At 49.9% G+C, this 142,809-nt stretch overlaps 1 protein-coding gene across 1 annotated transcript; it reads left to right on the top strand.

Annotated features, from left to right (window-relative positions):
- The first annotated feature begins 47,494 nt into the window (after window positions 1–47,494).
- CEMIP (cell migration inducing hyaluronidase 1) lies at window positions 47,495–115,294 on the top strand. The gene is made up of 29 exons (XM_052659972.1): window positions 47,495–47,529; window positions 49,823–49,932; window positions 52,514–52,660; window positions 53,174–53,312; window positions 54,042–54,278; window positions 58,530–58,709; window positions 61,929–61,999; window positions 62,758–62,853; window positions 63,458–63,579; window positions 69,406–69,538; window positions 70,343–70,534; window positions 77,572–77,747; window positions 79,887–80,096; window positions 86,373–86,578; window positions 87,338–87,407; window positions 88,732–88,860; window positions 90,384–90,469; window positions 91,485–91,616; window positions 92,827–92,862; window positions 92,942–93,097; window positions 96,446–96,626; window positions 97,892–98,107; window positions 103,016–103,227; window positions 104,411–104,596; window positions 107,720–107,924; window positions 108,110–108,196; window positions 109,110–109,267; window positions 112,949–113,049; window positions 115,167–115,294. Exons 1-29 carry the CDS (start codon window positions 47,495–47,497, stop codon window positions 115,292–115,294), a joined length of 4,137 nt encoding a protein of 1,378 aa, XP_052515932.1.
- The last annotated feature ends 27,515 nt before the right edge of the window (window positions 115,295–142,809 follow it).

The following is a 142,809-nucleotide window of genomic DNA, read 5'->3' on the forward strand; positions in this document are numbered from 1 at the left end:
TGTTGGTGTCGGCAATGTTCAATGAATGTTGGACATTACAATTTTACTGTTATTATTCTCCACTTTACAAGGTTGTGCTGCTGCTAAGTTGCTTCAGTCATGTCCAACTCTGTGCTACCCCAGAGATGGCAGCCCATCAGGCTCCCCCTGTCCCTGGGATTCTCCAGGCAAGAACACTGGAGTGGGTTGCCATTTCCTTTTCCAATGCATGAAAGTGAAAAGTGAAAAGTGAAAGTGAAGTCGCTCAGTTGTGTCTGACTTTTAGTGACCCCATGGACTGCAACCTACCAGGCTCCTGCGTCCATGGGATTTTCCAGGCAAGAGTACTGGAGTGGGTTGCCATTGCCTTTTCCTTACAAGGTTGTAGTGAGATTCAAATAAGCTAATGATGTAAAAGTATCTGATACAGAGTTTGGGGGGCTTCACAGGTGGTGCTAGTAGTAAAGAATCTGCCTGCCAGTTCAGGAGACCTAAGAGACTCAGGTTCATTCCCTAGGTCAGAAAGATATCCTGGAGGAGGAAATGACAACCCCCTCCAGTATTCTTGCCTGGAGAATTCCACGGGCAGTGGAGCCTGGCGGGCTACAGTCCATGGGGTCACAAAAAGTTGGACATGACTGTAACGACTTGGCATACATGCACACACAGAGTATGGAATACAAGAGTTCCTTCAAAATAGTTAAATTAGTTAACCGACTGGTTAACCACTGGTGGTCCAGTGGTTAAGACTTGGCACTTTCATTGCCACAGCCCAGGTTTAATCCCTGGTGGGGGAACTAAGATCCTGCAAACCTCGAGGCCCCTCCAAAAGAAAGAGTTGAATTAGGTCTTCAACATAAAGGTGTAAAACCTTTGAAAAAGTTGGAAAAAAGCTGTTCAATTTCCAGAGTTCTGTTCAGCCAGTTGGATGCCTACTGTTCCCTGAGCTCTGTGCTAACTACTCAGAACTTAGTGATAAACCTCACCCATCCGCTGACCCCTTGGAGCCCATCCTCTCACAGGGAAACAGCCATTGACCATGACGGAGAATGGAGGTGGCTAGAGAGCATGGAAGGGAGAAGGCAATGGCACCCCACTCCAGTACCCTTGTCTGGAAAATCCCATGGATGGAGGAGCCTGGTGGGCTGCAGTCCATGAGGTCGCTGAGTCGGACATGACTGAGTGACTTCACTTTCACTTCTCATGTTCATGCATTGGAGAAGGAAATGGCAACCCACTCCAGTGTTCTTGCCTGGAGAATCCCAAGAACAGGGGAGCCTCGTGGGTTGGCGTCTATGGGGTCACACGGATTCGGACACGACTGAAGCGACTTAGCAGCAGCAGCAGCAGCAGCAGCAGAGCATGGAAGACCATATTCTTTCTTCCCTGGCTTGTTGTATTCAGGAAGCTTGGTTTCTATTTTATTCCTAGTGGTTTCATACACTAGTGCTGTGTTGCGAGTGACCAGAAAGGTGAGCAGAGCCCAGATTATAAAGGGCCGTGCTAACAAGTTATGACCCAGAAGAGACAGAGCCATGGAAAGAGTTGGAGCAAGAGAGGGCGTGGGCACATTTGCTTCTTCTTCTTTTATTTTTTTTTGTATTTGGCCATACAGCCTGAGGGATCTTAGTTCCCCGACCAAGGATTGAACCCATGTCCCCTGCATTGGAAGACTGTCTGTTATTGGGCCCAAGGAGAGTGACTTAGCCAGTTTCCTTTTCCTCCTGGTTATTGTACCTTGAGACTCTGGTCCAGTGACTGGATCGTATTTTGTCCTCAAGTGGAAAACCAATAAATGTGTACTACCTTATCAACCTGTCTCTGATATGGGATGGGTCTGAGAGCCCCTTCAGAAGCATCTGGTTGGTTTTGGCAGATGCTTCTAGACATGGCTGAAACTTGACACTCCTTGTACACAGCTGCCCTGCTCCAAGAGGCCCTTGATCAGTGCATTTCCCTTCAGTCCCAGAGCCGAGCCCAAGGCCTGGCTCCCCAAGTGGTTCCTGGCTGAGTACATGTACTTCCTTGCTGCCTGCTCCTGGGGCCACTACCTCTGAGCCCTCGCAGGAAGTGAGGGTGATTGATGTTTGTAATGACCTCATGTTGTTTTGATGGTCTTCTCGTGTGTGTGGGCACAGCTCTGCCCCTTTCCAAACCAAACCCATTCTGAGCCAGGCTTCAGGTCTCTGAAACGGAGGCAAAGTTCCCTTTCACGTGGGTCTCGTGAGCCTCCTTTTAAGCTCCCTCTGACCAGCTCTTGTGGTGACTGTTTGTATGAGCCCCATGTCTCCATCCTCAGTTTTCCACTGGAAGAACGAAAGAGACGGTGGACACACACAGAGCAGAAAGCTCTGACCGACATTGGCAGAGTCAATACCACATTTCAAAGAGCCACCTGCCCAGCAGTGAAGGCTGCTGCAAGGGAGGGCAGTGTTTGTGGAAGCAAGCACAGCTGCTTGGCTAATGGTCCAGTTTACTTCCTCCTGCCTTGCTGTTTGTGGCATAAAGTGAGGACATTTCCAGTTTGAGAACATCCCTCCATGCCGCGCGGTGCCATCTGGTTTCTGTGCCTGTATCCACTTCCATCTGCCACCACACAGGGCACCTCGCTCCTCAGCTTTTCAAACAGATGGTCAGGAAGCAGAGCCAAGTATGGGAAATTGTCAAACCCAGAGAGAACATGGCGCTGAGAGTTGGGAGCGGGGGGTCCGGAATCCAGCCTTGGCTGGGCTGCCAACTGATGGTGTGACTGCAGGAGACTTGTGTACCCTGCCTGGGCCTCCGCGATCTTGCGCATGAGAACAACAACAAGAGCAAACCGCCAGCACCCTTCTTGCACACGTTGGGATGGAAGAGAGCAGGATTCTGGGGAGGGAACTGGGGAAAGCAGTTTGTTTGAGTTCCTTGTTGAAGCGAGAGTGTGCCTGTGTTTACGCCCCTGGGGAGTGCCAGCCCGTGTGGTTTTCCAGACGTTTGTATGTGCTAATTCCCGTGGAGTTAAGTACAAGCCGTTCCACTGATGGCAGCCAGCTTCAGACACGCTTGGACTCCCCAGAGGATTGACCAGTAGCAAAGCATCTACCTGTATGAGGACCTTTGGAGATGATACCCTCAGCCAGGGGACTCCAACCTGCCATCCCAGGGCCAGAGTTACTCAGGACAGGGAAGGGATCTCAGGATCCCACTGGCAACCACAGAGGCCTCCTGATGGGGACCCTGCTTGATTTCTCAGTCCGAGGCTGACTCTCCAGGAAGCCCCCTTCTTGCCCTGCCCTCTTCTATAATCCGCACACACACACACACACACACACCCCATCACCTGGGGTCTCATGTTCTGGGACTAGACGTGAGGACTTGCGATATGTGGGTTAATCATAGCAGGCTTGATAATTATTAAGAGAAGACTTCCCTAGTGGTCCAGTGGTTAAGAATCCACCTTCCAATGCAGGGACTTGGGTTCAATCCCTGGTCAGGGAACTAAGATCTCACATACCATGCAGCAAGCAAGCCCAAGTGTTGCAACTAGAGAAAGCTCACTTGCCGCGATGAAGACATAGTGCAGCCAAAAAAGACAATAACAATAATTATTATAAAGAGAAGGATGGAACAACGGAGAGAGTCGCGCTGAAACATACACTTAAGTGGCACCCACTCCAGTACTCTTGCCTGGAGAATTCCGTGGACAGAGGAGTCTGGTGGGCTGCAGTCCATGGGGTCTCAAAGAGATATGACTGACTGGCTGAGCACAAAATAGATAGGTGGGGGAATTTGCTGAATGATGCAAGGAGCTCAAACCCAGTGCTCTGTGACACCTAGAGGGGAGGGATAGGGTGGGAGGTGCGAGGGAGGTTCAAGAGGGAGGGGACATATGTATTGTTATTGTTGTTCGTTCACTAAATTGTGTCTGACTCTTTGCAACCCCATGGACTACAGCCTGCCAGGCTTCCCTGTCCCTCACCATCTCCCCAAATTTGCCCAAGTTCATGTCCATTGAGTTGGTGATGCCATCTAACCATCTCATCCTTTGCCACCCTCATCTCCTTTTGCTTTCAATTTTTCCCAGCTTCAGAGTCTTTTCCAATGAGTTAGCTGATCATGGCTGATTCATGTTGATGTATGGCAGAATCCAACACAACATTGTAAAGCAACTATCCTCCAGTTAAAAATAAACAAAACTAGGAAATCTACAAAAAAAAAAAAAAAAAAAGAGCAAGAGAGAGAGAGGGAGATGATAAGGATGCTCGGTGAGTTGTGTATTTGGTCTGAGGTCAGATGGGGGAGCCTCCAGAGGGGAAATGACAAATACAAGAAAAAGACAGCTGACCCCCTTTGAACATCTCATACGTGCACAACCAGCAGGCCAGGTGTGGGAATTCTCACGTACACCTGGGCTGTGTCCTGACCTCACAGAGAATGAAGGGCCTGGCTGATGAGTGGTAGGGTTGAAATTCAACCCCCAGTGTGCACAGACAGCAAGATTCTAGTGTAGACGTGACACAGCTGAGGCCGATGTCAGCATTGACTCGGCACACACTCCCTCCTGTTGGTCTTTCCTCTAGACCTGGGGTAGCAATCAGGTGTCGTCCTTCAATATCAACTCAAGGGAGGATTGTGACAGCACCTTCGTGGTCCCTGGGAAAGGGTGTGGTGTTTGATTAGTGATGTCTGCCTGGCACTGGAGAAGGGAAGTGAGTGATGTTTGCTTTACCTCCAGCAGATTCCAGTCAAGTGTCCCGGGCAGGAGTTCATGGTTCGGGCTCGGCTACCCCCTCCTGCTGGTGCTTCTTCCTCCTCTTGCTCCCTTTCACCTATTCTTTGCCTCTGGAGGCACTAGGTCTTTTCTTGTTTGGGCCTCAGGCTCTCATCTTTGAAGTTTCCAGTGGAAACTGCTGGCAGGCAAGACACCTCTGTCCATCCCGGCTGGCCTCCCTGCTGTCTGCCGTCAAGAATCCTGCGGGTCATGCCGGTCCTCTCCTCCTCTCCCTGCTGGCACTTGGAGCCATCTGTGTCCCCGGCCATACATCTGGAATGGCTGCCCTCTGTTTGTGTTGGGGGCTGGGGAGGTGTCCGCACCAGCCTCTGCCTCCATCCTGTTCTGACATCAGCAGCCTGGCCAGCTTCCCTCCCCAGGGCGGCTCTTACCCAGTCTCACTTCACTGATTTATAACTTCATTAATAATGGGAAAGACCATTACTACATAGGAAGGACTCACTGTCTTTTTATTTTTTTGCTTTGGGCCATTCTAGGTCTTGGTTGCTGCGTGGGGCCTTTTCTGTTTGAGGCAAGTGGGGGCTAGCCTCTAGTTCTGGTGTTTGGGCTTCCCATTGCGATGGCTTCATTGCTGCAGAGCACAGGCTCCAGGGTGTGTGGACTTCAGTAGTCCCGGCACATGGGCTCACCCGCCGGGGCTCCCGGGATCACCCGCCGGGGCTCCTGGGCTCTAGAGCACAGACTTAGCAGTTGTGGTGCACAGGCTTGGTTGCCCCGAGGCATGTGGGATCTTCCTGACCCTGGACCCGGCCCAGGTCCCCTGTGTTGGCACACAGGTTCTTAACCATTGGACCATCAAGTGAGTCCTCACTGTCTTTCATCTTTGATTCTTCTGACCTCTTTGAGCTTGCGGGAGGTGAGGGGGCACTTAACATTCTCAGTTCCTGTGTGGTGAGTAGACCGCATGGGACAGAGTGAATCAGCCCACCTGCCCCCAGTTCAGAAAGTGACCCCCCCCGAACCTCTGGGAGAAGCAGGTTGGTCCTACCTGTGGGCCCAGCTTTCATCACTTAGGTTGGGACAAGTAGTGTTCTCTTCAGAACACTAGGAGCTGGTACCAGGGAGTCTGAGTGAAGTGGCCACTTCTTTCTCCATCTGGGTTTGTCACCATCAGCTAGAGGAGAAGAGAGGACCCATCAGCACCCCAAACTATTCTCATGGTTTACTTTATGGGCTGACATGATGAACGTGCGATGTGGCTTTGAGATCCCTCTGTGTTCCCAGTGGCAGATGAAGGCTGGTCACTGAGTGTCTGCTCTGTACTGTGTGGGCATTGATGGTGTTGCCATGCTGTGTGTGTGTGTGAGCTCATTAAATGGCTCTCACAACTAACTCAAGGTGGCATTCCCTTCTGTTGACAAATGAGGCAACTGAGGCTCTAAGAGTTAAGTGATATCCCAAGAACACCTGCCCAGGGAACATTCCTGAGCCAGGATGAAAATGCCAAATTCCTAACTACAAGGCCTAAGCTCTTTCTCTCACCCTCAGTAAAGCAGGCATCATTTTCTTCTTATTCTTGGAAATGTTCATAAGAATTTCCAGGAGAGGGCCGGGCTGGGAAGGCCTCTGTCTGACCCTCTGTTTAAACCACTCCAAGTGCTGAGAGTCGGCCAAGCCACTGCATAAATGGCCAGGGTTCAAACGAGTAAGCAAGGCCATCATGCCTTCTCATTAATATCTAGGAAGAGAACAAAAGTAAGAGAGCTCACGTCTCCATCAGCCATTGCACGCTGGAGCCAAGCCACAGGTGTCACTCCGGTCAAGGCAGGACTCATGGCTGACTCTTAGGCTTAATGGCTCTTCTTCCACTTCAGAGCTTGCAGACAGTCCTCCCACGAGGCCTAGACACATTCTCACCACCCTGACCCTGTGGGCCGCCTGAGGGTGCATCCGTGCCTGTTGTCCCAGCCACTCAAACATCTATGATAAAGGCAGAGACCTGGCCTTCCTCCCTGCTGCTATGAAAGGCAGAGACTCACCTCTTAGATGTTCCTGCCCCCAGGTGTGTAAGTCATCACTTGTGAACTCCACAGTTTGCACGTCTTTCTTTTTCCCCAGGAATACCGTCCATCACTCGTCCTTCGACGGTGAACCAAGCACCTTTCGTGAGCAGGTTCAGGCAGCCTGTGTGTGGTGCGTGCTCGCGTACTCAGTGGTGTCTGACTCTGTGACCCCATGGACTGTAGCCGGCCAGGCTCCTCCATCCATGGGATTCCCCAGGCAGGAGTACTGGAGTGAGTTGCTGTTCCCTTACCCCAGGGCTCTCCCTCACCCAGGGATAGGCCCCAAGTCTCTTGCATTGGCAAGCAGGTTCTTTACCACTGAGACACCTGGGAAGCCTGCCTATGCATGGTAGGAAAATTAAAAATACATATGATCCCACCTTCAAAGAGGAAATTCTAACTTTATTTCACATAATAGCACACTTTTTCCAGATGCTTCAAATTCTGCATTATTTAAAAAACTCATTTGCCATCGTTACCAGTTGGGTGTGTTTGTCATCTCCTTGGACTTGGGGAGAATACAGCTCTGCCCTCCTAAGGCCATTACTGGGGAGTTGGCAATAAGTGAAAGGAAACTGGATATAAACAGAGACCGCTGCATAGCCTGACACTTGTTAACCTGAAGACAGTGATCTGAGAACTTTAAAAAACTCTTAAAGTTTGGGATGGACATGTACACAGCTATTTTTAAAATGGATAACCAACAAGGACCTACTGTATAGCACAGGAAACTCTGCTCAATATTATGTAACTAAATGGGAAAAGAATTTGAAAAAGAATACTGCAGGTGCATGTTTGTGTGTATAAGTAAATCAGTCTGTTGTACAGTTGAAACTAACACAACATTATTGATCAAATATTCTCCAATATAAAATAGAAAGTTTAAAGAAACTCTCGCTAGAAAAATCCCACTCAAACAACCAAACAAATTATAACAGGAAACGTCATTTGCTCTTGAGAATTGGGGAGCATGCATTCTTATACCTGAGACTTAGACAGGTTTTAACAAGATACAGTGGAGTTCCTCTCCATCCCCTCTACATGGCTGAATCTCTAAGCTGACAAGATTCATTTACTATCAGTCGACTTCTTGGCATTTCTACAATAAATCTAAATGGTCCCCATCTTTTCTTTCCTGTCTCTGAAAGGTTTGAACAAAGGTCTACACCATCTCTGTGAGAATCCAAAATAGATAGGACCAGTTGAGATGTTTGAATGGAAGGCATAAAAGAGAAAGGCATTATTGAAGGGCTTTTTAAAAAAGGATTTTGTGCAAAAAAAAAAAAAAGCACGTTGACTTCCTCTAAGACTTCTTCAGAACACAGAGGACCAGAACCTGGAAGTTAAAGCTCTGGCCCAAGTCTCAAATTGTCCAAAATAAATAAGGCTATGAACAATGTGAATAATTCCATCACTGAGCTTGATTTGAAAGACATATCTTGAACACTGGACTTTACTCTTTCAAGCCACCCTATAGCTAATCCCTGGTAATATGACTCCCCTTTTTGTATCGGCAAACATTTTTCTGAAAATGTACATCTATTCTCTCTAGCTTAGTGATGAATTTCACCTATGAGGTTTCCTCAAAGCAGGGCATAGCAGAATTGGATCTGTTAGGAAAAGTAGCAGAAGCTTTGAGATGACAGGTGATGGTTTTCTGCTTTTATTTTTCCCAGACTGTGTTGCAGTTTCTACAATTACAAATATGTTTTCAGGATAGGTGACACCAACAAATGGGTCTCTATGGGAGTGGTCTTGGTAGACTCAAAAATGGCACCCATGTTTTGGTGCCAGTTGAATCTATATGATCTGGGAGTTGGGTCGACACCTACTAGGTGGCTCAGTGGTAAAGAATCAGCCTGCCAAGGAAGGAGACATGGCTTAGATCTCTCGGTTGGGAAGATCCCCTGGAGAAGGAAAGGGCAACCCATTCCAGTATTCTCATCTGGGAAATCCCATGGACAGAAAACCTTGGCGGGCTACTGTTCATGGACTTGTGAAGAGCTGGACACAGCTGAGCGACTGAGCGTGCACTCATGCGTGCACTAGCGACTGCGATTTCAGTCTGGTTCTTGTTTCTTATTTAAAGAGGGCCGTGAGCCACCCCGCCCTTTCTTCCTCCACAGGAAGTGGTTTATAAAATTAAAGTGGAGAATGGCCACTAGGAGTCCATGCCGGGGCCCCACAGTAGAGCCTACACTTCGAGCTAACGGAGGCATTCTCAAGCACAGCTCCTTCTCTGCTCTGCCAGCACCCTGCCTGCCCTGATGGATGCCTAAGCCATCTGCCTGGGAGCCCTCAGGCATGGAATCCTGAAATCTCTGGCATGGTCCCACATCCCTGACCTCCCCTTAGGTCTCAGAGGGACCTGTCCTTCCCACCTGGGCGCCTCCCTCCCCTCCTCCATCTCCTGGACTCCTGGCGCCTGGACACCCTTGTGGGATTCCTCATCCTTCTGGACACCCTTGTGGGATTCCTCATCCTTCTCCAGCGGCTGCCTTCTCCCCACCGATGCATCGGGGAATGAGCAGCTGACCTCTGCCATTCTCAGCTCCCCATCACCTCGTCCCTCGCGACCTCCTGCTGTCCCATTCCCGCCTTCACTGCCTTACAGAGATTGTTTCAAGAGCCCCCAATGTATCTCATTCTTCTGGACTGCCCTGCCACCTTGGGCACACTTTAGACCCGCAGTTCTCGAACGCTGTTCCGTGGAACCCTAGGACTGACATAGATGTCTCAGGTGTTTGGAGGGGAGGCAGTAGCCAGCTGCCCCGAGGTTCCACTTCAACCAGTGTACCTCCATTTTTACCTGTAATTACTGGGATCTTGTGAAGAGATTACGAGATGGGCCATGCTGCTCATGCTCACAGATAAAGTTTGAAAACCACACTTCTGTCCACTTGAAATGCTCCTGTTTCTTTTCCCCAGGTAGACCCACCTGAAAGGCCCACCCTGAGGCACTGTATTGCAGGTGCAGGGGTTTCTGCAGGTTGACCAAACACCTCAGTTTGTGTTGGGTGTTTGTACGGAGTTTGGGAAGGCCAGCAGACCACCATTTCCTTGATGGAATTTCCCCAAATTCTACTGTTCATGAATCTCCTGTTGCAAATCTCCATCTGTTATCTTGTCTTGAGAGCCTCTTGGGAATTTAATGCATCTGACAGAGCATAGCAGAGGGGCTGTGTGTTTGTGTCTACTTGTGTGTGCCTCTGGGTGTGCGTGCGTTCTTCCCATGGGTAGCCAGGCTCCAGAGTTCTGGCCACTTCTGACCTGGTTTTCGTGTTCTTAGGGGATTTAGGACAGTGCAGCACAGAAGCCTGTTTGTCTTACAGTTCCATGTGGGCCAGGTTTCTTGGTTTGGGCTGATGGCTGGCCACTTTCACATCCGCCTGTAGACTTTCTTTGTTCAATATTTCTATTTGTCATTTGCTCCAGATTTTGTAATGTAGTGCTTCCATCTGTTGGCAGCAAATCACGATTCAGTTTCCTGCAGTAATTACTGTAATCAGCGTGACGCACCAGCCCATAACTAACGCTGATCGTGACGCCCTTAATAGCCTGTACCCACAGCTTTTTGTGCCTTGTCAGGGTCGCAGTGTTAGAGCGATGCTGTAGGGAGGAGACTCCTCTTGCTCAGGGACCTCCCTGAAGTGTCGTTCTGGTTCTAGAGCTCTGATCCCCTGACCTCCCCGTGTGTCCATGGCTGAGGCCAGCCTGGGGGGCCCAGAACCTACCAGGATCAATCACTATCCCCTCCCTCCTGCCTAGAGGGCAGTGTGGGCAGGGAAGGGGCCCGTGGAGTTGCCTTATGGATGAATGTCTTTAGTTTCTTTTAGGAGATTCCTTACAGTTTATTTCTGCCATCTGTGAATTCTTTGGAAGGCTGTGTTAACTGGGAACACAATCATCTTAATTTTTTTTTTCTTTTTGGAAACTGATGTCTTTGTATTTGGGGCTTCCCCCAGGGCTCAGTGGTAAAGAGTCTGCCTGCCAAGCAGGAGATGTGGATTCGATCCCTGGGTTGGGAAGATCCCCTAGAGAGGGAAATGGCAACCAACACCAGTATTCTTGCCTGGGCAATCCCATGTATAGAAGAGCCTGGTGGGCTATAGTCCATGGGATCATAAGAGTCAGACATGACTGAGTACACCCCCCCCACACACACACAATTTGTATTTATTTATTTTGTGACTGTACCACATGGTTCCCCGACCAAGGACTGAACCAGTGTACCCTGCATTGCAAGGCAGATTCTTAACCACTGGACCATCAGGGGAGTCCCTGAGCTCTCTGGTTCTCAACTGCTTCACAGAGACCTGCACTTCTGGATGTCAAGAGGGTTGCATGCTAGGAAAGCTTGGTGGTGAGTGTCAGGTGTCCCTGGGTTGACTGCCAGCTCCAGCTTGCTATCCCTCCTCCTGGAGGGCCTCTGGGCACAGCTTTTGGCCACAGGGCTCTTCTGAGGGCTGCAGAGCCACATCCCTCCTTCCTGTAGCCTTCCCCATGATGCTCTGTTTACAGAACTTCCGAGGAAAGGTGGATTTAGAAACAGACTGACCATGAGGGTGAGACAGAGATAGATCCTGTTGCAAGCATTTCCTATTGACTGTCATTCAGATGAGTCCTATCGAGCATCACTTACTCTGGCCCAAAGGGATGAGGGTATGTGTGCAAAAGCAGTTCTGGATGCCTAGCATATGCTGAACAGAAGGCCCTCTTCCAAGCTGGTCTGTTTGTTTTGCAAAATCAGGTTCAAAGATTATGCCCTTTCTGCATTTAGAAATATTTCAATGGGTGTGAACTGATGGCAGTCATGGTCCTGACTAATTCCCTCTTTGATCTAAGTTGCCTAAAATGTATCATATCAGACACTACTTCAGGTTTGGAAAGCATTGGTTTAAAGTAAAGCTTGCGGGGGGTTGGAGGGGTGCTTCTTGAGTAATGAAGCATTGTTATTTTCCAAAATGGGGATCTATTTGTGTTCAAAGATTCTGGTTCCTGAAAGTGGTCCCGATGAACCTGCTTGCAGGGTAGGAATAGAGACGAGGCTACAGAGAACAGCATGAAGACCGCAGGGGAGGAAGGGAAGGCGGGGTGAATTAGAAAATCAGAATCGACATACACCCCACCATGTGTCAGATGGCTGGTGGGAGGCTGCTGCGTAGCACAGGGAGCTCAGCTCAGTGCCCTGTGATCACCTAGGGGGTGGGATGGGGGTGGAGTGGAAGTTCCAGAGGGAGGGGACATATGTGTACATGCAGCTGACTCACTTCATTATATAGCAGAAGCAACACAGCGTTATAGAGCAATTATCCTCCAATTTGAAAAAGAAGATTAAGTTTCTTGGACTAAAAATTATTCTGGATCCGCAATCCACCTCCACCCTCCTGCCTGCCCCCTCGTATCCCATCTATGGTATTTTTATTTTGGTCCACCAAATTATTGTGTAGCTAATCTAAATCCCCCCAGTTCACCATGTCTTTGCTCCTACTGTTCCCTCTGCCTGGAATGTCGTTTGTCAAGGTGGCTCCCTGATAAAATCCTGCTTGTATTGCAAGGCCTAGGCCAAGTGTTTTGAGCACCCCCGTCCCCAAGCAGAATGAACTGCTTCGTCCTCGTGTTCTTGTCACACCATCCACCCTTGTATTTGTCACTCTCTGTCGAGGTTGGTTGTGTTCTAGCTGTCTCCTGCTTAGGGTGTCGGGTGGGATTATGTTGGCAAACATTCACTGATTCACTCACTAATTGTATCCTGAGGTCCTTCTTTTTTAATTTATTTATTTTAATTGGAGGATAAATACTTTACAATGTTATGTTAGTTTCTGATATACATCAGCATAAATCAGCCATAGGTGTCTCCCCCGTCTTAAACCTCCGTCCCGCCTCCCTCCCCATCCTACCCTGTCATGTTGTCACAGAGCACCGGGTTCGAGCCCCCTGTGTCATACAGCAACCTCCCATGGCTGTCTGTTTTACATACAGTGATGTGTATGTCTCAGTGTTACTCTCTCCGTTTGTCCCACCTGAGGTCCTTCTGAATGTCAGTCCCTGTGCTGGGCTCCTGGATTATAGAGAAGACCAAACCATTCAGCCCACCCTCGGAGAGTTCACAAACACAGCGAGACAACCTTAGTACACGTGGCATGCCTGGTGATACAGGTGGACCCAGGGTTAGGGCTGGAGTGGGCAATGCCATGGGAGACTTTAAGAACACCACGCCAGTGCTGAGTCTGGAAGGAGGAGCATTTTTCGGCAGATTGCCTCTCATCAGTGCCTAGCCCAAGCAGACAGGGTGGGAGTTCCGTCAGCACTGGCTCAGCTGTGACATTTATAGTGTCCTGGGTCTACGTGAAGGCCAGGGCCCTGTGTGGCCACCCTCACCCTCCGGGGGTGGCCAGCCTGTGCTGGTCTTGCTCACAGAAGGGCCCAGTTTGTCTCAAGCATGTGGAATCTTCCAGGCTGTCTTTGGGTGGTCTGAACCTACAGTGTGTCCACAAATTCTGGAAACAAATCCTATTTGATTTTCTATAGATGGGAGATGTCCATGAAGGCATTGTGCATGTTCTCTTGTGTCTCTAGAGTTTGTGGACACCCTGGATTTCTCTAGGGTTGCCTCAGTCCAAGGGACCCTGAACGTGGCACTATGTCCTTCACTGTCTCCCTTCTCCTGTCCCTTTCTCTCTGTCTCACCCTTGACCGCAACCAGTCTAGACAGATCAGAGTCTTGTCCTGACTGGAACATGGCATTTTTGTTTTCAAAAGAACATAATAAAAATCTAGGTGAAAATGGAAATATCTCCATGTTTATTTTTAAGTGTCTTTTTAAAGATGTTAAAGTCCCTTTGTTGGGAAACATCAAAGTAGACCCATGTATAACTTGGTTTGCTCATAAAAAGTGGCTCCTACTTGATATATTTAGGGAGAAGTGATTTTTCATATTAAGTTTTTCTCTATTTTTCTTTTCAAACCAAAAAGGGCTTGGAAAATGTCTCCACCCTGTCCACCACTGGTGTATTTTCCTGGCTTCACAATGCTGGTTCGGTCTTTCGTTTCCTGAGCTGAAGAGTTAAAGACGCTCAGCTTTGACCTTCAGTTCTGCTTCTCTCTTTCAAACGGAAAAAGCATCTTTTGGGGGCAGGTGTTAGTCATGGCAGGGAAAGGCAGGGTTTGGAAGAGCAGAAGAAGGACTTTCTCTGTGAGAAATGAAGGTACTGGTGAAGAGTGGTTTTCTGACATGTAGCTGTCTCTGCCAATTATTGTTCAGTTGCTCAGTTGCGTCCAACTCCTCACAACCCCATGGACTGTAGCCCGCCAGGCTCCTCCGCCCATGGGATTTCCCAGGCAAGAATACTGGAGTGAGTTGCCATTTCCTTCTCCAGGGGATCTTCCCAATCCAGGGATCGAATCCACGTTGCCTGTGTTGGCAGGTGGATTCTTTTTTTTTTTTTTTTTAACATGCTGAGTTTTTATTCATTCTCCCACAAGGAGATGCCACAACTTGTTCAAACATTTGTTTCAGTGTTTATCAGTTTTCACTGCTGCTGCTGCTGCTGCTGCTGCTGCTAAGTCACTTCAGTCGTGTCTGACTCTGTGCGACCCCACAGACAGCAGCCCACCAGGCTCCGCTGTCCCTGGGATTCTCCAGGCAAGAACACTGGAGTGGGTTGCCATTTCCTTCTCCAGTGGCAGGTGGATTCTTTACCACTGAGCTACTGGAGAAGCCCTGACTCAGTGCTTCCATCATTCCTGCTTTCTCACCGTGCAAGCGTTCAAGTCCTTTCCCTTCTTTCTTTCCTCCTGGATATTCTGCCAGCCATTCCCCTCTTCTCTCCCCTGTCAAATCCAAAGGCACTCCATCTTGTATCAGGCAGAAAATTTTGGTCTGCTATCAGATTCCAAGCCCAAATTTTCATTTTCCAGCCAATAGGGTTTTTAGCAAAAGGCTGTTACCAGAATCATAGCACTAGGAAGTTCAGGTAGTCTTTTTATAACAAGCCAGACCAATAAGGTAGGACTGGTAGGACCGAGCAGAGAAGTGCTAGAAGGATTTCAGAAACCCTGGCTGCATTGAGCCCTTTTCTTGTTGTTTTGTCACCAAGTCGTGTCTGACTCTTTTGTGACCCCATGCCTTATAGCCCACCAGGCTCCTCTGTCCATGGGATTCCCCAGGCAAGAATACTGGAGTGGGTTGCCATTTTCTCCTCCCTGGGATCTTCCTGACCCAGGGATGGAATCTGCATCTCCTGCATTGCAGGCGGATTCTTTACTGCTAAGCCACCAGGGAAGCCCTGAGCCCTAGCCCACCAGGCTCCTCTGTCCATGGGATTCTTCAGGCAAGAATGCTAGAGAGGATTGCCATGCCCTCCTCCATATTCTAGAAAGGTTACTTCCAGTTTCTCCCACCCTAGTTCCCAGCCTGCCGAGCTGGCCAGGGAATCACCCTCCCTTTCTCTCGTGACAGACCCAGTCCAGAGGTCCCTTCCTATCTTCAATCCTCAGCTGAACATAGGCTAAGGGACGGGGTCTAGTCTGAGCTGGGGCACACCCTGAGGCGCAGGTGGTAATGCTATAACCTCAGAGCAGCACCAGATTCTCCTGACAGCCTGGGTCCTCGGGGAATCTGACTCGCCTGCAGGATTCGCTTTATAGAAACAACAGAACTAAATCAGATACTTTAGGACGCTGCCAATGGAGAGAGAATGTTGCTGCGCAGGATTCCAGGATCGCCAGGCTGATGGACAGATGTGTAGATGGAATGGACCGAGAGAGACGGGAGGTGTACAGATGACCAGTGATATTGTCTGGAATCAGGTCAGCAGAGGGATTCCCAGGCTCTCGGGAAAGAGGCATTCAAAACAGCAAGACCTGAAAGAATGCTGAGCTTCCCAGGTAGCTCAGTGGTAGAGAATCCGCCTGCCAATGCAGGAGGTGCAGGAAGAGCCAAGTTCGATCAGTGGGTCAGAAGAGTCCCTGGAAAAGAAAATGGCAACCCACTTCAGTGTTCTTGCCTGGAGAACCCATGGACAAAGGAGCCTGATGGCTACTGTCCATGGGGTCGCACAGAGTTGGACACGACTGAACACATCCACATCATCTCTTTGGACATGAGGCAGGAATTCCCATTTTACAACGGAATACACTGAGGTTAAGATAAATTGGGCAACTTGCGAGTAACGGTCAGAGTGAGTGTTGGGTGCGGCCTGCCTGGCTGCAAGATGCATGCTCCCCACTCCTGCCCTGCTCTCTTGGGACACCCAGAGTGGCCTGTGCAGCTTTGGTGCCCAGGTATGGGGGCTCTGCTCAAGGGTGTCTGGCACACACGAGCTGAGGCATCTTGACTTACAGCTGAGCCCTTGGAGTGGGGAAGGAGTGGAGGCTGCAGCTGGGGCTGTGGGGGTTGTGGGAGGAGGGGGGAGACGCAGCTGACGGGTGGAAGGGGCAGGGACGCTCACTCACACCCACTCAGGTAAGAGGTGCCCTGCCCAGGGGCCTGAATGCCATTTCTCCTCAGTCAGCAGGAACCGCATTCCATAGCACAGCAGTGCTCTGTTCAGAGGAGGCACAGTCAGAAGTCAAGGCTTATGTGCGTGCGTGTGTGTGTGTGTTTTCTAGGCAGGCCCGACTTAGTAATGAGTTAAGGGAAATAAAGAATCTGCCTGCAATCCAGGAGACCCAGGTTCAATCCCTGTGTTGGGAAGATCCCCTTGAGAAGGGCATGGCAACCCACTCCAGTATTCTTGCCTGGAGAATCCCATGGACAGAGGAGCCTGGCAGGATTCAGTCCATGGGGTCGCAAAGAATTGGACACAACTGAGCAACAAGCACTTTCAAGGAAAATAAAACAAAAGGGGGGAAAAAAAAGAATGAGTTAAGGACACAAAAAAAGGAAAGGGAAGCTTGTCTGTAACTGAGGGTGAGTTGAGTATGGAACTTGAGGAAACAAGCTTCTGAATAAGTCCAGTGCAACGTCGCTGGTGTCTTTCTGTCCTGCTTTTCATCCCTCATCCCTGCCCCAGACTGGGCCTGCAGGGGTCCCTGCACCTCCTTGGGCTGCAGAGCAGGCCAGCCAGCCCCTGGCCTCCTGGTGGCAGAGAGCGTGCAGGGTGCCAGGCCGCTGCAGACTGCAGAGTGCAGAGGGTGGCTGGGAGAGAGGCGTTTGGCTTTGTGGCTTCTGCAGCGTCTACGTGGGCTGGGGAGATCAGAGCTGGCTTGTGAAGTGCTCCCACTGCTCTAGGTCACTCACCCAGAACTGAGAAAGGGGACGAGGATGAGAGGCCTTGCTGTACCGGCAACTCTCCAAGCAGGACTCTGAAGGCAGGGAACACACAGGAGAAAAGCTATTTCCCTTATACACCGCCACCCCTGTGGGCTCTGTGCAGCCACAGCACAGAGCCAGATGCCTGTGGAACGCACTCATTCAGCCGTGGTTCATTGGAACTTTTTAAAAAAATGATTGTATTTGTGTATTTATTTTTGGCTGCGCTGGTTTTTCATTGCTGCGTGGGTTTTTCTCTGCTTGTGGCAAGCTGGAGTATTCTCTAGTTGCGGTGCACGGGCCTCTCAGTGCGATGGTTCCTCTTGTGGAGAAAGGGCTCTACGGCGGCTAGGCTTCAGTAGCCGCGGCGCCAGTGCTCCAGAGCACAGGCTCAGTAGTTGTGGCACACAGGCTTAGTTGCTCGGCGGCATGTGGGATCTTCCCGGATCAAGGATTGAACCCTTGTCTCCTGCTTTGGCAGGCGGATTCTTTACCACTGAGCCACTATGGAAGCCCCATCCAGGCTTTTTATTTGTCCAGGCATCATGCTAGAGACTTCACATGTATTTTCATTGCTTAAAAATCGAAGTATAGTTGATTTACAGCATTGTATTAGTTTCCAGTGCACCGTATAGTTATTCAACATTTTTGCAGATTGTCCTTCATTATAGGTCATTACAAGATAATGAGTATAATTCCTTGTGTTAAATAGTACAGTATATCCTTGTTGGTTGTTTCACTCTTTCTTGCTGTTGTATTTAATTATTGGAGTATAGTTGCTTTACAACATTGAGTTAATTTCTGCTGAACAGCAAATATCACACGTGTTTTCATCCTTCATGATCACAGCAGCCCTGCCAGGTGGGCACTATGAATCCCACTTGACAGTTGAGGAACAGAACTGTAAGAAGAGGGGTGGGGTTGGGTCCCAGGTCACACAGCTGGTAAGGATGGGGTCTGGATTTGAAACTGAGTCTTTTTGAATTTCCTCCTCTCAAGGGTTGCTGAGGCCAGCAATGGAAGAGAAAATCCTAAACGCACAATTCTGGTAGGAGGTGGAAAGTGGAAAGGGGAGCAGGTTCAAAGTCGAGAGAGACTTCAGAGCGGATCAGAGGCTGGGGTCCAGAGGGCTGGTGCTCCCCAGGGCCCTGGAAGGGAAGCTTGGTTTGGAAATGCGATAGAAGGGAGAGGATGCCAGACAGAGAAAAAGCAGAGATGACCCAGATTCTCAGGTTCCACAGGTTGATGCAGGGGCTCTGGAACTGGTGAGCTGGAAGCAGGCAGACCCTCTGGGAGCAGTCAGACCTTTCCTCACCCTCTTCCAGGGCCCGGACCCCGCCGCAAGGCCTGTTGTCTCTGCCCTCTGCCTTGGTGCTTCCTCTAGGACTGTGGAAAGATAGTCATCTCTAAACATTTGTTTGGATTTTTTTCTGGAAGCTCCTTGAAGTGGGAATGAAATATCTGGTGATTCTGAAACAGGCTACCCGTCAGCAGGCCTGGTTCTGGCAGGAACCCCTAGTGGCCCTGGGAGGGACATGGGCCATACCGCTGGGACTGTTGGGGGCCCCAGCCTGGGGCCCTGGGCCCTGAAGCCCCTGAATGTTTGCCCAGGTGCCCTGGATGCAGCAGCATGGGCCATGCGAGGGAACGCTAGGGGGTCCAGGCCAGGAAGCCAGAGGTGATTTTGGTTACATTAGAAATACCAGCAGGTTTCCTGGAGTGGACAGAGTCCTGTGGTCAAGAAGCAGGCAGGCTCAGAGGCAGGCTGGCTCCCCACGGAGTGGCCACCTCGCTTCCACTCCATTAGCTGACAAAGCTGCCCTCTGTCCCCACTGGCCACAAATGGAGGAGGACACAGCTTGTGGAAACAAGCTGCTAGCCCAGACGCCAGCCCAGCATGGCTGTGAAGCCACTCCCTTCTCTTACAAGACAGGGAGAGACCATGCCCGCCGTGAAGGAGCAACTGTAGCTCAGTGCCAGCTGATTGTTGCCATGTGGGAATTTGGCCCCAAGTTGTCAGATTTTCCAGTAAAGCTGAACATCCAAACACTTGTGTGAAATTTCTCAATTTCTGAAATTCTTAATGATGCTATGCAGGCTGAACTACACCTCTGCAGGCCAGACTTGGTCCCTCAGCTGCCAATTAGTGTCCTCTGCTCTTGGCCTTGAGAATCCAAGTACTACCTAAGCAAAGGATCCCCACGCAGGTGATGGGATGAAGGTGGGATGGAGAGAAGGTTTGGAGAGGGGCCTTAAAGTCCACAGGCAAGGAATGCACCATGCTGCCTTCATTCCCCCACAAGGGTAGTGCGTGCATGCTAAGTTGCTTCAGTCATTTCTGACTCTTTACGACCCCATGGACTATAGCCCACCAGGATCCTCTGTCCATGGGATTTTCTAGACAAGAATAGTGAAGTGGGTTGCCATTTCCTTCAGGGGATTTTCCAGGCCCAGGGATCAAAACTGAGTCTCTTATATCTCCTGCATCGGCAAGCGGATTCTTCACCACTAGCGCTACCTGGGAAGCCCCCAAAACGGCCGAAACTTCTCCAATTCTTCTGCATCTGCCATCTTGGTGCAGTTATAGGGGCAGGAGAAGAGGGGGAATGATTTTCAGAACTCGAACCTTATTTCTCTTTCAGGCATTTCCAGTGGCACTTGGCCTGACCTTCTGTGGGTTTAGCTGATAAGGTCTGCCAATGAGGAGGCTCTTTTCTCCCTCACTGCTCCCTTCCCTCCACAGCTTACATCCCATAGGTCTTTGTGGCCACCAGAGCCCTCCCCCCAGGAGGACTGGCCAATGAGGAAGCTGCAAGGCTGGTGGCCAACCAATCAGAGCAGCTGGCAATGTTGCTGGGAATTGAAGACAGTTCAGCTTAGGGGAAGAAAGCACAAGATTTAGAAATAGACAGAACTGGAGTCAACTCACCACTCTTCCTTTAATGAGCTGCATAATCTTGAGACATTTACCAGACTTCCCTGCAACTCTCTTCCTTCATCTGTAAAATGGGAATAGGAATTCCTCCCTGGAGGGGGTTCGATACAAAGATTATGGAAGATGCCTGGCACAGTACATGGCACATATGTTAACAGCTAATCTATATTTGCCATTGAACTTCTCTCTCTTTTTAATTTGTTTCTTAATGGCTGCTCTAAATCCTCATTGTTGCACGCAGGCTTTCTCTAGTTGTGGTGAGCAGGGTCAACTCTAGGTGCCGTGAGTAGGCTTCTCATTGCGGTGGCTTCTCGTTGCGGAGCATGCGCTCTAGGGCGCATGGGTTCAGTAGTTGTGTCTATGGGTTTAGTTGCCCCGTGGCATGTGGGATCTTCCCAGACCAGGGACCGAATCAGTGTTCCCTGCATTGAAAGGTGAATTCCTAACCACTGGAACTCCAGAGAAGTGTGTCATAGATCTTGATTTGAATTTTTAACAGAAGATACAATGCCATGTTCTAAGCAACCAACTTATAAACACAATTTTGGAACAAATAAGTTGGATACCATCTGCTCATGTTTTATAGATGTATTTCCATTTCATCTTTTACCTTCCTCTCTTTTAAATGAAACCATGGTGGCCTGAAAGGTAATAAATTATGCATAAAATATGCTTCCACTTTTCTCCTCTTCCTGCTTGGCCTCTCTCCACCCACCAGGACCTTTCCTCTGGTCTCCTATGTTCACTGACTCATCAGTCCAGCAAATATTTATTGAGTACACGTCTTGCTCCCTGCTCTCCAGGGGCCCATAGCCAGTGAGGGTGGCAGGTGGGCAGATGGATGATTGCAACCAGGGTTGGGTAGAGGGAAGTTCATGGTGCTGGAGGAGCCTGGGGCAGGGGGGACGTCCAGCAGTCCCTGGAGTGAGGCTTGAGAGAAGATTGGGGCTGTATAGGCAGGGACGGAGAAGAGATGGAGGCCGGAGACCTGCAGAGGGAGGATGAAGGGGATGCACTGGATACCACAATGCCAGGGATGAGCAATGAGAAGAGCCAGGAGGAACCCTGGTTTCTGTTTAGATGCTTGGGTGGATACCACCAACTAGGCTTGAGAGCAGCAGAGGAAAAGCATTGCCCTGAGAAGTGTTAAGTTAGATGCTGCAGGGTGGCCTTTGAAATGTTGGTGTTCAGTTCAGTTCAGTTCAGTCACTCAGCCGTGTCCAACTCTGCGACCCCATGAATCGCAGCACGCCAGGCCTCCCTGTCCATCACCAACTTTTGGAGTTCACTCAGACTCACGTCCATCGAGTCAGTGATGCCATCCAGCCATCTCATCCTCTGTCGTCCCCTTCTCCTCCTGCCCCCAATCCCTCCCAGCGTCAGAGTCTTTTCCAATGAGTCAACTCTTCGCATGAGGTGGCCAAAGTACTGGAGTTTCAGCTTCAGCATCATTCCCTCCAAAGAAATCCCAGGGCTGATCTCCTTCAGAATGGACTGGTTGGATCTCCTTGCAGTCCAAGGGACTCTCAAGAGTCTTCTCCAAGACCACAGTTCAAAAGCATCAATTCTTTGGTGCTCAGCTTTCTTCACAGTCCAACTCTCACATCCATACATGACCACTGGAAAAACTATAGCCTTGACTAGATGGACCTTTGTTGGCAAAGTAATGTCTCTGCTTTTCAATATGCTATCCAGGTTGGTCATAACTTTTCTTCCAAGGAGTAAGAAGAATGGGAAAGACTAGAGATCTCTTCAAGAAAATTAGAGATACCAAGGGAACATTTCATGCAAAGATGGGCTCAATAAAGGACAGAAATGGTATAGACCTAACAGAAGCAGAAGATATTAAGAAGAGGTGGCAAGAATACACAGAAGAACTGTACAAAAAAGATCTTCACGACCAAGATAATCATGATGGTGTGATCACTCATCTAGAGCCAGACATCCTGGAATGGGAAGTCAAGTGGGCCTTAGAAAGCATCACTATGAACAAAGCTAGTGGAGGTGATGGAATTCCAATTGAGCCATTTCAAATCCTGAAAGATAATGCTGTGAAAGTGCTGCACTCAATATGCCAGCAAATTTGGAAAACTCAGCAGTGGCCACAGGCCTGGAAAAGGTCAGTTTTCATTCCAATCCCAAAGAAAGGCAATGCCAAAGAATGCTCAAAACTACCGCACAATTGCACTCATCTCACACGCTAGTAAAGTACTGCTCAAAATTCTCCAAGCCAGGCTTCAGCAATATGTGAACTGTGAACTTCCAGATGTTCAAGCTGGTTTTAGAAAAGGCAGAGGAACCAGAGATCAAATTGCCAACATGTGCTGGATCATGGAAAAAGCAAGAGAGTTCCAGAAAAACATCTATTTCTGCTTTATTGACTATGCCAAAGCCTTTGACTCTGTGCATCACAATAAACTGTGGAAAATTCTGAAAGAGATGGGAATACCAGACCACCTAACCTGCCTCTTGAGAAACCTATATGCAGGTCAGGAAGCAACAGTTAGAACTGGACGTGGAACAACAGACTGGTTCCAAATAGGAAAAGGAGTACGTCAAGGCTGTATATTGTCATCCTGCTTATTTAACGTCTATGCTGAGTACATCATGAGAAACGCTGGGCTGGAAGAATCACAAGCTGGAATCAAGATTGCTGAGAGAAATATCAATAACCTCAGATATGCAGATGACACCACCTTTATGGCAGAAAGTAAAGAGGAACTAAAAAGCCTCTTAATGAAAGTGAAAGTGGAGAGCGAAAAAGTTGGCTTAAAGCTCAACATTCAGAAACGAAGATCATGGCATCTGGTCCCATCACTTCATGGGAAATAGATGGGGAAATAGTGGAAACAGTGTCAGACTTTATTTTTTGGGCTCCAAAATCACTGCAGATGGTGACTGCAGCCATGAAATTAAAAGACACTTACTCCTTGGAAGGAAAGTTATGTTGGTGTTAGGTAGAGTGATCTTGTTAGTGATAATAGGGAACCTGCTTTGTGCCAGAAAGCAAAGCGACTTCAATGGTCTCTCTTACTTCATCCTCACCATGGTTCCAGGAAAGCCAGATTCACTTTTTTGGTGACTATATAGTGAGATTCAGAAATATTAGATAATTGGGATTGACAGGTGTACACTACTATGCATAAAATAGATGACTAATGAGAGCCTACTCTGTAGCATAAGGAACTCTACTCAGTGCTCTGTGCGTACTTGAATGGGAAGGGAATCTGAAAAAGAGGGGGTATATATATACATACAGCTGATTCACTTTGCTTTGCAGCAGAAACTAACACGACATTGTAAAGCAACTATGTGTGTGCCCAATCACTCAGTGGTGTCACTTTTCGGGACCCCATGGACTGTAGCCCACTCCACCGTAGGCTCCTCTGTCCATGGGATTTCCCAGGCAAGGATACTGGAGAGTGGGTTGCCATTTCCTTCTTCAGGGACTCTTCTCAGCCTAGGGACTGAAACTGTATCTCTTGAGTCTTCTGCATTAGCAGGTGGATTCTTTACCACCACACCATCTGAGAAGAAACTATATCCAATAAAAATTAACTAAAAAAAAATGTGTATGGCTAGTATAAAGTCAGTGATGGTATTCATTTTCTCCTCAAAAATATACATGTTTTTTAAAAAATCTAAAATTCCTTATAGTCCCCTATCAGGTATACTGTGGTTTATGTTTTGGTCCCTCAAGTTAAATTACCAAGTTGTAAAGCAATTCTTCCTCATAGAGATCTATTTTCTTAAGAACAGCTTATAATAAATATTTTTAAAGAAAAAAGAAAAAAAGAAATGTCATCAGCTGATCCAGGGTCACACAGTGAGGGAGCAATGTGACTCTGACTCAAGAGCCCATCTTCCCACTCGTTCATGGATTTGTTCAACTGCCATTTACTGAGCACCTCCTGTGAGACTTCCCTGAGTGGCTCAGATGATAGAGAATCTGCCTGCAATGCAGGAGGCCCAGATTCGATCCCTGGGTCAGGAAGTTACCCCAGAGAATGAAACAGCGACTCGCTCCAGTATTCTTGCCTGGAGAATCCCATGGACAGAGGAGCCTGGCTAGCTACAGTCCATGGGATTACAAAGAGTTGGGCATGACTGAGCGACTAACCCTTTCACTTTCCTATGAGGCTGGTATATTTTGGTGCTCCGGGTATATCAGTCAAGGGTATCTGCCCTTCTGTGGGTCCTGCACGTGCCCCCTGTGCTGGGAGGTGGCTAGGCTGGGTGTGTAGACAATGCTTCTTCCAGGCTGGAGGCACAGTGGGTGTGCCTGCACGGTGGAGACAGCCCATCCTGCAGAGACTCTTACCCTGGGTCCCGTCTACCTGTCTCCTAGCATCCCCTCGGGGGCACACCAGGAAGGAAAGTTACACTGCTGGTGGCATGGCCCTGGGAAGGTAAGAGACCTCCCCTTGTTCTGCCCGGACGGGGAGAATCACGGGGAGGAATCAGACATGGCCCATGGCCTCCCAGTGAACCAGGGACAGAGCCAGTGAGAACGCAGCCCTGTGTTTGCCTGCCTTCCCCTGGTTCAGGTCACTGACTCTCCACAGGGGCCTGCCCAGGGGGGAGCCAACCTCACATGCTCCCCTCCGAGGAAGGCAGGGCCCCCCCAAGGCTGCCACCAGCAACCACCTGGGCAGGTTGGAGCAACCCAAGCCGACCTCCCTGGTACCCACAGCCTGCTCACGAGCAGCTGGTCAGTGGGCGTGGACTTCCTGCTCGAGTGACCCCAGCCGCTGGTGTACTGCCTCCCTTCCTGGAGCTGAGCTGCAGCTGCCCGAGCCCCCCAGGCGGCCTGTACTCCCTCCCTAAAGGCTCTGGGTGTCTCAGGCAGAAGAGCTGGCAGGGCTCCCTCCAGACGCAGAGCCCAGTAAATAAGCCAAATGCCAGGATGTAGGGGCAGGAGGGGGTGGCAACAGCTGCGGGCCCCTCTTCCAGATTTAGCTAGGCCACCGCTCTGCCCGCTCCTTCCTCTCTGGGCTTTTTGGGTGGCCCTTGCCTCCACAGTGGGGGTGGAATCCTGAGACCCACCCCCAGAATGACTCATGGGCTGGGGCGGCCTGGAGAGGAATGTCTGCTCATTTCAGTGAAGGCTTTTTTTTTTTTTTTTTTTAAAAAAAAGCTAGTTGAACCTGAGCAGCTGCTCCATGATGGGCTGGGGCCAGATGAGGCTGCCCCTCACTTCCTGGGTCCCCACCTCCCCTTCAGGGTGTGCCAGCACCAGGGAGCTTACCTGGTGATAGCAGAGAGTTTGGGGGTGATGGAGGCTGATCTGGGAGCCTGGTGAGGCTGGGGTGAGGAGCCAGTCAAGGCTGAGCTGGACCAGTCCTGGTGCGGGAGCTGGGGAGACACCAGACCCAGCTGCCCTGGTAGGCAGGGCCCAGGGCCCCAGAACCATCACATACCACGTCCAATGCCTGTTTGTGCTTGAGAAAGAATGTCCACGTCAGCTAGTCCACAGTGTCCCAAAGATGAGCAATTTATGAAATGATTTCAAACATGGACAGACTTTAAAACATTTTTGTAGTAACGAGTGACTTGACACTGATTTATTAGAGGATGAAGGTATTGTTTGAAGAGGAATAGATTTAAGATGTGTATTAAGCAAATATTGTGTTCCAGCTGGTAAATGTGCTATGCTGTTGCCTCAGTCATGTCTGACTCTTTGTGACCCCACAGACTGTAGCCCGCCAGGCTCCTCTGTCCATGGAACTCTCCAGGCAAAAATACTGGAGGGGGTTGCTGTGCCCTCTTCGAGCAGATCTTCCCAACCGAGGGATCAAGCCCACGTCTCACATGTCTCTTGCACTGGCAGGCAGGTTCTTTACCACTAGCACCACCTGGGAAGCACCAGCTAGTATATAATTATTTCATAAAGAAAAAACCTCAGGGATAAATCAAAGAGGAAATGCCGGAAATGCTGATTGCCATCTTCTCTTTTCTCTGGTTATCTGGTCTTCTGGTCTCCATCCAGGGAAGACAGGTGTCTGAGTAATGTTGCTATGAATTTGACTTTGGTTCAGTGGGACCAGGCCAGCACTTCTTCCAGCCTTCAAGAGTTCTGTGGTGACTTGAGCTGTCACCTGCAATGGGGCAGGTGAGCCATAATGAGATAGAAAGCCCTGTCCGTGAGGCAGCTCGAGTCACTGGGTGTGACAGGCAAGGCAGGATTAGAGCCAGGAATGTGGGAGAAGGCCGAGGTCATGGAGGCTCACACAGCTGCACGCAGTGACAGGGGAGCCAAGAGACGTTCCAGGGCTGGCCCCTCCCGCTTCTGCCATTCAGAAGCCCTTCCAAAACACCTCATCCCACCCATCCCATCAACAGCTCAGTCTGACCCCATCCTAGGTGGGCACGCCCTCCGCTACACCAACCCCACCCCGAAACCACTCCTGGAAGGTGACAGACAGGTGCCTCCTCTCCCCGCCTGCTCAGTCTGCATCACCACACAATCTTCCTGCTTCGGGCCAGAACACGTGGAATGAGGAAGGACGGTTGATGCAGCAGTTTTTGCCTAATCCTTTTGCAGTATTAGTGGGGGCCTCCCCCTCCCACCCACTCACGCACACAGTGGGTGGGGGACCCACAGTCACGTGCTCACGTCGTCACTCATCCTGCCAGAAGCACGCTTCCCCTCCTCCTGGGGCAGGTCGCCTGTGTCCTGCAGGTCTGGCTGTCCTGAGGCTCTCCCTGCCCACCCCCTTGCCAGCCTACATTTGTCTGTACTTCTGTTGTTCTCCTTTGGAGCATCCCATGTTTTCACTTCACGTAACTATGTTGTTTGTTGTTATGCACTTGATTTTTGTGACTATTTGATACGTGTTGGTCACCCCAAGAGACTGAACTTCAAGAGGATTAGGATCAAGGCTGTTTTGTTGAATGTTGGTTCCCCAGTGCCTGGATCAGAGCTGGACTATTGAATGAATAAGAGAACAGATAAATGGATGACAGACTTGGAGTGAGACAAGTCGAGATTTGAATCTTCATTCAGCTCTTGCCTAGGTGAGGGCCTGTGAGCATCTCTCTGAGCCTCATCTCCATCTGTGCCTACGAACAGAAGCAAAATTGTTCACAGAGCTGTGCTGTTGAAAGCATTATAGTGATGCGTGCAAATCACATAAGCCAAGTCCAATTTCAAATTGTGATTCTTATGTAACAATGATTGACGGCTCTAGTGTTTAATGAGTACTCATAAGTGTCCCATGATTCACAGGCACTCTCTAGAGCATGCCCATCCCCATTTTATAGATTAGAATACTGAGGCTGACATGTCCAAAGACATATGGAGAGCAAGTGACAATGCCTAGTGACAATGCTGTTTTTTCTAACAGTTTTAATTGAGATTTTAATTTACATGCCATAAAATTCACCTGGGGCTTCCCAGGTGGTGCTAGTGGTAAAGCATCCACCTGCCAATGCAGGAGACATAAAGAGACTCTGGTTCTATTCCTGGGTTGGGAAGATCCCCTGGAGGAGGAAATGGTAATCCATTCCAGTATTCTTCTTGCCTGGCTAATCCCATGGACAGAGGAGCCTAGCAGGCCACAGTTCCTGGCTCCACAGGGTTGCAAAAGAGTCAGACAAGACTGAGAAACCATAAAATTCATTTTTTTTGAAGTGGATTGAGATGGCCAAAAAGTTCATTCAGGTTTTTTGTAACATCTTATGAAAAAAAAACCCGAATGGACTTTTTGACAAACCCAATAAAATTCAGTAGTATTTACTATATTGACAGAGCTATGTACCCATCATCACTACCACTATCTGTTTTTTGAACATTTGGTCACCCCAGTTAGCAGAGACCCTCCCCATTAGCAGTCGCTCTCCACTGTGCCTCCCCAGCCTATAGTGACCAGAAGCAGAACCTCCTCTGTCTCTGTGGACTTGCCTGTTCTGCTGCACTGGGTTTTAGTGGCTGCACACAGAATCTTCCATCTTCCTTGGCGCATGAGGGATCTTTAAGCTGTGGCAATTGAACTTTCAGCTATAGCATGTGGGATTTAGTTCCCTGACCAGGGATCGAACATGGGCCCCCTGCATTGGGAATGTGGATGTCCACCTGACCATCAGGAAAGTCCAAGAGTTTGTATATTTTTAAATGCCCCAGATGGTAATTATGTAGCTTTTGTGAACTAGTGACTAGTGAACTTCGGGCTGTGTGATTAAAACTACTATTATAAAACAAACCTGAGCCAACAGAAGGCTTCCCGGGGTGAGGCAGAGCCTGGGCACTCCAGCATCCCCCACAGCAACTGAGGACCACTTTGGGAGGATCCAGTGAGCTGAGTGCCGAGGAATTGATGCTTTCAAACTCGGGTGCTGGAGAAGACTCTTGAGAGTCCCTTGGACAGCAAGGATATCAACCCTGAATATTCATTGGAAGGACTGATGTTGAAGCTGAAGCTCCAGTACTTTGGCCACGTGATGCGAAGAACTGACTCATTGGAAAAGACCCTGATGCTGGGAAAGATTGAGGGCAGGAGGAGAAGGGGACGACAGAGGATGAGATGGTTGGATGGCATCACCGACTCAATGGACATGGGTTTGAGTAAACTACGGGAGATAGTGATGGACAGGGAGGCCTGGCGTGTTGCAGTCCATGGGGTTGCAAAGCGGACATGACTGAGCGGCTGAACAGCAACAGTAAGAGAGCTGAGAAGCCACTCGAGGTTGCAATCAGGCTTGGCAGTATCAGCTAGTTCCTCCCTTTCGTCTCCAGCAAGATGCACATCCTCTGCAGTCGGTGGCTGTGTGGTAATGCTGGTTGCCAGGAGCAGCAGCTGGCAGTGCCACTGAGAAGACAGGTCCTACTCCATGTGCTCACAAAGACCCATTGAAAGCTCATCTCCCAGCATGTCAAAACTGCGGGCTTGTTCAGAGTGTTACAGAGTGACAGGATGCTGAAGCAGGATGTGAGTGCCAGCCGACCACGTGGCAGATGCTTATCAGCCAGTCTGCCCAGACCGGAGGGACGAGAAGCAGCAAGTGCAGATAATGAGCTGCAGAGAGGTATGGCTCCTCCTGGGAGGCTCTCCGTGATTTTCCTGAGATGGTGATGTCACCCATGCAGAGCTCTCCAGCCTGTATCCCCACCTCCTGCAGGGACAAAGGGGACTTTAACCCCAAGAGGAGGGCTGCAGAGCTCTCCAAACAATGAACAGGATGATCTTCAGACCATTAAGAGGAAGATGACCCTGATAAAAGAGAAAATGGATTATTTAGCAGAAAGTTTGGAAAAATCCTGTGAGAGTGGTCTGGGAGAGCTGACGGGGAAATCTCTGATTCTGGCCTCCAGTAGCCATGTGGCTTCCTCCTCCTCCGGCCTCATCATCTGGCCTCCACCAGCATTTTCCGTCCTGAGAATCCTGGAGAAGGGGCTGATGAAAGAGATTTGGTTCCTGGGCAACCACCGCTCAACTGTTCCTGCCCCAGTGCTCTCAGCTCTGACACCTTGGGTTGGCCTCACACAACCTGAGATACCTTGTAACACATTTGCAGGCCTGTTGGCTCAGGAGCAGCTGGTGGGGAGGCAGAGGCCCCAGCCTGCCAAGACCTAAGCCCCCGGGGCCCGTTTCTCCTTGGCTGGGACTCACGCAGCAGCTGGCATTTCCAGGGAGGGAGATGAAGTTCTGTTCACATCCCCTGTGTGGGGGAGAATCTCTTCTGGGGTTACTCTTTCAGTGAGTATCTGTAAGAAAGGAAACCACCCCCTGATATTCCTGGAGAGGATCGGAGACCCCTTGGAGAGTCCCATCAGCCTGGGGCCGGTGGGAGCTGGCAGCTGCAGGTGGAGGGGAGGCAGGCACCTGAGCAAGCAGGTGGTGGGCTTGGCTGGCAGCCAGGTGCTGGCGGGTGGATTGCGGGCCCCACACACAGGCACCAGGTGGGGACTTCAAATGCTCTGACGGCTTTGCTGGCCCAAAGGGCACAGGCTGCCCATGGACGGGAAGGCGCTGGGGGGGCGGGGAGCCTGGGCAGGAGGATGGGGTGGAGGAAGCTGCTGTGCAGAAACTGGTTTCCCAGCCTCTGAAAGTGGGGCCCACCCTGCAGTGTGGGGTGAACCCACCTCGGAGGGGACTGGACTCTGCAGGGTCACCCCCGCTGAAGCCTGCTCCCAGGGCTCTCACAGTTCGTGTGGCTCCCAATGAGCTCACACACCCTCCCCCATGGCTTTGGGGGCCTTTTAAAACTATCTACAGCCCACACTGCTCTGCTGATCCCTGGATTTCCCCTCCTCCACACACACAGAGCCGCCCGGTGCACGTTATACTCGGCCGTGACGGCAGCTCCAATCCCGCAGGCTTTTCCAGGCAGCTAACATATCTGCACACCCTTCTCTTGGTGGGGGTCCCACCCAGGCCATGAACCCCTGAGTCATCCCAGTCTCCTCCCTCTGGCTTACCGCACCCCCCCCCACCCCCCTGCACACAACAGGATGTTACCCACTCTGCCGGTGCCTGGCTTCCGTGCAGGCAGGAGCCAGATAATTCTGGTGGAGGAAGGTCACAAAGGATGTGGAGGGTGTCTCTTAATTGGAAAGTTGGGTTTGGTTAAGAGGAGTGAGCAAGAGTTTATCAGGAAGCGAGGCGTCAATTAGGGTCATTGGGAAGTCCTCAAAGTGAGGCAGAATGGAAATAGGCAGAAATAAGCAAGATAATATGAATGAGTGGGGGTACTTCCCCGAAAGTCCAGTGGTTAAGATTCCATGCTGCCACTGCAGGGGGCATGGGCCTGATCCCTAGTTAGGGAACTAAGGGAAATAAGATTCTGTATGCCTTGCTGCTGGGCCAAAAAATAAAAAAGGACAAGGGGAAAAAAAAAACCACACACATCTGATTTGAGCTTCCTCTGTCATATAGCAATTTCCCACTGTCTATCTACTTTACACATGATAAAGCATGTGTTTCAGTGCTACTCTCTCAGTTCATCCCACCCTCTCCTTCCCCAACTGTGTCCAGAAGTCTGTTCTCTGTGTCTGTGTCTCCACTGCTGCCCTGCAAATAGCTTCATCAGTACCATCTTTCTAGAGTCCATATGTTTGCATTAATATATGATATTTGTTTTTCTCTTTCTGACTTACTTCATTCTCTAGAACAGGCTCTAGGGTCATCCATCTCACTAGAACGGACTCAAATGCATTCCTTTTTATGGATAAATAATATTCCATTTATATATGTACCACAACTTAATCTGTTCCTCTGTTGATGGACACCTAGGTTGCTTCCATGTCCTAGCTATTGTGAATGGTGCTTCAGTGAACATCGGGGTACTCTATGGCAACCTAGAGGGATGGGATAGGGTGGGAGGTGGAGGGAGGTTCAGGAGGGAGGAGACGTATGTATAACTGTAGCTGATTCATGATGATGCATGGCGGAAACCAACACACTATTGTAAAGCAATTATGCCCCAATTAAAAATGAAATTATATACATATATGAAGAATAAGTGGGAAAGGCATAGAAAGTATCAAGAGGTGAGGCTGTGAGGGGCAGCTGTTGACCACTTCATGAGGGGCCTCAGACATCAAAGGTTTTACAAGGGTGTAAAGTACAAGATGCCATAAGACTATTCTGGCAGCAGTGCAGTGGATGGATCAGAAGGAGGAAGAGGTCGGGGACAGCAGGCTGGTCAGGAGGCCACTGTGAATGCTCAGAAAGGCAACACAGTGGTTCATGCCCATAATTGAAGAGATGATACTGATGTAAGAGGTCACTGCAGAATGTATTGTGGGCGGGGTGGGCCGCCGAGCAAGACTGGGAGGAGGCAGTTTGCTGGGCAGGAAAAGGTGCTGGTCTGGGAGTTCCCTGTGGTCCTCCCAAGGAAGCATCAGTTCCTTATGACAGTGGAGAGGGCAGAACAAAGGGCTTCCCTGGTGGTGCTAGTGGTAAAGAATCCGCCTGCCAATTCAGGAGACGCAGGTTCAATCCCTGGGTCAGGAAGATCCCCTGAAGAAGGAAATGGCATCCCACTCCAGTATTCTTGCCTGGAGAATCCCATGGACAGAGGAGCCTGGCAGGCTACAGCCCATGGGGTCGCAGATTCGGACATGACTGAAGCGACTTAGCATGCACACACGCAGCCAGAACAAAGACAATGGCTTGAAACCCAGACAGTTTGGACCCTAGAAGAGACATATCGCTTACCCATTATGTGAATTTGGACAAATCACCCAACCTCTGGAATATGGGAAGGGGTGGGCTAGTTAGCAAGTAAGTAAACAGCCCAACGTCTGGCACGTAGGAGACACTCAGTGTGTCATTTGGATCAGAGTCAGAATCTTTGGGATTCAGTGGCTGTTTTCTGTATTGATTTTTGGAAATTGGAGAGGTACAAATAATAACTAATAGCAGTAATGGAATTAGTCAAGTCTTGAGGAAGGCAGTTTATGTTTATGGCACCAGAAATGTTCTGACTGGCTTACGGTCATTTCCTCTGGCACCATCTTCCTTTGTACTGAAACATGTGTTAAAAAAAAAAATCTTTTGTCCCATTCAAGGAAGGGCCTGACTCCTCCGCTTTCATGTCATAGCATACTCTGAGGAGTATTCTCATTCCCTTCCTTTTACCTTTTTGTGCCAGGGCCCTGGAGAAGAGCCAGGCAAGGTGGTGCTTATCTCATTTGCAGTCCTCAAAGAGAGAGAAGACAAAGCGTGTGCTGTGCAAAGTGTCTGGAAGCTGTTTATTTGATTTTTGGCTTGTCTTTGTTCCAACATGAATTGAACTGTAAACAAGTGGGAGCAGCTCCTAGTAGGTGCTAAAATAGCTGAGCAGTGAAATCCCCCCAATGGCCCTCACTCACGTCTGCCATCTCCATGAATCTTGCTAAGCTCAATCCTGTCCAGTCCTGAGATAGAGACAGACAGGGGGCATTGCATCCTCTATCAATGCAAAGTCTTGGCCACCAGAAGTGGGGTTGTAGCAGCACAAGAGAGTCAATGGGAATAGGGTAGAAATCCATGCAGAAAACTGTGTTGTCTGCAATATTCAAAGCCCATTTAAGACCTTAGGAGGGCAATGCCAGATCGCTCTTTTATGGGCTGACAAACTAAGACTCTTTTGTTGCAAGTAACAGAAATTAAGTTGAGCTAAATTTAGAAAAATGAAAAAAAAAATCAGAAGGGTTGGATTTCTTGTAAGGACACAGAGGGTGTCTGCTAGAATCAAAGGCAGATATAAAGCCAAACCTCAAGAAGGGACTGGACGAAAAGAAAATGAACCAGCTTAGCTTTGGTCAGTTGTCGTCCCCCCGCCCCCTCCCCACCGGTCCCATCAGTCTGGTCTAGGATCTGGGACTTCATTTTTTATAATATAAATAATTTTATTTATATATTTAGGATGTGCCAGATCTTTTGGGGGCTTTCCTGGTCGCTCGGATGGAAAAGAATTCACCTACAATGCAGGAGATGCTGGTTTGATCCCTGGGTCAGGAAGATCCCCTGGAGAAGGGAATGGCAACCCACTGCAGTATTCTTGCCTGGAGAATTTCGTGGACAGAAAAGCCTGGCGGGCTACAGCCCATAGGGTCGCAGAGAGTCAGACACGACTGAGCGACTAACGCTCTCACTGTCAGCTGGATCCTCGCTGCTGCTTGGGCTTTTCTCTAGCTGCAGAGAGTGGGGGCCTCTCTCTGGTTGCAGTGCACAGGCTTCTCATCACCGTGGCTTCCCTTGTTGTGGAGCATGGGCACTGGGGCATGTGGGCCTCAGTAGTTATAGCAAGAGGGCTCAGTAGTTGTGGCACATAATAGGGACTGGATGCATGGACAGGTTGACTCATATGAAATTACTATTTCTGAGGTTCAATATGGTTTAATAGCGCCAGTTTCCTATTGTTCAACTGAACAGAGACATGTGTATGTTGAATTGCACTGGGACCTGGCTTTGAATCTTCATGATGGAACTTGGGGCAAATCGTGGGTTCCATGGGTGTGAAGGTCCTTCCTGACTCCAAAGTGCTGGAAATACAACTTCCAGGTTGAATCCTAGGGGCAACAGTCGGAGGCAAGAAGAAGCTTAGCCATCAGAGAGCTCTGGGTCAGATGCCACCCAGGCATGACCCCTGCTTGTGCAGGCCCTGGGTGAGTCAGGTAAACCTGCCCTGAGCTGATAGCACCACCTCCTCTCTGAGCCAACCCCCTCCCATTTAATGGTGAAAAAGCAAGGGGTAACTTTTTCCAACTGAAGCTTCTGGAAGATCTTAGGCAGCACAGCCAAACTGGGCTGAACCCAGCCCAGCATCCTGGGCTGCAGCTCAGCTCAGCAGAGGAAACCAGAGCCTGAGGTGAGTGTTCTTCCTGGCTGGGAACCAGATGTGGGCAGCAGCTGAGGGCCCAGGGGACATGTCAGGCTCTGTGCAGTCCCTCCCCGTAAACTCCATCTTCAGTAGCATCCATCTGGCAAGAGGCCTGGGACTGACCCGCACGCATGCCCGGGGTCCTGACTTCCCAGGGCAAGACTCTCAGAAGCATCCGTCTGAAAGAGTGTCCGCTGTTTTCAGCAGATATGAATCAGTCACTGTTCTGCCCTTTCTGAGAGCACAGCTAGGAATGGAGGGTAGATTTTACAGCATGCTAAGTGAAGAGCAGGGGCTCGCTGAAGCTCTTTGTGTACATTCTCTCTCTTAATTCTCTCAAAACCTCCTTTAGATAGGAGGGGCTAACGGCCTTGTGTGCTGGAAAGGAATCTTAGCCTAGAGCACTGAGCAGAGGGCATTTGAATGGGAAAGGGGAAAACGGGAAGACGAGAAAATAATCCACAAGATACTATCATAAAATATTCTTAAGCCACTCCAAGGTTAAAAAGAAACCACAGAAATTTCCCAGAATTTCAGAGCCCCTTAGTGGATAGTAAGCCTCCCCTCGTGGCTCAGACAGTGAAGAATCTGCGTGCAATTCAAGAGACCTGGGTTCAGTGGTTGGATTGAGAAGATCCCCTGGAGAAGGGAATGGCAACCCATTCCAGTATTCTTGCGTGGGAAATCTCAAGGACAGGGGAACCTGGCAGGGAACAGTCCATGGGGTCGCAGAGAGTCAGACACAACTGAGCAACTAATGCTTTCAGCAGTTTAAGAACTGAACTATAGACTCATGTGACAGTGTGAATGGGCCCCAGAGGTGCTGGGAAAAAGGTTCACCTGAAAGACTGCGTCGTGGATAATTTGTTTTGTATGATCTTCTAGAACAGGCAAAACAAATCTGTGGTTGGGTTCTGATATTTCTCTGCTAGAGCAGTGGTTGCCTCTTGCGAAAGGGAATTAACTTGGACAAGGCACAAGAGAACTTTCTAGGGGAATGGTAATGTTCTGTACCTTAGTAGGTGCTTGGGTGATGCGGGTCTCTGCATTTGTCAAAACTCAGCAAACCTACACTTAAGGTCTGTGTACTTCGTTAGATATAAACTTTACCTCAAAAGATTAAAAAAAGTAGATAAATATTGAGCTTTATTATTAACTAACTGCATGCTGAAGCAGTTGATGGGTAGTGTACCAGTGCTTACAGTTTGCACTGAAATGAAACGAAACTATAAAAATAAGGTTGATTTCTTGGAGTATTACTTAGCTGTAAAAAAGAATGCATTTGAGTCCATTGTAATGATGTGGATGAGCCTAGAACCTATTATACAGAGTGTAAGTCAGAAAGAGAAAGATAAATATCATATTCTAACACATATATACAGAATCTAGAAAAATGGTACTGAAGAGTTTATTTACAGGGCAGCAATGGAGAAACAGACAGAGAACAGACATGAATATGGGGAGAGGGGAGGAGAGGATGAGGTGTATGGAAAGAATAACATGGAAACTTACTTACCACATGTAAAATAGATAGCCAATGGAATTTGCTATATGGCTCAGAAAAATTAAGCAAGGGCTCTGTGTCAATCTAGAGGGGTGGGATGGGGAGGTAGATGGGAGGGAGGTTCAAAAGGGAGGGGATGTATGTATACCTATGGCTAATTCATGGTGAGGTTTGACAGAAAACAACAAAATTCTGTAAAGCAATACTCCTTCAATAACAAGTAAATTAATTTAAAAAATAAGGCTGATTTCTGAATGGATAGAGAGATGATGAATAGACAGCTACGTGATAAGGCAAACAGAGCAGCATCTTACTAGTAGCATTTAGGTCGCGGGTATGTTGCTGTTTGCTGTGAAATTCTTTCAGCGTGGCTGTGTTTGAAATTTTTCATAGTAGTGTTGGGGAGATGCAATGATGTGGAGCCCTGGGGTCCCCTAGTGGTGAAGCAGAGGGGGTCCCCAGAGCTCAGAGCTTGTCCTAGAGCTCCTCCCAGCAGGCACCATCCACCATTTTTCCATCATTATTCACCACTGTCACAGCTCTCATCTGGGACCCACTTCTGAATAAGCACAAAAATACACATCTCCCTGGCTCTTCCTTTACAGAAAAAAACAAAACAAAACCAGAGGCCCAGAGAAGCCTTGCCCAAGTTCTCCCAGGACTGCTGATCTCTAGTCATTTCTCCACATCAGGTTTATCGGAGCCCACTGCTCCCCCCCCCCACCCCGCCCACCAAGATCACAGGCTTTTGTTTCCTAGCCTGGAGCGTTGGATCACACCTGTAAATCCCAGGCATGAGGACTCAGTGACACATGGGGCAGTAAAACAAACCTGGGCTGGGACTCCGCCTGGCGTCAGCTCCCTTATGTGTATTTGAAGTCATAGGAAACCAGAGCAGTTTCTACAAATAAATAACCGAGGGAGAGACAAGCCCTCAGATCAAAGGAGGACTCTGGCCCAAACTTGAACCAAAACCAAGCATGCTCCCTCGACTCCGATCTGGCGGGCAGAGAGAGGAGTGGAGAAGTCCTATCGGCTGTGCAAACATTCCCCGTCTCTGCCCTTCCTGGGTTTGTGTGAGCCTGAGAACGGGAGCTGGGAGGAAGGCTGTGCTCTCTGAACTGCGGCCAGGCCCTGCCTCAGGACATTCCAGCCTGGCTTCCAGACACAGCAGGTGCCAGCACATTGGCCTCTTGTTGCGTCCAGACCTAGGGGCTCCCCTCTGGGCCGCACATCAGCCCTCAGGGCCCCTGGCCCTTTGTGGAAACTTTCACAGCCCACCTTCCTTGTCCTAAGTCTGGTGGCCCTAATGGGCCACTAAATATTGGGCTTCCCCTGTGGCACAGTGGTGAAGAATCTGCCTGCGAGGCAAGAGATGTGGGTTCCATCCCTGGGTTGGGAAGATGTCCTAGAGGAGGGCATGGCAACCCACTCCAGGATTCTTGCCTGGAAAATCACATAGAGAAGCCTGGCGGGGTATAGTCCATAGGATTACAAAGGGCTGGACACACCTAGCAACTAAACAACAATGAGAACCTACTGTACAGCACAGGGAACTCTTCTCAGTGCTCTGGTGATTTAAATGGGAAGGAAATCCAAAAAGAGGGGATTATGCATACATGTAGCTGATCCACTTTGCTGTACAGCAGAGACTAACGCAACACGGCAAAGCAAGTATACTCCAGGGAAAGTTAATTTTAAGAAAAGGGCAGAGGTTTCCATCAATTGTTGTTCTGCAAATAGTTGTGATTCTGGTGTGCCCATGAGAGGAGATTAACTCAGGGTCTTCGTAGTCTGCCCTCCTGGCTGACTCCATCTGGGCTTTAACTGAGACCCGAGGATTAGTGGAATGGAGGATAGCATTCCAAGGATTGCATGCAAAAAAGTCCTGGGGCAGGAAGGAAGCTTGGCATCTTCAGAGGAAATGATGAAGTGGCCATGGGGGCAGGCATGGAGCCTGGTGTGAGAGCATGTTGATGAGGAGGCTAGGCTGTGTGGGGCTGGATGAGGAGGACTTCATCCTACCTTCAATCGGAGCCATTAGAGGGTTTTACACCAAAACATGTCATGCTTTGGCTCACTGGCTGGTCTGCGGGTGATGGACTGGGGTGGGGGTGGGGAGCAGGCTGCTAGGTGGTTCTTGTGGAATCCTACAGAAAAGTCCTGGACCATGGCGGTGGCAGTGACTATCTTTTTTCCTAATGTGAGTCACCCTTCCTAGGGACACACAGGTTAACGGGGGAGGACATGCACAGTTGGAGAAAGGAAATCTCTTTTCCCAGAAAACTCATTTGAGGCCTCGTCGATGAAAATGGACATTTTATGAGAGCAAAGAGACTTGTTAGAATCAACCTTCATCTTGCCCTCCCCTTTGGGCTCTTTAGGATTGTTTTTCCATAGCAAATGTCAGAGACACAGCTCAAGTTGGCTTAACCAAAAAGGAACTTTATTGGCTCAGGTAGCTGAGAAGTCCAGGGACAGCACTAGCTTCAGGCAGAGTTGGATCTGGGTGCTCAAGTGCTGTCTCTCTCCAGGGCTAGGTTCTGCCTGCTCTGTACAAGCTTCATTGTCAGGCAGGCTCTCCCTGCACTGGAGCCAGGATGGCTCCAGCAGTTTCAAGCTTGTCAGCCACGGTAGGATGAGAACCAGCCTTCCCATTAGTTCTTTGTCTCAGGTCATGTGACCACCCCTGAACCAATCACAACAGCCAGGGAGCTGAGCATGTTCATTTGCCAGGCTGGGTCACATGTCTACCTAGGGAACCAGGGTGACTGAATCGGCCCCACTTGAACCACAGGGACTGAGAGTGAGGGAAGATGTAGTTCCCTATAGGGGTTAGTGGTTGTTGTTCATCACTCAGTCATCTCCAACTCGTTGTCACCCCATGGACTATAGCCCACAAGACTCCTCTGTCCTCCACTGTCTCCTGGAGTCTGCTCAAATTCATGTCCATTGAGTCCGTGATGCTATTTACCCATCTCATCCTCTGTCACCCCTTCTCCTCCTGCCCTCAATCTTTACCTTCATTCATGGACCTAACATTCCCGGTTCCTATGCAATATTGTTTGTTTACAGCATCAGACTTGACTCTCACCACCAGACACATCCACACGTAGGCACTGTTTCTGCTTTGGCCCAGCCGCTTCATTCTTTCTGAAGCTATTAGTAATTGCCTTCACTCCTCCCTAGTAGTATATTGGACACCTTCTGACTTGAGGGGAATTCATCTTCTGGTGTCATATCTTTTTGCGTTATCATATTGTCCATGGGTTCTCCAGGCAAGACTGCTGGAGTGGGTTGCCATTTCCTCCTGTGGACCACATTTTGTCAGAACTCTTCACTGTGATCTGTCCATCTTGGGTGGGATCACAGCATGGCTTCTAGCTTCCCTGAGTTACACAAGCCCCTTTGCCACAACAAAGTTGTGATTCATGAAGGGGTCCCTATACAGCAGGTCCTTTTTAAGCCAGCCCCACCTGATTGGATAATTGATGAAGCGCTGAGCCAGGTGGGCCCTGTTGTGACTAGAGGCATCGTCTCTGTCCTAGGTGTGTGGTCTCCCACCATCCTCTGTCTTCCCCATTGAGCTCCAGCTCCTGAGCTCGTGCTCCACCCAGCACCATCCCCCTGGTGGGTCCCTCTGCCTGGATTCCTTCCAGAGCCCCTGCGCTGTCCCTTCCTTCAGGTGTCACCTTCTCAGTGAGAACGTCCCTAACCATCCACATAAATTAGCAGCTTCTTCCCACCTCATCTGCTTGACTTTTCTCTATGGCTCTTGACACCATCAAAGACATACAAGATGCTCTTATTTGCTCTTTATTCTTTCTCTGCTCCCACCCACCCTCAGTAGACTAAGCTCTAACCTAACCCAGGGCACGGTCTTTTCCTGAGTAGTTTCCTCTGTAGTCCAGCGTCTAGAACCAGCATACAGGAGGCCCTCAATAAATATGTGTTGGATTCATTCAACTCCAACAGAGTCCTCTGGGCAGCACTCTGATTCTCACCCATCCCTCCCCTCCATCCCAGCCAGCAGCATCCTTATAAAATACTTGTGTTCCCCAGGCTCCTCTGCTCTGCCAGTGTCCCCTACCCCTGACCCCAGCTTTCAGGATAAAGTCCAGACTCCTGAACGTCACTCTGAAGGTGCTTCAGGTCTCACGCTCTGTTTGTCTCTGCTGGACCTCGGCGCGGGCTGCACCCTCCCCCTTATTTAGCATGGATTTTCTGCTCTTTGAAACAAAGGTATTTGTGGGATCGAGCCAACACGTCTCCCTGTGGCGGATGGATAGGAGGGGGCCAGCAGATATCCCAGGAGGTGGTGGGGGGTGGGGCTGGGGCATTTTCACAGGAAACTTTCTGGAGTCTCAGGCTCAAGTGGGCACATCTATGGGGCAACTGCAGGTCAGGAGAAGTGCCACACCAACTGCTGATGCTAGTATTTTAGGTTAAAAAACACAGCAGATGAAGTGTTTGTGGCTACAATCACTTATCCAGCTAGGACAGTGGCCACCACCCACTGGGAAGGTGTGGAGCCCGCGGTCTGACACAGGCAGCTCCATGTTCTGACTCTGTCCTGGGAGAGGATCCCGTTTGAGGGTCGCTGGACTCTGTGATCAGGCTGCTCTGAGCACCACCTGACTTTCCAGCTGCCAGCCTCGGGGGTGCACAGGGCTCTGATGGCTGTACCTCGGGGCGTTTGCCCAGGACAGGGTGCAAAGGACCAAAGCCCCACAGCCAGGCAGCATCCCAGGCTCCCTGATGAGCTTTCCTTTGGCAAGGAGAGGAGAGTCAGCTGGTGGGGCTACTGTGCCTTCTGTGGTTTGTGACCTGCAAAGCCAGAGTTGGGACCCAGCTCAACTTGTCCTTGATGTGGCAGTTCCTGGCTTCCCAGGTGGCTCTACTGGTAAAGAATCCACCTGCCAATGCAGGAGACAAGGGTTCAATCCTTGGGTCAGGAAGATCCCCTGGAGAAGGAAATGGCAACATATTCCAGTATTCTTGCCTGGGAAATCCCATGGACTGGCAGGCAACCGTCCATGGGGTTGCAAAAGAGTCAGACACGACTTAGCAACTAAGTTACAATGACCTGTCCCCTCAAACCTACTTGCATCTACTGATGTATCTACTGATGTATGAGGACACCAAAGAGGCTGAGGAGGCTAGGGTGGGCTGGTGGAATGCACCCTGTCTTTCCAGGTGGGAATTGCGTATCTGTGGCCCCGTCTGATGAACTGGTAAGACCGGATAGATGCCCAGTGGCAGGGAAGGGCAATCTTGGGAGGCTCCTGGGAGACCAGTCTTGTCATGGCAGAAAGCATTATGCGCCCTGCAGACTCAGCGTTGGGGCCCAAGGGGCAAGGTAGAGGAGGGCCTAGCTGGCCTAGCAGGGTGCTTGCTCCCCACACCTGTGCGCCAGGACGCTTGGGTTATTTATTTTGTTTTTTTAATCTTTTGGCCGTGCCACATGGCCTGCGGGATCTTACTTCCCCAACCAGGGATGGAACCCATACCCCCTGCATTGGCAGCCTGGAGTCTTAACTGCCAGACCACCAAGGAAGTCCTGGGTTATGTTTAGAGTAGGCACTGCCCTCTCCATAGAGTTCTGGGTTTGCTGGAAGGAGCCAGGATCCTTGGCTGCAGCCTCTGGGCACCTCAGGCAGTGGCAGAGGCAGTCCGGCCTTGGACTTGGTGAGTCTTGGGAGAAGCACCCATATCAGTAATCTGACTTCCTCTCTTCCTCCATAATCATAGGGTTAAAACCAGTTTTAACCAACAAGGACCTACTGTAGAGCACAGGGAACTCTGTTCAATGTCATATGGCAGCCCGGGCAAGAGGGGAGTTTGGGGGAGAATGGATACATGTATATGTATGGCTGAGTCGCTTTGCTGCCCACCTAAAACTATCACAACATTGTTAGTCAGCTATGCATGTCGCTTCAGTCATGTCTGATTCTTTGTAGCCCCATAGACTGTTGCCCACCAGGCTCCTCTGTCCATGGGATTCTTCAGGCAAGAATAATGAAGTGGGTTGCCATGCCCTCCTCCAGGGGATCTTCCTAAACCGGGGACTGAACCTGTGTCTCTCAAGTCTCCTGCATTGGCAGGCGAGTTCTTTCACCACTAACACCACCTGGGAAGACCTTAGTCAGCTATACTCCAATACAAAATAATAAAGTTTTAAAAAAAGAAAACCAGTTTTAAGAGGGAAGTTACTCTTTTTTTCCTCAATTGAGGGCAAGCCTTAAAAGGATGTTTTGAAAAAGAGTTATAATTTTAAAACATATTGGCTTGTTCAGTGCCTCCAGTTTCTGCTTCAGCACTCCCACTGTTTTTTCAGAGAGCATTGGACACAGAGCCCAAAGTCACAGAGCAGGCAAACGGCCAAGTGGGTTGTTCCTCCAGCAATCCTGGGTAAACGCATTTGCTCATTGTCCGTGTCCATTGGGCAGCCACTGTGTGCAGGGTTGTAGGAAAGAAAAATGGGTTTGTGTAGTGGCCACCTTTCAGGAGCTTGTAGCCCAGGGTGGAAGACATTGAGGTGCTCCAAAGATAGAAAGAGAGAATTTGAAGAAAGGTTTGATCAGTAAGCTGTGGATGAAGAGGAAGAAGCAATTGCTGTCGACTTTAGGGCCAGGGGCGAATTCCCTAGGGGAGGTAGACAGGGAATCTTCAACCGCCAAGCTCCGAAGGTCAAGTGTGGCATCTGGACGCATGGTGGTAGAGAAAAAACATTTTAGTCAAGGAATTAACAGAGCATGCTCGAGTCCATCAGGGGTCACAGGAAGCTGGTGTAACAGTCTGGGGCCCAGAGCAAGTCTGCTTTCTTCTTCTTCTTTTTTTTTTTGGTTTTAATATTTATTTGGCTGCGCTAGGTCTTAGTTGCAGCATGCAGAATCTTTAGTTGCAGCATGTGAACTCTGAGTTGTGGCATGTGGGATCTAGTTCCCGGACCAGGGATCCAACCCAGGCTCCCTGCATTGGGAGTGGGGAAACTTAGCCACTGGAGCCCCAGGGGAGTCCCGCACAGATCTGCTTTGAGTACTATTTCCTTCTCCCCCTTTGCCACCTTCCCAAAAGACCCCGTCACCCCACAGATGTTGTGTCTTTATCCATGGAATCTTTCAGAAGAATGGTAAGTTAATACTGGGGAGTGTCAATAAGTCATCTTTTATTTATTTATTTTTGTCTCCCTCCTCTTCCCTTTTGGGAGCTCTGTTTTGCTTGAATCTGAGCCATAAGCCAAGCCCTTGTGAAATAAAACATGAACCAAACCACCAACCTAAAGGACTTCCTCCTCCTGGATCTCAGAGGAGGCAGCCATCTCCCCGACCTCGCCAACAATCTTAAAAAAAAAAAAATACTTATTTGGCTGCGCTGGGTCTTGGTTGGCACTCAGGGTCTTAAGTTGTGACATGAGAACTCTTAGTTGCACGTGTGGGGTCTTAATTCCCCAACCAAGGACTAAACCCGCACCCCCTGCACTGGAAGGCAGATTCTTAACCACTGGACTAACAGGGAAGTCCCTCTAATAAGAAAGCTATTTCAGAACCCAAGACCCTGGCCTGCCGAGTCTGCCACACTTCACATTGTCCAGGCAGAACTTTGGCCCAGAGCCCAGGGTGGTGCGTCCACTAGGTCATATTTGCGCTTTCCCAGCCCCATAAAGACGCCACTCCACTGGGAATGAGTTTCCTATGTAAAGTCCTTGGTGTCGAGCTTTTGAGAAAGCATTTTTGTGTAGCGGTACATCTCAGGGAATGGCATAGCACTACCCATCTGTCAGTGAGAGAGGTAAAAATCCCATTTAGTAAGTCAGGCCAATGATTGGCTGCATCAGGCATTGAACAGAAACTAGACAGGGATGATGGTGATAAACTGACATATGGCAGCTTACAGTCCAGCAGACCACTCACTGTCCCAGTATCTCTCCATCCATCTAGTACCCTTGAAAGGAAGCTGCAAGGATTCCCCCATTTTATAGCTGAGGAAATGGAGGCTTGATGGTTAAATGAATGGTGAAGTTCACCCACCAGCTCCTAAATGGGAGATCTGAGGCTTAAATTTGGATCTTGTCACACAGCCTGCGTGCTTAGCCAAGGCACTGTCAAGCATTCCTGAGGTTGACACTTAACTGGTGGTTGACAAGTGTCTCTGGACTGAGTTGATCCTCTGAACTGGTGGTTCTTGAGCAACATCAGAATCCCTGGAGGGCTTTTTAAAACACAGATGGCTGGCCCACCCCTGGAGTTTGAATCAGTCGGTCAGTAGGTCTGCAGTGGGGCTGAGAATCTGAGGTTCTAAAAGGTGGAGTCCAGGATGCCACTATAAAAACTGTTGCTCTGAACCGTCTCAAAGCTCGCTCTAGTTTGATCTGCTAAACCACTCTAAGTACCGAGGCTCTAAACTGGAGGTTTCTGCGATGATGGAAGTGTAGTGGATCCATGCCCCCAACATGGTTGCTCTTGTTTAGTAGCTAAGTCGTGTCTGACTCTCTTTGCGACCTCATGGACTGTAGCCTACCAGGCTCCTCTGTTTATGGGATTTCCCAGGCAAAAATCCTGGAGTGGGTTGCCATTTGCTCCTCCAGGGGATCTTCCTGACCCAGGGATCAAACCCCCATATCCTGCCTCTCCTGCAGTAGCTGGCAGATTCTTTACCTCTCGGTAGCCACTAGCTACCAGTGGTGATCAAACTCTTAAAAGTGCCTAGTGTGACCGAGGAACTGAGTCTTAACTGTATCTGATTTTAATTTAAATGTCCATAGCCGCACATGACTTGCGGCTAGTGTACTGGACAGCCTAGCTCTAAACCAAAGGGCAAGTTAGGTATGTCAGTGTGGCCCAGTTGTTTACTCCAGTGTTTAATCTCCAATAAGTCATCGAGGAACTCTTCATTAGGGAACATCTGGTTGGCAGAAGAGTCAGGCTCATCATTTAGACTGCGATGCCTGATGCAGAGGGTAATGGGACCTCAGGATCCCTGTGGGGGCAGGGATCTCACTTCCTTTTCTGCCAGGACCAGTGCAGTGCCCACTTGTGGGATGCATAGACCGTGTGTTACATGAACAGGAGGGGAGACTGGCTACAGACCTGCCTTCCTACCTGCTGTGATGGTGGAAGGCTTTGACGCTACCAGCCCTGGTGGCCGATTTGGTGATGAGATGAGAGGACCCAACAGGATTTGTTCAGATATTCTTGGGGGTGAGAGTGATCTGTGATGGTGAAGTTCTCTCATCACATGACACTCTCCTCCTTGGCTCTGCAGGTGGCCCCCCACTGGGGATTTCCCCTCTCAGAGGAGGTATTTTGTTTGGGGAAGATAATTTTAAGACTTTATGGAAGTATAAAGGGTTCCTGAGGCAAGTGTTTACTATCCAAACTGTGACTGAAAGCAATGCCCCAGTTGAAACAGGGGCTGAACCAGAAACGTGCCCAGTCTTGCCTTTCCCTTTCCACCCAAACAAGCAGGGTGGCTGGGAAGGTGGCGTGTGCCCCGTAATTTGGAGTCAGATGGCAGTTCTCTGATCCATTTACTGCTCCTGATTATAAGCTTCTGCACTGTAGGTCTCAGTTTACTCACCTGTAAAATGGGAGGGTGGGACTGCACGAGATCCCTGCTACTCAAAGCATGGCCCACAGCCCAACAGCAGAGGCAGCCTCACTTGGGAGCTGGTTGGAAATGCAGAATCAGATCCCACCCCAAACCCATGGAATGAGAATCCGCATTTTAACAAATTCACCACATGGTTCAGGTGCACAGCCAACAGCTAACTGGAAAGGGTCTCTGATCCCGTCAGCTCCTACACTCTGTGAGCCTGATGCTAACTGGCAAGTCGCTTGGTGGTGGTGGTAGTTTAGATGCTAAGTCATGTCTGACTCTTTGTGACACCATGGACTGTAGCCCACCAGGCTCCTCTGTCCATGGGATTCTCCAGGCAAGAATGCTGGAGCAGGTTACCATTTCCTTCTCCAGGGGATCTTCCCAATCCAGGGATCAAATCCAGTCTCTGCATTGCAGGCAGATTGTTTACCATCTGAACCACCAGGGAAACCCTCCTGGTTATGGGTACTATTATTGTTCCCATTTTAAAAATGAGACAGCTAAGGCCCAGAGAGGTTGAATGACTTGTCTAAGGTCAAGTGGCTGTTGAGAGCTGGAACTCAGACCAGGTTCTCAGAGTTCATCTCCCAGGCTTTCTCCCTTGGTAGCAAGCATCCTTCATACCAGCAGCTCCCACAACTTGTGTACTGACCACAGGTCAGGCCCAGAGCTTTATCATCCTCTATAGAGCCTCTCGTTTGATCTTCAAGCGAGGATCAAAATGACCTTGGAGTTTAAGAGGCATTATTTCAGTTTTACAGGTTAAAAAAAGCAAGGCCTGAGTGGTCAACTGGTTTTCCTGATGTTAAGCTGCAGGGCTGGCCTGGAGGCCTCTGGGGCCTGTGCTCCAGGTCCCCACAGTGTCCTGCTGCTCTGAGCCGAGCCTCGGTTTGTGGAAAATGGGACTTGCCTTGTTGCAGATGTGACAGAGTGACGGCTGTCCCTGTGCTGTCCCACTGCCCAAAGCAGCTTCCGGGTCCCCCTGCAGCCCTACCACACCGCCCACACACACTCTCTCCCACTCCCCACCCCTCAGCGCTTACACTGAGCCTACCCCACCTCCTTCTCCCCCCTCTCTTCCTGGTAATCCCTGAAGAGGGTTTGGCTTCTGCAGGCTGCAGGCTCTGCAGGCAGCAAGGGCCCGCCTCCCCCTGGGGCGGGGATACTGTGGGGCGTGGACCTGCTAATGCTGCTCCTCTGGGGGTTCAGGGGCCTCGGTGAAGGCTTGAATAACCCTGTGCTCCTCTTCTCCTTCAGGTGATGGCTTCTACTTCCCCAGGGCAGCTGGAGGAAGAGCAGAGCCCCCACCCCGGCTGTGTGATGGCAGCGAGGAGAGGCAGAGACAGCCAGGGGCAGACGACGCCCTGCCCCTCTGCTTTCCTGGGAAGCCTGGCAGACGCTCGGAGCTACAGCTGGATGGAGTGGGGGTGCCGAGCTTCTGGAAAACTTTAGCTTGTTATTGTGAAGCCTTGTGAAGCAAAGTGTCCTGGAGTTCCAGTCGTTCCTCCTGCACACGACTCTACCCGAGGGGCTCACCGTGCCCTGCAAGGAAGGGGCCAGCTCACAACCAGCAGGACCCAGCCAGGCTCCAGCCAGCAGCTCCCCGAGGAAGCTTCTAGCATTGTTAGCCAACTTGCGTGCTTCCCAGGCCTTCTGCGGCTGGGCACCGTTTCCAGACCATATCTTGCCAGCTGGAGAAGCTGAGTCCAGTTCCCGCTGCCAGAGAGCTTTCAGTGGCCAAGTGGAAAAGCTGTCCTCCTCCCCTGGGGAAGAAGTCCCAAGTGAAATTCGAGAACATTTGGGATGCATATCAACAGGACCTTTCTCCATGTTTCTGTGCTCAGGGCCCTGGAAGCCACTCGGGGGGCACAAAAGCCCGGAGGACCAACCCACCCCTCCCCGGGCAATGTGGGGTCATGAGCTCTTTGAGTCAGGGGGGTGCAGTTCTCTCTGCCTCCAGTGCCTCAGACACAGCAGATCTGTTTCATGTTAGGAGAAAGATTTTGAGCGTTATCCTGCCAGGTGGAATTGTTTTTACATTCATCCTGAAACTGACAATTTTTGTCTCTGAAATGACCTAGGCTGTAATCAGAAGGTGTCAGGGACACAAGTCCCTGTATCCCAACCTTCCACTCTGCATATGGGGAGTCAAGGCCCAGAGAAGCACATGCCTGGGTGAGGGTCACCCAGCAGTTAAGGTTGGAGGAGTGCCCACACCCAGATTGCCTCCCATCCCCCAGACATCACCCTGCTCAGTGCTGGCCACATTCCTCTCCTAGCTCATGGCCCGAAGTTGAGGTTCATGAAGCCCCAGGATGGCTTGCGGCTTCTTAGCAGCAAAGAACAAGTCAGTTCTGGTTTTGCTGAACAGATGGAAGCTCGAGAGCTGGGCCCTGACTTTCCCTGAGGACCACAAGACACTCCTGTTCCCCAGCATCCCCTTCTTTCTCTTGCGAAGAGCGTGAAAACAGACACTCCTTTTCTGGGGGTCATGGGGAGAAAGGCACCATTCGATGCCCCACTCCAGCAGCTCTGTTGAGACAACTAGAATGGGTCTTGTTGTTCTCTCCAGGTCAGGCCAGGGCCAGGCACGGTGCCCGCCAGGACACCGTGGACATTGATGCTGAGAGCATTGTGCCTCCCTCCCCAGCCTCCCCAGTGCACCTGTGTGGGAGGGACCAGGCACAAGGCCAGGGCATTCTGTTTCAGACCCTCCTGCCTACTCCGACTCACTGAACTCACACAAAGCACTTCACCTGGAGCTGGGAGGTCAGGGATGATCAGATTTATCCCTGAGCTGGTTCAGAGGCAGGAGCCTGTGTGGCATGAAAGATATCTGGCCCATTCCTCCATGTGGGAGAATATCTGTTTGTTTTCAGGCTCTGGGGAGGATCTGAGGACATGGGCAGGGGAGCCGGAGCAGGCTGCTCTCCCAGCCTCGTTTACATACTCTAGTGTGCAACAGAGTACCCGAGGACAGAGATCTTTCTCCAAGAGCGTTATATTCTGAAAGGGGCATCAGGCATCTTGTTGTTTTTTTTTTAAAGCTCCTGTCTTGACGATTACCTAGACAAATTCCCACAGTCAGCTTCTGTCTGAGTAAAAGGAAAAAAGAAAGTGGCTTTCATAAAATAGAAATGAAATAAAATTAATTTAATTCTGTCACACAGAAAAATAAATCCAGAGTCTAGGGCTGTTTCAATTCTCCATGGGGTCGGAGCCTGGTTTCTTACTCTCTGCTTTACCATCTTCAGCACATGGCTCTAACTACCTACATAGCCAAAGATAGCTGCTAAAGATCTAGCCATCATATCCATATTCCAGCCAGCAGGAAGGGGTGGGGGGCATGGAGAAAGGCTTCCCACCTTCTGTGAGGACATATCCTGGAATTCATACACTGTACTTTTGCCATATTGGCTAAAACAATTCCAGAGACTGAGGAAGGTAGCCTTTATTCTAGGTGGCTGTGTGCCCAGATAAAACACAGGGATTCTTTTCCAGGGAAAATGGATATTAGGGGACAATTAACTATCTCTGCCCTGCCTTCCTCTTGGATGGATAATATTAAAAGAGTTTATAATATACAGGCATCCTATTTACGATCTCAATATTATCATCAAGACTTGTTTTAGAAGCACAGACTAACATTCAGTCAGTTCAGTTCAGTCACTCAGTCATGTCCAACTCTTTGCGACCCCATGGACTGCAGCATGCCAGGCTTCCCAGGCTTCCCCTATCATCAGCTCCCGGAGTTTACTCAAACTCATGTCCCTTGAGTTGGTGATGCCATCCAACCATCTCATCCTCTGTTGTCCCCTTCTCCTCCTGCCTTCAATCTTTCCCAGTATCAGGGTATTTTCCAATAAGTCAGTTCTTCGCACCAGGTGGCCAAAATATTGGAATTTCAGCTTCAGCATCAGTCCTTCCAATGAATATTTAGGACTGATTACCTTTAGGATGAACTGGTTGGATCTCCTTGCAGTCTAAGGGTCTCTCAACATTAGAAATCAGCTAGTCCACAGCCTCATTTTTCAGATTAGGAAACTGAAGCCCAGAGAAGTTAATCAAATCAGCTGTGATCACACAGGAAGTTAATGGCATCTATTTTCTAGCATATATTCAGTGGGAGTGGTTTTTGGTTTTCTCTGTTTTTTAACTTAAGAGAAGGAAAAATAAAGCTTTGTTCTGGAGGGTAGCGAGCTCAAGCACCAAGGATGAAATTCCATCCGTCACTGGGTCTCTGAGCTGCAGGACACAGGCAGGAAGTTGATGACAGGGCTGGCATGCCCCGATCTGCTCAATCCTAGTCATGGCAGCTGAGGACTCAGCACTGGCCGGCTGGAGGGTGCCCGTGCTGGCATGGCCTCTGTGTGTGCACATGCCCTGTGTGTCTCTGTGTGTGTCTGCCCCATATACTGACTCCAGCCTGGTAAGCTTGCAGGTCTGACTCGGTGTGCTCCTGTTTCAGGGAGCACTCTGCCAGGATGGGAGCTGCTCACAGGACGGACGTCTCCTTTAGGGTGATGCTGACCATTGGTTGGTTCATCCTGGCCCACTTTCCTGGTGTGGCATCCACAGGTAAGCCACAGTATCTGGGCCTTTACCTGTCAACAAAGAAGGTGTAGCCACTTCTGGAAGCAAGGGGCTGGGGGCCAGGAGCAGGAGCCTTGGGGCAGGGGCAGGGCCACGGGGTTCTGGCCTGACCCTGCTAACTCAATGACCCTGGGCAAGTCTTATCCTGTGCTTTGGTTTCATCAGGCAGCTTTTGGGATTTCAAATTCAGTGTCTACAGGTGCCAGGCACATGATGCAAAGCAGTGAAGCTGGCCAGGTAGATTTGTGGTCACCTGTAGAATGCAGGCCCCTGATAAGGAACTCACCCTTTTCAGTCCTGGCCAATGGCCCCCACATGGGAAAAGGGGGGCACCTATTTCCGGGTCTATTGAATGTTTAAGAGAAGCCAGAAATATAGACTTTTGTATAAAACTCTCTACTTGTTAAAGGATGGCAACCAACTGAAAATTTATCAAACACTCAGGGTGGGGTGGAACAGACGAAAAACACACAACTGCCAGCCAGCCTGCTGTCTGGGAGCCACCTGACCTTCATGTTCCCTTCCTGATTTGCCATAAGATCTGGTGCATTAAGAACCCGTGGCAGATTCACGTTGATGTATGGCAAAACCAATACAATATTGTAAAGTAAAAAGATAAAATAAAATCTGAAAAAAAAAGATACAGTGCATAAGATCATGGGCTTCCCTGGTAGTTCAGACAGTAAAGAATCTGCCTGTGATGCAGGAGACCCAGGTTCGATCGCTGGGTCGGTAAGATCCCCTGGAGAAGAGAATGGCAACCCATTCCAGCATTCTTGCCTGAAGAATCCCGTGGACAGAGGAGCCTGGTGGGCTGCATTCCATGGGGTGGCAGTCTGACGAGACCGAAGTGACTTAGCACGCACACGCACCTTCCTGCTCCTCCATCCCCTCCCCAGTTATTTAAAAATCTACTGTTTCAGGCTCACAACTTAATTCCTAGTGAGAGGAAAAAAAGAGTACATTGAGGCTTGTTCACTGAGCAAGCATTCTCATCTCGTTTTGCCTGTGGCCTCTTCTGATCCCTTTCCCTCTGGGCTTTCCCCTGCTGTCCAGGGAGAGTCTCCCTGTTTCTGAGACAGCCTTCTCTGCTCACTGTACACGGCACCCCACTGGGGTATAGATCCTCCTGAGCAGTGGAAGGAGGGACTCCTCCCAGTGCTTCCATCTGCAGTGCAACACCCACCACGGGCACTTTGAGTTCAGCTAAACATCCAGCCTCACGAGGCTACCGCAGGCCGTGCTTATGCCTGTGTGCTCACTTCCTTCAGTCGAGTCCCACTCTTTATGACTTTATGGACTGTAGCCTGCCAGGCTCCTCTGTCCATGGGATTCTCCAAGCAAGAATACTGGACTGAGTAGCCACGCCCTTCCTCCAGGGAATCTTCTGGACCCAGGGGTCAAATGCATGTCTCATTGCATTGCAGGCAGCTTCTTTACTGCTGAGCCACCAGGGAATCCTGCAGGTCATGCTGAGCATCAGGCTAACTTTGAAGCGTTTAGGACAGAAACACCACCTGCAATTCGTGTTTCATCAGGCACTCCTCTTTCATGGCAGTGGTCTTAGTAACATCCCACAAGCCTCCCAGAAGTTATCTTCTTTGGTTTCCCAGATAACAGCTCCTTAGGTGAGAGGAAACAAGGCCATCATTGGACATGTATGGAATTGCCCCATCAGAGCCAGTGTCTCGTATAGCAACTCCATAGATGTAACTTTCAGGGTTGCCATGTGTGATGTGCCCAGTTATCAGAGTCCCTTCACTCAGGGAAGCCCACAGTAAGACGTCTCCAGCAGGATCGTCATAAATATAACTGTGTGTGTGCACAGTCACTCAGTCATGACTCTTCACAGCCCCCTGGACTGTAGCCTGCCAGGCTCTTCTGTCCATGGGATTCTCCAGGCAAGAAGACTGAAGTGGGTTGTCATTTCCTCCCCCAGGGGATCTTCCCAATCCAGAGACTGAACATGCATTTCTTGTATCTCCTGCATTGGTAGGCAGATTCTTTACCACTGTGCCTCATAGTTCCTGGTTTAAATGCCACTGGCTAATCAGGGGTCACTTTTGTTATAATTAATGTTGCTTGGTAGCACCGTTTATAGAATACCATCTTTCTCAGGTTTCCAGGGAAACAGGGAGAGCAAATTAACTAAAAGTCAAATTCTCATGCAGAAGGGGAAAGGACTTTGCCAACTTTTCAAACATTCTTTCCAGGGGAAAGGATGCCTTGGAATACAAATAATCTAGGTATATCACTGTCTAACTTTAAATCCTGGAATATCTTGAGGAGTCATCTGGTCTACCCTTCATTTGATAAAGGGAAAAACTGAGCCCAGAAGAAGGAAGTTCACCGAAAATGCGTGATGAACTAATGATGGGTGTGGGATAAATCCCAGGCCTCCTATGTCAGGGGTTCTCTTTTCTCTCTAAGGCCCTGCTTTTAGCTCTAGCAGGGAGGAGGCCAGAGCCGTGAAAGTGCTTGATAGCTCCTCCCACCCCATGATCTGTGCCATCCTTGCTGGGGAGGTTGGTGGATGGTGGCAGTGACACCTCTCTGTGCTTGGCAGGGTCCGCTGAGTGCCCTGATCAGTGGCCTGAGTTGCAACCCTGGAATCCTGGCCATGATCCAGCCCACTATGTATATATAGGCCAGGGCAGGGCACTGTTGCTCACCTCTTCTGCCACGGTCTACTCCATCCGCATCTCAGAGGGAGGTAAGGCAATCTCCTTCCCCCAATACTCCCTGTCCCATCTCTCTGGTCTGCTGCCTCTGAGCCCAGCAGATAGATGCAGGTTGCCATAACTTTAGATGGACAAAACAAATGTCACATGCTTGGAGCTCAGGTCAGAGCATCTGGTTGTTGGAGATAACCATCAACTCTGAGCACTGAAGGAATGCCTTGTCAGAGTCCAATCTTAATGAAAGAAGCATTTATAGAGGAAACTCCTTATTGGTGCTCTGAGCAGTTCTGCTTATCTGACTTTCAGATGCTTACTCATTGAAGGCAGGGCACACAGTGAAGGCAGCAAACCAAGCAGGCAATATTTACCCATCCCAAGACAGAGGAAAGTGAACATCATAAGCATAGCAAACATAGACGTGCATGAAGGAGGCCTTCTTACCTGCCTGGAGGAGATGGGGGCTCAGGAGGTCTGCCCGTCTCTCTGCTAGAATCTCATCACTAACACTTGTGTTCTTCAACCTCACTCCATTCCTACCTCTTCAGGAAAGCTAGTCATTAAAGACCAAGATGAGGCCATTGTTTTGCGTACCCGGCACATCCTGATTGACAGCGGAGGAGAGCTGCATGCTGGGAGTGCCCTCTGCCCTTTCCAGGGCAATTTCAGCATCGTTCTGTATGGAAGGTGGGTAGACGGTCCCCACGCTACTGTGGGTACCATGCCACCCTTGGATCTGATGCGGGGGAGATTGTCCATAGAAGAGAGGAAGGTGAGACAGCAAGCCTTTAGTGTAAGAAAGGAATTATCATTACATCCTGCCCGATCACAATCACGAGCAAGACAGACACTGGCAATTTCGGTGAGTTGGAGAGGTACACGAGGTATTTTATTTACTGTGGCTCAGGTCTGGACTTAAGTTACAAAAACCCCTGCCAGCCTTTCAGCTGCTTTCTAATCATGTCATGGCTCAGGGAGTCTCTGTGAATGTTTATTAATAGGCTCTGATGGACAAGATAAAGAAAAATTCCAGGCAGTATTTGCCTCTGGCTGTGCTCCATCACCAAGCAATTGAGAGTTCTCAGAAGTGGTAGCCAAGAATACACAGGGTATGCAGTAGTTGTCCAGGTGATTCCACGTCTGATATGGACCAAATATAATGCACTTAGACCTGGAAAGAAGTGCCAACATGTTGACTATTGATGAGTATTTCTGCTTGGCCTGTTGGACTCATTTTGTTCCGGCTTGGGACTGTCTTGGTTGCTCATGCTATGTCCACTGATCTTGGGTGGTCACCAGGTGTGATTGGTTCTACGGTGGCCACAGTGGGAGTCAGCAGCAGTGCCACCCCCTCTGGGCTCAGCAGCCACTAAACAGAGATGTTGGCCAACCACAGAGGGCCGTTTTCTCTCACAGGGCTGATGATGGCATTCAGCTAGACCCCTACTTTGGCCTCAAGTACATTGGTGTCGACAGAGGAGGTACCCTTGAGTTGCATGGACAGAAGAAGCTCTCTTGGACGTTTCTGAACAAGACTCTTCACCCTGGTGGCCTGGAAGAGGGAGGCTATTTTTTTGAAAGGAGCTGGGGTCACCGTGGAGTCATTGTCCATGTCATCGACCCCAAATCAGGAACAGTCATCCATTCTGACAGGTAAGGTTTGCCTTCACATCAACATATTCATTCATTCAGCACACATCTACTGGATAGCCAGAGGCCACTCAGGGTGCTGAGCCATAAGCAAAACAGAAATCCTTGATCTCAAGGAGTTAGGTCTCTCCTTCCCAAGGCATCTTCCTTGTGAAGCTGAACTGAACAGGAACAGGCACATTCACACACACGTATGCACATGTACACACAGCATAGTTTCAGGCTGGGATCATCGGTAGTTAGGGGAAGACATAGGTGGTGCAGAGTAACTCAGGAAGGTCATCTTACATCACGTGGTCAGGGAGCCTAGTGTAAACAAGAGACATTTGAGCCGAGGACTTTGGGGTGAGGCTGAGTCCGGGGAGTGATTGTTTAAGACTGAGAGCAGCAAGTGCAAAGGGCCAGGGCTGAGAAAGTGCGTGATGTTCTCATAGGACGGAAGGGCCAGCAGAGAGGTGGGAGGGCAGAGAGTGGTGGAAACGACATGCAATGACGTCGGAGTTTCAGGCAGAGGCAGGTATGCGGCCTGGGAGGCCCAGTGAGGAGGTGGGTTTTATTCTTGGTAGAATGCAAAGCCACCGAAGTACTTTAAGAAAAAAATGATCTGATTTAGCTATAACTATGGAGAAGGAAATGGCAACCCACTCCAGTATTCTTGCCTAGAGAATTCCATGGACAGAGGAGCCTGGCAGGCTATAGTCCATGGGGTTGTAAGAGTCGGACACAACTTAGTGACTGAACCACCACATTTACATTATCCCCTCCCTCTTGAGCCTCCCTCCTACCTCCCCCATCCCACCCCTCTAGGTCATCACAGAGCACCACACTGACCTCTGGTGCTACACAGCAGCTTCCCACTAGCTATCTGTTTACAGATGGGAGTATATATACGTCAGTGCTACTCTCTCAATTCATCCCACCTTCTCCTTCCCCATTCTCTACATCTGCAACTCTATTCCTGTCCTGCAAATAAGCTCATCAGTACCATTCTTCTAGATTCCTTATATATACATTAACATATACTTATGGCTGATTCGCATTTTTGTACAGCAGAAATGAACACAACTTTGTAAAGCAATTATCCACCAATTAAAAATTTGCAAAATTAAATAAATAAAAAAGAAGTAAAAAAATAAAGGATACCTTCTAACTTGAAAGAATCGGCTGCTCTGTAGAGAGTGGATTGTTTGCAGAGAGCTAAAGTAAAGCTCAGGACTTCCCTGGTGTCTCAGGGGTAAAGAATCTGCCTGCCAATGCACGTGACCCGTGTTTGATCCCTAGTCTGGGAAGATCCCACATGCCACAGAGCAGCTAAGCCCTTGCATCACAGCTACTGAGTCTTGCTGCAGAGCCCGGGAGCTGCAACAACGCAGCCCATGTGCTTCAACTACTGAAGCCCGAGTGCCCTGGAGCCTGTGCTCAACAGTAAGAGAAGCCCCTGCAACGAGAAGCCACGCACTGCAGTGAAGAGTAGCCCCCTGCTCCCTGCAACAAGCAAAAAGCCCATGCAGTAACGTAGACCCAGCACAGCCAAAAATAAATACATAAAATTATTTTTTTAAAAAGTAAAACTAGCAGAGTTGGTTCAGAGGCTTCCACATGGTCTGGGCAAAAGATGTCACTAGTGAGGATTCAGGTAGAAGCAGCCGGCGATAGAAGTGGATGGACTGGAGAGATATTCAGGAGGTAGAAACAGCAAGTCTCTTCTCCCTGTCCTCTCTCTGAGCTTGGGTGTGAGCTGGTAGACCCTGCAGAGGCTGGGCCTGACCAGTAAGCTCCCAGGGCTTCTTGCCCAGACCTAGCAGAGGCCAGTCCAGGCCACTTGGAGAGAAAGAGACATGAGGAAGGGCGCAGCTGGAGTGGGCAAGCAGACACAGCTGTCCTGGTGCTGCTGGAGGGTGGGGATGTTGAATTTCTCAAAAACAGGGCAGGAGCCACGAGCATCCACAGGAAGGCAGCAAGAGCTGGCTGTGATGTGGTGTAGGCTGGCCCATTCACCTTGCCCTCCGGTGAATATCAGTAACAACAATACAGTCACTGGACTTTGTGCAAAACCCTGTGTTAACCGCTTTCTCCACGATGTATAACTGAATCTTCGTAAATGCCCTGGGAGGTGATTCTGTTGTTATACAGATGAGAGCACTGAGGTTGAGTGAGGCTAAATTTGCTCAGAGACTTCCCTGGTGGCTCAGATGGTGTAAAAAAAAAAAAAAATCTGCCTGCAATGCAGGAAATGTGGGTTTGACTCCTAGGTTGGGAAGATCCTCTGGAGGAGGAAATGGCTACCTACTCCAGTATTTTTTCCTGGAGAATCCCTTGGATAGAGAAGCTCAGCATCACAAGGCTTGGAAGTGTTGGAGCTGGGATTCAAACCCAGATCTGCCCAGACGCTGAGTCACTAAATTGCCCCCATGGGTCCCCTGGTGACAGCCACCTGCTTGGCCTGGGGTGGAGCAATCCTCAGCCCAGGGGTAACGCAACCAGGATGCACTTGATTGGCACAGAGGCTATCAGAGAGCTCCTCCCTTCAGAGGAGAGAGAGTGGTCTACTCCATTGTGCTCTGACTCCTGGATGGTGCTTCTTTCTTAAAAATTTTATTAGATTATACTCAATTTATTCCTATTTTAGTTTTTAGTATTAACTTTTATAGTCGCTTTACAATCTTGTATTGGTTTCTGCTGTGAAGCAAAGTAAATCAGTTATACGTATACATATATCTCCTCATTTTTGGACTTCCTTCCCATTTAGGTCAACACAGCATGGAGTGGCGTTCTCTGTGCTGCACAGTAGGCTCTCATTAGTCATCTAGTCTATACATTGTGGTGCGTATGTGACAATCCCAGTCTCCCAGTTCGTCCCACTCCTTTTCCCCCCTTGGTGTCCATATATGAGTTCTCTACAACTGTGTCTCTATTTCTGTTTTGCAAATAGGTTCATCTGTACCATTTTTCTAGATTCCACTTATCAGTGATATAATATGATATTTGCTTTTTTCTCTCTGACTGACTTCACTCTGAATGAGTCTCTAGGTCCATCCACATCTCTGCAACGGGTGTTGTTTTGTTCCTTTTTATGGCTGAGTAATATTCCATTGTGTATATGTACCACATTTTCTTTATCCATTCCTTTGTAGATAGACATTGAGGTTGCTTCCATGTCCTGACTATTGTAAGTAGTGCTGCAAGAACATTGGGGCGCGTGCTTTCTCTTGAACTCTGGTTTTCTTCAGATATAGTGCTGCTTCTCAGGTAGTACAATATGGATTACTCGTGGCAGCCAATGAAATTGAATTCATCATTGAGGTGGATAATGAGATATTATACCAATAGCTGGTGTGGAGATTCCAAAGTCAGGATGCCTGCCCCTTCCTTGTCTCCTTTGGGTAAAGTATGAGTCAGTGGGCTCAAGAATCTGACAGCTAAAGGTGTCTGAGTAAAGATATTAGTAAACACTAAACACACACGGAAATGCAGGCTATGGTCACTTGAGACCTGGTCACCTGGAGGTTACTTGCATAAAGTTACTTGGAGAAATAAGAACTTAGATCAGCTCTGGGGAGGTAGTAAGCATTTGATTGGCTGAAGAGAAGTTTAGAATGATAGAGTGAAGGCAGGAGTGGGCTTGTGGTATGATTATGAGACCCTGAGATATGTTAGGATTGTAGCAGACGTTTCATAGGAAAGGTCAGTGGAGAAGGAAGGGGCCTAGGTGGGGTCAGAACAGGTTATGGAAACAATTAAAAGTAAGTTTGATGACCCCTGAGCACCCACACATCCCCTCACCCACATCCCCTAACTGCCTTTGTTTTCCTTTTCTCAAATCTTGGCTATTCATGCTGGTTTATTTTTCTAGATTCCTTGTAGAACTATTTTGCTTGTTAAGTTCCAAGACAAATTCTTTTGGAATTTTCATTGCCATTGTACAAAATCTTTATACTTAGTAAGTATGCTTTATATTTAGAGTTGGGATCATGACAAAATTTTATCTTTCCTTTGTAAATTCTTGTCACCTGTGGTGTAAGTTTTTTGAGATCTCCATTTCATAGCTGCTTTATATGTATGAGGATGGATTATCTTTGACAAGTCTCAGATGATTTTTTTTTCTTTGCTGTAATGAAAGCTCTTTTCTTTAAAAATCATGACTCTTGAGATTTTGGATGGCATGTTAGCTGTCTTACTACAGGTAGGTGCTTAGAGCTCTCTTTTTGCACTGCTGTTAGGACTATTAATATCTCCTCTCCCTGCCCCTTTCAGATTTGACACCTATAGATCCAAGAAAGAGAGTGAGCGTCTGGCCCAGTATTTAAATGCTGTGCCTGATGGCAGGATCCTTTCTGTTGCTGTGAACGATGAAGGCTCTCGAAACTTGGATGATGTGGCCAGAAAGGCGATGACCAAACTGGGCAGCAAACACTTCCTACACCTTGGATTCAGGTATCGGTCATCACTTCCATCGCTTCCCCGGGCTCCAGAACACTAAAGCAACGCTAGCCCAGACAGACTTTACCTAACTTCCTTCCTGGTTTCCCCAGGGCCACGTGACCCTCAAGGGTGACCCTGGAGGATGCAGGCACACACATCCATCTGCATTGGATATATTACGACTTGTTTTTAAAGGGAACCTAGTTTTTCTTACAAGCATATTCCACTTTTCAAACTTCAAACTCTCTGGTATATAAACTCATTCATTCAGTCAGTCACTTACTAAGTATTAATTGAGTATCTACTGAGGGTAAGAGCTGTGCCTCAGATGTACAATGAATGGTCATCTTCCTTTCCTTTGGTGAAGGGATCATAACGTGCCTTGGGGGGTTGGCAGACATCTGTTTAGAGACTATATGAATTGCCTCTGCCCTGCCAAGACCCTCCCAGCAGAAGGGGTACTTTGATGTGCTCCAGAGCGAGTTTTGTTTGCCTGGGTTTGCAGCGTCATGCCTGATTCTGGCGGTGCGCACGCTTTGGCATGAAGATAAATGCGTTATGGTTTAGCCGACAGTAGCCACACCTTTGAATCGTGTTGAATCAGATCTCGGTTTAGCGGAAAGTTGAGATCATCTTCCCTGTGGCTGTTGGAGATAGAGACGCCCTGTCCTTCGGCTCTGCAGATGATGGGCAAGATGGGGGCAGGCCAGAGGCTCTCCTGGGCTCTGAGCAAAGCAATTTTACTGACTGGGTGGAGTCCCCCTGGGCAGGAGCAGGGCTCCAGGTTCCAGGGTGCGTTTTCCACCTGCCCACGGGCAACTCCCTCTGGAGGATTTGGGCAGGAAACTTGGGCAGCCAAAGATGACAATGACACTGTAGTATTGCGAAGCTCCTTTGTTGATAAAAACTGAGGGCATTGCTATTTCATCGTCATATAAGCCAAAAGGCCAGTTTGTTAATCTACACCAAGAGGTAGAACCACAAAGAGACTGGCTACGTATGGCCTCAGCAGAAGAAGGGCCAAGACCTGGCATCCAATTTGTCCTGAGTCTTGAGTCTGGGCTGGACCTCCTCCTCGGTGATGGCACGCAAGTGACTCACCCTCTCTTTGAACTGTCCCCGTGATGTGTAAAATGGGATATTTCAGGAGTCAGCTCAGAGGACTCTGGGGAAGGTAAAGGTGATGATATGAGCAAAGTATTTGCCACTGTGGGTAGCATAGAGTAAAACTCAATGAACATTAGCAACTCTTCTCAAGAGCCATGGGAAGGATTGTCGTTGTTCAGTCGCTCAGTTGTATCCGACTCTTTGTGACCCTATGGACTGCAGCACGCCAGGCTCCTCTATCCATGGGATTGTCTAGGCAAGAATACTGGAGTGGGTTGCCATTTCCTCCTCTAGGGAATCTTCCTCATCTAGTGACTGAAACTGCCTCTCCTATATCTCCTGCCTTGCAGGAAGGTTCTTTCCCTGCTGAGCCACCAGGGAAGCCCCAATGTGTGACATAGGTTGCATCAATTCAGTGAGGGAGAGTGTGTTTGTTCAGTAAACATATTTGGGTATTATTACTTTTTTAAAAAGAGATCAGTGTCAGAGACAGGGAAATAAGCTTTGGGGATGCTAAATGTGCCTCCAGCTCTTGATCTATCTGTTGATTTGAGTTGGTGGTGTAGGAATAATTGGAAAAGTGGAGGAGAGGCATGTGGGTCCTCTCTAGACATCCATGTGATCTGAAGCTTATATTTTCCCTTTTCTGTTGCTTATCTTCCTTCCCTGTCTTCCACTATCTGCTGGAGTTTGCTCAAACTCATGCCCATTGAGTTGGTGATGCCATCCAACCATCTCATCCTCTGTTGCCTCCTTCTCCTCCTGCCCTCAATCTTTCCCAGCATCGGGGTCTTTTCCAATGAGTCGGCTCTTTGCATCAGGAGGCCAAAGTATTGGAGTTTCAGCATCAGCCCTCCCAGTGAATATTCAGGGTTGATTTCCTTTAGGATTGACTGGTTTGATCTCCTTGGGACTCTCAAGAGTCTTCTCCAACACCATAGTTTGAAGGCATTAATTCTTCAGTGCTTAGGATGGATGCTCTTAATATGTTCTATGAGTAAAGGAGATACATAGGCAGGAATTACATTGTTACCCTTCATTTGTATATAGACCCACTTTGAATGACAAACTCAGAGCACTTAAATTCAGCAGAAGATCTGAAACTGAGGCCCATCGTAAGTTCGTTCATCCAGAAAGTGATTACTGAGCAGAAATTGAAATAAAGCACCAGGAAGGGACTAGTCATACTGAGTTCTTGTGGGAAGTCGTGAGGTCTTGCCAGAAGTCTTGAGCTCTCAAGGGAAGGCAGACATAAAAGAATTGATGATGGTGTGTGAAAGAACAAGAAAGGGAAGGAAGAGAGATGAACTTGGCAAGGTGGGCACAGGATGGCCTTTTGCTCAGTGCCAAGAAGCTTGCTCTTTATCCAGGTCAGTAGGCATTGAAACATTTTTAAGCAAGTGTGACACAGTCTAATCCCCAACCTCAATGAACCCCAACCTTTGATCTGAAGATGAGATCAAAACAAAAATAATCAAACAAATGTGAGCTATTGATAGCTCATAGTAAGAGAGAGGCTGGCTTAGGTATTAGAGGTTGGATAAAGATGGATAAGAAAACCTCCCTGCCTTAGAGCAGTGCACATTTCAGTGGAGAGAAGAGTGTGTGACTTTCCAAAATCAGGCCGCTTCTCTTTCCTCTTTTGCTCTTTGTGAAAAAAACGCATCTGTTTCCTTCCCAAGGCCCAGTGCCGATTGCTCGGGACTCAGACATATCTGCCCAGTTTTCCTCGAGCTTGACTTGGGAGAGAAATAACCTTTCTCCCTTGGAGCATGTCTCCTTATTTTCCTGAAGGACTCAGAGCTCTTGCTTCAGGACCTCATTGAGCCTGGCAAGTGGTATGTGGGTCTATGGGCTTGTTTGTTTATGATTCATGCCCCATCTACTGCCAAAATGGAGTTGCCGAGGCTCAGGATCCACAAACATCAGGCTGGTCAGATGGCCTTTCAAATGGTTAGGAAAGCCAGGGCTTGCTGAGAAAGGCTCTTGTTCTTTTGGAAAAGGGAAGCCCAGCCCAGGAACTCATTTCCCCAAACAGCCTCACTATGACACTATGTTACGTCTGCTTCCAGTACAGGCTCAGACCGGTGAAAACTTTACTTTTTGTTGTTGTCTTTTTTTCAGACACCCTTGGAGTTTCCTAACTGTGAAAGGAAATCCCTCTTCTTCCGTCGAAGACCACATCGAGTATCATGGTAATAAACGGTGAAAGGCCATTCCCCTCTGGGTTTTTCTGACCAATAGGCTCAGGGGCTTTTTGAACCACTCTCCTCCCAGATAGTGCAGTGGTAGAGAATCTGCCTGCCAATACAGGAGACATAAGAGACACAGGTTTGATCCCTGGGCTGGGAAGATCCCTTGGAGGAAGGCATACCAACCCACTCCAGTATTCTTACCTGGAGAATCCCATAGACAGGGCAGGCTGGCGAACTACAGTCCATGGGATCGCAAAGAGTTGGACATGACCAAACACCCCCCGTCTCCTTCCCCAGAATATGGCTGATCCATCTCCCAACACACTGTTGAGTGACTAGCTGCTTAATGGCCAGGTTACATGAGTGGCAAAAGTCCATACTGGTCTAAGGCTGATCACTAAGATAATGTTTACATTTGCAAAGAGATCGTCATCTGTTTACTCCCAAACAAGTGACACAGGAACGATGAGAACTGGGTCAGAACCAGCAGGAGTAATATTTTGATCTAAAAAGATGCTTTGAGGACTGTGCTGGCAGTCTAGTGGTTAGTGGTCTGTGCTTTCACTGCAGGGGGCATGGGTTCCATCCCTGGTTAGGAAACTAAGATCCCACATGCTATGCCTTGTGGCCAAAAAAAAAAGCAAGATGAAGAAGTTCAAGATTTACGTGTGCAGGGGGCTTTCTCTGCCTTAGCATCACATCTTTCCTAATTCGGGGGTCTGTGTGTTTGCTGATGCCTCCGATCTCCTCCTTGATAGGACACCACGGCTCTGCTGCTGCCCGGGTGTTCAAACTCTTCCGGACAGAGCATGGTGAGCTTTTCAACGTCTCCTCATCCAGCGAGTGGGTTCAAGGTGAGGAGCTTGGGACCCCTTGGTAAAATTCCACAGCAGGATAAAAAGTCGGGACTTTGCAGAACGAGAATTTTTCTTTCCACCAGTAAGACCGCTTGATGGCTTCAGTGTCAACTCAGTTGGCAGCTGAGAGCAGTCTTTAATCTGGGCTCAGTAGGGAATAACCCAGAGGGATGTGCCCTTTCACAGAATGCCTCTTCTGTGCCAGGCGATGGCACTGACAGGGGATGCAGACAGCAGTAGGACCCAGCCTTCAAGGAGCTCACACACGGGGACATGGGGGGTGGCGTGGAAAGCAACACTCTTCACGAGCACCCTCAGACAATGGGTTCATGGCTGGATCTCATCTTTCTCCTTTTGGCAATAATGAAGAATAGCTGTTGCTCTTATAAAATAAGATAGTCAATAAGAGGCACTTGCAATGAAAAGTTGGGGGAGGCGGGGAGGTTGGCAGATGGATTACAGGCCTCTGGGAGCCAGCCTGGTGAGAGTCTGGACTTATGGTATTTGATTCCCACTGGGCCGAGGGTACTCGGAGGCTGTGCCCAGCATGCCCAGTCTCAGCGCCCTGCTTGCCTGACCCTGATCTTTGCTTTCTGCCCAGATGTGGAGTGGACAGAGTGGTTCGAACATGACCAAGTATCTTACACGAAAGGTGGAGAGAAAATTTCAGACCTCGGGGTCACTCACCCAGGGAAAATCTGCAATCGCCCCATTGATATACAGGTAACCAAGAAGTTATCAAGGCTTTGTCTTGAAGAAGATGCTGTAGGTCACAAACTCTCTTACTATCTGAGTGGTGTGAGTCTCACGGCCCTCCTGTGATGTCGGTAATGCCGGAGAGTAGCGTTCTCGTTTTAAAGACTGACCTGGAAGCTGATTGTCTGCTGATTGCCCATGACTTTCAAAGCCAGGATTCAGATTCTCTTCTGGGTCCTGCTAAAGAGTTCCTTTTCTGTCTCCTCAGCCTGCATCTTCAGCCATGGGTGAGGGTGCCCAGCGCGGGGAGTGTATGACCTTCTCGGCTTCATGCACCCATTCATTTCTTTGGGGGCTTCAGGTTCACAGGGTGTAGCTGGAATTCAGGTGCAGGCTGAGACCAGCCCAGGTGGAGAACACCTACAGTCTTGTTCTCCATTTAGTGAAAGTCAGCCTTCACAGAATGGACAGTATTTGCTTGGGTTCTTCACTTGGAGTTAACTCTGTTCAAAGGGGACCAGGGCTTCCCAGGTGGTGCTAGGAGTAAAGAACCCACCTGCCAAGGCAGGAGATGCAAAGATGTGGCTTCAACCCCTGAATCAGAAAGATCGCCTAGATTAAGAAATGGCAACCCATTACAGGATTCTTTCTGAAGAATCTCATGAACAGAGGAGCCTGGCAGGCTACAGTTCAGGAGATCACAAAGAGTCAGACACAACTGAGCGACCGAGCAAAGAGGACCTAGGCTTTCTCAGCTGGCTGCATCAGGAAAGTGTGGCACAACTCAGTGGCTCAGCTGGTGAGCCTGAGAGCTCAAAGGAGAATAGGAAAAACAGAGACATAGGCAAGAAAATGGAGTTTATTTCCTTATGCCTGGTCTTCTTCCAAAACAAGACTTGGGGCCACTTAAATGTCTGATAGAGAATTTGACTTCCCAGATGCCTCAGTGGTAAAGAATCCTCCTGACAATGCAGGAAACACAAGAGATAAGGGTTAGATCCCTGGGTTGGGAAGAACGCTTGGAGGAGGGCATGGCGACCCACTCCAGTATTCTTGTCTGGAGAATCCCACGGACAGAGGAGCCTGACAGGCTACAGTCCACAGGGTTGCAAAGTGTCCAACATAACTACGCGCACGCGCACACACACACACACACACACACACACACACACACACAAGAATTTAGAAGACCGTCTCTGCCCATTTTATCTTCTTTCAGCCAATAAAAATAGAAACATTTGTACCATCTTTTCTCAGATTATCTAACCTTAGGTCCCAGGTCATCTGACTATTTTCACTCCTCCATATCCCTCCACCCTCAAGGCTTGACTTCCGCCCTCTGCCTTGCAATACAGGGGGACCGCAGGACAAGGGCCACTTTTCCAAGAGAGGACGGTCAGTTCTGCGGTCAGCAAAGGCCAGGGAAACCTTTCTCATTGTTTGGCCAAGGCTGTCCATTCACATGGCTCCAGCGTGGTTGAGGAGGATTTACCCAGATTCCATTACACGTTATAGACTCTTCTCAGGTCCAAGAGAATCAAAAAGCGCTGACTCCCCCAAAGCACATACTTCTCAGATTTAACTTTATTTTTTTTCTTGCAACCCTGCACGTTCCAGCTCTAATTCTGAGAGAGCCCCAATTGGATTCCTCCAGTTCACTTGGCTACAGGAAGTCCAGTCCTATACCAGGGCTGCTCCCTCCCCAAGCATTTCTGGAAATCCTCAAGGAATGTGTCCATGCTCTGCAAATCCCTCCCAGTGTTTGCTCTGCCAGCTGTCTGGCTCCAGACCACTGTTGTTGAGAAGACCACTTCTCCATGACAGGAAAATAGCTTTCCTTAGGCATTTCTTACTCTCAGGAACTTTGATCCGAGCTGATATGGACTCTTCCCAGAGAGTGTCAAAGCACCACTAATCCCAGGCTCAAACAGTCTGTAAAACTTTACTGAAGGCTTGGAGAGAGCAGAGGAAACCAGTGAAAATATATGTATTTTTCCCATATGTCATACATGTAATAGTATATGACTGCTCACGTCCCAGGTGGCTCAGTGGTAAAGAATCTACCTGCACTGCAGAAGACTCAGGTTCTATCCCTGGATCAGGAAGATCTCCTGGAGAAGGAAATGACAACCCACTCCAGTGTTCTTGCCTGGAAAATCCCATGGGCAGAGGAGCCTGGTGGGCTATAGTCAGAGGGGCTGAAAAGAGTCAAACATGACTTAGTGACTAAACAACAACATGACTGCTCACCAACTCACTAATCCCAGACCTTCCATGGGGACCCAACCCCGTACTCTGTAACCACTAGGCTGCCAGCACACTGTGGGGCCCATTTACTCTGCTGAACAGCAGAAACTAACACAGCATAGTAAAGCAACTATACTCCAATATAAATTAAGAAATAAAGAAACAGGAAGTACTCTATCCTGAAAATGTCAGGCTCACCTCCTTTCTCGCCATCAACCCATTTCTTTATAGTCATCAGAGGTAATGAGGTAGAGGATACTCTGGGTTTTTCTGAAGTCAAAAAAGCAAAACCAGGCTTATGCTATATTTACCACAGGTGAGAGAGGCAAGATTTCATTCTCTTTATCAACAGAGAGTGAGACACATCTGCCAGGAGCTAAATGCCCAAGATAATTAACCCACCAGAGAGACTGAGACAAAACTGAGATGCCCAGGTGCCTATTTTTGCCACCATGGGAAATCACAGGTTACTGGGGTCACTTGCCACCTCTGATCACCCCGAGGGCCCCACACAAGGAGTCCCTGGGATACCTGCTGTCAAATCCTTTGGAGGGGAGGGGGTGTTAGGACATTGTCACCTGGGCAGGATGGTGAGTTGGAAAGAAAAAGGAGATAGTTAAGACCAGCATAGTTGACCTCAACTCAAGGAAAGTTTTTCAACATCTGATCATTTGTGATTCTGCAAAATCAAACCCAAAAACCATAGTCCCCAGTTCCCATGTCCTCACCCTTCTGATGGTTTCCTGGGCTGAAATCTCCTTGCTTCCCACCTTCTCTGTTAAAACTCACCCGCCTTTCAAGGCCTGTGGAACCTAATGGACTCACATGTCCTTTGGGACCTGTGAGGTGCCCAAAACACCAAATTTAAGGTGGCATTGCCTCCCAGGTGCCAACTCTGCACTCACGTGACCCTGGAGAGTGAGTGCTGCCTTAAATGTTGCACCCTGGGTTCCTCACTAGCAATCTTGGCCATATCTGTCAGTCAAGCTATTTAATTTAGTGTCTCAATTCCCTCCTAAGCAAAAATGGAGATAATAATTGTTCCTTCATGGGATTATTTTGTGGATTTAATGCAGCAATACATGAAGCTTCTGACCTACAGCGAGTGCCCATAATTTTCTTTTATTATTTTAAAATTATTTGTTTATATTATTATTTATTATGATATTGCTTGTTTAGTCACTAACTTGTGTCTGACTCTTTTGTGACACCAAGGACTGTAGCCTGCCAGACTCTTCTGTCCATGGGATTTCCCAGGCAAGAATACTGTTGTGGGTTACCATTTCCTTCTCTAGGGGATCTTCCCGGACCAGGGATCAAACCTGTATCGCCTGCATTGGCAGGCGGATTCTTTACCACTGAGCCACCAGGGAAGCCTATGACATTGCTAGTTATTTTATAATTATTATCAAGAATAACAATCACATTGTGTCTACTTAAAGTGAAGATCAAGTTCACTGAACAGTGGGAGAGCCCTTTTTACTCTTCTTATCCAAAACTGAGGTCATTCTTATGATTTAAAAGAGAGAAAAAGAAAAACAATAAAATTGAATAGAGGTTTTCTTGAAATTTTTATTGGATGTTGTACCTTAAAAAATGTCCAGCTCCCTTGGATGATGTTTTTAGGCTCAGTTCTCAATATTCAGGGATGTCCTACTGAAAAACATGCTGGCCTCAAGGGGAAAGATCTGGGAGTCAGAGGAGTGGGCTTGACAGTCAGGTGACCTTGAACTTGCACCTAAATCCCTGTGAGCCTTCCTTATTTCCTCTAAGGGCAAGTCAGCAGTGCCTGCCTCTCTGCTGCAGGAACCACCCCAGATAAGGGCTGTGAGCGTGTTGCCTGCAGGAAAGGCCTGAATTTTTATTCTGGCTAAACTCACATTTCCACAGCTCTCCTCCCAAACCACAGACAACGGATATCTGCTGAGTTCAAAACAATGTTTCCTAAAAGCTCCCCCCGCCCTTTTTTAGATGGACTATACTTCGCTTTCCTATTTGCCCAGCCCTGGTCCCTTTGGTCTTTGTGCCGAAAAGGACAACAGCTGCGGCCCTTGCTCTAAATTGCAAGTCTCTGATGACAGCCACTGTCGTGGTACAGACACACCCCAGCCCCAGGGTGAGCCCCAGCTGGCAGGGACCGTGCCCTCCTCTGAACCCACTCCTAACATTCTCTACCTGGCCTTGGAGCTGCCATCAGCTGAGACTCTGCTGTGTGCCTGGCCCTGGATTGGATGCTGAGATCAGGGAAGAAGCAATACCTGGCCCTTCCAGAGCCCATCACCCCTCTGGTAGGAGACAGACACTGAACGCAGGACAGTAGGGACAGCAGCGCAAGGGACTGCGAGGCACCACACACCTACCCAGCGTGCATCTATCACTGGATGAGTCCAGATTCAGACTCTGGCCCTGCCTCTTACCAGCTGTGTGACACTGGGCAATTACCCAACCTCTCTGAGCATGTTTCCAACCAGCATCAACCTCATAGACCTCAGCGCCAGGAAGATTGAATGCAATAATGTATGGAACTCAGGGACTTCCCTGGTGGCCCCCAGTGGTTAAGATTCTGCACTTCCAAGGCAGGGGGTGAGGGTTCATTCCCTCGTCAGGGAACGAAGATTTCATGTGGTGCACAGTGAGGCCAAAAAATAAAAAACAAATTGAAAAAAAATGTATGGAGCTCCATAACTACAAAAGGGGTTCTCAAACTTAACTTCCCATTGAAATCACTTGGGGCAGCCTTTCAAAGTTTTCATGTCCAGGTTGTACCCTAGACACAGTCAAATCCAAGACTCTGAGGATGGGGCCTGGGCATGAGCATTTTTTTTTTTTTTTTTGGTGGCTGCACTGGGTCTTGGCTGCTGCATTGGCTTTGTCTAGTTGCAGTGAGTGGGAGCTACTCTAGTCGTGGTGTGCAGGCTACTCATTTTGGTGGCTTCTCTTGCTGCCAAGCACAGGCTCTAGGCACTCGGCTTTCAGTAGTTGCAGCCCATGGGCTCAGTGGTTGCATCTCACCGCCTCCAGAGCACAGACTCAGCAGTTGTGGTGCACAGGCTTAGTTGCTCCGAGGCATGTGGGATCTTCCCAAACCAGGGATCAAACCCGTGTCCCCTGCATGGGCTGGAGGATTCTTGACCACTGGATCACCAGAGAAGTCCCAGCAAGAGTATTTTTTAAAGACTCCCCACAGGATATGGAGTCACATTTGGGCACCAGCAGGTTGATCCAATGAGTCTTCAGTAAATGTTGGCCACTGTGGGCATACTGGTGGAGGAGACTGGTACAAGTTGTAGAAAGCAGCACGCCCAGCTCTTAAAAGAGCATGTGGTGGGGATAAACACTCTGTAAACCGTTCCCCAGTATAGTTACTCACTGGTTTGGATACCAAATATGGTGGGACCCCAGGCAAGATGTTTATCCACCCTGTGACTTCATGCTGCCCTTCTTATAACAGAATAGAGAAGGAAATGTTAGAATAATGGTCTAAAGCCATTGTAAATAAGTTTCGCAGCAGCAATTTTAGACTTGTGAGTATATGTTTGTAACATTAATCATCACCTTCCTTCTTTACGAAGAGAAATGACTTTGTAATTTCTGTGCCATGCCCAGGCCACTACACTGGATGGAGGCAACCTCACCACTGAGGTTGTCTACAAAAGAGGCCAGGATTACAGGTTTGTGTGCTACGACCGGGGCCAAGCCTGCCAGAGCTACCGTGTGCGATTCCTGTGTGGAAAGCCTGGTAAGCAGCCCCTTACTGGGGACACTCTTGCCTCCGTGGCTCGGTTCCTCCAGCTGGCAGCTATGCACTGCGAGTTTGGATGGCAGGGTCAGCCGCCTCCGGGTATCTCAGTGACATGGCGCTCCTGCCAAGTTCTCGATGGAGAGCCCTTCTATGACACAGGAACCGTGGGAGGGTCCTCAGAGTTGGCAGGAGCCAGTAGAGCCCCACCCTGCCCATACGCCTTTCAGGAAGGGGAAGGGCCTATTCAAGGCAACCAGGGTGCTGTGGACGGAGCTGACCTTCCTGCAGCCCGCCCCCGTCCCCCCAGAGATACGCAGCCCATGGCCTCTCTGGATGCTATTATTTTAAACCCAGTTCCCGAGGTGCTTGTTAGCAAGGGTTGGAAATGGTCGGTTTCTTCTCAAGGGCACTTGGCCATCTCCAGAAGGCAGTCATTAGGGATGGGAGTTTTTTGGAAGAGAAGGCTGACAGCTACTGTAAATAATAGTTGAGAGAAACTATATTTGTTTTACATCTTTTGCAAAGTGGGTGTGGAGAAACAGCCCCATTTAACTCCAGCTAAGGAGTTAGTGGAAAATTCCCCTGCCCGGAGCTAATGAATGGCTCTTTTCTGGTAGGGCTTTTTGATGACTTCAAATAAAAAAAAAAAACCCATACCAAGACTGGTTCGGGGCGAGCCTGGTGATTTGGGTTTTGGATAGGCAAACCTGGCATTTACTGATTTAGGGAGGGTAAGGAAAGTGGTGGAAGTTTGCCAGGAGCAAAGGTTTATCTCTCAGTCTCTCCTGTTTTGGGTTATAGTGAGGCCCAAACTCACCGTCACCATCGACACCAATGTGAACAGCACCATCCTGCACCTGGAAGACAATGTACAGTCATGGAAGCCTGGGGACACCCTGGTTGTTGCCAGTACCGATTACTCCATGTACCAGGCAGAAGAGTTCCAGGTGCTCCCCTGCAGAACCTGTGCCCCCAACCAGGTCAAAGTAGCAGGTAGGACATTTGCTTACCCCTTCCTAGGCTAGATGAAACTGAAAATTGCTAGGCTTAAAGTTGACTGAAATAAAAACAAATTTGTATTAGTCAGCTATAGCCATGATAATGCTACATAACAACAACAACAAAAACATTTCTTAAAATTTCATGGCAAACTTTTATTTCTTACTAATGCATCTACAGGCTATATAGGGTTCAGCTTTTCTAGACTAAACTTGGCTCCAAGGGTTGGGTTTGGGTCAGTTCCATGTGACTCTCATTCTTCCCAAAGACATAGTATTATTCATGGCGGAGAAGTGAACCGAATCAAGGAGGACTCCTAAGGCCTGCCCGAGCTCCAAACTTGAACCCTCTCACATCTACCTTCCAATAGATCGTATGGTCCAGCTCAACATGAATGGGGAGCTCTATTTCTCCCATTAAGACAGAGGGGAGGGAGTGAATATTTGTTAGCAATAATTTACCTTACCACAAAAATGTAAATATCTTCTTTCTCTACCTTTTACATTTCCTTTTTCTTGACTTAAATGCCCTTGTTATTTATGTTATGTGAGGTTACTGGAATTATAGATGGTTAGAAGTAAGAAGAGTGCTATCCAAATGGCTCAGTGGTAAAGAATCCGCTTACCAATTCAGGAGATGAGGGTTTGATTCCTGGGTCAGGAAGATCTCCTGGAGGAGAAAATGGCAACCCATCTAGTATTCTTGCCTGGGAAATCCCATGAACAGAGGAGCCTGGTGGGCTACAGTCCATGAGATCACAAAGAGGTGGACACAACTTAGTGACTAAACAACGAAGATGTAAAAAGAGACCTTGTTTATAGTCCAGGTCAATTATTCTTTGGGGAGGGGAGTCATGTATTGATTAGAGTTGTTGGGTTGTAAGTGACAGAATCCAATTCGACTACCTTAAACAAAATAGGAATTAATTGGGAAACTATTCAACTTAGAGAGCTAAATAGAAGCTGGGCAGTCACACTGCAAACAAGGACCAGAAATAGGGCAGCTTCGGGGGTCTGGGGTGCAGGAATGCATGGGCAGCCTCCTTAAGGCATCACTATTTGCATGTCCTGGGACATGATGCTTGAAAGTTACCTTCCAGGGAGACAGCATTGATTCGGTTGATGGCTCACATGCTCACCCTCTGGCTAGGACACCATCATTAACTGTCCTGATGGATACAGTCACTCCCCAGAGGAAAATTGAGATGTATTTGCAGAGAAAGGAAAATCAATACTAGGCATTAAAAATATCAGCTGCTATATGTGGAACCTAAAAAACAGGTACAAATAGACTTATCTACAAAACAGAAATAGAGTCACTGGTGTAGAGAACAAGCTTATGGTTTCCAGGGGCTAAAGAGCAGGAGGGATTAATTGGGAGATTGGGCTTGACACATACATACTACTGTGTATAAAATAGATAACTGATAAGCTCCTACTATACAGCACAGGGAACTCTACTCAGTCCTCTGTAATGGCCTATATGGAAAGGAATTTTAAAAAGAGGGGATGCACTTTGCTGTACAGCAGAAATTAACATACCACTGTAAATCAACTATAACCCAATAAATTTTTTTAAACTATATCAGCTGCCACAGGACCATTGTACCTAAAGAAGTATTAGACTCTAGGGGTAGCAGAATACTATGGATTGAGAAAGTATAACCAACATATGGAAAGTATCTATTATCTTAGAAACAAAACTACAAAAAGTAAAATTCGACACAGTCTTTTTGGCTAGTGGGAGTGTGCTTGAGAAAGAATTTGGGGGCTTTCTTCTAAGTGCAATGGCTTCTTAGATTTCCTAGCACCCCACTTACAGGATGGCCCCAAGGGAAGCAGTTCCTAGTAAGTGCCAGACCTTTGGGTCCTCCTTGGATGCCCTGTGTCTCCCGAGGACAGTAGAGGCAGACAGGCCTTCTGGGACGTCAGGTGTCCTCTGGGACGCTTGGCAGGAGTGGCATTCAGATGTTTGAGCTTTGTCACTGCCCTCTGTGAGGTGACCCTGATTCTGGGGCTGCCTTTGTGGCTTCTAGGGAGGTGAAAGCTTGCCTTTGAGGCCCAGCCTTCAGGGAGAGAGAATAAGGAGCACCGCTGGAAGAGGCTCTGGTCTGTTCACACCAGCCCCGATCTGCACCTCAGTGTTGGGCACCTCCAGGCCTGGAGGGAGATTCCAACATGAACAGGACCTAACAGGGCAGCAGGTAGTGCCATGAGTGACCTTGAGAAAGGGAACCGTGTGATATGAGGGCACTTCTGCCTCGCCCCAGAGCATGGTTCAGGGGTAAATGATCGAGCATGGCAGTGTTTGACCAGTGGTTCTAGGGGCTTCTTGAAGACTGTTCAGGCTGGACAAAGTGTGAGATGGTGCTGCTCTGGGTCCTGGGAGGACCAAGGAGGAAAGAGTGAGTAGAGAGGAGTATACCCCCCATGTCAGACCGTCCAAGCTCCTTTGGTTCATGACTGCCCATGTCTGTATCTCCAAGTCCCACAACCCAGCCTCCCCTGTGCCCCCTTAAGCAAGGGTGGAACCATCTTGCTCAGAAGCTTTAGGGCTTTTGTGAAAACAGCACCCCCAGTGAGAAAAGTCCCAGGGAAGGGTATCTGTAAAGTGTGTGTATGTGTCTGCCTGTCTCTCCTGGGGAGGCCCTCATTCCTCCTCTTCGGCTCCAAGCCCATCCTCTGGCTGTCCATCCCCCAGTGACGTGGAGCGGGGACTCCAGCTGCTTCGCTCTTTTCCAGAATGGCACCGCCACCTGGTTGCCGTTCCATGTCCTCCTCCCAGGCTGGCTGCAGAGCGGGACGCAGCCTTCCTGACTCCTCCTTCCTCACTGCCCCCAGATTCCAGTAAACAGGCCTTTTTGCATTTTAAGGCTTTTCTGATGGGAAACAGATGGGGATAACAAAGTCATGAAAACGTGTGAATCATCTAAAAAGAAAAAATATTTCCAAGTTTTGCCAACCACAGTGTGATTCTCAATACCTCCTGTCATGGCAATGGGAAATGTCTTCAATTTTCTACCCTCTTTTCATTCCCCACTTCCCACTTTGCTTGTAACCCCCGAGTATCACACTCACACACTTTTAAGTAATACTACTGTTTTCACTCTCCATGATAACATAAAAAGGTGGAGGCTACTGTTTTCTCCATGACCCAGATGAAGAAACATCTTCTTCATTTCTTCATGAAAATTAAATGTCTAGACTAACGCTTTCCACTATGTTAGCCACCAACCACTTATGGTTATATAAATGTAACTAAAATTAATTTTAAAAAGGAAATTCCATTCCTCAGTCATACTAGCCAGATTTTAAGAGTTCAGTGACCACCTGGGGCCAGTAGATGACACGGAGTAGAGCATGCCCTTCATCTCAGAACTTTCTGGGGATTGCTGCTGTTGTAGACCCAGAAAGTCTGCTTGGAGGATATGAGCCAAGATTCAGACTCAGAGCTCTCAAGTTCAAAGGCTACGTGTTCTCTCAGCATCCTCACTCAAAGATGACTAGACAGGAGGCGGAATCTAGGGCACTCTATAGCTTAAATCTGCCTCTCAGGGACCCTCCAGCCCAAGCCTCTCTGGTCTTGTTCCCATGGTCTGAGAAGGGCAGGCCCCACTGCCCCCTCCCCCAGAATCCCTGGATCATGTTAGGTCAGGAACCACATGCAGAGGGTGGAAGATCCTCGATGTTCGCTTTTCTCTTGAGCCCAGTGTCCTGTGCCATGACTGCACTGTGGAGAGGGGGCACTGTAGAACCTGGCCAGCTGTATTGTGACCACTCAGAAAGGTCAGAGTTTTATTCCTGTGTGGGTCCCTCTGCACCCCACGCCTTTCCCACCCCTCGTCTGTGCTCACAGCCCTTCTGGATTATTTGAGACAAATCCAGCTTGGCCATGCCTGCCCGCTTTACCCCACACCCCCAGCCCAACCGCTCCACCCCAGCTCTCAATACCCCCTTCCTTAGGCCTTCCTGTATCAGATCTTAGAGAAGGAAGGGAGGGTGGGTGGAGGCCAGCTGGGAGAATTCTGCAGACAGGACAGGATGCTGAGAAAGCAGAGTGCACAGCTTCCCTGGCATCGCGGCCTGGGAGCGGCCTGTGAACACAGCAGCAGGGCAGATAAAGCAGCCGTGAGGTCTGTCAGAGCCCTGATAGGGAGCCCCACAGCAGGCGGGGGAGGAGGCGGTGGGACTGGAGAGTTCTCCCAGCTCTCAGTCTGTCTTCCCACCTCTGCTCCCAGGACTCTAATCAGCACAGCGCCTCCATCCACCTGGAAGTGCCCCCTACCCCTGGCTGCTTTCCCTCCTCCACCCCTCCACCCCAGCCCATGGAATGGAGAAAGCTCCCATCATAAGTGTGAAGCCAATGGTGGGAGCCCTCGGGTCAAGCCTTTGCTTGGGGATAGCTGCACGTGTCCTAGCCCCCTAGCATGTGCCCAGGGCTGTTCCGGGCACATTCCCTGGATTAATTCATTTCACAGCTATCTCTACCTTTTGAGATATATGCTATGTTTGTCTCCATTGTATAGATAGGGTCTGAGGTTCAGGGAGCTTAAATGACGTGTTCAGGGGTCCACAGCTGATGTTGAGGACGGTCGGGGAAGACTTCACTGAAAAGGAGCTAGATCTTGAGGAACAAAGTGATTTGCTCCATGGACAAAGGGAGGAGGCTGTCCTGGCCAGAGAGAGCAGCTTAGGTAAAATCTCTAAGATGTAAAAAAGCAGAGGCTTGCTATGGGTAGGATGGGTGGTGGGGTCTGGCTGGAGCAGAAAGGGCTGTGAAGGAGTGAGTGATGGTGGATAAGCCCACAAGAGTCTGGGTTTTACTCTGTCCATCCTGCGGGCAGTTGGGCAGGGTGCTGTGCTCCTTGGAGCCATGTGCGAATATTACCTTGGCGACAAAAGGGACTTGGTTGATGTCCTTAAGGCTCATGAGATGGGAGGTGAGCCTGGATTATCTGGGTGGGCTAGGTGAAATCAAAAGGGTCCTTAAGTATTTATTTATTTGCTTTGGCTGTGCTGGGTCTTCGTTGCTGCCTGAGCTTTGCTCTGGTTGTGGCGAGCAGGGCAGCTCTCTAGTTGCAGTTGCGATGCATGAGCTTCTTATTGTGGGGGCTTCTCTTGTTGTGGAGCGTGGGCTCTCGGGTGTGTGGGCTTCAGTAGTTACAGCACTTGGGCTCAGTAGTTGTGGTTCCCCCGCCTCTGGAGCACAGGCTCAGAAGGTGTGAAACACGGGCTTAGCTGGTCTGCAGCATGTGGCATCTTCCCCAGGCCAGAGCTTGAACCCACGTCTCTTGCATTGGAGGTGGATTCTTTACCACCGAGCCACCAGGGAAGCCCAAAATGGTCCTTAAAAGAGAGGTATAGGAAGGTCAGAGTCAGAAGGCAGGAGGAGAAGTGGTTGAGGATGAGATGATTGAATGACATCACCGACTCAATGGGCATGAACTTGAGCAAACTCCAGGAGATAGTGAAGGACAGGGAAGCCTGGCGTGTTGCAGTCCAGGGGGTCACAAAGAATCAGACACGATCGAGCGACTGAACAACAACCCAGGAACATTGACCACTGTCTGGATCTGCAAAATGCCAGGAGCGAACTCTCCCTGGAGCCTCCCAACAGAACCAGCACTGTCGACTTCTGATTGTAACCTGGTGGAATGGATTTTGAACTTCTGAACTCCAGGACTGTCAGACATTTCTGTTGTCTTTGGACTTCCCTGAAGATCCAGTGGTTAAGACTCCGTGCTTCCACTGCAGGGGGCATGAGTTTCATCCCTGGTTGGGGGACTAAGATCCCACATGCCACATGGCATGACCAAAAAAGAATAAGAAATTTCTGTTGTCTTAAACCACTAAATTTGTGGTCAGTTGTTACTATAGTTGGAGGAGGCGAATACCAATTCCAAAGGGAATATTTTCTCAGCTTTGCCAGACACTGGTCTCGCATCTTGAACTGAGATGCTTCAAAGAAACCACCACCTCCCTGAGTCTGCAGAAATCCAAGGCAATAAACATCCTCTGAAAAAGTGCAGACCCACCCATGGGATGTAAGCTAGGTGAAGGACTGGACAGAGGAGCCAGCCCTCCCCGGGGCTGAGAGGGCAGGGTGAGGTCACTGTCAGCGGGTGCTCCTCGGGGCTCAGTGCAACCACAGCCTTTGTATGTGGGCACCAGTGGTATCGAGGGGCCGAGCTCTGTGCCCTGCTGCTCTAGGCAAGGTCACAGTGAAAGCCAAGCGGTGTCTGTGGTATGGTTCGGGCTGCAAATCAGCACAAGAGACTGTTGCTGTCTATAATTACATCCTCAGAAGAAAGAGACAGCACCTAGGAGCCAGGTCAGCAGTCTCAGGGACGAGCTGAATTTAAAGGCAGCCTGTTGTTTTTGTTGTTGTTCAGTCTCTCGGTCTGGTCCAACTCTGCAGCCCCATGGACTGCAGCACGCTAGGCTTCCCTTTATCGAAGTGGCTTTGAAGAGGGGATTCGTCTTGTGTCCGTAAGAAACCCAACTGGTAGGCAGTCTACGGCGTGAGTTCTGTGGGATCATCCAGAGCCCAGGTTTCTTCCCTCTGGTTGCTGTACCATTTCCAGGGTATATTCTCACACAGGCAAGGCTGGCCCACCACCAGTGCCCACATCCCAGCCCCGGGGGAGAGCAGGAGCAGCCTGCAGGGTGCACGCGTCACCTCTGCTCATCCTCTGACCACGCTGACCTGCGGGGAGGCTAGGGAGTATGGTTGTCCCGGGAGGTCTTGTGTCAGCTAACATAGAAGTTTCTAGTACTGACAAGTGGAAAGGGGGTAGGAATTAGGGGACAAATAGCCATGTCTGCCATGGGCTTCAGACATGAGCGTTCATGGCTGGCTCTTCATCCAGGCAAGTAATTTCATCTCCCTGGGCTTCACTCTTCTATAAAATGGGGCTCAGGGTCCTGGACAACCCCAGGTACCACAGAAGCAGTGGAAGCCCCTGGTGGGTCCTGGCACAGTGAATACAGGCAGCACCTCTGATGCTCCCTGCTTCCCTTCTTCTGCCCTAGGCAAGCCAATGTACCTGCACATTGGGGAGGAGATCGATGGTGTGGACATGCGTGCCGAGGTGGGACTCCTGAGCCGGAACATCGTGGTGATGGGGGAGATGGAGGATGAGTGCTACCCCTACAGCAACCACCTCTGCCACTTCTTTGACTTCGACACCTTTGGGGGCCACATCAAGGTACGACAGATCTACCTGGCAGAGTCCGTCAACCCAACCAGGAGGATTCGCACAATGCCACCCTGGGGGCAGGGGTGCTTGGCAGGGAAGGGATTGGGAGGCAAAGGGTAGGATCAAGAGAGGGGGACCCTCTGGAAGCGGGAGGAGGCTTGTGTATCATCCACTGGGGTGCAGTTTCATCTGTCAGTGCTTGGGGCTGAGAGAGACGATGAGGAACACCCACTCCCCAGGTCTGTGGCACCCATCACACTGTGCTTCCTGCCTTCATGGTTCCCATTTTCAATCACGGCTTTCATTCCCTTTCTTCATTAGTTAACCCTGAGGACTTCCTAAAAGAAGAGCATTTAACTCACACAAAGTCACATTTATAATAGATCCTTCCCAGGTGGTGCTAGTGGTAAAGAACCTGCCTGCCAGTGCAGGAGACAAAAGAGACTCAGGTTTGATCCCTGGGCTGGGAAGATCCCCTAGAGGAGGATATGGCAACCTACTCCAGTATTCTTGCCTGGGTAATCCCATGGACAGAGGAGCCGCAAAGAGTTGGACACGACTGAAGCAACTTAGCACACACACACTGCTAAAATACGGAGAAAGTGATAAGCAAGGGAGAACTAGAAGTTCTAGCTTCACATTTACCTGTGAGTTTCCCAGTAGAGACTCAAGACCAAGGCAGAGATGATGAGCTACAGGGGTTCTCATTGCGCAACAAAGAAAAATGGTATCAATTCACTGGAGCTCATGTTTTCCTAGCATTCAGCTCATAGGGGAATTTTCTTTAGCATCTCTCTATAAGGTGCCTATACCTGGCATATTGAATATCCTAAGACATGCCAGCCTCCTTCATGAAGCCATTGCTTCCAGTGATTTGAGGTTAAAACTGGTAGAATAACAGTATACCCTCGGGTTTTGTAAAAATAATTCTTTTGAAGCTAAATTCATATGCTCTAAGGATAAGACTTTTTTAGTAATCTAACAGAAAGGAATAATTGAGTGAAACAGTTCATCATGGAGTCCCTGCTGACATAGGTAAGACAATTTTCTTTTTGTCGCAGGGGTCTATATCATAAGATTTTTAGCATCTCCAGCCCCTGCTCATTAAATTCAAGCAGTACCTCCCAGTCACTGCACCCTCCAATACCACTTCTGCATATTTCCGATCAGTGTCTGGGGAGGAGGGGGGCAGGGGTGGTAGTATAAAATCATTAGAGGGATTAAAGCAAAAATAGCAGGTTTATGTCACTCACGCTGCTACAATCCTGTTTCCCATCTTGAGAGTGAATCCCTGAGTGACCAGAGCACTCCTTCCCACTTTGCCCAACCTAGACCCAGAATCATTCTTAACACAGCTCTCCAGGGCAGCCACTGCTAGAGTCGGCATTTCCATGGGTACCTGTTTTTGGAAGGAATGGTTAGCATGTCCTGAAGTCATCCTTCCCTAGTAGAAGTTAGCAGAGCTCAACCTGGGGCAGGAATTGTGTTTGAACTGTGCTTTCATGGTGAGTTCCTGGAGTATAGACATTCATTGCGATCAAGTAGGTCCTTTGAAATGTGTAACAATGGCTCTGAGTGTACTATGACATAAGCGTGTGGAACACCCTACAGCTCACACACACACTACTAGAGTCACGGGCTGGTGAAGACCCCAAGCTCAGCTTCCTCTTCTCCCAGCCAGGAGAGGGCCTCAGATGGTGGACCACAACCTGGGCTCTTACTGCCCCAGTGTCCATCCTCTCTTGGGCTCCCTAACCCTCCTAGGGCATGCTTCTTGCTAGCGTCCCCCAGGTTATCTCAGGGTCACCCCTTTCTCATAATGGTCAGTAGCTTAGGAGGCAGGAAAAGAAGGTTGAGGCAAACCCCAGACACCGCACATTCCCGCTGCACCTCTTGATCCCACACAATCCGTTGCCCTGCTCATCACAATATTATCAGCAGTACCCTGTCTCCAGTGAGGTAGGAAGAGTCAGACATCTCAACCCATTTGCAGAGAATGTCTTTGATGAACTGAGTCCCTGAGGTGGGGCTCAGTGAAACATTCTGAAGACAACACGTGTATGTGCATTTCTGAAATGTGGGCACCAGCAAGGGGGATCAGGGAGCAGCCCCATGGACCCCTTCTGACTCTGGGCTCTGCTCTCCCAGTTTGCACTGGGATTCAAGGCCGCACACCTGGAGGGCGTGGAGCTGAAGCACATGGGCCAGCAGCTGATTGGTCAGTACCCAATTCACTTCCACCTGGCAGGCGACGTGGATGAAAAGGGAGGCTACGATCCGCCCACGTATGTCAAGGATCTCTCCATCCACCACACGTTCTCCCGCTGTGTCACTGTCCACGGCTCCAATGGCTTGTTGGTAAGCACTTCCTTCCCGGGGCAGCAAGGGATCCAGAGCCCCTTCATCTCCTTCATTTCCCTCCCTGAGGCCAATCGGCTTACTGCTGGGCCCAGGGATCGTTAGCAATGGTGGGATGTTTTAGATCTAGTCACTTGGTCCAGGGCCATTGGGGGTGGAACCATCCTTGGCTCAAATTTGAGAATGATATCGATTGAGAAGAGGTAACCCACCAAAAAAGGAGAAAATAAGGGTGTATCCTTGCTAAAGGGCACCAAGCTACAGAGATGGGTGAGCACTCAGTGGTCACAGGGAGTCTAGCTCTTCTGCTCCTTGGTTTGCCTGAGGATCATTCCATGACTGTGCGTCATGATGAATCTGCTTAACTGCAAATGAGGCAGGGGTCATGCCAAGCCTGCCTGATGGGCTTGCAGTGGCGGCAGGAGTGGGCCCTTTCCCTTTTTCTTCTATTGAACCAAGTGTCTTCAGAGCAATAAGCACTGGGGGAAATGCCTTCATTAGTAAGTTGGTGTGTGTGTGTGTGTGTGTGGCTTGTCTTGATTTGCACAGATAATTTTTACACTCAATTGATCCTTCTTTAAGTGAGCTCAGCTTACATCCTCCATAATTTTAAAGCTGGACATTACAAAATGGCACCCTGCATGCTGAGTCCAGTTTGTGTTTTGTTTGGCTTGTATCACATTTAGAGAAACATTTGATAATTTTACATGAAATGGAACTTTCTTTCAGTGGACCAAACTCACATCCTCTGTGAACTTTTAAACCGGATGTCACAAAATGGCACCCAGCAAACTGAACCCAGCGGCCAGACATGTTTTGTTTGGCTTAAGTGTTTAAAGAAACATTTGAATGAGTTTTCATCACTTGAAAATGGAGAGATTTCACATAAAATCTTGGATTCTTGGCTTCCTTTGAGAAGTAGGCTGAATTGGCAACACTAGACCCACATTCCTGCCTGGCCACGATAGACTGGGGCAAAGTCATAGCACCCCTACCCCAAGGTGGGCTTTGCTCTGGTTTACACCATGCCCACCACTTCCTAGTGCATTATAGTAAATTCTCCTAGCAGGGGCACTCATCAGTATAAAGGGGACAGCATGGGTTGGGGGGCGTAGTCTAGAAAGGCTTGGTCCACAGGTGTTGAGCTATGGACCTTGGGCAAGTTGCCCACCCTCTCTAAGTCTCCTGTGGGAAACAGGCTCACGTGGAGTGGGGGGTGGTCAGAGCATGGAAAGTGCTGTGGGTGGGGCTGGAGGGCTGTTCTCAGGGGCTTCTGTCAGGGCAGTGCTGCAAGGGGGCATCTCCATGGAGACGAAAACTGTGGAGAAGCTGGGGAAGTGGGATCTTCCTGAATTAGGAATCAAGCTCGTGGCTCATGCACTGGCAGGCAGATTCGTAACCGCTGGACCACCAGGGAAGTCCCTTACTCATTTCTCGATTCATGAGCTGCTCTCATCTCTCCTCCCCTCCTGAGCCCACATGAGGAAAACAGACCCTTGGCCCTGTTTTCCCCCAAGGTTCAGAGGCTAGGGCTTCTCCTGGCAGAGTGGGAAGGAGATGGGCCGAGGGGGGTGGTGGGTGGTGCGGAGTGTGCATCACAGATCAGCACAGACATCAGCTGGAAATGGAGAGACTGGTTTTTCTTCTCAAGCCCTCCCTCCCTCTACCTGGTTGTGGGGGTCCTGCAGTGCCCTTCCCCACCTGTCCTGGGCCACCTTAGAGACTCACTCTTTTCCTCATTAGGCAGAATGATTGAGGTCTTGGTTTCCTTTTCCAACTTATATTTGCATTTTCATTTTTTTAAATTTAAATTTATTTATTTTAATTGGAGGCTAATTACTTTACAATATTGTATTGGTTTTGCCATACATCAACATGAATCCCCCACGGGTGTAGCTCATTAACACAGGCTGCAAAACAAATCACCACCTACTCCAAAGCTCTTTTCCTTAGCAGCTCAAAAAAAAAAAAAAAAAAAAGAGGAGGCAGAAATGGCAGAAGCTCAGAAATTACAGTCTTCCTTTTAATAAGGTCATACTTAAGGCCAAGTTTCTCACTAAGACGAATTATATCATACTCACCCTAGAAGGCAGAATCAGGTATACAGTTCACTTCTGTTTGTATTTGTTTTATATTTTAAATTGCTTTTTATTGGTGTATAGTTGCTTTACAATGTTGTGTTAGTTTCTGCTATACAGCGAAGTGAATCAGCTATACATACACATATATCCCCTCTGTTTTGAATTTCCTTCTCCTTTAGATCACCACAGAGCACTGAGTAGAGTTCCCTGAGCTATGCAGCAGGTTCTCATTAGTTATCTGGTTTTTAAAATTAATTGATTTATTTTAATTGCAGGATAATTGCTGTACAATATTGTGACAGCTTTTGCCGTATATCAGCATGAATCTGTTTTACACAGGGTAGTATTTATTTGTCAGTCCCAGTCTCCCATCCCCTCCCCCATTTGTATTTGTCCCAGTCTCCCAGTGCATCCCATCCCCTCCCCCATTCGTATTTGTCCCAGTCATTTCCTTTTCACGCTGTGTGCAGGCTGCAGGAGGAAGTCCTTGTAGTTGGGGTGACCCTAAGCCCTGATTTGCATCGAACAGTTCCGGTTTACAGCTGTTGTCCCTAAACCGATTACTAATAAATAATAGTTAATAGCAGTTATGTTAATATAATTATCAACTTAATAATTATTAATTATATTTAATAGTTAATAGTCAATTGATATTAATAGTTCCCACTTTCATTCTCAAAAATGTCCTGGTTGAGAATAAACTACATGGGTCGCTCTAACTGAAGCAGGTCCTAAGAGCTGAGGAAGTTTACCCCTCAAAATCTCATGCCTAGACTCCACTTTACAACAGTTGAAGACTGAAAACGGCTGTCAGGAATCACTTTCATGATCTCAGTCATGAGGGAAGCTATCCAGAAGAACAAAGGGAAAATGCAGTTTGGGCAAGAGAATGGCCAGGAGTGCACACATTGCTTCCAGATAGCAAACATGAGGATTCGGTGGGTACACCATATGTCCATGTGTGTGTGTCTGTTTATCCAGCTCCTCTCTGTCTATCTGAGAGCCCTTTGGACTGCAAGGAGATCAAACCAGTCAATCCTAAAGGAAATCAACCCTGGATGCTCCTTGGAAGGGCTGATGCTGAAGCTGAAGCTCCAGTACTTTAACCACCTGAAGCAAAGAGCCGAATCACTGAAAAAGACCCTGGTGCAGGGAAGATTGAGGGCAGGAGGAGAAGGGGGTGACAGAAGATGAGGTGGTTGGATGGCATCACCAACTCAATGAACATGAGTTTGAGTGAAGGACAGGGAAACCTGGCATGCTGCAGCCCACGGGGTCACAGACTCAGACACGACTGAGAGACTGAACAGCAACATCTGTCTACCCACCTACATATCTGTCATCTACCTATATGTACCCATCTCAAGCCGTATCACAGTTCAAGGGTCTTAATTCTAGGAACTGTTCTAAGGAACATCTGTCATCCAGTGTTAGGGCTGGAAGGGATTTCAGAAGTCTCCCTAAGGACACTCGCAAATCACACAGCAAGTCTGTGGTGAAGCCAAACTTGAACTTGTGTCTTCCACTCCCAGCCCAGGGCTTTCTTCTACCTTATCACACTGCTCTCTTGACTCTATATGCTACTTCACCTCACTCCTAAAGAGAAGAAAGAAACGCAACACAAGACAGGAGCGTTTTTTCTCTGGTGCTGTTGAGAACTGGTTCATACACAAAGTTTAGATCAGACAGATGGAGAAGCAAGTCTCCATCCGTCCTTGCAAGAGAAGGGACTTGGGCAACTTTCTAAGTCTCGGTGTCATTGGTTGAAAGGGAATAGTAGTTTGGATGAGGATTGAATGAGATAATATATGTAAAGCATTTCACACCTAGCAAATAGGAGTTATTTTTATTCCTTTCAATAAGGATTTTTCTCTCCAGAGCACAACTCAAAAGGAGGGAATTTCTTTTTCAGCCATTTGTTAGAATAAGAATGTATTCATTATTCACTTGGATTCAAAGAATGACAACCAAATTATGATCCAGACAATGGGCAACTGGGTGCATGGGATTTAAGAGGAACTGTGGGCAGCAGGCAGGAGGCCCGGGTCTGAACATGGCTCCACCGCCCTCCTCTGGGCCTCAGTGTCCTCCTCTGTTAAGTGAAGGCATTAAACTTGCTCTCAGATGTCCCTGCCAGGACGAGCAACCCATGCTTTCTCACCTCTTCCTCCCAGGCTTGTCTGCCCAGGCTATTTATAAGAAACTTTCATTGCTCACTAGGAGGAAAGGAAGCAGTCCCATTGCGTGACCTTGGTATTGGCTAAAATGCTTATTGAGGGACAGAATAGCATTCAAGACCACGCCCTTGCCTAGTATCAAAGATCAAGGGGGTGATACTTGTTTGAGAGAACAGAGAGCTTGCCAGGGCAGCTGTGCTTGTGACCCACCCCTACGGGTGGATGGACACAGTTAGAAAACTGGGGTTTCAGCCCTGGTTTCACACATGTGGGTTGCATGACCTTGGGCAAATCACTCAACCTTTCTGAGTCTCATTTTCCTCATCTCTAAAAGAAAAAATATCATTATTGAATTATGTAAGATTTCAGCAAGGTTAAAAGGTATAAGCGCCCAGGCCAGTGCTGGGACATGAAGGGTCCTAGTTCTGGATGCTTCTAGCGCAGGGCTGCATGGGAGTTGGGGGAGTAGGTAAGATTTGTCATAGAAGAGACCCCGGAGGGAAGCGGGGTGTTTACCCTGGATTAGTGCTCCTCAGACAGGGGCAATTCCGTCACTTCCCTTTCCCAATGGAATTGTTGCTTAGTCTCTAAGTCGTGTCCGACTCTTTGTGACCCCTTGGACTGTGGCCCGTCTGGCTCCTCTGTCCATGGGATTCTCCAGGCAAGAATACTGGAGTCGGTTGCCATTTTCTTCTCCAGGGGATCTTCCCAATGCAGGGATCAAACCCATGTCTTCTGCATTGCAGGCAGATTCTGTACCATCTGAATCACTGGGGAAGCCTATCCCAATAGGATACTTGGAAATGAATGTCTGGAAATATTTCTGGTTGTCACAGCTGAAAAGGTTCTGCTGGCATCTAGTGGGTAGGGGCCAGTGATGTTGCTGAACCTCCCATAATATACAGGATTACCTCTTGAATGGTAGCAGTGCTGGAGCGGGAGTTGTTTGGGGGTGATAGATGAATTTTTTCTGGGGCCTGTTGCAGCATCAGGTTGAATGATGTCATAGGGGAGCAAGAGTTTCCCTGGTTGAGTGATGTCATTGGGCAGTCAGGACCCAGGGACAGGGATGGAGATGGAAGAGCTCAGTCAAAGTAGTGGGGTGCTTCTTGCCATCCTCACACCCCACTGTGGACAGGGCACCTTGGGAGGTAGCCAGCATCTCATCTGGGCCATTCAACTGAACCAGGAGGCCCATTTGTCAGGGATGTTGGTGAGCAGAGTCAAGAAGGTACAGCTCTGCCCAGAGGCCCTCTGAGGAGCCTCTAACTCTCAGATCAATGAGTTCATTGAGATTCAGACCCAGAGGGGCCTTGGAGATCCTGGAGCTGGACTCCTTCATTGTGAAGTGGGGAGAGTGTGCTGGAGAGAGCTTGAAAGACTTGTCTGAGAGACTGTACCCCAGGCCTCTCCATGTTTTCAAGTGGTTTCTAGGCTTAGCCCCCCAACTCCGTGATTCCAAGAAGGATATTGAAGAGCTGGAGTTTGCAACCCTTTCTGGCTTTCTCAAATGAGGCTTGATATGGATTGTGGGCTTCAAAGCAGGCTTGGGTCTATGGGTGAGGGCAGAGTGAGGAGCCAGTCTTCCTACAATAAGCCCACCTGGCCTGGCTCAGGTGCTGTCCCCAGGTGGCACTCTCCCCACCGCCCTTTCTGGGGGACCTCTTGGTGAAATCCTCTAAGTCCTCGTAAGCAGTGTACTCGCTGTGTCCTCACCAGGTTAGGCTCACAGGACCTCGTCCACAGTCTCCTCGTGGGCCCATTCTAACATCTCGTCCTTTTCCCCACCCCGGGAAGCCTCAGTCATAATACCCCCAGATGCAAGGGACTTTAAAGTCTGGCTCTATCGCCCTGTCCCATCCTCCCCAGGCCCAACACCCACGTCTGGTCCATTTTCAAATGCCCAGTGCCCCTCTCAGAGCCTGGTGGCGCCTGAGGCTGTGCGTGTGTGTGGAATGGATGAATGAGCAAATGAGTGGCGATGCTGGGTGACCTGTCCGCTGTCTTGACCCCGGCAGGTCAAGGATGTTGTAGGCTATAACTCTTTGGGCCACTGCTTCTTCACGGAAGATGGGCCAGAAGAGCGCAACACTTTTGACCACTGTCTCGGCCTCCTCGTCAAGTCTGGGACCCTCCTCCCCTCCGACCGCGACAGCAGGATGTGCAAGACGATCACGGAGGACTCCTACCCGGGCTACGTCCCCAAGCCCCGGCAGGACTGCAAGTGAGCCTCCCCCTCACGCAACTTCCCACCCAGCCTCCGACTCCTCAGTCCTGGGCTCCTGTGTGGCTCAGACCTTGCAGCCTTAACCACCTGAGGCTCTCAGCTGCTCAGGCATAGTGTGTTTTCTATTCTCCCTTCTCACTGGGCCTCATGGGCATCGGTCTTGTCCAGAGAGACCACTGTTCTCATCCTTGGGTTTTTCCGGGTGACACACAGGGCTTCTTTGAGGAGAGGAAGCAGGCTGCCACCTCGGCACCCACAGCCTGCACATATGGGTACCAGCTGCCCAGTGTGCTTCCGGACATGAGAGTCAGGACAAAGTCCAAGACAGAAATAGTCAGAGAGAGACAGAGAGAGTCAGACAGAGACAGAGACAGTCAGAGAGACAGAGAAACAGAGCTTCCTATGCGATCACCCTACTGAGTCCAGGGTCTCTCCCTTAGAAACAGCCACTTTCCTGGGTTCCCCTTATTTCCACTTATTCTAGGATCCATCTCAGATTTAACCCACAAACTTGCTTCTACCATCAAGAGCCAGACCTCATTCAAATTCCGAGCATGTTAGGGGTGTAAATGCATACCACTTTAATGAGAAAATTAGGCTTCAGATCAGCAAATCAAGGGCTTCTCAAATCACTGCTAAGAGGCTCCTCGAAGCTTCATTAGAGCCCTTGACCTGGGGCACCCCTCCAACCCGGCGGCAGAACGGGAGCCGGTGGCCCTCCGTCTGATGCCGCTCCATCTCTGCCCCTGTCCACAGTGCTGTGTCCACCTTCTGGATGGCCAATCCCAACAACAACCTCATAAACTGCGCTGCTGCAGGATCCGAGGTGAGCAGAAACATCCCTGCCTTGGGTGGGGCTGGGGTAGAGGAGACGGCCAGGTCCAGCATATAGAATATGTATGCCTTGAGCCCCAGTCTAGACATCTACACAGACAGGAGCAGGGTGAGGAGGGAAGGGCCAGCTTGGGAGGCAGATGGACTTGGTTTTCTTTTTCTGTTTTTGGCTGCAGCGGGTCTTCATTGCTGTGCACGGGCTTTCTCTAGTTGTGGTGTGAGGGCTTCTCATTACAGTGACTTCTCTTATTGCGGAGCACAGGCTCTAGATAGCTATGGCACAGAGGTTTAGTCGCCCTGAAGCATGTGGGATCTTAGCTCCCAGACCAGGAATCAAATCTGTGTCTCCTGCATTGGCAGGCGGATTCTTAACCACTGGACCACCAGGGAAGTCCAGGGGGACTCGGTTTTAAGTGATGCCTCTGGCCCTTTGTCACACTGATGATCGTAGCTAACGTGATCAATAACTCATTGTTAGATGCCTGGCATATCAGTGTTCTAAGCTCCAATAATTTAAAATTGTTTTCACACTTTAATAACAATTTAAAATAATTTAAAATTTTAATAATTAAAAAATTATTTTGTGTTGCTGTGTGTGCAAGTTTATTTATTTGTATTTATTTTTGGCCACACCATGCAGCATGTGGGATCTTAATTACCCATCCAAGAATTGGATCTGTGCTCCCTGTACTGGGACCGTGGAGTCTTAACCTCTGAACCACCAGGGAAATCCCATAAACTCCAGTAATTTATCAACCTTGTATCAACCCTATGAGATTTGTGCTATGACCTACCAGCTGATGGGGAGGAAGGTCAGGCAGGGACAGGCAGAGGGTCCAAATACAGCATTCTGTCTACCCTGCCTGCTTCTCACCCAGCCCTCTGTGCTGCTCACCTTCCTGGGGGTCCTGAGCAGGTCAACTGCTGTTTCTGGGCCTCAGCTTCCATGTCTGCAGAATAAAAGGGAAAAGCTAAGAAAAAAGCTCAGGCGACCCTTGTGTTCTGTGTTGGGAGAGGGGGTGGTGATGGACCCCAAGGTAGCTCTGAAATCCAGCCATTTGTCTCCCATGGCTGATACAGTAGGACCCCACGAAATGTTTTAACAGTCAGGATGGAACTCCCACACCCTCACACCCCGCCCGCCCACAAAATATATTTGCCTCATACTTTTCACTGTTTCCTGCAGGTGTGTTTGGGGTGGGGCCATTTGGGTGATAGCACTAGGCTCACCCCAAGTCTGGGCCATACAGTTACCCCCACAAGAAGCTCCCTGGCTCTGAATTCTGTGCCTTTCCCCCTGTGTCCTCCTCCACCAGGAAACTGGATTCTGGTTCATTTTTCACCATGTCCCGACGGGCCCCTCGGCCGGCATGTACTCCCCGGGTTATTCAGAGCACATTCCACTGGGGAAATTCCTTAACAACCGAGCACACTCCAACTACCGGGTAAGAGCTCCCAGACTGCGCCTCCCCGCCAGCCCATTGGTCAGGCTTCCCAGGCCCGCACAGGGTTCAAGCCCGAACTGCCACCACTGACAGCCGGGAGCAAGTGCATTCCTAGCCTTGGACTTGAAGGACACAGAGCGGCCTTCCGTGGCCTCCCAGGCCCTGGCTGTCCTTAGCAAGGCTCTCCTGTGGCTGTTCCTGCCTTGGCCTCCACCTGGCAACCGGTCGGAGCCGAAAGGAGAGGCAGGAAGCACCATCACTCAGGCTGCTCCTGCTGGCGGCCCCTGCTTGGGGCACCTGAGTGACTTTGCAGCGCACGTGGTGGGGATGGGAGCTGTGGTGGGGAAGAGGGGCTGTGGAGAGACAACTGTTGGCCCCTTGTCACGACCCCTTCCTTGAGAAGCCTCCCCATGAGCGGGGGCTGGGCCACACAGGACCCTGATGTTTGGGGAGGTTGGAAAGGAGAGGAATACTCGAGGGAGGACGGTAGCCAGGACTCCTGGGCACAGAGGGAGGGCCGGGCCCTGAGGAAGGTGGCAGGGAGGGAAGGGGACAAGAAGACCCTCGAGCTGGATGGATTCTGAGGCCTGAGCCAGGGAGGAGCCCTGCGCATGGTGCTGGCGCCCAGTGAGCCCTGACCCCATGTCACCGTGTGAGGCCTCTGCCCCCAGCTCTTCCCCTGGCCTGTCTTACTTGGTCCTCACAGCAGGACCTCAGTGTCATCAGCCCATCTTACAGAGGCTGCAACTGAAGACCCAGAGGTGATGGGATTTACCCAAGGTCACACTCATGAGGGAAGTGCTGAGGATGGAGCCCCACTTCTGACTCATTCACCTCCCCACCGCTTAATTACATGCCAGCTGAAGATCACAGTAGCCAGCGTCCTCAGTTACATAAAGAGGAGATGATGTGTCAAACCTTCCTAACAGGCCGAGGGAATCAAGCCCTAAGTAGACTGAACAGAGCTACCCTGAACAGTCTTGTTCAGTTGCCCAGACTCACGCTCACCTGTGGCTGACAAAGTGGACACCTTGGGGGCCAAATAAGAAAGTGAGATTTTTTCCCTTGAGTCAGGCAAAAACAGACAAAACTGGGGGAGGATCAAAGACCCCTGCTCCAAGGTAAAGACAAAGCTTAAGCTCAGCATTTTCTTTGCATCATTGCAGACACATTTCCCAAGACAGCCTATCTATTGTCTTTAATTTGGAACCTGGGCTTATAACTGCCCAAAGCAGTGTGAGTTCTGGTAATGGACTTAGCTGTATGTCCTTGGACAAAATACTTAACCCCATCTAAACCTCAGCATCCTCATCTATACCAACACCTTATTCCAGATTTGACTTGAGCCGTGCAGAGCAATCCGTGTTCTTCACCTCCCTCACTGCAGAACCCCCTATCACTATTAATGCATTCTGAGAGCAAAGCTGGTTTTACTGGAGCATTCAAGAGTACACCGTGAGGCTGGGTGTGAGAAGATGCCTGCAGCCCACAATAATGTGTCCCTAAATGTCCCCTCTCCCCAGGCTGGCATGATCATAGACAACGGGGTCAAAACCACCCAGGCTTCTGCCAAGGACAAGCGGCCCTTCCTCTCCATCATCTCTGCCAGGTAATCAACCCTGGGGAGTCCATGCACTCCACGGGAGCCTCTGGACTCAGCCCTACTCCCTTCATCCACTCATCCATTCATCCTTCAAGTATCTTTTGGCACATTCTGTGTCCTGTGCATGGAACTAGCTGCTGGGGGTACTTTATGGGAAAAACTGAGTGGGGCCAAATCTGAGTCAGGGTTGAGGCCTTAGCAGTTGTAAGGAAAAAGAAATTTCAAGAGGTTTCCAGAAAAATCAGCAAAATCCAATACCTGCTTTTTAATAAGTTAACAGGGCTGGGATAGAAAAGGTGAAGAGAAAAGAAAAGAAGGGAGGAATTTTGCCATCAATTTAATAGGAAGAAACATTGAGGTTGTACCTATACATACATCTGGAGTGCAGCCCAAGGCCAGGAGCTGCTTTTAAAATGTGCTGTCCAAACCTCCAGGTAGTTAGGAAAATCTGTACCCTTTGAACAGACCAAGGTGCTTGCTCTCTGTCAAGAGTAGGCAACACCAGTGACATGATCCTCCCAGTGGAAGATTTTTGCTGGCCTGGATGTCAGGAACATCCAGGCTCAGTGCTCCATTTGGTGGCTAAGATGTAGCAGCCCAGAAAAGGCACGAGGTCAAGGTTACTCTCTGGGGTATAGAGAGCAGGGCATCTCAGACTCCCCTTCCCAGTCTGCATCAAGTGCCAGGGTTAGGACTGGCTGTCTGAACTTTCTCTGGGGCTTTGACCCCACTTTGGGGCCAGGGTTGAGGGGAGCGGTCCTCAGTGGCAATGATGAACAAGAGAAGTGACATGTCTGTAGGCTGCATGGGGCTGGCGCCTGAAGAGAAGACCTCTGACATTGGTGTCAGGCTCAGAAAGCTTATTGCAGAGCCCGGGATGGGCAGGTTGATTGCTCTTTAGCCTGAGTCTTCTGGGCACCAAGCGCAGAGAGAAGCTCCCCACCACCCAGAAGGGCAGTCAGTTCAAGAGTACCCCTTCCCCAACAACTCAGTCACCTGTGCCTCCCACGGTGTGTTCCAGATACAGCCCCCACCAGGACGCCGACCCACTGAAGCCCCGGGAGCCAGCCATCATCAAACACTTCACCGCCTACAAGAACCAAGATCACGGGGCCTGGCTACGTGGCGGGGACGTGTGGTTGGACAGCTGCAAGTGAGTGAGGCATGGGCAAAGTATGGAGACCGCATTCCTCCCCACCTCCCCCGGGTGAGAGACAGACGTGAGCAAGACAGAGGAGTCCAGGCAGACCAGTGTTTGACCTTCTGGCTGCCCAGCCAGGCAGGGACATGGAAGAGCAGTGGGCAGTGACCCAGAAAGCCTGCTAGAGGCAGCTTGTGGCTTCTGTCCACCATGTCAGTGGCTGTGGGTCATGACTGCCCCCAAATAGTCACTGGGCTTGGCTCTAGGTCACAAAGTCATTCATATCACCAGTCAGCAGAAGGAAGGAAAAGGAAACCAGCACTTTCTAGGCACTTCCTGTGTGCTGGATCCTTAGTCGCATTTATTTCTTACCCTGTTTCTCAGAGACATAAATCCTCATCTCCGTCTTAGACATGGTACACTGAGGCTCTGTTGAGTGAATTTCCTGCAAGGTGAGCACTTGAACTGGAACTTGAAATAGCAGCACATCAGACTCCAAGCCCAGAGGAAGAAAACAGGGAACCCCAAGCTCTGATAGAAGGTCCCCATGGACAGCTATGGCCACATTGGACAAGAACCAGAGGGACAGGCAGCTGAGCTGGGGTTTCCTCTAAAGGAGAAATGGAAAATGTCCTCCTGGTCTGCCTTTGGTGTTAAAAGTGGGAGACCATGGACTATCCTCGTGTTCCAGGGGTTAAGAATCTGCTTTGCAATGCATGGGACATGGATTTGATCCCTAATCAGGGAACTAAGATCCCACATGCCACTTGACAAAACTAAAGGGACACCAGAAGCTGTACATGGGAAATAAGTGCATTTCCCCATTTTATTGTGATTGATTTAAAGGAGACATGGGCTTCCCAGGTGGCGCTAGTGGTAATGAACCCACCTGCCAGTGCAGGAGACTTGAGAGATGCAGATTTGATCCCTGGGTCAGAAAGGTCCCCTGGAGGAGAGCATGGCTACCCACTCCAATATTCTTGCCCGGAGAATCCCATGGACAGAGGAGGCCAGCAGGCTGCAGTCCCTGGGGTCACAAAGAGTCGGATATAGCTGAGCATGTGAACACACACACACATCCAGAGGAGAAGGAAGTACAATGAGGGCTTCACTGAAAATGCGCATGTGGGACATTGAACAGGCTTAGACACATGATAATGCCTCTCTTTTATGTGTGTTAAGTCTGAGATGCTCTTGTCTGACTGTCTGCTCTTGTCCCCAGGTTTGCTGACAATGGCATTGGCCTAACCTTGGCCAGGTAAGAGCAGTGGTCATCGCCCCTGACACCTATGGGATGCTATCTCCGGACATCTATCTCAGACACCTTCTCTCTGCAGTGGTGGAACCTTCCCCTATGATGACGGCTCCAAGCAGGAGATCAAGAACAGCTTGTTTGTCGGCGAGAGTGGCAATGTTGGCACAGAGATGATGGACAACAGGATCTGGGGTCCTGGTGGCTTGGACCACAGTGGAAGGACCCTCCCCATAGGCCAGTAGGTTTGCAAGCGCAGCAGCTTCCTTGTTCTACCTGTTGTTGTTCAGTCATGAAGTTGTGTCTGATTCTTTGTGACCTCATGTACTGCAGCATGCCAGCACTCCCTATCTCCTGGAGTTTGCTCAAACTCACGTCCATTGAGTTGGTGATGCCATCCAACCATCTCATTCCCTGTCGCCCCCTTCTCCTTCTGCCTTCAATCTTTCCCAGCATCAAGGTCTTTTTCCAGTGAATCAGCTCTTCATGTCAGGTGGCCAAAGTATTGGAGCCTCAGCTTCAGTATCAGTCCTTCCAATGAATATTCAGGGTTGATTTCCTTTAAGATTGACTGACTTGATCTCCCTGCTGTCCAAGGGACTTGTGGCTTACCTTAAATGACAGCAGTGGAGGGAAAGATGTTAGTAAGTGGTCTCTACCTGTTGACTGTGAATTCCTCTTTTCTCTACTGGTCAGAGAAATCATGGAAGCAATTGCAATTAACCAGCAGAGGGGTGAAATCTAGAATGAGAGAGAGAAGTCAAAAAACTGTGTTGAAAGGGCGTCAACAGCAGGGCACAGCTGTCAAAACATATAATGTGGTTCTGAGCCACATCCATGGGAATTTAGTGTCTAGGATGGGTGACCCTGGCTTCCTTTCTCCTTGGACAGCCCACTCACTTGGAGCATCTCACCCACCCCTGACAGTGGTGTGAGGATAGTCAGCCCTAAGCACTTGAAGGGGAGTAACTCAGAGGGCGACGCAGCCCACAGTCACATCGCATAGAGATAGGGATCTTCAAGAGAAGATGGGACCAGACTTAGGGGAACAGCATGGGAGATGCTGTCACAGAACCTGCCATGCACTTAGAAGATGAAACTCACCCTATGTGTGCCTAAGAGTCAGCACTGGTTTTGTGTGGGAAAGAATTTTCTAGCCATCAGGTCTGTTAAACAGCAGAGTAGCGCGGCTGTCCTGGGGAGGGTGTCAGAGGCTCTCTATGGCTGGATGATAACCAGGTGGTGGGGGCCGGGGCGGGGGGCGGGGGGTGACTTGGAGAGGTGATGAGCTAGCAGAGCAGAGGGACTTGCTTAATTCCTCGGAAAACTCCAGGCTGAGTCAGCGGTGAGGATGGTGTTTCTGCTCAGACGTGAATTCAAGCCAGAGAGCGAGCCGCTAAGCCACAAGCAGCAGAGGGCTAAGATTGGCCCTTTCTGCCTTGCCCCCAAGCCTTCTCCTCTTTCTCAAGGATTTACCCTTCCTGCTCCTACAGGTGGGACCCAGGCCTAAGCCCCCAGCCCTAGAGGGATGGGAATCTTAGAAAAGATTGTGAGGACAGACCCACAGTCTCCTTGGGCATGAGCGATCTAGAAGCCCTTGTTTCTGTCTAGCCTAAGCTATGTAGCAATCCCTTCAGATCATTTTTACGAGCAACTCTGGGTCTGCGTATTTGGGTTTCCACACCGAGGGTTCCCAGCCTCGCAGGGCCAGGATGTCCTGATGACTTCCAGAGGTGAGTTTGTTTATGGAAGCCTGACAGCTTGGTCAGACTCGGGCAGGTTCCTCCAACTGCGTTTGAGAGCAGGAGCCCAGGACTACGCAGACTGAATCGTGGGGGATCCCTCCTATATAGGCCTGGGTTGGGGTCCCAGTGTAAAGTAAGCACATAGTTTAAATATAGAGCTAGTCAGAACGGGCTGCCCCTAAAATACCTTAAATGGAAAGATGCACGGAGCTTTTGCTCCATGAGAACACGATTCAGGGCGATGATATTAATCAATTACGAACAGAGAGATACAGAAATACCAGAAGTCCTTGGCACACGGTGTCCTGAAGGCACGTTGCCAAGACTAGTGTGACCAGGCCCTTCCTCAGGGGAACATGTCTGGATGAGGGGAGCCCAGCTCTGGAGATGGGGACAGCTGAAATGTGGCCACTCCCCATGGACAGACCCCCTTTTCTGCTTTGTTTTCCTTGCTCTGCCCTTCCTTCTTTATGTTTACCATGGAAAGAGAGGGTCCTGGCCCAAAGTAGTTGTTGCTATCGTCAGGTCGCTCAGTCATGTCCAACTCTTTGCAGCCCCATGGACCATAGCCCGCCAGCCTCCTCTGTCCATGGGATTTCTCAGGCAAGAACACTGGAGTATGTTGCCATTCCCTTCTCCAGGGGATCTTTCCCTCCCAGGTCTCCTGCATTGGCGTGTGGATTCTTTACCACTGAGCCACCAGGGAAGACCCCCTGAAGTAGAGATACCAGTGAAAGCATAAACTCAGGCTTGAAGAAGGAGCACGTCTAGATTCAGGGCCAGGCCCAAGACGGATCAGCTCAGCCATCATAGGCCTGTGTTCCACACCCTGTTCAGGAGTCTGTGGCAAAGGAGAGCGGCATCTTGTGTCCCTCTGCTGGACCCGAGGCAGAATTTCTGAGTCACTAGTTCTCCCGCAGCCCCTCCTACCTCCAGCTCCCAGCCTTTTGCCTCTTACTCCATCTTTCCCTGCCTCCTGGGTACCAGGGCTTTCTTGAGGTCCTCTGCCAATTCACAGGCTTGCCCTCCCCGTGGGTCCTGCCCTCTCTTCTAAGGGTGCTTGAAACATCACATTGAAGTTACTCTTCCGTTTCACTATACCTTCCGTTCCGTGTCCTCTCTCTCCCTTGTTTCCCAAACCCAGCACACTGTCCATCGAAAGGCTTACTCACAGAGAGGAAACTCATCTGGGGCTTAATCTAATTAAATTGTTATAGCAACTAAGACTCAAGACTAAGGGGATAATGACTAATGGCTGTACTCTCCCAAGGGACATGATATTGATATTGGCACTCTCCAAGAATATTCACCATATTTATCCAATGACTCTTGATAGGATGGAAAGATTTGGGGAAATGTCTGTTCAGAACATCCCCCAAACCTCAAGCCAGCAATTAGACATCCATCCATCCATCGAATAATTCATCCAGCTGTCATTTATTCATGTGTACGAGTGGCTCAACAGTGAAGAGTCTGCCTGGCCATGCAGGAGACGTGGGTTCCATGCCTGGGTCAGGAAGATCCCATGGAGGAGGGATGGCCCCCCATTCCAGTATTCTTGCCTGGAGAACCCCATGGACAGAGGAGCCTGGCAGCCGATATAGTCCATGGGGTCATAAAGAGTCGGGCACCACTGAGCACAGATGCATGCATACTGCGTCCGTAAATGCTTTCTTAGTGAATGAATTATTGAGTCAATCATGTTGTATTATAGCGGCAGTTTTGGGAGGTTGAGTAGGAATGAGGAATGATTTACCCATCATTACCATCCACCTTGGAGGGCACAACAACATGGCGGCCCGACATGGCCATCAGCCTGGCAGCTGACTCCCTTCACTCCACAGGAATTTTCCCATCCGAGGCATTCAGTTTTATGACGGCCCCATCAACATCCAGAACTGCACTTTCCGCAAGTTCGCAGCCCTGGAGGGCCGGCACACCAGCGCCCTGGCCTTCCGTCTGAACAACGCCTGGCAGAGCTGCCCCCACAACAACGTCACCAACATCGCCTTTGAGGATGTCCCGGTGAGTGGGCCTCCCCCCTGACCCGGGCGGGCTCCCAGCAAACCCAGACTTGGCCAGTGATTCACGAGTCCCTGGGGGCCTGGAGTCTGAGCTGTTGCCACCACCACAGGGGTTGAACATCCTCCTCCAAGCAGGTCAGGCCACGTCTCAGGTCTGTCTGCAGCCAAATTGGAAAAGTACAAGCGGAGGTTGCCCCACAGGTCACGTCTGGGTGAATGCCCGCCTGCCCTCAGCCTGCGCAAAACCCACCCAAGCCTTGCCAGGAACTTTCCGCTGTCCTCAGAGTTCTGAGGCTCTGTTCCTCCAAAGCTCTTGGGTTCAACCTCTACAGTCTGGTGACTGGGCCACTTCAGTTGGCACAATTAATTAAAAAAAAAAAACCAGCAGTTTCCAAAGGAATCTTTGCAGAAGAAGCTCTGTTTAATCTCTCCTGGAGACTGAAACATAAACAGGGCCCTCCTAGCCCTGGACGGCAGCAAATTAGGAGCCAGGGCTGAGGTGGTCAGGATGGAGGGCTGCCCCTGAGACGGGCAGGTCCAGGGCTCAGGGTACATTTTCTCTGGGTTACAGCATTCCCAGACCTCCCCCCTCCTCCTCCCCCTGCTCCTGCCCTTTGCCTGTCTGCCCAGATCCTGGCAGCTGAGGGAAAAGATGTGAAACTCAAGTCACTGAATTTCTTTACTCAGGCCATTGGAGGCCTGAAAGAGTTCAGTCATAGAACTCTCCAAGGGCTCGTGCTGAAAGACTGCCTTCCTACAACAGTGTACACTCACCCATACACACACACACACACACACACTCACATACACATCCTCGCTCACACATATCCCCCTGACATGTGTGTGTGTGTTTGTTATATATATATATGTCATACTTTCTCGTGCAAACACTCACCACCACCTCAACCTCATTTCCTCTCTGTCTCCGTCACACACACACTGCTCTGCCCACCTCCCCACCCCCTGCAGTCTTTGGAGCCACTTGTCATAGTACTCTCTGGGGTTGCACACAGCAGCCAGCCCTCCAGTGAGTAGAGGCCAAAACCGCGTGCTGGGCCTGAGGGCCGAAGCACAGCAGACATTTGGCTGTCTTTCTGTCCGTCTGAAGTGTCGGCCATGCAGTTTCCTGAACTGCCCCTGAGCCTCTCTGCATCGGCTGGTTGGTAGCATCAGCAGAAATCGGGAACTTCACCCTGGCCTGCCGATGGCCACTACACCCCACCCTCCACCTTCTGGTCCAGCCTCACTTTTCCGGTTTCTGTTCAGATTACTTCCAGAGTTTTCTTCGGGGAGCCCGGGCCCTGGTTCAACCAGCTGGACATGGACGGGGATAAGACATCGGTGTTCCACGATGTGGACGGCTCCGTGTCCGAGTACCCCGGCTCCTACCTCACCAAGGACGACAACTGGCTGGTCCGGCACCCAGACTGCATCAACGTTCCGGACTGGAGAGGCGCCATCTGCAGTGGGCGCTACGCGCAGGTGGGTGGGGATGCGGGGTGCGCCTCCTCGGGGTCACTGTCATCTACTCGTGGGACCAGCATTGAGCCAGGCCAGAGAGAGACATGGGCTTCTTCTTTTTGAAAGAATCGCTTAATCTATTTGTCTGCCTTTGGCTGAGCTGGGCCTCTGTTGCTGCACAGCCTTTTCTCTAGTTGCCGTGAGCAGGGGCTGCCCCTCGTTGCGGTGCCAGGCTTCTCACTGTGGCGGCTTCTCTCGCTGCGGAGCACCGGCTCTAGAGTGCAGGCTTCAGTGGTTCTGGCGCATGGGCTTAGTTCTTGTGGGATATTCCCGGACCAGGGATCAAACCTGTGTCCCCTGCATTGTCAGGCAGATTCTTTACCATTGAGCCACCAGGAAAGCCCATGGGCTTCTTCTTTATTCTTTTCTAAAAAATTTTATTATAGTTACTTTACAATGTCGTCTTAGTTTCTGCTGTACAGCAGAGTGAATCGGCTATACGTATACATATGGCCCCTCTTTTTTAGAGTTCCTTCCCATTTTAGTCACTGCAGAGCATCAAACAGAGCTCCCTGTGCTCACAGTAGGTTCTCAATAGCTATCTATTTTATACATAGTGTATATATGTCAATCCCACTCTCCCAATTCATCACCAGAAAAATCTACAAACGGTAAATGCTGAAGAGGGTGTGGAGAACAGGGACCCTCTTACTCTGCTGGTGGAAATATAAATTGGTACAGCCTTCACAGAGAACAAAAAACTAAAAACAGAACTACTGTACGACCCAGAAGTCCCAGTCCTGGGCATATGAGTGGAGAAAACCATAATTCAAAAAGATGCATGCACCGCAATGTTCCTTACAGCACTCTTTACAATAGTCAGGACAGGGAAGCAATCTAAGTGTCCATCAACAGAGGAACGGATAAAGCAGATGTGGTGCACATACACAAGAAAATAAGAGTCATAAAAAGGAATGAGATTGTGCCATTCTTTATCCTTTTTACTTTTTCTCCCCACCCAATAGAATTTTCAAAAATCCCAAGTGAAAACACTTTGTAAGCAGAGGTCAGGCTCCTGCACTTCCTGTGTGACCTCGGGCAAGTTACCTAAACTCTTGAAGCCTCTGTTTTCTTATATGTAAAATCAGGATAATAGTTGAACTCTCTTAGTAAGCATGTAAGTGCCTCACCAGTCCTCTCCACCAGAAATACAGGCACATGAGCTCAAATGTTCCAGGAGTTACATTAAAAAGGAAAAATAAATGAGTAAAATCTATTTTAATAATAGACTCTATTTAACTCAATATATTCAAAATGCTATCATCTCAACATGTAATCAGCATAAAAAATCATTAATGAGACATTTTACATTCATTTTTTTTCTGTGCCAAGTCTTCAAAATTCTTTGCATATTTGATGCTTGTAGCCCATTTAGTTTGCATTCAAAGTTTCTACAGTTAAAGTCAAAGCTAGTCCTACCAAAACAATAAAGCTGTGTTTCAGGGAAAACTCTCTTACACCACTTTTGAAATTTTAATTAATTAAAATGAAATTTAAGATCTGGGGCCTCAGCCACACTGCCCACATTTCCAGTGCCCAGTGGCCACATGGGCAGTAGGCAAGGAAAGTACCCGGAATGTGAAAATATTGGTGACTATATTGATGTTATGCAGAGGAATAACCAGGACTGGATAAGCAAAAGAAACGAGTCTCCAAGGAGACAAAGAGCTGTAAGATGAGGAGGGTGGTGAGCCGGGGGGCCCCAGTGGGTAGGAACATGTAGGAATGAGGAACTCTTCACCACCACCCCACAGGCAGGCAGTTATCACCACTGTGGACATCAGCATCCAGGGTGGGCATTAGAAGGGAGCTAAAGGGGGACTTCCTAGAGGTCCGGTGGTGAACACTCTGCACTCTCACTGCCAAGGGCCCGGGTTCATTCCCTGGTCGGGGAACTAAAATCAAAAAAGAAAAGAAAGAAAAGTGCTAAAGGTGGTAAGGTGGTTTCACATCTGGGAAGAGACAGAACAGGCAGCTAGGGAAAGGGCCATGGTGGGGCAAGGTGGGCCCCTGGGGGCAGGGCTGTGCTGGGAATAGATTCCAGCAGAGGCAAGACAGGCTGACATTAGCAGGAGAAGGGAACAGAGGAAGAAGGGGCCAGGGTCAGAGAGGTCCAGGGTGTTTCTTTCCACAGTAGAAGGGGAGGTGATGCACTGAAGGGGTAGAGAGTGGGCCTGAGCCAGGGGGTCTGCAGAGAGCAATCAGGCTGGAAAGAGTTGCCACAGAGTCTGGGAAATGCTGACAGAGGCATGTGGAAGGAGTGCCAGGCCATGCTACAAACCCAGTGGAGACGGCTGATGGAGCCTGGAGGGGCACCCCTCTCCCCATGCGAGACTTCCTCAGGCCCACCCCAGTGCTCTGCAGGGGAGGCGGCCCTGTGGAATGGTCCGGGCCGAGCGGCTGCTGTGTGGGGGCAGGACGAGGCGTCTGACGCTCTGGGAGTGAGCAGGTGACATCATGGTCCAGGGCAGCTCAGAAGGGAAGTGTGGTCGGACGGGAGCTGATGGATGGGAGTCATGACCCACATAATTAAAGGGTGACTAGACCCTTATGCCTTACAGCCACACTCTGAAAGTGAGAGCATCCCTGATTCAGGGCCGAGACATCCCGTGTGGAGGGAGCCTTGATCTTGAGCTTCCTTCCCACCCTTTCTTACTGATACGTTGCTCGTCTTCTGCGGAAAAGGGCTGACCAAGCTTGGAGGTTATCAGAATTCACTACTGGTTAATTATGATTACTATTCTCCTTTCCAGAGAGGGTGGGATGTATTGAGAGAGTAGTGTTGAAACATATACGCTACCATATGTAAAAGAGATAGCCAGTGGGAATTTGCAGTTTATGCAGGGAGCTCAACCTGGTACTCTGTGACAACCTAGAGGGGAGGGGTGGGGTGGGACATGGGAGGGAGGTTTAAGAGAGAGGGGACATACATATACCTATGGCTGATCCATACTGATGTATGACAGAAATCATCACAATATCATAAAGCAATTATCCTCCAATTAAAAATAAATTAAAATATAAAAGGATGGGTAAAGAACATGTAAACACTAAAAAATAATAATGATAATATCCTTCCTTCACTTTACAGCTTACCACAGGCTTTAAGATGCAATACCTTTAAACACTTAGACTCATGACAACTCCATGTTAGGGCAGGGTTGAAGTTCCTCTTCCCATTTTACATGTGATACAAGCAGAAAGGAAGAGAACTCCTTCTTTCCAAAGGCACAACGTTACTGAATCTTGATGTGATGTTTTCTCTTGGCCACAGCCACAGGGATGTCACCTGACGAATATGGGACAGATCCTAAAAGAGGACACAGTGCTTTATTTTGCTTATTTCTTGGCTGTACTGGACCTTTGTTGCGGCGTGCAGTCTTTCTCTAGTTGTGCACAGGGGCTTCTCTAGTTGCAGAGCACGGCTCTAGAGCATGAAGGCTGGGTGGCTGTGGGGCATTGGCTTAGTAGTTCTGTGTCATGTGGGATTTTATTTCCCCAGTATGGGACTGGACCTGTATCACCTGCATTGGAAGGTAGATTCTTAGCCACTGGGCCACCAGCGGAGTTCTGGATGCGGTGTTGCTTGTTTTTTAATGGATTTTAAAAATTGAAGTATATAGTTGATTTGGGAGCTTCTCAGGTGGCTCAGGGAGAAGGAAATGGCAACCCACTCCAGTATTCTTGCATGGGATATCCCATGGACAGAGGAGCCTGGTGGGCTACAGTCCATAGGGTTGTGAGAGTCAGATATAATTTAACGACTAAATCACTACCACCCACCAGATGGCTCAGTGATTAAAAAAATATATATGCCTACCAGTGCAGGAGACTCGGATTCAATCCCTGGACCGGGAAGATCCCCTGGAGAAGGAACTAGCAACCTACTCCAGTACTCTTGCCTGGGAAATCCCATGGACAGAGGAGCCTGGTGGGCTACAGTCCATGGGGTCACTAAAGAGTTCGACACAACTTAGTGACTAAACAACAACATAGTTGAATTACAAGGTTGTGCCAATCTCTGCAGTAAAGTGACTCAGTTATACTCATATATACTTTCTTTTCAGGTTCTCTTTTCCGTTATGGCTTATCACAGGCTATTGAATCTGGTTTCCTGGGCTATACATGGGGAACCTCTTGTTTATCCATTCTAAATATCATAGTTTGCATCTACCAACCCCAGACTCCCAATCCATCCTTCTCCCTCCTCCCTCCCCCTTTTGGCAGCCACAAGTCTTTTCTCTATCAGGACATGGTGTTTTAAACCAAGGGTGGCTCAAAGCAGTCAGGCTCTTCTGTCCCTTGGATTAAGTGGCTAACAGTCTTGCTTGCATGTTTGCCTCTGAAATGAGACACCATTGGTCGCCTGATGTGTGCCAATAGCCACAGGGACTGGCCACTCGAGCCAGACACCAGGATGAGAGGGAGAAGTCGGCCACATGCCAGGCTCTTTCTCAAATGCAGACAGGACAGTAGCTGGTTACAGGGGAGTTACTTCTGCAGCAAAAGTGTGAAAATCCTCTCTCCCCTCCTCCTTCTTCCTGATCCCCCTGACTTTCCCCCCAATTTGCTCTCTGCCAATTAAGCAGACACCCCTCCCAAGTTCCCACTGGTCTCCCCTCAACAGAGCACTTTTTTGAAGATGAATGGAGAACATTGGCTGGCTTGCACAGAACGGCTAGGGCTGCATTCACCAGCAGAAAGAGATGCCCCCTTATTTGGCCTCCTCTCATTCAAGCTTTCTAAAAAGGGCTCTGTGAAGAGCAAGTGCTTGTGAAAGTGTACTCTGTGCTCAGATGTTAACCAGATGCTCCCGGGATGACCCCTCGTAATTGCCCCGTTGTGTGTTTCCTTTTTGGGCTCTAAAAGATGTACATTCAGGCCTACAAGACCAATAATCTGCGGATGAAGATCATCAAGAATGACTTCCCCAACCACCCTCTCTACCTGGAGGGGGCCCTGACCAGGAGCACACACTACCAGCAGTACCAGCCAGTCATCACCCTGCAGAAGGGCTACACCATCCACTGGGACCAGACCGCCCCCTCTGAGCTCACCATCTGGCTCATCAACTTCAACAAGTGAGTAGGGGGCCTCATAGGAGCAAGGTGACCTGGGGACAGCTGCCCTGGCTCCGCTCAAAGCTGTGGTGATAACAGGGCCTCGTTTCAAAGTCCTGGGCTTACTGCTCACAGAATCCCAGGCTAGCCCACGTCACCCCTTCACGAGGGCTTGACATCATCTAGTGGTTAAGAGGCAGAAGACCCGGGCTGAGGCCCTGTTCCACGCATGGATGACGTCGCATAGGGTGTCTGACCCTCGGAACCTCAATTCCTTCTTCATCTAGGAGATGAGCCTGCATAGTGTGACTTTGCAGAGTTGTAGTGAGGATGGGGTGTGAGAGTGTACGGCAGGCATTGCACCCAGCCCCTGGTTTATGAAGTGCTCGATGTATGGCAAAAATCCCGGGCATTCTCGTTTCACAGAGAGAGACGAGACTCTGCGAGGTGAAGGGGTGAAGCTGAGGGCATCTGGAGAGGGCTTCATGTATTTGTTTATGTCACGTATCTTCTGTGCATGAACATCATTAACTTGGCACAGTATTCCCGTGAGACAGATATTTATCAGATGCAGAAAAGAAGACCCAGAGAGCTGAGATGGGCCCCACAATCAGGCTGAACCAGGAAGGAGCTGAATCCAGATCTTACCTATCCTGGTTTTTTTTACTCCAGCCCTGTTGAAGTGAAAAAGTGAAAGTGTTAGTCGCTGAGTCGTGTCTGACTCTTTGCAGCCCACTGGACTGTGGCCCACCAGGCTTCTCTGTCCATGGAATTCTCCAGGCAAGAATACTGGAGTGGGTGGCCAGTCCCCTCTCCAGGGGATCTTCTTGACCCAGGGATTGAACCCAGGTCTCCTGCATTGCAGACAGATTCTTTACCATCTGAGCCACTAGGGAAGCTCCTAGCCCTGCTGGAAGAAGGTCTTTTCATCTTTCCTAGCCAGTGTTCCTCATGGAACACACAGTGCAGACCCTGGGACACCCCACTGGCCCATGGCCATCATCCACTCATCATTTCTCCCTCTGTCCTTGAACACTGTGTGACCCAGTCATGACCAACAGCAAGTGTTCTTTCAAAACTCCACACTGAAAAGTGGACATGCCATTCGGTGGAGAATGCTTGGTCTTCGTCCAGTTCACACCAAAGAGGCCCCGTGGCTGGGACACCCTTACTCGTCACCTGATGACTGTCCTTCCGGTTCTAGGGGTGACTGGATCCGAGTGGGACTCTGCTACCCCCGGGGCACCACCTTCTCCATCCTCTCAGACGTCCACAATCGCCTGCTGAAGCAGACATCCAAGACAGGCATCTTCGTGAAGACCTCGCAGATGGACAAAGTGGAGCAAAGCCACCCTGGCCGCAGCCACTACTACTGGGACGAGGACGCAGGGTGAGGAGCCCTCTCAGGTTGTCCCCTAGCCTTTCCAGTGATCCCAGACCCACCGTGCAGTGGGTAACCTAATACCCTTTCCCAGGCACTTCTGATCTCAGGCAGATTGTACCATCCACCGGTTGTTTTTAAAGCTGTGAGCCTTTGGGAGGAAAATAAGCATGCTCTTAATATACACAAGGATTATAGGGAATCCACCTATTTTAGGAGAAACAATGTGAAACAGTGAATCTTAGAACTGAGAAAATGTGGCACGTGACCTCAACTCCTTACACCCCAGCTGGAGCAGATGATATCATCCTTGATTCAGAAATAAGGAGAGGAGGCACAGGGTGAAGGGTAACGACTTGTTCAGAGAACCTAGCATGAACTCGGTGCGGCTGGTCTTGAGCACATACCTCTCTGCACCTCCACGTCCTCCCCTTTTTGCTGAACTGCACTAGGTCCTATTCAGTAGGGACATCACGGGGACAGAGTCCCTGTTCCTGGAGACAGGGAGCTAGGAGATCACCTTCCCTAGAGAGAGAGAGTTTTACTCTGACATCTTAAGAATGCTGACATGTCTGCAGAGTGATGAGCCTGTTGTTAGCCAACTCTCCAGGGACTCAGGGTAAAAGATTGTTTCATATTCATTTTTTCCATTCTTTTTTAAAAATATTTTTATTTATTTATTTGGCCGCTCTGGGTCTTAGCTGTGGCTCATGGCATCTTTAGTTGAGACATGCGAACTCTTAGTTGCAGCATGTGGGATCTAGTTCTCTGACCAGAAGGGATGGAACCCAGGCCCCCTGTACTGAGAGCCAAGAGTCTTAGTCACTGGACCATCAGGGAAATTGCTGTACTTTTTTTTTCTATCCTTGAATTGAAATCAACATTTAGGAAATAGAGGATGCTTAGAAATATCTATAAAGATAGGGCTTTATCAATTTGATTAAAGGGAAATTCAGATTTGAAAGTCAGAAGTGTAAGTAAAAATGCTGGGGTCTAGGGAGGCAGCATAGAGCCCCGCTTCCCCACATCAGTTCTAAACCAGTGGTGGGGCAGACAGGACGGCAGGTGAAGAGGGACCTGTCTCACTGATGACAGAGCTGATGACATCTCAGTGATGTCCCACAGATGTCTCACTGGTGAGCAGAGCTTCCCAATACTGGGTGCCTCTACCCAGCCCTAGGCTACTTATTTCATGAGGGTGGCCATGCAATGACATTGAAACCAGTGTTGTGATTCATAAGTAGCCCCGAGTGAGCCGCCACGCAATGCTGGAGTCATTTTTCTATAAGCTTTGAAAAGGTAACTAATTTTTTTTGTTCATTCTTACCTGAAAACTCTTCATTTGACCATATGACTTTTGAAAAACAAAATAGCACACCAAGATAAAAGATGAAAAAAGAGTTCAAATAACTCAGCTATGAAGCTCCTAGCCCAGTGGAGGAGAAAAGCTTGCCTGGGGAACCCTGGCGATGATGGGAGACTCATCTGACGTCCCAGGGGAAAGCCTGTTTTTCAAGAAGTCAGCATACTCTTTGATATTCCGATGCCTATGCCAAAATATTAAAGGAAGGCATCCCATGTTCATATGACTGTGGTATTTGTGAATAAAACTCATTCCTTTTTGGTACCCGTGGAGATTATAGCATGGTCTTTAGGGTTTAGGACCTGGGTAACGTTCATGCCTGTAGTAATATTCATGAAGATAACAAATGCCATAGGAAATAACTTCCAAGTGACGTGTAAATAATAAGGAGCAGATTCCCTGATGGCTGAGTGGTTAAGAATCCGTCCACCAATGCAAGAGACTTGGGTAAAACCTCTGGGTCAGGAAGATCCCCTGGAGAAGGAAGCGGCAATACCCACTCCAGTATTCTTGCCTCAGAAATCCCATGGACAGAGGAGCCTGGCGGGCTACAGTCCTTGGAGCCACAAAGAGTCAGACACGACTTAGTGACTAAACAACAGGGTACACGGTGGGGGCAGACCAGAGCCTTCCTCATCCCACCCCGTTGGCTGATCTATATACCACACCCAGCAGCCAAATGAGCCACTCCACTTTCCCCGGGAAGACATCAGTGAGGGGACAGGATGGGCCCAGGAGTGTTTAGAAAACTCCCTCCGTATGAAAACTAGAGAAAGAATTAAATATCCCCCATACAACAGCAGAAACTATTATGATTTTAAAAATGTAAATAAGGTGAAGTCTTCCTCGCACCATCTATGCGTAATATCTTCTTTTAGGATCATGAGAATTGCTTTGTTCCAGAGGTGTGAACTTTTCAAATGTAAACTGCCACTAAACAAGTTGAACCTTTTTTGATGAAAAATTTTTTTAGTTTACGGTTTTCCCCTTAGAGCAGATTCTGCTGCTTAATTTACCCTTTTTATTGGCTGCTTAGCTCATCATTATACCTATTGATTATCACACTGGGCTTTAATTCAGTGACAGCCTCAGAGACGAGCTCGGCTGTAAGATGCTTGTTTCCTGTGTAGAAAGCCAAATTCTTAGGCTTTTTGAATTCTTAGGGCTGTTTTCCATGATCTTTCTGCCTGACAAATGTGTTACTCTTTCTTACGTTCTGAGCACCTGCCTTCAATGGCTACCTTCTATTCTGCTATGCCCTAGGACACCTGATAACCAGCTTGTTATAACTGGAGAAGTGTCAAGTTAGGAAGCCAGAAAGCATTCTCCTCACCAGGCACAGGGTGGGGATAAAATGCCAGCTCTGCCCCTTTTGTGCTGTGTGGTCCTGGCAAGTCCCTTCACTTCTCTGAGCCATTGAGATGCGAGAAATGGGATAGCAGTGCTTGCCAGACTAGATTGTCTGAGGGTTAAATGAGATAATATGTCCATTGATGGCATGTGTCTCGCAGAGCAGAGAGTACGTGCTCAGAAAATGAAAACTGTCAGTATTAGCTTTTTCCTCGATGCATTTTTTTTTTCCTTTCTCCAACCACGTACGACCTTGTGGAGGTGGGTGGGGGGGGGGTCCTCCTCCATTCTGTGGGGCCTGCTGGGTCTAGCACTGCGGCCAGCACAGAGTGCCGAGGCAGAGGGAGGATGAAAGTGGGTGGGGGGAGGAGCAAGATGTGGATGCCAAAGAGAACCGCCCGCTCTGCTTCTGTGTGCAGGCTGCTTTTCCTGAAGCTGAAAGCTCAGAATGAGAGAGAGAAGTTTGCCTTCTGTTCTGTGAAGGGCTGCGAAAGGATAAAGATTAAAGCTCTGATCCCAAAGAACGCAGGCATCAGCGACTGCGCGGCCACAGCCTACCCCAAGTTCACGGAGAAGGCCATCGTGGACGTGCCCATGCCCAAGAAGCTCTTTGGTTCTCTGCTGGTGAGTGGCCGACAGCCAGCCGAGCCCCAAGCCCCTCAGGGTCTTCTCCAGACCTCTGCTCCCCTCCTTAAACCCTTTCCCATGGCTGAGGGGTTACAGGGAAGTGAGGGGGCCAACCAGCCCTCGAGCTGGACGCTGGACTCCCCGAACCTGACACCCGCCCTGGGTTTTTGTTTTTTCTCTAGAAGACAAAGGACCACTTCCTGGAGGTGAAGATGGAGAGTGCCAAGCAGCGCTTCTTCCACCTGCTGAACGACCTGGCGTACATCCAAGTAAGCCTCCGTCCCTGTGCCCGGGGCGTCTCTGCTCACCGAGACCTCGTGTCAGTGCCTAGGGCTGTGGTTGCCAGTGACTGCCAGCCAGGTGGCTGAAGACAACAGAACCTTCCCCGCATAGTTCACAAGCTGGATGCCCGACAACCACGGGGCTGCCAGGATTGTTTCCTCCTGCAGGTGCTGAGGGCGAGTCCTTCCCTGGCTTCCTCCAGCTTCTGCAGCCACCAGCAGCCTGGATGCCCCCCTTCCCAGCTCACAGCTGCGTTCCCCCAGCCTCTGCCCCTGTCTTCATGTGGTCTTCTCCCCCATGTGACTGAGTTTCAGACCACCCTCTTCCTTGTCCTTATAAGGACATCTGCCTTTGGATTTAGGGCCCATCCGAAATCCAGGATGACCTCATCTTGAGATCGTTAACTTAATTACATCTGCAAAGGCCCTTGCTCCAAATACAGTCACTTCCAAAGGTTGTAGTAAATGTGTCTTTTTGCGGGGAGGCCATCCCAGGTGGCTCAGTGAACCTGCCTCCCAATGCAGGAGACACAAGTTTGATCCCTGGGTTGGGAAGATCCCCTGGAGGAGGAAATGACAACCCGCTCTAGTATTCCCACTCTTGCCTGGGAAATCCCATGGACAGAGGAGCCTGGTGGGCTACAGGCCATGTGGTCGTGAAGAGTCAGACATGATTGAGCAACTGAGCATGCACACACACACACACACACTCACACACACACACACATCCTTCAGCCACTACGCAGGGCTGCAGGAACTGACTGAAGTGGGTTTTATGCTTTGAACAGCTGCACTGGCACCCTCTGCCTTCAGAGCCTACGTGGGACCCAGGTGGGCAGGAGAGCCTCAGGGACCCCCTCCCGACCTCCACGTCACACTCTGTGTTGCCTGTCATCTGCAGGTGGACGGGAAGAAGTACCCCAGCTTCGAAGACGGCATCCAGGTGGTGGTGATCGACGGGAAGCACGGGCAGGTACTGAACCACACCGGCTTCAGGAACGCCATCCTGCAGGGCATCCCCTGGCAGCTCTTCAATTACGTGGCAACCATCCCTGACAAGTGAGTCTGGCCGAGGCCCCCTCCCTGTCCCGGGGGCCTGCATCACAGTCCAGGCTGAGGAAGCTTAGGGAGCCTCCACGCACTGTCCATGGCTTCCTGGGTGGCTCATTGGTAAAGAATCTGCCTGGCAATGCAGGAGACACGAGTTCAGTTCGTGGGTCAGGAAGATCCCCTGGAGAAGAAAATGGCAATCCAGTTCAGTATTCTTGCCTGGAGAATTCCATGGACAGAGGAGCCTGGCGGGCTACAGTCCATAAGGTTGCAAACAGTCAGACAAAACTGAGCGACTAAACAATAACAATAGCCGTCTGCCCATCCATGATGGGAGCAGGCTAGGAAGCCTCCCTACCTGGTGCCTCTGAGATGGGAGCCCGGGGCCACTGGGAATGTAGGTCAGGCCGAGTCTACCATCTACACATGGGAAGCCTGCCCCGGCCCTCCGCCCCCACCCGGCACACTCTCCCAGCGTGAGCTCATCCCCGCCCGCACTCACTGCAATCCAAATGTTGGTGGCTGCCAAGCCTCTCCAGCCCCCGTCTCCCTCCTAAATGCCAGATATTTTTATCCAATGGCCACTTGGACTCCGCCACCCAAATGTCCCCTATGGAACTGAATTCTCATCATTTTTTTTTTTTAATCCTCTAAACCAGCCACCCCTCTTGGCCACATTTTGGTGAAATCATCATCTCCCATCCAGGCAACTAGCTACACCAGAGTCCAGGCATCACATTTGGTTCTGGTCTTTCTCTCGTTTTGACATCACCACACTCAGTAACCACCCCTGTCGCCGGCCTGCACCGTGGCTCCCCTGCTCATTATCCCATGACATCCTCTGCATCGCCTCCAGTCTGCCACCCACACTGTCGGCACAGTGACCCAAGAGACTCCCTCGCCCAGCCTTTCCCACGTGAATCTACCCACCATACTTGCGGGGGGGCATTAAGCTTCTTAAACACAGGTGTCCCCTGTCCCCTTTCCTAGGGGTAATTTCTCTGCCACCTTCCAAAACTAACTCACACATCACCTGTTTGGTGAGGTCTCTTCTGATCCAACCAAAAGTTTCTACACATCCCTGCCCCCACAGAGGACCAGTGGATGTATCTGCTCCCTCATCTAGGGTCTGGATTTTTATTTTTTTAAAGCCTTTTATTTTATATTAGCAAAGAGCCAATTAAGTGTTGTGATAGTTTCAGATGGACAGCAAAGGGACTGAGCTGCACACATACATGTATCCATTCTCCCCCAAACTCCCCTCCCCTCTGGGCTGCCACATGACTCTGAGCAGAGTTCCATGTGCTATACAGTAGGTCTTGCTGGTTATCCATTTTAAATACAGCAGTACGGGGATCATATCCAAATCGTATTTTCATTTCTGATATAATGGAGAATTCACTCCAAAGCCACAACCTGGACTAGCAGGCAGTCTAAGTGCTTCATGTGGTACCTGTCATCCAGGAGGTGCTTGGAAAATATTTACTGATGAAAACAAACGTGCTTCCCAGATGCTATATGAGGGCCTGACTTGAACTGGCCGCTCTGTGAGATTCCAAAGACAGGGGTGGTGCTTGACCACCTTTGGTCATGAGCTTCTTCAGCATGTTTTCACATGCAGATTCATACCGAAGCAGGAGATTAGCTGACTTGGGGAAAAAGAGGATCATCTAGAGATTTTTAGTTTTCTTGCCTTTTGGGGCCAGAGGACTTTTCCCGGAAATGAAATAGGATGCAGAAGCCTAGAAGAAATGGAAATGCAGGAACTTCCCTGGTGGTCCGAATGGTTAAGAATCTGCCTTGCAATGCAGGAGACAGAGGTTTGATCCCTGATCAGGAACTGAGGTGCTGCAGAGCAACTAAGCTCCAGTGTGTTGCAACTTCTGAGCCCAAGCAAATAAAAAAGAAAGAAAGAAAGAAAGAAATCGCAATGCAGAGCTGCTCTGTTAAAAACCAGGGGTGAGAGGCATGGGGTCTCCCCATCCAGGGCTCCTCTCAGCCCGTGCTGCAGCCCCAGTGCACCTTGCTGGGGACAGCCCTCACCAAGTACCTGCTCTGAAGCACGCCCTGGGTTGGCACTGGGTACCCAGGCAAGAACCGGGTACCCCCCAGACCTCAGGGAGAGCAGCAAGGGTTGAAGGAATAACGCAAGGCAGGTCCTGCCCCACTGTCCCCGCAGGTCCCAGCCAGGTGGCCCCACCTTCTCACCCCACCCACAGGGCCACCCCAGCCCCAGGGCCCCAGGGAAAGGAGGACGCAACCACTCACACCAGAACTTTCCGGGATGGCTTCTGGGGGCTGCCTCTGTCAGCACCCCTTGGGAGCCTCGTGTTGACAGGTGTGGGGGCTCAGTGGGCATGAGAAGCTCAGGCCAGGCAGAGAAGGGCCCCTGAAGAGTACAGGCAGCTTCTGGTGCTGCCAGGAGGCCGGGGCACATGAGTAGCTCCATCTGTCTCCCACCCTACTCCCAGAGGGCATGCTCTTCATTTGAGTCCAGCCCAGCAAGGAGGCTTAACTGAGCCAAAGGGGTGTTAGCTTCATTTCTGAGTGGGAGCGATGGGGACAGTCTCCTGGGAACAGAGCCTGGATCCAGAATCCAGAGTCAAGGGTGTTGGCAACGCACTGCCCTCCTCCCCGCCAGCCCTCTGTGATCCAGAGGAGCCGGGGTGGCCCAGTTCCCCTCTTCTCTGCTCTTCCCACACACGAGCTGTCTTTCTGCTCGCTATGGGACATGTATAGGGGTAACAAAGGCTTCCAGAGTCCTATACAGTTTTTCCATGTCTGGACTGCGGTCTGTGGTTACAGGATTCCTCTGAGAGGAAAACTAGAAGGCCCAGTGGGCCCTGCCCCACTTCTGTTCCTGGGGGAGGTGTGCATTTCCTGCTGTCTGGCTCAGCAGGCTGCGTGGACCCCCACAATGCCGTTCTCCAGCACTTTGGCCTGATTGCACCCAGGCCAGGGGACTAGAGATCTCAGCTCCTCAGCAGGACTCTTGCAAGTCAAGTCCTTCGGTCTGGGCAGCCCCAGGCCTGCTCCTCCTCCCATCCCAGGCATGGCTCCTCTTCGGCAGGTCATCCTAGCTATTGGCTTGGCCAAAGAATTAAATAGGTTTTTCCATTCTTTTTGTTCAACCGAGCGCTTAGTAACCACATGCCTTCATCTCCCCATTTGTAGCATGGAACAGTCACACTGTCCTGCCTGAGTGGAGATAGGGGGCATGAACTTGAGGGGTTAACCCTCCCCTGAGTACAGGGTGACTCAACACTCTGCTTTGTCCATCACCACATTTCCATTGGGTCCTACACAATCCTTGTACCTTCAGGTTAAGAAATGCACACAGAAGTCATTTGTGTGCCGGGCTCTGGTGAGGGTGCTGGTCCCTGATGGTGGGCTCTGTGTGCCAGCTTTGTCCTCCTTGAGGACAGCCATGCAGCAGTGAGCTGAGAGCAGGCTCAGAGAGAAGATCACAGGCACCAACTGCAGCCAGACGTGTGGGAGGGTGTTCAGGATGTCGGTCATCACATGGAAAGAGCCGGTCAGCTCGACACACAATCCTGCTCTCCCCCGGTCCCTGGCAGGGCTCTGGGCACTGCTGACTCAAGTCCTACCAGTCACCATACAGCATCCCTGCCCAGAAACCCCTGATCCCACTTTGTTATCCAGTCCTCTCATTTGTCCTTTCTGGTTCAGTTCCATAGTTCTCATGGCATCAAAGGGAAGATACATCTCCAGAGGCCCGTGGACCAGAGTGCTGGAAAAACTCGGGGCACACAAGGGGCTCAAACTGAAAGGTAAGGGTTCTTCCATTGACCCTGAGTTTGGATGCCCGGGCCTCCTGCTGAGGCCAGAACACTTCCCCCCAAACCTGGTGTGACCTCAGAATCTTTAACACAAGCAGCAGTCCACAGTTGTGCAGGGCAAGAGGCTCCCTGGTCACCGTCCCTGCCCTGCGGCAATGCCATTCTAACACGTGATCAGACACCCGAAGGAAATTGATAGAGTCACTTACCCATCGACTCAGCAAGTGGCCCTTTTAATCCACAAAAGTATCAGCAGAAAGGGCGTCCCTGGTGGCTCAGTGTAAAGAACCCGCCTGCCAATGCAGGAGACATGAGTTCCATCCCTGGGTCAGGAAGATCCCCTGGAGGAGAAACTGGCAACCCACTCCAGTATCCTTGACTGGAAAATTCCCTGGACAGAGAAGCCTGGTGAGATACGGTCCATGCAGTCACAGAGAGTCGGACACGACTTAGCGAATGAAAAACAACAATCCATGGGGCTCAGTTTGACCCTCCTGCCTCAGTTCCTTCTGCCTGGATCTGCCAGAGTCACTACCTCTGCCCCAGCTTTCCTGCCAACGGCCAGCATTTGTACAGTCCTTTGCAGCTGGCAAAGCTCTCATTTGAGAATATATATGGCTTGTCCAACGTCACACAGCTCTTCTGCCATAAAGCCTGGCACAGGCCCCTCAGGGAGGAAGCCAACCAGGACAGAAATGTCAGCATTTCATCACCATCATCACAGACTGTGTGATGAGACAGTCCTTGGGGAGGCTGAGAGAGGAGGCCAAGCAACCTTCCTGATAATAATGTCCACTGTATTGGGTTGGCCAAATGTTCATTTGGGTTTTCCATACAAAGTTATAGAACATCGTATTTGTTTCTGGTTTTTGTTGTTTTTTTTTTTTTGTAACAGAAAAACGTGAATGAACTTTTTGACCAACTCAATAGTTATCATGTAAATACCCAGCCTTGTGCCTTGCTGAACATCCTATTCATTGTTATTCATTAATAACATACATGACAGGTACTGTGATTTCCATTTAAGGTAGAGCCGCTCAAGAATTAGTCATTTAAGATTAGAATTTGGATCCTAATATTCTAACTCAAAGCCAGTCATCCTTAGCAGCCAGGCCATCCTGACTGCAAAACACATCAAAGCTAGCAGCCTGTCATATGGGAAGCTTATCCCAGGCCTCTCGCAGAGAAAATTCAGAAACAATGAAAATCCTTCCAGTGAGCCAAAAGAGAAAACAAGGAAAAGAGAAGCGTCTTCCCTAGCCCAGTACTGAAAGCATCTGCCTTAAATTAGGATCCTGGGACTTCCCCAGTGGTCTAGTGGTTAAGAATCTGCCTTCCAATACCGGGGGTGCAGGTTCAATCCCTGGTCAGGGAAAAAAGATCTCACATGCTAGATGACTGGGCAAAAAAAAAAAAAAAAAAAAATCAATTAATTAAGACCCTGTTGCCAAAAACTGATGAACATAAAGGTGACGTTGCTCAGTCAAGGGACACTTTCCCAGGGGTGATGCATGTGTACAGCCTACCAGGCGAGGCCATTCCCCAGTGTCAACGTGGATACCCACATCCCTCGGACGGGGCCGAGCTCTGAGCTATGGGACAGAGGGCCCCGCGTGGGGCTTGGGATTCTAGAGCTCTGGCCGGGCCACACCATCTACTCAGGGGCCCTGGGCAAATTTCTCTGCTGCTCAGAACTTTCTTCTAAAGCCACGGGATATTGGAGCCAGGGCAGAGATCTTGTAGTTGAATGCCATTACTAGACAGGTGGGGACACAGGGCTTCAGAGAGGAGCAGGCACTTGCTGCTAATTGTAGGGTCAGCTTGATGGCGACTGGTTTCTTGGGGGGGATCCCCTGCATAGAGCAGAGCCAGCACTTCACACAGGTGGCTGGAGGCTCAGGTGAGACCCTGTGTGCCCCGTACAGACCAACACCAGGCACCATTGGTAACATGGCACAAAGCTCTCCCGGGAAAGCACAGTCCAGTGCAGCTAGAGGAGGGGGAACCTGGTGGGGGCCAGGGAATGGCAATGGGGAACCCCAGAAGGCAGTGGGTACATAGCCATTCTCTCATGAAGTTTATGCTTAGGCGACTTTACTGCTTTGCAGAGAAAATGGTATTCGTCGGCTTCAAAGGCAGCTTCCGGCCCACCTGGGTGACCCTGGACACTGAGGACCACCATGCCAAAATCTTCCAAGTAGTGCCCATCCCGGTGGTGAGGAAGAAGAAGCTGTGAGGACCGCCGCCACCCCGTGCACCCCCACAGTGGACCCTGACACTGGAGTCTGGGCGGCATCCCGGGGCAGCAAAGCCGGTTCCCGCAGCCCCGGTCTGGCAGCTGCCGGGGAAGGCCACGTGTCAGCCCTGATGGGCCAGGGGGAGGCTTCCGAGCCCCCTGGTGCTGCCACCCGCCCCCCTCAAGTGTCTACCTGCAGCCCCAGGGCCATGTGGGCTGATGCTGCAAACCTTCTCCTCCCTGCAGCCTCCCGGGGGCCTCTCTGTCTGTGCCTCTGCAGTGGGGGCTGTGGGGACCACAGGGAGCCCTGGGCTCTACTGGCAAAAAAGGTCCCCTTTGGCAGGAGTTCTGCTCCAGCTGGGAGGAAACCTGGGGGTGGGAGGGCAGGGTCGCTCACAGATCTCCATGCTCTCCAGCTCAGTGTTAGGGTGGGAGGTGCAGGAAGGATCCTCATTCCTGTAGGCGGGACCTGACCTCCACCGGGTTCAGAGCTCAGGTGTAGACAGAGCCCACCAAGATGGAACCAGCTGCCCTCGGGGAGGATGAGCCTGCCTCCAGAGGAGGTCAGCCTCTCAGGAGACTTGGTGCCCAGGCCATGAGCTGGACTAGGTGACTTTTAAAGGCCCTTTCAGTTCTGAGAGTCCAGAAGTCTGTGGCTTCTCATGTTGTGTCCGGAGTCCAGCGGTAGGCGAGAACATTCTTCTCAGCCGACATCCATGATGCTGGGCGCTCCGGGCAGACAGGATGGAGGCGTGAGAAGCAAGGCCCAGGGTGAGGGGCTTGGCTGTCTGGTGCAACAGACGGTCAGTGTAAGTGCCTTCTGATGCTAGGCAGAGAATCCTGAGAGGGCTCAAATGGGGGCCGTGCCAGTTCCCAGGAACTGTGCTCAGGTGGGTCTGGAAGCTTCTTGCAGGAGAGGCCCTGGGCTCGTAGGGTTGAAGGGCAGGGGGCTTATGGGTGGCAGGGACGGGGCAGCCTCTAGAGCATTCGGAGGCTGAGCCCTTCCTGCCGAAGCTGGATGACTTCAAGGTGGCCCATTGCCCTGGACTTGCTGCCCCACCTGTAGCAGAGAAGCATGCATCAGAGGGAGGGCTGGTGGGCCCCTGACACCCAGAGTGTGGGCCAGCCAGCCCCACCTATGACTCCAACAGAGGCTGGAGTCAAGTCGAGAAGGGTGGGCTCCTCCATGGCGGGCCCATCTGCTCCTCACTGGGGAGCCCCCAAGAAGCGCTCACACCTCAGGGCGCCTGGGCTTTCGGAGCCAGAAAGGGCCTTAGGAGACACCTAGTCCAAAGCCTTGGTTGTAGAGATGGGACGATGAGACTCCAAGAAGGGAAGAACCACACGGCCAGAACAGGGCCAGGACGGGAGCCCCCACTCCCCACACTCACTGCCACACCACGCTGCCTCAACTGCCGGCCGGAGGGGCCAGGCGCTCCTGAAGGACAAGCCCGCTAGAAGGGAGAAAAGATGAGACTAGAGAGTTGTTGGGCAGGACTGTTTCTGCCCCGGGCCCCTCACCGTGCACACAAGGGCTCCCTCCTGTGGGCTCTGGAGGCCCTGCAGCCTCCACTTGGCTCAAACTTACCTGCCCTCCGGAGGGGCGCCCAGCCACCGCAATAACTGCACTGGTGCTATCTGCATCTGCAGGTCCGCAGGGGCGCCCAGCAGACAGTGTCAGGCCACCCTGACACATCTTTGGAGAGCGGGCTATGTGGATCTCCAGGGTCCGTCCACCCCAGGCCCTCTTGGAGAACTGCCCACCTTGGAGAGCCAGGAGAGTTCTGGAAAAGGAAAACTCTGTCTGTGGTTTATGCTCTCTCGTGAGACCCCAGGGTCACCCTGGGTCTCATGATGACCATGTCTGTCCCTTCTCCTGCCCCAACCACAAACTCCTTCCCTTCTTGTCCTCGTCTGTTCAGCTGCACCCAGTGAGGCTCAGCCTTAAGTCCACCCCCCACTCCCAGGGTGAGCCAGTCACCAAAGAGGTTTTTCCCACTAAACAAGTCTTTCAGCTGCTAGAGGGTGACGGTGGGACTCTGCCTCTAAGGACACGGCAGCTTCAGAGGCCCGAGTCCCTGCAGGGACCTCTTCCAGGAAGATCAGAGGCCATGGGGAGGAGAGTTCAGATGACCTCATGTTCTTTTCGTCTACAGTCCTGTTGAGTTTTCCTAAACTCTTAACGCAAGGTCTCACACTGTGAACCACTTAGGGGGCGATCACTTCCGATGGCCAGGAATATTAACTGTCTTTGGTTCAGTTCATGGAAAGAAAATATCTATTTGAAAATCCTCAGAGTTGTACATTTGTCAAACAGCACAAATAACGTTCCTTCCAAAACCATTCACCAAGAGCCCGTGTCTGGGCATGTTCTTGGTAGCACAAATTTTCTTACGGCTTAGAAAATTGTTCTTGTTGTTCTTTCTGTTTGGAAGCCTCAAGATGAGTTAGGCCTTTAAAAAAAACCAAAACACTCCTCTGAAATGCTTGTCTTTTTCCTGTTGCCGAAATAGCTGGTCCTTTTTCGGGAATCAGATGTATAGTGTGTTTTGTGTGTAAATGTTTCTCATAGGCATCACTATGAACAAAGATATATTTTCTATTTATTTATTCTATTATGCACTTCGAGAAATTGTTGTCGGAGAAATGAAGAATCGTCTTAAATGTCTTATTTGGGTATGTCCTTCGGACCGCTTGAAAGGGGTGTGTGTACCCAGGGCCTTCTGCTTGCAGCAGACATCGGCTCTGGTTTGGAAAATCTTGCTGTACTGTAGTAAACGTAAAAAGGATGTCATCCACCTGACTGCTTGTTTATTTTCCATTAAAGTGGGTCTCACCTTGAGCCAGAGAGCTACGGAAAATAAGACAGGAAATTACCCTTTGCCGCGCTGGCCGCTCACTTCGGAGAATCAGTCATGTGTCCTACCTCATCCTGTCCACAAGGGGGCGCTCAGGAGAGCAGGTGGAGAAGGTCCTAGGAGAGGAAAGCTGCCGTTCATGTGGCTGGCACATCCATGCTGGACTGTGTCCTCCTTACTCCTAAGCATCAGAAAGCTGTCAAGGCAGCACCCTCCCTGGGGGAAAGCCAGAGGTTAGTGGAGTCTGGACTTGAAGCAAGCCTGTTTCTTCCTCATGGGTACAGTTTGGGCAGAGGCCAAACACGATGTCTGGGGAGAACATGGAGACTGAGGTGGAGAGACAGGTCCAACTCAAGCTGCCAGACGAGGCGGGTGGGGAAGCAGGTTAGAGGGGAACCCTAGGCAGAGGTGAGAGAGGCTTGGGGGTCTGGGGAGGAGAAAGTGAGAAGCTTAGAATGGGGTGAGTGGGAGGGTCCTACAACTGTGCTGTGCAGTAAGGCAGCCACTGGCCACATAGAGCCACCTACATTGAGATTAATTACAATGAAATACAATTGAAAATTCAGTTCCTTGGTCACACTGACCTATCTGAAGCACTCAGTAGCCCATATGTCTGCATGTGTACATGCTAAGTCACTTTAGTCAAGTCCAACTCTGCAGCCCCATGAACTATTGTCCATCAGGCTCCTCTGCCCATGGGATCTGCCAGGCAAGAATGCTGGGGTGGGTTGCCATTCCCTTCTCCAGGGGGGTCCTCCCGACCCAGGGATTCAACCCATGTCTCCTGCACTGGCGGGCAGGTTCTTCACCAGTAGCGCCATCTGGGAGTCCCAGTCCATATGTCTAGTGGTTACCATACTGGTCAAGGAATATATAAAACATTTCCATCAACAAAGAAGGTTCTTTTCTTAATGATTTCCAGAAAGCTTTAGGGGCCCGTACACTGGACTTTTAAAAATCTATGCTCCTAATGTGTGTGTGTGTGTGTGTGTGTGTGTGTGTGTGTGTGTTCAGTCCGCTTAAAGGGGCTAGCACCAGATTGGTGCTATCAAGCTGTCAAGTCATCCCTTGGTATCCATAGGGGACTGATTCTAGGATCCCTTTGGACACCAAAATCGGAGGATGCTCAAATCCCTCATAGTCTGCTCTCTATTTCTGTGGGGTTTGTGTCCCAGAATTCAACAACCTATGATCGTGTAGTGTTTTCCATCCGCAGTTGGTTCAATCAGTGAATGCAGAAACCTGCATATGTGGAGGGCCAGCTGTCCATCTGGCAAAGCAGCCTGAGCACCCTAGGTCAGTGTGAGTGAAAGGTCCGTGGCTCCTGCCCTCAAAAAACTTCACCTGGGGAAGTTGGGAGAGTGCATCTGTCCACTCACTTGACAACTAGTTCTGAGCATCTGCTCAGTGCCAGACACGGCCCAAAGAAGAACATCAAAGACCTCCATGGAGGACTTCCCTGGTGGCCAGTGGTTAAAAATCCACCTGCCAGTGCATGGGACAAGGGTTCGATCCCCGGTCCAGGAAGATTACACATGCTCAGGGAAACTAAGCCCATGTACCACCACCACTGAGCCCACACCCTAAAGCCCGTGCTCTGCAACAAGAGAAAGCCCATGCGGCAGGGAAGACCCAGCATGGCCAAACATAATCGATTAATTAACTTTAAAACATAAATAAAAGGGAAGAAATAACACTAAATGGGGGGGGAAAAAGACCCTAGTGGAGACCCTGCAGTCCCCACACCCAGTGAGTGGTGAGGCAGAGAGCTCTGAGGGAGGAGAGGTTCTCAGCTGGAGTGGTCAGCAGTCCATGAGCATGGATGGGACTGGAGGCAGTCTGGGGGTCAAGGTCAGATGAGGAATGGGGCCCTTTCATAAGAGGCACAGCCTGGGTGCTGGGAAAGGAACCAGAGGTGTGGGCTTGAAGACGGCTGGGCGTAAACCAAAGAGCGACCGTGAGAGGGAAGGTGGGCCAGCCAGACACGGGCAGTTTGCAGGGACCCCGAGGTCTGACGATGGGAGGGGGTCCCTGGTGACTCCTCAGCCGGCAGTTTGGCTGCTTGGGTAAGTGCACAGTGCACCGGTTTGGTTAGTGAAGTAGAAAAGGCATTTGGGAGGACTGAGAGAGCAGGCTCAAAGGAAGCAACAGGAGACTGCAGCCAGCTCAGGGCAGAGAGCAAGGAGCAGGAGATACCCTAGAGTGCAGACAGAGGGTGGACGTGGGGCCCCTTCACACGTGGCCCCTCAACAGTCACCAGGCGCCCAGAGGGGAGTCACTGCCAGGTGTTAGGTGACAAGGCGACCACACCTGGCCCCGTCTACATGGAGAAAGCCACAAAAACATGGAAGCAAGCTAAGTGTCCATAGGCAGAGGAATGGCTAAAGATGCAGAACACACGCACAAGGCTTCAGTGCCGGCTGAAGGGTAAAGAATCTGCCCACAAAGAAGGAGACGTGGTTTTGATTCCTGGGGAGGAGAGCATGGCAACCCACTCCAGTATTTTTGCCTGAAGAATCCCATGACAGAGGAGCCTGGTGGGCTGCAGTCCACAGGATGGCAAAGAGCTGGATATGACTGAAGTGACTGAGCATGCATGCGTGTACAGTACATATACACACTGGACTACTACTCAGCCATGAAAAAGAATGAAATAATGTCATTTGCAGCAACGTGGGTAGATTTAGAGATTGTCATACTAAGTGAACTAAGTCAGAAAAAAAGACAAATCTTATGTGATACCACTCATATGTGGAATCTAAAAAAAATAGTATGAGTGAACTTATTTACAAAACAGACTCTTAGACATAGAAAACAAATCTATGGTTACCAAGGGGGAATCAGGGGAGGGATAAATTGGGAGTTTTGGGTTAACACATGGACACTACTGTAGATAAAATAAATGACAAGGATTTACTGTATAGCACAGGGAACTATATTCAATAGCCTGTAACAAACTAAAATGGAAAATAATTTTTTTAATATAGATATATACATATATACATATAAACACATTACTTTGCTGTAGTCTTTTTGACCACGTGAACTGTAGCCCGCCAAGCTCCTCTGTCCGTGGGATTCTCCAAGCAAGAATGCTGGAGTGGGCTGCCATGCCTTTCTCCAGGATCTTCCCGACTCAGGGGCTGAACCCGCATCTCACAGCTCCTGCACCAGCAGGTAGGTTCTTACCACTAGCGCCACCTGGGATCAACTATAATTTTGAAAAAAAAAAAGAACAGAGGATAGGAAATTCAAGAGTAGAGTGTGCTCTGCGAGCTCCCCTCTCCTAAGGGCTCACCCCTAAGCCAAGTGAGGGGGGCAAGGGAACCCCTCGTAGGGGACTGTAAGTATCCGGAGGAAGAGAAGACGGACGCTTCACTTCTCAGCTGGTGCTTACTGAGACCTTAGGCTCGTGGGGCACCGGCTGCTGCCAGAGCTGGGAAGGAGAGTTCCCTGGTGTCTCACCGCCCCATCATTTAGGAGAGAAGAGGCCAGAGGTGTCTCTGCTCTTGCCCTGGGTGATATAAGGTGAATACAGGCTGGAGCTGCCCTATGTTCCCAAGAGAACAGCCAGCAGTCTCTGGAGAAATGCCCCTCCACTCATTGGCTGGGCGAGAATGCCTGAGGTTTCCACGCATCAGGAGCTCATTGTGGAGGGACTTCCCGGTAGTCCAGTGGCTAAGACTCCAAGTTCCCAATGCAGGGGGCGCCAGTTCAATCCCTGGTCAGGGAACTAAGATCCCATAAGCTGTATAGCCCCAAATATTAATTATTAAAAACTGTGGAGCACAAGTAAGTGAGCTTGAAGGAAGCCTGCCCCACACAGGTGTCTGCCCAGGTGAAGGGATACCTGGCAGAGGCTATAGGCATCCTCAAAGGCAGAGCGGAAAGAGCAAGGGGTGCCACCTGTGTTCAGCTGGGAGACGCATTGCTCAGATCAAAGTGCGCAAGTGAGCATCGGGCAAGAATCCAGAAGACCGTCCCAGGCCAAAGAGCCATACCACCTGCCACAACAGAGGACACTTAAGGCCAGTTTGCAATGGCACAAGTTATTGAAGACTTTTTACCCCTCTTCCTCAAATCCTCCCCTATCTGTGCCCCAAACCATGCTGGCGGGCATGGGGAGCCTTGGGAAAAGTGGAGTGGGAAGCAAGGCAGAAAAGAGAAAAAGAAGAGCCCCGTGTCTCCATCCCCATCTCCCCTGCACCGGCTCCAAGACAGAGCCCAGATGCGATGGTCTGAGGCCTGAGACCCTTCACTGCAGTGTTTACACTTGGACACACCTCTCCTCCAACAACTAAATACAAAGAAACTGAACAGGAGCAGTTGGGGCAAATTCTGGGCCCCAAAGATACAAAGAGACCAAAAAACCCAACTGCCACTTTTGCAGTGCCTAGAGCAAAAGCAAGGTACTGGGCATGCCCCTGCACACACAGCGCCACCTAAGGGGTGGGCAAACCATGGAAGTCACCCTCCAGCCTGACCCCGGACCCACTCTGCCCTCACCCCACCATGTAAGGAACAAGCCTCAGGGAGCAAGGAAAACTTCTGTTCTCGCTCCCTTTGATACAGCAGGGACCCCAGTAAAGCCTCACCTGAATCTCCTGTCTGGTCTCTAGTCAGTTGTTATTGATTAAGGAGGCCAAGAACTCCAGTCCATAACACAAGCAGGGTGAGAGCAGTGTGTGCGAGTAAACTTGCTTTAAGCTGCAGGAAGGGAAAGTGCTGGTTTGTAGCTTTTGCTGGTGTCCATTGTATAAATACATTCATCACAGCCAGTTTCCAGCTACAGGGGTTTCATGGCCAGATCCCAAGATTCTTGTCTATTAACCACTGGCTCTGCAAGCTGGTACTAGCTGGCTTCCTTGCAGGCTGAAGGCTGAGTCAACAGAGGGGAATTGAAACAGTGCTGAGAAAAAAGATACAGCTCTGCTAGACTGTATCCTTCCAGATCAGCTTCCTCAACAAAACCATTACACACAGCAGGAAGGGAAGAATATAAGGACCACACTCCCCTGGAAGTATCTTGTCAACTCCCTTAAAAGACAGAAGCTGCTAAAAGAGAATTTTGCTCCTTTGTGCATTTTAAACATCTTTCCCCTCTTCCCACTCCAAAGGGGAAACAGCGTAGCATCTGGTTGCTATGCTATGAAGTTAGGGATGAAGAATGTTTTCCTAAGAAAAATGCCAAAGGCAAAATCATCAAGTTTGGTTCATAGGATTGTTATGCTCCGAGCCCGTATTTCCGAACCGACCGAGAGAGCAAGTCCACCACAGTATTGCAAATGCAAGAAGGGAGTTTGTTTATTCCTAGCGCGCTAGGGCCCAAGTCTCATCCCACACAATGGTCACTGGCAGGCCAAACCTGGGAACTATTTCTTCTAAAATCTTTTTTGCCAGTATCATCGCGGTTTCTCCCTTTGTAGGAAAAGCTTCTACCCACCCTGAGAAGGTATCCACCAACACTAACAAGTACCGGTAACCATACTTGCCTGGCTTTACCTCGGTGAAATTTATTTCCCAGTGTTGCCCTGGTCCTTCTCCCCGATACCTCAGTCCTGCATGTTGTCCTTTTCCTGGCCTCATCTGTTGACACGCCTTACAAGCATGCACTATGTTCTTTACAGTTGTCTGGTCCCAGGGAAATCGCAGGCGCGCAGTTTGAAAGAGCATCAGAGTCTTCTTTTTTCTCAGATGAGTAGACAAGTGCAAATGCTCACATAGTTGCCGTCCCAACTGAGCAGGGAGTATCAAGTAGCCGTCCGAGTCTCGGTACCATCCATCTTTATTTTTTTGAAGGTTGGTGTGTTTTTGGATCCAAGCAAAGTCTGTGGATGAATACTCAGGGGTTGGGGGCAGAGTTCCCATACCTGGAGGTGGAAGTCCGATCGCCAACACAGGGGTGATGAAATCTTTATCAGCTACTTTTCGAGCTGCCAGGTCTGCGGCACGATTCCCTCGTGCCGTGGGGCTGTCACCCTTTTGATGTCCAGGTACGTGTACTATTGACACAGCCTGAGGCATCTGTACAGCCTCTAAAAGTCTACGGATTTCAGGCAAGTTTTTAATTTTTTTTTCTTCAGCTGTCAAAAACCCCCGTTCCCGATATATCAGGCCCTGGATGTGTACCGTGCCAAAAGCATAGCGACTGTCAGTGAAAATAGTTATTTTTTTTTCTTTGGCTCTCTCTAATGCTTGAATCAGGGCAATTAACTCTGCCTTTTGTGCTGAGGTATCCGGGGGAAGGGCCTCTGCCCATATCGTCTGTCCAGAGTCATCTACTACTGCGGCTCCCGCCCGTCTCTGTCCATCTTTTACATAACTGCTGCCGTCTGTGAACCATTTTAGCTCACTGTTATTTAGTGGAGTATCGGTTAAGTCCTTTCGCATTGCTGTTACCCCAGCCAGTATCTCATCACAATCATGGAGGGGGCTATTTTCCCCCGGATTGGGCAAAAGAGTGGCCGGATTTAGAGTGCCAGGGCGTTTGGAAATGAATCCGTGGGGTGTCAAGTAGCAAGGCCTGGTAATGCGTCAAGTGGGCATTAGAAATCCATTTATCTGGGGGTTGCTTTAAAACTCTCTCTATGGCATGAGGAGTGTAGACCAAGAGTCTCTGTCCATAAGTCAGTTTATCAGCATCGTGGACTACGAGCGTGGTGGCCGTGATGATACGGAGGCAAGGTGGCCATCCGGCTGCCACTGGGTCCAGTCTCTTGGAAAGGTAAGCTACAGGTCGCTTCCATGGTCCCCATCTCTGTGTTAGTACCCCTTTTCCTATCCCCCGCTTTTCATCTACAAATAATTGGAAAGGCTTAGATGGATCAGGGAGGGCAAGGGCAGGAGCTTCTAGCAAGGCTCGCCTGAGCTCTTGGAAGGCCTCTTTTCTTGGCTCAGTCCATTTCCAGTCCTTGTTTTCTTTGGTCTCCTCATATAGGGGCCTGGCCTTTTCTGCAAACCCCAAGATCCATAACCGGCAATATCCCACCGTTCCCAGAAATTCTCTCACTTGTCTAGGGTTAGCCGGCTCAGGGATCTGGAGGATGGTTTCTTTCATAGCCTGTGTTAGCCACCTCTGGCCCTGTTTTATCTTATAACCGAGGTATGTAACCTCTTGCTTGGCAATCTGGGCCTTTTTGGCACTTGCCCGGTAACCTAAAGTCCCCAAGGTTTGGAGAAGGTCACCTGTTGCCTCTTGGCACTCTTTTTTTGTAGCCACTGCCAGCATAAGGTCATCAACATATTGTAATAAAACAATGGTAGGGTGTTCAACCCGATACTCACGGAGGTCTTCGTCCAGGGCCTCATTAAATAACGTGGGCGAGTTTTTGAAACCCTGTGGTAAGCGAGTCCATGTCAGCTGCACAGGGGTCTGACCACCGTCTTTTTGCCATTAGAAGGCAAAGATCTCTTGGCTTGCGGGGGCAAGAGGCAAACTGAAAAAGGCATCTTTTAAATCTAAAACAGTGTACCAAATGTAGTTTGGAGGCAAGTTGCTTAGCAATGTATAAGCGTTAGGAACCATAGGATGAATATCATTCACCCGTTTGTTGACTTCTCGTAGATCTTGAACTGGTCTAAAATCAGTTCCCCCAGGCTTTTTCACAGGCAACAGAGGAGTGTTCCATGGGGACCGGCACCTTTTCAGGACCCCAGCATCTATGAGGCATTGTATATGAGGAGTAATTCCTTGTCGAGCCTCTTGACTCATGGGATACTGTCGTACCCTCACCGGGGAAGCACTGGCTTTCAGTTTCACAATGATAGGGGGCCTCTGTTTGGCTAGTCCCATTCCTGCAGTTTCAGCCCAGGCCTGAGGGTATCTTTGAACCCATGGTTGTACTTCGGGGCTTATTGTCGCTGGGGCCTCTGGCAAGTAGAGTCTGTATTCATCTTTTAATGCCAGAGACAAGACCTGAAGAGGATGCCCGGTCCCATCTAAAACCGACACTTGCCCGTGGTCGAAGTGAATTTGGGCATTAACTTTAGACAGTAAATCCCTTCCCAACAAGGGCGCTGGACACTCAGGTATCACCAGAAAAGAATGGGTCACCTGGTGGGCCCCCAAGTTCACATGCCACTTTGTAGTCCATCCATATTGCTTAGTCCCGGTTGCTCCCTGCACCCAGCTACTTTTTTTAGACATGGGTCCATCTTTTTGGTTTAAGACTGAGTATCGGGCTCCCATGTCTACCATGAAGCCAACCAGTTTTCCCTCCACATTTATAGTTACCCAGGACTCGGGGAGGGGCTTTGAGCCCTGACCCCCCCTAGTCGCTATCCTCACCCGCGTAGAGGATATGACTGTCTGGAGAGGGAGTCTCGTTTTTGGGGTTCTTGGGCCCCTCTTTTAGATTTTTTTGGGGGCATTTATCTTTCCAATGTCCAAACTCTTTACAAAACGCACATTGGTTTTTTTTCAAGCTTATGCCTTGTCGTTTTTTCTTCAGTTTTTGAGTCTAATCTTTTCCCTTTCTGGAACCTGTTTTTGTTTTCAACCCCAGCAAAAAATATCTGGGCCAGCTCTTTTTGATTTTTACGGTTTTCTTCAGCTCTAAATTTTTTTTTTTTCTCTCTTTTAATGCGGTTCTCTCTCTCTTCTGGGGTCTCTCTATGATTAAAAACTCTCTCGGCTGCCCTCACTAGATCTTGCAAGGATTGTTCATTTAACCTCTCTATCTTTTGTAATTTTTTTTTAATATCGGGGGCTGCTTGATTTACAAATGCTAACATAACTGCCGCCCGTGACTCATCTGCCTGTGGGTCCATAGGGGTATACTGTCTAAAAGCTTCCATTATCCTTTCAAGGAAGGCTGCTGGGCTCTCATTTGGTTCCTGCCTCACTGAATTTATTTTGGCCAAATTAGTTGGCTTTCTGGCGGCCGCTCTAAGGCCAGCCATAAGAGTCTGACGGTATACCCAGAGACGCTCCCTACCTTCAGCGCGTTCGAAGTCCCAGTTGGGTCGCACCAAGGGGAACCCCTCCTCAATGAGGTTAGGCTGTACTGTGGGCCTCCCATCCACCCCTGGCACATTCTTTCGAGCTTCTGACAGGATCTGCTCACGCTCTTCTGTAGTGAAAAGCACCTGTAACAGTTGCTGACAATCATCCCAAGTGGGATTATGAGTAAAAAGGATAGACTCTAAAAGATCAATAAGACCCTGCGGTTTTTCAGAGAAGGAGGGAGTCTGGGTTTTCCAATTGTACAAATCACTGGTGGAAAAGGGCCAATACTGATATGTCTGCTCTCCACCCTCTCTGGCTGGTCCCGCCCGGACCGGAAACGCATGAACAGTGGAGGAGGGGACTTCTGGGTCTTCTTCCGCTACATTGGCCATTTCTCTTGTTTTTCCCCGAGTTCCCTGGGCGGGGCCCCCTTCTCTGGGATGAGCTGAAGGCTCAGTTCTCCTCCTGGCTTTTCCCGATGAAACCTGTGAAAGCAAGGGCGGATGTGGATCCGCATACGGGGGTGGGAACAATTCGGTCTCCAGATCTATCAGATTAGGATACAGAGAAGATTTCTGGAATACCGGCTTTGGTCGATTTTTGTCCTTTTTTCTTTTTTTTTTTTTAGAAGCCTTCATTACTAACACCTGTGGGCTTGGTGAGGTTGGAGTTGGGGAAGAGGGACAGGGAGGTTTAGGAGGAGTGAGAACAAAGGGTTTAAGCCATTCCGGCGGGTTCCCCACTAGATCCTGCCAGACCAGAATGTAGGGAGTCTGATCTGGGTGCCCGGCAGGACTAGGAGTAAGCACCCTCTCTTTAACTGCCTGGATAATTTGGGGATTGAAGGTTCCCTCTTGTGGCCATCCGATGTCAAAGGTGGGCCACTCGACAGAACAGAAAGTCACCAGTTTGCTCTTCTTTACCAGTAACGAAAGATTCTGAGCTCTAGACCTGAAATCAGAGAAGTGGTTAATCATAAGAGATAAAGGAGTAGAAGTTGTTTGTCCCATGATCACAGAAAAGTACACTGGGAGCCAACAGAGCACACAAAGAGCAGCGCAGACACCACAAATAGACAAACAGATAGCAAACACAAGGTGGCCACCGACAATGCCACTCAATCTTACCTGCAGGATGTTCACAGAGCCAGCTGCCTCCCCAGCACGAAGCTAGGCCCCGGCCTTACGCTGACTTAATCCAGTAACCAGAGCCAGCTGCCTCCCCAGCACGAAACCAGGCCCTGGCCTTACGCTGACTTGCCTCTGCACTTTACAGCCAGATGCCTCCCCAGTAAGATACTAGGCCCCAGACTTAATCTGGGTTTCTGCAACGTTAGCACCGGTGCTCAGAGCTCTTATCTCCTAATGAGGTTACTCCCTTCTACCAGGAGAGTTGTCCTCCCCGGTGGGACGGAGATCCCGGACGAGCCCCCAGGTGTTATGCTCCGAGCCCGTATTTCCGAACCGACCAAGAGAGCAAGTCCACCACAGTATTGCAAATGCAAGAAGGGAGTTTGTTTATTCCTAGCACGCTAGGGCCCAAGTCTCATCCCACACAAGGGAATCTGACAAGAGCCGTGAACAAAGGAGTATGGCAGCTTATATACAGGCAGTTCTTTGTCTCAGTTACAGGAGTAGCTGGCATTACATGATTGGCCAGGCAGGATGAGCGCATATCCTGTCTCTGGTAAACATGACTCAGGTCCTAGAGACCGTCGTTTGGTCCCTAACAAGGATGACATAAAATTATTAAAACGTAAAATTCTAAATCATCTTGAAAACTGATTGAGGAAATGAGTTTAAAATCTATCCAGGTAAAAAGTGAGTAACTTTGGATGTGCTGGTTATCCTTGGTTTGAACCCAAGTTCATTTCCATGCCCTGCTTAAATGGACCATTAGCAGTTCTGTGGTCCTTTGCCTTCCTGTTGGTTCAGAGGCTCCTTTGGGAGGGAGGGAAGTGCTGTGTCTGGGAGTTCATTGCAGGGCTCCCTCCTGGCCGATGTCTCAGGGTCAGCTGTTCCCCTCTAAGGAAGACAGGGCTTCAGTCAGGGTGCCTCTATAAGCCACTGTCTGCCTGGGTCCCAGAGACTGCTCTGGCTCCTGGTGTCTCTATGCCAGGGGTGGTAACTGCTCCCCATGTTCACCAGCACAAGATTATGGCCCTGCTCCTTTCAGGGTCCCTAAACTCTATTCACCTAATTTACAAATGTTCCCTTCATTTAACACATTGGTATTGTGCCATCTCCTGATACTTTCTACATAAGGTACTCTTTTTTAATATTTGTCTTTATTTATTTGGCTGCACCAGGTCTTAGCTGCGGCATGCAGGATCTTTGCTCTTCTTTGCGGCATGCGGGATATTTATCTGTGGCGTGTGAGCTCTTAGTTGCAGCACATGGGATCCTGGTCCCTACCAGGGTTTGAACCCAGGCCCCATGCTTTGGGAGCATGAAGTCTTAGCCACTGGACCACCAGGAAAGTCCTATATATGAGACACTCTTTGAAAGCAATAAAAGTGTAAGAAACGCTGCAGGAAGAAGGAACCACCCCTATGGACCGTTGAACAGGGCCTTTTATTGGGCGGTCGCTCTCGGGCAGAACTCCCAGGGGCGGGTAAGCAGGGGAGCAAGGGGGGTCTGTGAAGCAAAGGGAGTCTGCGGGGTAAAGGGAGTCTGCGGAGTCTGCGAGGTGTGAGGGGTGGGGAAGGGGTTTTATAGCCTGGGCCGGGGCTCCCATATAAGGAAGAAAACGCGGGCTCAGCGGTGATTGGTGTCCAAGGGCTCCGTGTCGGCTCCTGATTGGTCGGCTTGGTTGCCGGCCCGTCTCCGGGGCTTGTCTGCAGCGCCCTCAGCATGCCTGACCTTTCCCTGACCTTTCATCCTGACCTCGCCCTGACCTTTCATCCTGACCTCGCCCTGACCTTTCATCCTGGCCTTGCCCTGACCTTTCATCCCGGCCTTTTTGATATAGGACAAGGGGCGCCAATTCTCTCTGGCTACTTCCTGCTGAACGGGGGCGACGTGGGGTAGGGTATGGCCGGGATGGGGTAGGGTACGGTCGGGATGACAGGGGGCGTCTGCCATTAATCTTGCCACGGAGTGCTTGTTGGAAGCCCTTGGTACTGTTGTCGCATCACCATCAGCTGGACCGTGTCGAGCCGTTGTTTGATGAAGGCCCGAAAGTCAGGAGCAGTAGGAGAATGATGATCGGTCCCACTAGGGAAGATAGCAAAGTTGTCAGCCAAGGGGAGCTCTGGAAGCTCTGGAACCAGGATTCGAACCAGCCCTGCTGGGCCTCTCCCTCTCTCGCCTTTTGCCTTCCTTCCTGGCAGTTTCTGCCTTCGTCTCTCTCTTTTTCCTTCGATTCTGTCTCTCTTTTCTGCCTCTCTGCCTTGCTTTCTCCTTTCTCTTCCGTCACACTCTCTAATTCCTTTCTGTCTCTTTTCCTCTCACTCTTTCAGTTTCAGTCTTTCTCTTCCTTCCTTCCCTCTCTCTCCGCCACTCTCTCTCTCTCTCCTACTTTCTTTTGCCTTCTCTCCTTTTCGCTCTTCAACTCTTCTCTTTCCTTTCTCTGACTTTCTTTTGCTTTCTCTGACTTTCTCCTCTTTCCTTCTCTGGTTCCATTTCCCTTGGTTCTTTCCTTCCCTCGTCTTCCTTCCTTTTTCTGCGTCTCCTCCTCTCTGTCCTATTCCTTCTGTCCTCTCTGTCTGTTGCTCTCCCTAATGTCTTCTTCCCTCTCCTCTTTCTCTCTCTGCTGATTCTTTCTCGATTCCTTCCTGGGCCTGTTTTTGCTGCCTCTTTCTGCACACCCTCTCCCGTGCCAGGCGCACCCCTTCCTGGTGTGTGTGTGTGTCACCCGCAGCCTCTTCCAGCCCAGCCTTCTCAGCCTGGGGACAGAAGGGTCTCCACAGGACTGAGGAAGCAGCGCCGACAAACAGGCTGTGCAGTGAGAGGCCTCCCCAAACTGCCTCCCTTAATAAAAGATTTGGATGGTGGTCTCTCAGTCATTCAGGAATCGGCGACAGAGGGGTTCGGGTAATGGTCAGTTTGGTCGGCCCCGTGAGGGTGGAGCGGTAGGAGTGATCAGGAGGAGGGGTCGGGGCCAGGGCCACCCCTGTCTCTGGGAGACCCGGGGGAGCTCGTTTGAGTCGGGTCAGGTGGTACCAGGGCTCGTGTCCCAGGAGTTTGGCTGCTGTAGGAATGGTGAGGATTACAGTATGGGGTCCCGTCCAGCGAGGCTGTAGTGGGCGGGGACTCAGGGTTTTCAGCAGTACCTGATCTCCTGGTGCTAGAGGCCGGGTGGGCCCTGCGTCGTCTGTCGGTTGTGGCAGGACCCGATCTGCGTGTTCCCTCAGCAAGGATCGTAGGAGGGAGAAGAGGGGGAGGTATCCCACGAGTGGGGGAGCCTCTCCCTCGGGGAGGTGAGTCAGGAGATAGGGCCTGCCATGGAGCAGTTCAAAAGGGGTCAAACCTGTTTTGGAGTGTGGTGTGGTGCAAATGCGAGTGAGCGCCAGAGGAAGGAGGTCGACCCGAGATAGCCGCAGTTCTGAGGCAAGCTTGGTCAGATGTGTCTTAATGATGCCGCTCACCCGCTCTACCTTGCCTGACAATTGGGGCCGATAGGGGATGTGAAGATGCCAGCCGATACCTAGGGCCGCAGCCACCTGCTGAGAGATCTGTGAGATGAATGCCGGCCCATTGTCAGACTGGAGAGAGTTTGGCAACCCAAACCTGGGAATGAGATGGGCCGTCAAGACCTCCGCCACCACCGCTGCCGTCTCCCGGGCTGTGGGGAAGGCCTCGACCCATCCTGAAAAGGTGTCCACCAAGACCAGCAGATAGCGGTAGGCTCGATGTCTGGGCATATGGATGAAGTCTATCTGCCAATCCTGTCCGGGCATATGTCCCCTCAACTGGTGAGTCTCCTGTGGGGGTCGGAGTCCTCCTTGAGGAGAGGTGGAGGCACATGTTAGGCAGGATCGGTGGACAGCATATATGGTCTGTCTGAGATGTGGGGGAGAAAAGACAGGGCTGAGAAAGGAAAAGAGAGCTCTTGGTCCAATGTGGAGGGTATTGTGGATTTGGGATATTATGGTCTTAACCTGGCGCTCAGGAAGCACCGGTTTATTATGGAGCAGTATCCATCCCGACGGGTGCCTCTGTGCCCCTTCTTGCGCCAGCAAGGCTCTGGCTTCCTTGCTCGAATAATCTGGGTTGAGGGTGGATCTCAAAGTCAGCAGGGGCTCGGGGGCTTGTTGTAAGGTAATTTGTCGAGCCACTTGATCTGCCATGTTGTTACCCAGAGCGACAGTGTCATGAGTATTTTGGTGTTCCTTGCAATGTATGATAGCGACCTCTTTGGGCAGGGATAAGGCATCCAACAGTCGAGTAATGTGGGGGGCATTACAGATGGGGGATCCTTTAGTGGTCAGGAAGCCCCGTTCTTTCCAGATTGCTGCGTGAGAATGGGCAATCAAGAAGGCATATTTGGAGTCTGTGTAAATATTGGCCCTTTTTCCTTCTGCTAGGTGTAAGGCTCTAGTCAGGGCTGTTAGTTCAGCCTTCTGAGAAGTCGTCCCGGATGGCAAGCGCTGAGCCTCCAGGACTTCCCAGGTGGTTATCACAGCATAGGCCCCCCTTCGGTTTCCACTGGGGTCTCGCTTTGAGCTCCCATCGACGAACAAAGTTAGCTCTGGATTTGGTAGAGGTTTGGAGAACAGGTTGTGGGGTGGTTGCATAAGGGACTCAAGGACCTCCGAGCATGAGTGGGTTGGGGGTTCTGAGGAGAGAGGGAGTGAAGGTAGCGAGGAAAGCGGGTTTAATTGTGGGGAGCGGCCCACGGAAACCTGAGGATTGTCCAGGAATACCAGGTGAAATTGTTGGAGCCTGGACTCGCTGAGTTCAGGAAGAAATCTAGAGGCCAAAAGGTCACCAAGACGGTGGGGCGAGAAGATGGTCAGGGGTTGGCCATGAATCAGCTTTTTTGCATTGGCGTACAACGTTGTCGCTGCCGCTAGTGCCCGCAGGCAGGGGAACCATCCCCTGGCTGTGGGGTCAAGTTGTTTGGATATGTAAGCAATAGGCAGCAATTCGGGGCCAATCAGTTGCACCAAGGCTCCAAAGGCTATCCCTCCCTTTTCATCAGAGTATAGATGGTGCGGATAGTTGGGATTTGGGAGAAACGGAGGGGGTGCAGCCAATAGGGTTGAGCGCAAAGCGTGGAAGGCCTGAATCACTTCGGTGGGGGAAGACAGCGGCCCTGTGGGGGTCTCTTTGGCTGCCGCATATAGAAGTCTGGCCAGGGTAGCATAATTTGGGACCCAGTGTCGGAAGAATCCCGTCAATCCTAAGAAGGACAATATCTGGTTTCCGTCGGCCAGAGGGCAAATGGACCGGAGGAGGCTACACTGGTCGGCTGTCAGGGATTTAGTGGTCGGAGTGATTTGGAGACCCAGATAGACGACAGAAGTCTGAGTCAGTTGGGCTTTGGATTGTGAGGCTCTGTAACCCTGGGAACCAAGGAAATTGAGGAGAGTTGCAGTATGTTGTCGGGAGGTCTCTTCTGAGGGGCTGCAAAGGAGCAAGTCGTCTACATATTGGAGGAGGGTGCTAGGGCGGAGCGAGCACCTAGCCAGGTCCCGGGACAGAGCTTGCCCGAAGTAGTGGGGACTGTCTCTGAACCCCTGAGGGAGTACGGTCCATGTGAGTTGTGTGGTCAGCTGGGTGTCGGGGTCAGTCCAGGTGAATGCAAAGAGAAATTGGCAGTCGGGGTGGAGTGGGATGGTAAAAAAGGCGTCCTTGAGGTCAATAACGGTGAAATGAGAAGTCTGCAGAGGTATGGAAGAAAGGAGGGTGTAGGGGTTAGGGACAAGTGGATGGGCAGGGATCACCGCCGCGTTGATCAGGTGGAGATCCTGCACTAGCTGGTAGTCTCCTGAAGCCTTCTGAACAGGGAGGATAGGCGTGTTACAGGGGGAGGTCGTAGGGATCAGGAGACCCTGTCCCATGAGACGGTCGATGATGGGCTTTAGCCCTCTGAGGTTGCGAGTAGATAAAGGAAACTGGGACCAGCCTGGGAAACAGGTGGGGTCCCTTAGCCGGATGAGGACCGGAGGGTGGTGTCGAGCCACCACCGGGACTCGGGTGTCTCAGGCCTCAGGATTAACAGAAGCGGTTGGAGGGTCAACCAGTAGCATTAGGAAGGCCCCTGACGTGGGAGCCGACCCTGGAGCTAACTGAAGAGTGGCCTTCAGCTTAGCAAGTATATCTCTTCCCAAGAGAGGAGTAGGGCAGGAGGGGATGACCAGAAAGGAGTGGGTAAATAGACAGGAATCTAACTGACAGGATAGTGGTTGGGTTTGGAGCGGACACAAGGGTTGGCCGTCAATGCCCATAACCAAAACCTGGGAAGGACGTGAAGCGCCTCTGAAAGAGGGAAGGACCGAATAGGTAGCCCCCGTATCAACCAAAAAATTGATGGACTTACCCGCTACCTGGAGCGTTACCCTGGGCTCGGCTTGGGTTATTGGGGTCCCCGAGTCTGGGCGGCGTCAGTCACCATTGAAGTTCAGCAGCTCCAAAGCCGAAGGAGGGCAGGAGGTCTCCCTGGGGTGCTCTGGTCCCCGGCCCCTAGAGGTCGAGGCCCGAAAGGCCTGGGGACAGTCACTAGCCCAGTGTCCCCGTCGTTTGCACAACGGGCACGGCATGGAAGGAGGTCGCAGATTGGGGCACATCCTGGCCCAGTGCCCTTCTTGGCTGCACTTGAAGCAGGCCCCTGGAGGGGGGTTTTGGGGCCCCGAGCCCGCCGCCGGCCGCAGGGCCGCTACCAAGGTCTGGGTTTGCTGGTTTAGGAGGCTTGCCTGAAATTCAGCCTTTTGCTTGAGCCTTGCCTTCCAGCTGGCCTCAGCAGTTTCCTCGCGGGCATGGTAGACCTTAAAAGCCATTTTTACCAGGTCTCGGATAGGGGTCTGAGGGCCCTCCTCGGCCTTGGCCAACTTTTTCCGGATATCGGGGGCAGACTGGGAGATAAAACGATTGGCCAAGGTGGCCGCCCCGATGGGGGACTCAGGGGACAGCCTGGTGTATTGGACGAGGGCCTCGGTCAGCCAATTAAGGAACATGGCTGGGTTTTCGTCGGGCCCCTGGGTCACCTCATCTAGTTTGAGGAGGTTCACAACCTTATGAGAGGACGTTTCCATCCCGTCGAGGATACACTCGATCATATAGCCTACTCGCAGCTGGCCGCCACCCCTCTCCTGGTAGTTCCAATCAGGGTCAGTGTCGGGAACCGCCTGAGCCCCCGGGGGGCACTCGGGGGAGGGGTTGGCATAGTGCCGCTGGTCGGCCTGAGCCTTGGCTGCCGTCCAGATAGCCTGCCTCTCCTCGGGGGTGGTGGTAGACCCCAGGATGACATATATGTCCTGCCATGTCAAGGCGTAGGAGCGGGTCAGACCAGTAAACTGCTTAATGTACTGAGTGGGGTTGGAGGAGAAGGAACCCAGTTTGGCCTCAATCTGTGCTAAGTCTTGGAGAGAGAAGGGGACATGGACTTGGGCTAGACCCTCAGCTCTGGCTACTTGTCAGAGAGGGAATAGTGGGGCTGGGGGAGGGGGAAGGGAGGCTCCCGGAGGGTTGCTGTGGGAGCGAGTGTGGGAGCTAACCGGAGAAGGAGAGGGAGTGATGGGGGGAAGAGGAGGATACAAGATAGGGTTAAGGGCCGGAGGATCAGGACCAGTGGTGGAGTCTCGGGGGCGGGAGCGGAGGTAGGAAAGTCCGGAGTGGAAGGGGAGGTAGCAGAAACCGGAGTGGAAGGGGTAAGGGCTGTGGGAGAGGTATAGGGAGGAGGGGCCACCAGATCTTCTGGGGGAACAGAGAAGGCAGAGGACTCAGAGACGGGAGGAGCTGGTTTGGCCCGGGAGGGTGGAATAGGGGGAGCCATGGTAAGCAGGATTTGGCAGGGAGTGCACGTGGTGCACAGGGTGGGGTGAGAGCGCAACGCCCAAAAGGCCTGAACATAGGGGGCCTCAGACCATTTTCCCGTTCTCCGGCAGTAGTTATCTAAATCACGGAGGACGTCAAAGTCAAATGTCCCTGTGGCTGGCCACTGTGAGCCATTATCTAGGGGATACTGAGGCCAGGCTTGTGAACACAGAAAAGTGAGCTGCTTGGAGCGGATATATCCCTTTAGTTTTAGGGTCCACAAGTTAGCCAGCAGGCACTCTAAGGGGGTGGAATATTGGGGATCGGGTTTGGAGGCCGTTGATCCTATGGCGATCACCAAACGGAGACTAACCCTCGCTGCCCGAATGTCTTCGGGTGCCAAGGGAAGCCGGGGGTCCGCACAGCCGTTCGGAACGTCTCCCTCCCAAGCTGGGGACCGAGGAAGGCCGAAGCCAGAGGTCTACACAGCCGTTCGGGACGTCTCCCTCAAGAGCTGGTGACCGGGAGGACCCAGTAAGTGGCCACTGGTTACCGGGTCCTAGGAAGTGGTCGCCAGGGAGGGCGGGCTCCAAAGCCAAAGGGACTTACCCTGTATCCTGCCGTCCAGGGGGTTGGTCAGCCGCCTGGGTCCAGGGGGCTACCGCAGCGGTGGAGCTCGAGGGGGCCTCAACGGCGAGTGCCGGAAGCCCTCACCTCGAGCCCCACGTTGGGCGCCAGATGTAAGAAACGCCGCGGGAAGAAGGAACCACCCCTATGGACCGTTGAACAGGGCCTTTTATTGGGCGGTCGCTCTCGGGCAGAACTCCCGGGGGCGGGTAAGCAGGGGAGCGAGGGGGGTCTGCGAAGCAAAGGGAGTCTGCGGGGTAAAGGGAGTCTGCGGAGTCTGCGAGGTGTGAGGGGTGGGGAAGGGGTTTTATAGCCTGGGCCAGGGCTCCCATATAAGGAAGAAAACGCGGGCTCAGCGGTGATTGGTGTCCAAGGGCTCCGTGTCGGCTCCTGATTGGTCGGCTTGGTTGCCGGCCCGTCTCCGGGGCTTGTCTGCAGCGCCCTCTGCCAGGACATGTCCCGACATGCCCGGGCATGCCTCAGCATGCCTGACCTTTCCCTGACCTTTCATCCTGACCTCGCCCTGACCTTTCAAACAGGAAGTCAGGGAACACCAAAATGAAAATAGGAAGGGGTCAGCTCATAAAAAAATAAACAGGAAATAAATATATGTATTAATATTTTAAAATTTTCAACCTCATTGGTAATTACAAGATGCAAATCAAAACAACAAGATAATATTAATCACTTGCCAAACTGAAAATATTTTAAGAATGATACAAGGCAAGAAGAAGCAGACATTCTTGAAAGTAAAAGTGAAAGTTGCTCAGTCACGTCCAACTCTTTGCAACCCCATGGACTATACAGTCCATCGAATCCCCCAGGCCAGAATACTGGAATGGGGAGCTGTTCCCTTCTCCAGGGGATCTTCCCAACCCAGGGATCAAACCCAGGTTTCCCGCATTGCAGGCAGATTCTTTACCAGCTGAGCCACCAGAGAAGGGAAGCCCTTAGACATTCTTCAGTTCAGTTCAGTCGCTCAGTCGTGTCCAACTCTGTGATGATCCCATGGACTGCAGCACGCCAGGCTTCCCTGGCATGCTTCACCAACTCCCAGAGCTTGCTCAAACTCACGTCCATCAAGTCGGTGATCCCATTCAACCATCTCATCCTCTGTCATCCCTTTCTCCTCCCACCTTCAATCTTTCCCAGCATCAGGGTCTTTTCAACTGAGTCAGTTCTTCGCATCAGATGGCCAAAGTATTGAAGTTTCAGCTTCAGCATCAGTCCTTCCAATGAATATTCAAGACTGATTTCCTTGAGGATGGACTGGTTGGATCTCCTTGCAGTCCAAGGGACTCTCAAGAGTCTTCTCCAACACCACAGTTCAAAAGCATCAATTCTTCTGCACTCAGCTTTCTTTATAGTCCAACTCTCACATCCATACACGACTACTGGAAAAACCATAGCTTTGACTAGACAGACCTTTGTCAGCAAAGTAAGGTCTCTGCTTTTTAATATGCTGTCTAAGTTGGTCATAGCTTTTCTTCCAAGGAGCAAGTGTCTTTTAATTTCATGGCTAAGACATTCTTAGATGATGATAGAAAAGTAGGTTGGTGCAAGCATTCTATAAGGCAATTCTGTATTATGTAAAAATGATTTGAAAATGTGGGTAGACTTAAGTTCCAAAAGTCTGTCCAAGAATTTATCCTTGAGAAAGAGCTTACAGTAGTGCACAGGATTTGTGACAAGGATATTTACTGCAGCATTTTATAGGATAATGAAAACTCTGTAAAAATCTAAATAGTCAGCAATCAGACTGGCTACATTGAGATATAGTCCCTTTCCCAAAACGAAGATTAAAAATGACTATTGAAATGTTGGTAAATATGAATACTGAGTGGTAAGGAATGGGAATTTTTCACTCTAATTATGTGTGTGTGTGTGTGTACATTTAAAATATTTCCAAGATAAAAAAACTTCTGGGGCTTCCCTGGTGGCTCAGTGGTAAAGAATCTGCCTGCCAGTGGAGGAGACACAGGTTCGACCCCTGACCTGGGAAGATCCCACATGCTGCAGAGTGACTAAGTCCATGCTTCACAACTACCGAGCCTGTGCCCTCGAGCCCGGGAACCGAAACTAATGAAGCCTGCACGCCCAACAGTCCATGCTCTGCAGTGAGAGAAGCCACCAATTAATAAGTCTGAGCACCGTAACTAGAGAGTAAGCCCCACTTCCCACAACTAGGGAAAGCCCACGCAGCAACAAAGACCCAGCAGAGCCAAAAGTAAATAAATAAACAAAATTATAATTAAAAAAACTTCCGAAAATGGGAAATAACTATTTAGAAAAAATAACTACTTAGCATTACGGATCAAGAGTCTTAAAAGCACTCCCTTTCATTGACCTACTAATTATTTACTTGGGAATGTAACCTAAGGAAACAAAGCTGAGGTATAAAGATGTTCCTTTCAGCATTATTTACAATCATTTGACATGTTCAAAGAACCTAAATGTTTGACTTCACAGGAATGACTAAATAAATTAAGGTCTCGTTTGATGGACTGTTACACCTCATTGAAATGATATTTACAAGGAGTTTGTAATAACAAAGTGCTCATTTGCAAATTCTATTACAAAATCCTTGTGGGTTCTGGAAGTCACAGAATATTACAGGCTAATCGCCCTGGAGCTCTGTTGGCCTGGTATTGTGCACATTAGAGATGTTCACACACACACACCTCTTTAGCCTTGCCACTCCACTAAGCCCACGCTCCTGTTTCTTCCTGATGGCCCCGCTGCTCTTCAGCCTTTGTACCTCCTCTTCCCTCTTCTTCTCCCTCCTGATTCTGCCTCCCAAAATTCCAAGGAACTAGCTTGCAATAGCAACGTCCTCCTGAGTGGCTGGTTCCCTTCGTTAAACTCCTTTGGCGAGTGCTATCTGGTCCAATTAAGGTACAGAGAAGTGATCTATTCTAGCCTGGGGCATACACTGATTTAAATTAGAAGTAGGAGGGACTTCCCTGATGGTCCTCTGGCTAAGACTCTGTGCTCCCAATGCAGAGGGTCCATGTTCAACCCCTGGTCAAGGAACTAGATCCCACAGGATTCAACTAAAAGATTTCATGTGCTGCAACAAGAACTGGCACAGCCAAAATATTAATTAATTAATTAAAAAATAAAATAAAATTAGAAGTATGAGCCCAAGGGCAGAAAACATCATCCTTGTCCGTGAGACTCTAAAAGAGGAGCAAAGGTCTCAGGGAATTTGTAAGGAAGCTTCTATCCCAAGGGTTCAGGGACCTCCTTGGGACTGGAATGAATTCCTCTAGTCCTGTTTCTTCCAGATGTCAGTGTGTGGATTCCAGGCCTGGCAGAACTTGTCACCTCTGTTTACAGAAGAGGTGAGGCCCAGGGACATCAAATTGGCCCTCAAGGTCATCCACCATGGACTTCAGCAGGAGACTGGATCAAAGAGGCCTCAGTGTTTCCAGGCCCATCACAAAGCCTCGCTCCCCACAAGGGAGAATGCCGCTGGCCAGCAGGCCGGCAGATGCAAAGCAGGCCAGATGTCCCTGGGATTCCTGACATTCCAGAAGAGCAGCCCTCCTTGCTGCCCAACTCCAGGCCCCAGATTCATGGGCTCAGAAACCTCACCTTGGAAACTTAGGCAGACTTCTCGGAAAGGAAAAAATATTGCTCTGAGTGTGCTAGGCCCCAGAGCTGCTGCTGCTGCCACCTAGTTGCTCAGTTGTATCCAGTTCTTTGCAACCCCTCCTCTGTCCATGGCAATCTCCAGGCAAGAACGCTGGAGTCGGCTGCCATTTCCTCCTCCAGAGGATCTTCCTGCCCCAGGGATTGAACCTGGGTCTCCTGCATTGCAGGCAAATTCTCTACCATCTGAGCCACCAAACAGGAAACAGTCAATTCACATAAAAAATATATAAATGGGGGACATCCCTAGTGGCCCAGTGGCTAAGAATCCACGTTTCCAATGTAGAGGGCTTACGTTCAATCCCTGATCAGGGTACTAGATCCCACATACCACAAATAAGACCCAGTGCAGCTAAATAAATAAATAAATAACTTAAAACATATATATTTGGGAAATAAATGTGTGTTTAAAAGTTCAGCCTCGCACGGTGATGACCCAGAGAGATGTTATGGGAAGGGAGGTGGGAGGGGGGTTCACGTTTGGGAACGCATGTACACCCGTGGTGGATTCATGTCAATGTATGGCAAAACCAATACAGTATTGTAAAGTAAAATAAAAAAAAAAAAAAAGAAAAAGAAAAACTTCATAAATTAAAAAAAAAAAGTTCAGCCTCATTGGTAATTATAAGATGTAAACTGAAACGACAGATCGTATCAATCACTTATCAAACTGAAAACATTGTAAAGAACCCTACAAGGCAAGAAAGAAATGGGCACTCTTAGATGACAATAGCAAAGTAACTTGGTGCAAGTTATCTGTAAAGCAATTTCAAATTGTGTAAAAGTGATTTGAAAATGTGTGCAGACTTTAGCTCCAAAGTTAGCATGTATAGAATGCTATATTAAGTGCTTCACATGGATTCGCTCATTTCATCCTCACAGCACTCCCATGAGGTAGGAGCTTTTATTAGTGCCCACAGGCTTAGGTGAGGTGCTTAGATGATGCACCCAAGATGATACAGCTCATAAAACACAGGACAAGGCCACCCAGCTCCAGGGCTGTGCTCTAGGGGTCTCGAGTTCAGTTCAGTTCAGTCACTCAGTCGTGTCCAACTCGTTGAGACCCCATGAGTCACAGCATGCCGGGCCTCCCTGTCCATCACCATCTCCCAGAGTTCACTCAAACTCACGTTCATCAAGTCAGTGATGCCATCCAGCCATCTCATCCTCTGTCATCCCCATTTCCTCCTGCCCCCAATCCCTCCCAGCATCAGTCTTTTCCAATGAGTCAACTCTTCACATGAGGTGGCCAGAGTACTGGAGTTTCAGCTTTAGCGTCATTCCTTCCAAAGAAATCCCGGGGCTGATCTCCTTTAGGATGGACTGGTTGGATCTCCTTGCAGTCCAAGGGACTCTCAAGAGTCTTCTCCAACACCACAGTTCAAAAGCATCAATTCTTCGGCACTCAGCTTTCTTCACAGTCCAACTCTCACATCCATACGTGACCACTGGAAAAAGCAGTGGTGCCTTGACTAGACAGACCTTTGTCGGCAAAGTAATGTCTCTGCTTTTGAATATGCTATCTAGGTTGGTCATAACTTTCCTTCCAAGGAGTAAGCGTCTTTTAATTTCATGGCTGCAGTCACCACCTGCAGTGATTTTGGAGCCCCCCAAAATAAAGTCTGACACTGTTTCCACTGTTTCCCCATCTATTTGCCATTAAGTGATAAGACCAGATGCCATGATCTTCGTTTTCTGAATGTTGAGCTTTAAGCCAACTTTTTCACTCTCCTCTTTCACTTTCATCAAGAGGATTTTAGTTCCTCTTCACTTTCTGCCATAAGGGTGGTGTCATCTGCATATCTGAAGTTATTGATATTTCTCCCAGCAATCTTGATTCCAGCTTGTGCTTCTTCCAGCCCAGCATTTCTCATGACGTACTCTGCATATAAGTTAAATCAGCAGGGTGACAATATACAGCCTTGATGTACTCCTCTTCCTATTTGGAACTCGAACTAACTGCTAATTACCTGCAACCTCGAAGAGTTATGGAAAGTGAATGAAATGAAGCATGTACAGAGCCTGCACACAGTGGGTGCTCAATAAATGGAAAGTGACCTTGAACATCTTTTCGTGCCGTTTGTAAACACCAGGAGGGCAGGGGCCTTTGCTGCCTTGTTTACCTTCATACCCCTCTTCTGCACAGTTCCTGAAATCTGTAGGTGTTCAGCACATACTTGGTGAGCAGGGCAGTGATGAGGCCAGATGGACAGGGGAGCCCTCTGCCCAGGCAGAGCCCCATGATCTGTGTTCAAATCCTGGCTTTGTCACTTCCAAGCCGTGTGACCATGGGGAAAAGACTTCACATCTCTGTGCTTCCATTCCCTTGTGTGTAAGACGGGGATGCTACTGCACTGTCTACTACACAGGGCTGCCAGAAGGACGATGTAAATTAATTTATGTCGAACAGTGCACATGGACGGGATAATCCTTTAGGTTTCAAAGAGAAATTCATAGAAGTGTGTGCATATTTTCACAAATATATGGCAAGCACAGATAGAGTGGCCTGCT

The sequence above is a fragment of the Budorcas taxicolor genome, chromosome 21 (assembly GCF_023091745.1).
Source record: "Budorcas taxicolor isolate Tak-1 chromosome 21, Takin1.1, whole genome shotgun sequence".
Taxonomy (NCBI): domain Eukaryota; kingdom Metazoa; phylum Chordata; class Mammalia; order Artiodactyla; family Bovidae; genus Budorcas; species Budorcas taxicolor.

What these genes read in the sequence shown, in the direction of transcription:
- CEMIP (XM_052659972.1), top strand. Translation starts at nt 47,495, where the DNA reads ATGGGGAGTCAAGGCCCAGAGAAGCACATGCCTGG. An exon ending in AGACCACATCGAGTATCATG is followed by an intron (nt 62,000 to 62,757) that starts GTAATAAACGGT and finishes CCTCCTTGATAG; the next exon opens with GACACCACGGCTCTGCTGCT. An exon ending in CAAGGGGCTCAAACTGAAAG is followed by an intron (nt 113,050 to 115,166) that starts GTAAGGGTTCTT and finishes ACTGCTTTGCAG; the next exon opens with AGAAAATGGTATTCGTCGGC.